The 121,177-nt window shown below is 42.3% G+C and overlaps 6 protein-coding genes and 1 long non-coding RNA gene across 12 annotated transcripts; 4 read left to right on the top strand and 3 right to left on the bottom strand.

Annotated features, from left to right (window-relative positions):
- Nucleotides 1-940: 940 nt before the first annotated feature.
- Nucleotides 941-16,982, bottom strand: LOC123772979 (E3 ubiquitin-protein ligase RNF25). Its single transcript, XM_045766417.2, has 8 exons — nt 16,812-16,982; nt 14,422-14,490; nt 12,514-12,648; nt 10,769-10,874; nt 9,915-10,048; nt 8,942-9,062; nt 7,036-7,227; nt 941-5,874 (listed from the first exon to the last, which is right to left on the bottom strand). The coding sequence occupies exons 1-8, from the start codon at nt 16,829-16,831 to the stop codon at nt 5,269-5,271; spliced, it is 1,383 nt and encodes a 460-aa protein (XP_045622373.1). The 5' UTR covers nt 16,832-16,982; the 3' UTR covers nt 941-5,268.
- Nucleotides 16,983-17,588: 606 nt separating this feature from the next.
- LOC123772982 (AP-4 complex subunit epsilon-1) lies at nt 17,589-33,951 on the top strand. Of its 5 annotated transcripts, none has more exons than XM_045766422.2 (11): nt 17,589-17,606; nt 21,157-21,371; nt 22,211-22,406; nt 22,976-23,172; nt 24,002-24,172; nt 25,858-26,003; nt 26,873-27,067; nt 28,707-28,902; nt 29,773-29,977; nt 31,194-31,857; nt 32,153-33,951. In XM_045766422.2, the coding sequence occupies exons 2-11, from the start codon at nt 21,195-21,197 to the stop codon at nt 32,448-32,450; spliced, it is 2,445 nt and encodes an 814-aa protein (XP_045622378.1). In that variant the 5' UTR covers nt 17,589-17,606; nt 21,157-21,194; the 3' UTR covers nt 32,451-33,951. The 5 variants fall into 5 exon arrangements, with proteins under 5 accessions (XP_045622378.1, XP_045622374.1, XP_045622377.1 ...); XM_045766418.2 differs by lacking the exon at nt 17,589-17,606 and adding an exon at nt 18,037-18,183; XM_045766421.2 differs by lacking the exon at nt 17,589-17,606 and adding an exon at nt 18,054-18,117.
- A 458-nt stretch (nt 33,952-34,409) lies between these two features.
- Nucleotides 34,410-38,072, bottom strand: LOC123772984 (uncharacterized). Its single transcript, XR_006774731.2, has 3 exons — nt 37,913-38,072; nt 36,040-36,212; nt 34,410-34,555 (listed from the first exon to the last, which is right to left on the bottom strand). It is a non-coding gene; the product is annotated as an uncharacterized lncRNA (long non-coding RNA).
- Nucleotides 38,073-38,087: 15 nt separating this feature from the next.
- On the top strand, nt 38,088-61,734 carry LOC123772983 (uncharacterized). 2 transcript variants are annotated; one of them, XM_069315320.1, is made up of 7 exons: nt 38,088-38,323; nt 39,301-39,395; nt 55,300-55,444; nt 56,528-56,672; nt 57,917-58,196; nt 59,092-59,230; nt 60,182-61,734. In XM_069315320.1, the coding sequence occupies exons 3-7, from the start codon at nt 55,300-55,302 to the stop codon at nt 60,439-60,441; spliced, it is 969 nt and encodes a 322-aa protein (XP_069171421.1). In that variant the 5' UTR covers nt 38,088-38,323; nt 39,301-39,395; the 3' UTR covers nt 60,442-61,734. The 2 variants fall into 2 exon arrangements, with proteins under 2 accessions (XP_069171421.1, XP_045622380.2); XM_045766424.2 differs by lacking the exons at nt 38,088-38,323; nt 39,301-39,395 and adding an exon at nt 40,384-40,785.
- LOC138358085 (sodium/potassium ATPase inhibitor SPAI-2-like) lies at nt 50,280-52,789 on the top strand. The gene is made up of 2 exons (XM_069315562.1): nt 50,280-50,330; nt 52,202-52,789. Exons 1-2 carry the CDS (start codon nt 50,280-50,282, stop codon nt 52,787-52,789), a joined length of 639 nt encoding a protein of 212 aa, XP_069171663.1.
- Nucleotides 61,168-96,675, bottom strand: LOC123772981 (uncharacterized). The gene is made up of 4 exons (XM_069315319.1): nt 95,894-96,675; nt 94,402-95,750; nt 65,847-67,955; nt 61,168-63,686 (listed from the first exon to the last, which is right to left on the bottom strand). The coding sequence occupies exons 1-4, from the start codon at nt 96,475-96,477 to the stop codon at nt 62,995-62,997; spliced, it is 4,734 nt and encodes a 1,577-aa protein (XP_069171420.1). The 5' UTR covers nt 96,478-96,675; the 3' UTR covers nt 61,168-62,994.
- Nucleotides 96,676-106,310: 9,635 nt separating this feature from the next.
- On the top strand, nt 106,311-117,702 carry Fnta (farnesyl transferase alpha). Its single transcript, XM_045766427.2, is given in 9 exon segments — nt 106,311-106,422; nt 108,437-108,588; nt 109,909-110,032; nt 110,733-110,828; nt 110,965-111,099; nt 112,093-112,254; nt 112,256-112,291; nt 115,256-115,436; nt 116,913-117,702. Coding segments are annotated over 8 exon segments (969 nt in total). The 5' UTR covers nt 106,311-106,422; nt 108,437-108,446; the 3' UTR covers nt 117,006-117,702.
- The last annotated feature ends 3,475 nt before the right edge of the window (nt 117,703-121,177 follow it).

The raw sequence follows: 121,177 nt of genomic DNA on the forward strand, positions 1-121,177 counted from the left end.
TTAACTAAAATGTGTGTAATTCTCGGACCTTCACAAAACACATTGGGGATCATTTTAAGTGCTGCATATCGAATAAATATTCCTGCATGACATGGAGGAGAGGAGTGAGAGAGGATCTTGCGGGAGAAAGTTGCGCGGTAGATGGGATGAAACAAAGTTGAGAGAGAAAAGGGGGAGATTGGGAGAGGCCTGGACGCAGCCGGGGATAGTCTTTCTCTCTTCTTCCCCCCCCCCCCCCCCATTCAACCCGTCTTGTCCCTTCTCCCCTGCCCCATTTTCCTCTTTGTCAAAAGTTGGAAGCCAGACTCACCCAAATATGCAAGGGGAATGGTCTGGGGTGGACATAACCTGGTCAAGGTTGGCCAAAGTTAAATGCTTTACATATTATTAGTAGCAGTTTAGCTTAGTAAAAGTATTATAAACACCCCTAGGTCTCTTCTCTTTGTATCTGTCTCTCATTCCTCTGTTCTCTCTGCCTCCAGTCAATATCTGAATTCACTATTATTAAAACTACTGAGAAAATCAGTAAGAGCCATGAGGAGGAGTTTGGGCCTATGGTTCCTACTGATTTTCTCATTGATATATCATGTTAATGTGAGTTCTGTGTCAAACTTCACGAAGGAAGAGCACTGGGACGACCCTGACCCCCATCACACACACATATATACAGTATACACAGGTCATTAAACACAGAATGGCGAGTATTTATTTGTTTTTGGATGCAAATTGTGCAAGTTGTAAAGATCAATTGGTTTATTTCTCTTTACTAATAAGATGTTATAATTCTCTTTACTGTAATAATAAGATGAGAGTAATGTTCGTGATGTCTTATCTCTAGTTTCTGTCAAATTCAGTTTTGAAGTTTGATGTTAACATTACCCAGAGCACACCACAAGGAGGTAACAGATATAGGATAGTAAATATAAAATCACTCTACATGTATGACTGATAGACTTTTAATAATTTGACAAATTTTACACCCCATTTTGTCCTTATATTCAGAAATGGTCATGATGAATGGTCAGGGATCTTGCACAAATTGGGTGTTCTTATCCACGATCAAATTTGTTTGAACGTTTACAACAAAGGCCAGAATGTTGAAATTGTTCGCAGAAAATAACAGATTACTGAAAAACACTAATTTTTATCTTTTTTTTTTTTTTTTTTTTTTTTTTTAAGATGGCCCTTTCCTCCTATGACAGCCATCCAGTTTAGAACTGCAAATATGAAATTAAATTCAAGTTATAAAAATAAATAAAATGGAAGATTGACATAGCCGTAATTCTAAAATCCTATTACAGTAGTTTCAAATGGCTGCCTAGATTAAGAAATAAAAGGTTCTAAATATTTTATTTCCAATAATTTAAATTTTCTTTTTAAAGTTTTCACACAATATTCAGCAGTTCATAAAAAATCTTCAAATATCTTCATGAAGTATTAAACAAAAATAAGTTAAAAAAAAATTCAGATACTGTTCTCACAATTTTCTGACCCATCCTCCTGAAATGATAGTACAGTACTTTTGTAACTATGTGGTCAATCGTACCAGTATGTAATAATTAGGCTTAGGATAGGCTAGGTTTTATTAGCAACAAATATATAAACGTTTCTGATTTGTCCAAATTCAATAATACAAACGTCTACTTCCTGGTGGTCTATCACGACATATTTGTACTATCGTCCACATTGCTACTATAATTACTGTACCTCACTTTTACTTTGGTAGGATAGGCTGCAATTTTCTCATTGTATATAAAAGATATTGCTCTTCGTGGTATATGAAGTTCCTGTAGCTACCGAGACAGGCAACTTTCACCCTTATTGCTTGTTTTTCTACACTGCAACACTTTCATACTCTGTTAAAGAGTATGCCGTCTCATGCTTACACTTGACTCGTAAATTTCCGTATGTTGTTATTACACAATCTGTGTTCATACTATTAAGAAAATGAGGAAACTTTATAAAACAAACACAAAGATCAGGGCAGTCATTAAGTATCATATATTTTTCATACTAAAGGTACGTTTAACTATTTCTTCATGGCAATGGCAATTAATACATTGACATCAATATAAATTTCACACAGTAGGATGTACCATAAGAGAAGAGTTTCTAGAATATCTTGGGAGTAATGCAACTGCATTGACGACAAATGCTAAAACTTTTATGCGACATTTTCTGATCTTGGAAAAAATAAATAGTTTACATGTATTTTTATCTGAATAAATGGATACCAACATATTGATTCAGGATAGATAACATACAATCATTTTGTAGAAATACCAAGAACATTGTGCGCATGCATGTGTGTGTGTGTGCACGCGCACACATTTATGTATTCATGCTTGCTTCTATGTGTATGCGTACAAATGCACGTTGTATTCGTTAAGGTGTAGTTCACAAAGAAATTCACATGTAAACATTCATTTGAATGTGCACATATGATGTACACACACAAAAAATAATTAAGTAGTAATCACTTATGTACATTGCCATATGATGTTAGCAACGTTTCCAATGCAACTTTCTTCCATTACGTCTTGAATAATTTATAATACAATTATCACATTATGAATGACAATGGTCATGGATATTACATATGAGCTCACAAACTGAAGTCAGACGACAAATAACCATTAAATAAATGAATTATTTCTCGTAGAATGAATGCAATCAATAAAAAAGAAACAGCATTAAGGAAATTAAACAGTTTTATAATATATGAATTTAATAATAAAAACCTGAGAACACAAGAGTACAGTGCCACTAAACATTTAGGAGCAAGAGCTTCAATCACACTTATGTTGCCTTGTAAGCCTCCTAGTAATTATTATAATAACAATCACAAACTATAATTGTATCCTAACTTATTAATTATGTAATTATGACCAAAATCAAAGTGCTGTAGCTTGGCAATGACTGGACTCTCACTTCTGAGAGATGTTTATTTGAACATTTGGAATACCACACACCAACAAAACAAACAGCAGTTTATAGCAGACAAAGGGTACAATAAACACTACTGCTGAATGACAACTGAACAGCACAGTTAGTCTCTTAGACTGACTAGTGAAGTTAAAGCAAAACTGAAAGGCTGATGTTACCACAAGTTTGCTCACTTGGAGGAAGACTTGGATATACTGATAACATAATTAATGACACTCCAAAATCTGGGTAAACTGTACCATTTCTTGAATAATCATTACTTGTGCAATACAAGCACTCATCTTCACCTGGCAGTTTGGGGAATGGACTGTGGGTGCCCATCTTCCCAATGACAGTTGCAAAGAGAAATATAAAGAAAACGGCAAGATAGCTATTGGCCCATGTGAGGCAGCTCCTACCTACTTATCCACACCAACTCTACCTAACCTAACCTACCTTGAAACAATTCACCGACCCCAAAGCCTATGTTATTCACCGTGTTCCATAATTCAACAACCCTATTTCTAAGCCAGTGCTATCTAAACTTATGAAAATTGTATTTGCTGCTTTATATTTTGATATATTTACCACCCCAATTAATATCCATTGTTATAATCATTCATCCAGCTGCACGTAACCTGTGCCATAGACGGTGCTAGTCTTCCCGGCATAGTGCCTTCTATAAATAATTACTTGTACATGCATAGTGAAGCAGTCATGAAACTTTCCACATAATTTCGTTTCTGTTGTCAACAAAGCAGAGATCGATTTTCCTATGACAAGCAAGCCAGCACGTAAAAGTCTAAAGTCAGAGCTTTGGGTGCTCCTTCACTATCTTTACTACACAAGAATAGCTAAAATACAAGGCATAAATGGAGAATTGTAGGAACCAACTTTAGGAAATAATTTTGTTGCTCTGCAAAAATACTGCGGGAACACAATAATAGTGTTTTTGTACTCGGTTGCTATAAAAATTTAATAGATATGCAAGGTCAATACTTATGATTTTACATGAAAAAACATCGTGCTCCAATGATTATAGAATACAATAACCTTCAACCAAGTGAGCTCAACTTCAGGTACATCTAGGCCATAAAAACTTGCTGTAACTTCCGTAGGACTTGTCGAAAATCCTACAGAAGACAAAATAAATGGTAAATAACAATGGATGACCAGTACCAATTATTGCACTCGGCACATGTCAAATCTTTCATTACAAAGATTTAATGCAGTACAAAACTCTGATCACGTTGTACAATAATTTAAACAGAAGATTGAAACTGCTAGTGTATTGTTGTTTCATTAACCCCAAACTTTCCTAATACTACATAGCTGACTATAAGAGGATTAACCTGATGATTTCTGCATCTGCCAACCTCTTTTTCAATGCAATGACTTACTGTACATTAATACTAACAAAAATATAAATACAAAGACATTGCTTACTCCTTACTTATTTTAGTATAAATTTCTATGAATACGCCTTAATTCAGATGACAGTTCTATATTATTTAACAAACATGTACGCGACTCAACAATCGGTAGTCAGCTCTCTTATCACATCAAACCCTTGAAAAACTGCATTCATCAGGCACTCACTCCAAAATTAAGGGCATGTACTTTATTGTTAGGTATTACTAGTAATTGTTGCCAATTACAAATGCAATACAGAAAGTTCATAAATAAACTGACAATTATACAGCCAACACTTGATCATCTGATAAATAACCTATTATAAAAAGTAAATATTTTGTGCTTATAAAAAATAAAGTTTTTCGGTAAATCAAATAGAAACCAATATCTAAAATATAACGTAATATATAAATGTCTATTCATTATGCTACGGTCTACAATTTCTTGACAGGAAGTCCGTATCACCGATATTGTTTTATGAGTGACTTTGATTAAACGAGTTTCTTCAACTTTCAAGGTACTCGGATCTTTACCATAAAGGGAAGTATGCTGAATGACATTCTCCTGTCAAAGTTGCAGATATAGCACAAGTATGGAAAACTTACCTTGTATTCTAAAGTCAGATGAGTATCTTATGTATTGTGATGAGATATTGCTATTTATGTATCTTAAACACAGATTTTTGAGAAGTAAGGAGAACGTAAGGATGTATGACACATATGCACATTTAACACATTCTTCTACTGATCTAGAATGAACAAGCATAAAGGTGTCATTAAAACTATTTCTATAACATTTAATTTTTTGGAAAGTTAAATAAGCTGAATACTTTAGGGTTAAAGAAGTCACAATTATAATACTTAGTAGATAGATGAGAAGACAGAAAGTAAAGAAGAGACAGGGTGGACGTAACCCTGCAAGCCACAATCGTCAACTCCAGTCTTGAGCAGAGTGACGGAATGATGATGGGGCAAAGCCTGGGGGTGCCCCACGTCCCCTACCTCTTCCAGGACCATATCTCTGTCGATTTCCAGAACTTTTGGGGCCTTTTCTGCATACTCCCCCTGCACCATTGCCAATTTCATTACTTCCAGATCGATTGTCCCCATTATAAAGACTGCCATTTTCATAAGAGCTGCCCTCACGTTTTCCATGAGCTTTGGTTCCATACCCATTATCAATTACGCATGAGGTTTTATAGTCCGTAGAGTTGTATCCCTGTGGCTCAGAGATAATCCTGGATGAAGTATGATATACAAAACGACCATTTCCTCCTCTACCACGGCTACCACTCGTACCCCGTCCACCACGATTTCCGGACCAATGCCTACCATCACCTGCCAGATCTGTTCTCCAAGACTGACGGCCATAGCCGCCTTGTGACTTTTGTCCTTGTGATCTCTGATGCATTGAACGGCTGTCTCTCCTACTAGGAGGAATGGTGGGTTCTACTGGACGTGGCTCTACAGGAGAATCTGGACTGCTCATTTTAGCAACATCTTCAACCCCGTCTTCCAGCACTTCACAAGAATCAGCCTGTAACAAATAAATTGGTATGAAACTTTGAAACAAAATTAATCAAAATTAATCACACATTATAAAGTAAAAGGCTACTTGTCACAGGTTAGAGAGTTCCTCTACTCCTCAGATTTATCTCAAGTGCTCATAAATTGAGCAATCTATCAATTTTACATTACTCAGTAACCACTTGTCAAATACAGTAGAATGAGCCTATCAATTTTAAATTTGGGCATTACAGGCATTCCCCGAGGTACAAATGTAACACGTTATCAAAAGGCATTCTTAAGTCGGCTATTCCTTACTCGGAACCAGATTTTCAATAGGTTCAATGCTATAAATGGGAAATGCATTCCTGGGCAACCAATAATCAACAACTAAAACCCAATTTTTGTGACAATAATAATATAAGAAACACTGCTTTTTAAATGATGGAATTACCTTAGCTTGCCTGATTTGATGCCTTTTAAAGCACAAGAGGTATAATTACTCAAGTATGAGCCAGTAAATGAGGTGATGTCTAGGCACTGGTGTATCACCAGTACACTTCCTCTATCAGCCATTATCCAGGAAACTTTCTTCGATAAAAGACTAATATAGTGCATTAATAGCACTATTGTATTTGCATGTTAACATTTTCGTACACCCGGCGCGTGCGCTCCGACCCACCCCAAGGTGGGCCTGGTATTTCCTGGGAGCTCGCACCCACAATAACATATGTACTCTTTCCAGTGTTCCGACCTCAATTTTCGAGCTATGTCGTTCATTTTGGTATCAAATTGTTCGCAATCTAAAGGCGCGCATTGTAAAACTAGTACCGTGATAATCGAACAGTAAATGTAATTTTAACAAGTATTTTAATTTTGTATGCTCATCACCACAAGTACTGTATTTATAATCTTTCCAGTGTTTTGACCTCAACTGTCGTGCTATGTTGTTCATTATGGTATAAGATTGTTTGCAATCTAAAGACATGCATTTTAAAACTAGTCCCATAATGATAGGATAAAAAATATAATTTTAACAAATATTTTAATTCTTGACACAACATGCGTCACCAGCGGACATCCGTCAATTTATTTATTGACACAGATGCATCGCTGCTGGACGAAATTGTTAAGTTGGCGAGTTTTAAAATGAAGTACAACAGCCAATTTGCAAAACAAAATTAATACTTGCCCTATTTGAGGAAAGTAAAAATTTATTCTTCTCTTCCTCTAAATCAATTATTCCTCCCTTTTCTTTCTGCTGTATGTAAAGTTGAGCCATCCGCTGCTGAAGGGCTATCAACTCGGGACTGTCTGCTCGAAATTCAGCAGTGCTCTCTTCTTCCTCAGGGGGAGGTGCGAGCAACAGCTCACTACAATTGAGCTGTAAAGACACAAAGTATGAACAATAACGTTTGCCAGTACATCTCGATTCTCTATCATCAATGAATCAGCCTGACCATGGCCAAAACACTTGCACAAGCAAATTCAAACCCTAAATGGCCAAAATGCACTATGAAAAAAAAAGATACCAATTAGACAATTTATTTGTAATACATGCAAAGTATAACAGAAGCAATGATAATTTTGTCTTTAACTGGCATTGCATGAAGCTTTCCAGTACAGTATATCAAACCCTAACCATAAAGTCAGCAAATCCTTTATTAGCTGGTCTATTACTGTATATGCCAAAATTCAGGTCCTATTGTCCTGGACCTAACAAAGTGATCTGAAAATTTGCTATTTTTTTGCTGTGTGTATAAACCAAAATTTACAGATTTTTATTATAAGTGCTGTAATATATGTTCATGAATATTTACACAATACATAAATAAGGATTTTTTTGTGCCTATAATTAAGCACCAAAAAATATGACCAATTAATTTTAACCAAAGTTCTATGGCAACTACATGGAGTTTGGAAGAGCAGAGATGAGAGTTAACCAGTGTCAATATTTTCTCATACACTATTGAGATTTTATTGTGCAGTGAAGCTGGCAGAAGGTGGGAGGGGCAACATCATTACTTACATTAAGTAATAGACAGGTATCATATAAAAAATATGGAATGTGGGGTTCCACCTGTCCATCCAGTTCGCGCGTGAGAGCCCCAAGCCTCACCAAGAAAAGAGGGCAGTTACAGGGAGCTACTGAGAAAAAAAAAAACAGAAAAAGCCAGCTCATAATTGATGGACTGGCCCTTGGTAGCATCCCATTGGTAAAAATTGGAAGACCAGGAAAACTGGTTTTTGGCTAAAAAAAAAAAAAAAAGGAATCTAAAGATGTAGGGTTGATCAGTGAGGTGAGATGACTAGAAAATCAGAGCTCAGATAAAAACAAATCACTCAACAACTGAAAAGGTGCCCAAATATCCTGAAGATAACATGCAGCCAACACTACTAGACCACTGAAACCCCAAACCCAACAGATAATCATAGAAAGCCTGGCAAATACTGTAATGCTATAATTCACCTACAGGACAGAGGACTGTAGTACCTCCATTCAGACAAATGAAGCGTCCAAGTACCAAAGGACCCAGAAAAAAAGAAAAAAATCTTGGCATAAAAGGACAATTATGGTGATAGATGGAGAAAGTGGTCCCCAGGATGAAAAGAGCAAAGCCCCTTTTTGTGACAAACAGCATTAAGTTAGCTAACAAAACTACTAGAGGCCAGAACCAACAAGAAGCAAATTTGAAAATTAAATCTTCCACTGAGGGGAGGGGGGGGAGGACAAGGACAAAAAGGAAAGTGCCTAATCCAATGTGTAAACAGGCCCAAAAGGAACTGGGGTCAGGAAAAGTTGGAAGCCCTGGATAACTTGAGCAATAGGGGAGAATAAGCATCCATCCCAAAAGCAAGTGAGAGGAGCTCTATCAACAAAAAGCTGGAAAGACTGCTAAACCCCCTCATACTGGCACCAGGAAAGACAAATATGATATTAAGAGATCCACAACCAGGTCCCCATAAAGGTGACAGTACAACCAGCTCAAAATCTCTAGATGTGAAGATCAGTGGATAGCCTTGATCCTCCAGGAAAGATTTGCCACAGCTCAAGATTATGACAGTTGCTGAACATGTAATGTATCCATGTACAGTACCTCAATTTGAATTGGATCCCGACACACTGGACACATCATCTGTTTCTTCTCTCTGGCCATCCAGGCTGGTTGAGGTTCTTCCTCCTCTGCTGCAGCTTCTTCCTCGCAGTTCGCTACATATCTATCAAGAAAAAGTGTAGTATTAAAATGGGTATTAAGTTTTATTGCCTAGGTTTGCAGGAATGTATCAGTAAAATTTCAGTCAATACTTTAGATAACTTCTGAAACCTGTCAGCAGGCTTAGACCTCCCTCTCTCTTTCCACACCTTATGAAAGTGCTGAAAAGTGGCTAAAACAACAACACACAAAGGGAATAATGGTCAATGTATAACATGCATATTATGCATGAAGTTTAAGGCATAATAGAACAGGAATATGTAGTCAATATGCTAATAAAAATTAAAACATCAAATGTCTAATATTCAATACTTCTTGCTTTATATTTATGCATTTGATTTATAAGTTGCATATATTTGTTTTCCAACTATCTAGTTTTCCTTCTTAAGCTTCTTTCTTACACTAAATCATTTGAGCCAAGATGCACACTCCTCCTGAATTACTAATTATATTTTAAGTGAACCACCATTGTAGTTATCAATGCACTGTTTTTACTTCTCAGTTCTCCAAGTTGAGTCAATATATAACTGATATCTAGGTAACCCACAATTGCTTTCAATGTGACAATACTATACACAATATTTTAGCCTCCACTATGTAATGCTGAGGTTGGTAAGTTTTCTATGCTCATTATGTCTGTGAAGACTCCTTATGAGACAAATCTGCTTCAACAACACACATATTTCAGATGCCACGCCATGTCCATGCATCACGCCAACAAATTTTACCTATATTTGTGGAAAATCCTGAAAATGTTATCCCCTACACCTCTTCAGTCCACTCTGACACTTTTGCTGCTCTGTTGACCACTACACAATTCTTCACGTCATCAAGAGTGAACACAAAAATCACATACCTGCCCAGACAATATGAATGGAAATAGTGGAAGCACGGAGTCTTTGTGAAAATATCAGTATCGGTGAAATGATGGAGGCAGATGGCACATGGGCAGCTGGGCGTGTTGTTAGCAGTCAAATTCTCACGAACAACCTTGGGGGATACATAATTAATATATATATTATTATGTAAAATAAACTGGCAATTAATGGTTCATTTACCTATAGTTAGGTTATATCCCACCAAATCAAGTGATTAAATTCATTAAAAACACCAACAGCAGTACAGTATACAAGTATTAATTTCTCTATGTTAAGTATAATACTGGACAGCTTATACAGTGCATAGTACAAAACATACTTCCCAAAATTATGCACTTCCATAGGCAATTCCGTTAAAACTTATTCTGCAAATCCAATAAATAAGTTAAAATATTCCTGTTCATTTAGACCTTTCATACTCAACACACAAACAACTTGACCATTATCTTACCAACATGATCAAAATGTTCTCAAGAAATTCTGAACTGCCAAACTAAGAGGGGACACCAGGGAAAGAACAACAGGAGATTATTAACACCAGGGGAAGAACAACAGGGAGTTATTAACACCAGGGGAAGAACAACAGGGGGTTATTAACACCAGGGGAAGAACAACAGGGGATTATTAACACCAGGTGGAAGAACAACAAGGGATTATGAACACCAGGGGAAGAACAACAGGGGATTATTAACACCAGGGGAAGAAACAGATCTAACCCCCAACTGGCACTTCTAAATACAAATGACAGAAATCTTCACGTCATACCACCCAATGAAGATCATTTAATTCACTAAATTAATCAATTTAGCACCTTAATTTACATTCAACTTACCTCAATCAGTTCATAAATTACGGGACAACCTAAATACTCTTCACACTTCTGCTGACTTTCTTGCTTGATCTTCTCCAAAACATAATCATCCACACCACGTGGATTCCTGAAATTGTACAATATATAGTGCACTATACCTGTGCTAACATAACTTCAAATAAAGTAAATACAATACTAATATATTACTGTCTATGTGATTGAGCCTGATGAATCCCATAAATTCAACTTTGTATGGATTTTGGGCCCCCTACTAGATAAATTAGCTGGTTACTATAATTTATTATACAGTACAGTAGAACAGTACTGTACTACTTTGGAAAACAAATAAAAGTACTGTATTCAGGTTGCAGTACAGTAGCTGGCATCTCTATTCAAAATGAAATTTGTAAAAGTATTTAGCATTTAATACATTAATAAAATGAGAACAGTATGTCGTTCGATCTGCTGGATTGGTTGACAGACAAATATACCCACACAAAGATACAGTTACTGGCACTTATGACAGCTCTAGCTATTCAGCTACCAATGGACAGAAAACAGAACAGGGTATCAACGTAAAAAATGAAATAATATCAGTATAATTATGCTATGAATGAGTGTTATGTTACTTAATGGAAGGGAGTGGGAAAGGCATTGCTATTGCTTACATCTGTTGCGATTTAAAAACAAATGTAAATAACAGCGGCAGACAAAGACAATGCTGGTGTGGTGGCACTTATTAATCTGCATTGCTATGTAATGTGAATAAAGTAACCAATGGACTTCTACTTTTGTAATATTGATAACTTTTTCATTATAATCATTTAGCTTCTTCCTATGGATTGATGTTGTGCCACATGATAAAAGTAGGGACTATGGGTTAAAGATAATCTTGAGGTTATCTTGAGATGAATTCGGGGCTTTTTAGTGTCCCCGCAGCCCGGTCCTCGACCAGGCCTCAACCCCCAGGAAGCAGCCCGTGACAGCTGACTAACACCCAGGTACCTATTTTACTGCTAGGTAACAGGGGCATAGGGTGAAAGAAACTTTGCCCATTGTTTCTCGCCGGTGCCCGGGATCGAACCCAGGACCACAGGATCACAAGTCCAGCGTGCTGTTCGCTCGGCCGACCAGCTCCTGAGTGATGAGTGAATGAATGACAATACTCTCCCCTCTCCTTCCCTACACAAAGCACCATACAAACATGGTGTGAATATACCAATATTATTCATTATTTTATCATTAGTAAGTTCTTTTTTCTTCTATTTATCTTTATTTCAATTAAATAGTTTAGGTAAATTTAAGCTAAGGAAATATCTACAAACCTAATAGCAGTTAAGTTAATGTCAAAGAGTAGCTGGCTGCCTGGTACACAATTCTTAACTTGTATAACTGCATATTTTTTCTGATCTACAGGAAACATGCTTATCATATTTTGACAGTACATTTAAGCCTCCTAAGTCAACACAAACACTATTGTTACTGACATAATGAAGAGATTTCATATTTTCAATATTGCAATAGGCATGAAGGGGTTTGATAGACATGTCATGTAGTGAATAAAATATCTTTTTAGACAGGTTCCAGTTTTTATCAGTTTATCCTGTTCTATAGTGTGGCCAACATGGTTAATGTAATGGATAACTCTCATAATATATTAATGTAAAATAATCCAGTAATGTCCACAATACCTTCTCATTAACAATATTAATAAATATCACATATATAATTAGTGATAAGAAATACTCTACCAGAATTATTCTTACCTGAGTATAATGAAGGGTGTGGTGTCGGGATACTCTGGGGGCAGCGACAACACCAAGGTCACTCTCACATGCTGCTCTTCAATGTTCTGGGCCGTAGCCGGTACTACCACAACCTCCACACCATTTGGCACACCTCTAAAGTTAGACAACTATCAAAATACTGCACTGCTTCTAATAATAACTTTGTGATATCTTAAAAAAAATATCTACAAATTTATATATATGGTACTCCTAGAGTAAACTCTTCTTATTCCAAAATTCTAATTTCTCTTTTTTTTTAAGCACAACTAAGCCTACCCATCTAGATGAGTAACACAGAACAATAACACTGCCACATCACTTAATGGACTAACTGGAAGTGAACCTACTCTGTTCTACCTAGGTTTCAAGTCGACCTACAGTTTCACAAGTTTTGCTATTAATAAAAGATATGTAAACAAATGACCTAAAATTATAACAATGTATCATTGCACATATAAACAAAATAACAATAATAATAATAAATAGTAATAATCAATAATAATAATAAACATCTTCATAAGAATTTGAACGTGCACACTGGGTACTCCCAAGCACACACCTTAGACCACAACATGTTCAAAAGCAATGAAATCTGGGATTCAGTTGAATCCTCTAGGCAGGGGTTCTGAGGCTTTCAATGAATCCATGTGAGGGTTTCAATCATTGCCTGCATGGCACTCTGGCTGTCATATAGGAGTTCTACCCCCAACACTTCTCAAATGCACAAAGAAATCACATTAATGTGATGCATCTGAGAAAATCATTGATACATCACATTAGTGCGATTTCTTTGTTGTACAGCACACAAGATTATGATGATGATGATGATATATAAATAAGTAATTTTAAATGCAATAATATATACTTGAAGGCAAAATAGGGGGAAAAAAAGAGGAAAATGTAAATTTAATGTAATGAAATACCCTTTTCTGGCTAGTTTCAAACTCCCCATTGCATTGGCTCTGATACCATACACATCCACAAAACTATATAGTCTCTGGACCTGTTCAGGCAGGCTACTGAACAACCAAAGCCAAAATAAAACCAATAAAACCAAAATATGAGCAGAGCCTCACTGTGCTCAAAGAAGCAAGGGGAAGCACAGAGATCAGAGATAAACCTTAAAATATAGTAAACCCATCCAGAAGGTAATCCACAGGCAAAGCAAAACAAACTGTATATCTTGATGACAAGAGAAAAGATGGAAATAAGATAAGCAAATGTATTCCTAATGTCAACAAACTATGTTTTAGTATCCACGAGCACCAACAAATGACAGCTCAGTTGATCAGACCACACACTAGAAGGTGAAGGGACGACGACGTTTTGACTTGAGTATGGTCCAGGACAGACCGAAACATCGTCGTCCCTTCACCTTCTAGTGTGTGGTCTGGTCAACTTACCTTAGCCACGTTATTGTGACTCATCGCCTGCAAATGACAGCTCAGGTCACCAAAGGGTTCAACCTGTTTGCTTGCCTTACTTATGTGCCTGATACCAAACACTCAAGTACTCCACTGCAAGACCACCATTGTTTTTTGAGAAAAGTGAGGCTAGTTTTCCTTTCGACTTGATTGTTCCACAGGGGGCCATGCTTAGTACTGTACTTTGTTATTTCATTACCCTTCACGATTGTGTTTATGCTCCCCAACGTGCATGTCCTTAGTCTTATGTTAAAAGCAACTACAGGTAGAGTGTATATGTACAATTCTGTATATATATATGGCTAAGCTATGCATGGGACCACCCATTAAATAAAATACTGGTATACAAAATAGATTTGACTGAAATGTACTGTAATTGAAAAAGGCAAATTTGACATTTTGTATGGCAACAAGAAAACAATTACCATAAATGCCTTAAATTACATATGTATCTTCCACTTACCCATCTCCATACAATACTCTTACTTCATCCAACATGATTGCCTGCAGTGCTTCAATTTCTTCCAAAATTCTGAAAGGTAAAACAAAATACTTAGGTCTCTTGATGACAAAAGTTTGTTTCAAACGAACATTTACAGTTAGAAATATGGTTAGCCTTTCAAATGTTTGCAAGCAAGACTGTATTTATTAATACTGAACGATGGACAGTGATAAATATAACCTGTTATCACAAAGAACCTAGCTAGACTATTTTTGATATTAGAAATAAAGACAATTGGAAGAAATATAAGGATTATTCACAACAAAGAAATACTTTTCATAATCTTGGGAACTGTGTGTGGGCATATACCCAAAAAGATGATCAATGACTAGTTACACATTAAAGAGGAAAAGTAATTTTTAGGAGAGAAATCACTTAGGTAGTATGAGTATACATATAACACTTGGAGAGATTAAATGCCAGGACATAAGGGTGGAGTTAGGGAACGGTGCAGAATTGCTTGTTCCATTGGAGACCGAACCTGCGATGTTCATTGCATAGAATCGTCCAATTATTTATATTTGGCACTCTCCGCTGCCTTCCTAGAACATATCTTACCAGAGGCAAAACACCATTCTCTTCACTAGCTTCACAAGCACTTCCTTGCTATTTTATATTACTAACTTCATTTCTAATGTTATATTATCTACTATTATCACAGGAAAAAGACAAATTTGTAGTGTAATAATGAGTTCAAAAGGTAATGCATTCCCAAAAGTATAATCTTACTTTTTTTATAAAAGCCTATTTCTGGTTGCCACTATTTTAAATGTTTTAATAAACAAATATATAATCATCCTTCGAGAAATCTGATGGTTCCTGCAAATATTTCCATAAAATTCACACTGTCATGGTAGTAGGCCTAAAAACTTGCAATTTAGGTAAAAAAAAAATAAAAAATATCTGTGCTCACTAGATACCACCTTAAACACACTTGATGTTTCTGGTCATTTATTTATTACAGTAGTACTTTATATATACAATATTTTGCTGTGTAAAATATAATTACTGTACTGTATATTCATATTAGTACAGTGCTGGCAGTCTTTTTGGACTTTCTGGTCAACAAGACCAGATTTATTTGATTTAAACCTCTCAATCTGTTTAGTTACATAATTTTTGGTAACCTGAATGTTTCACAGTATTTTCATCAGTATCTTGGTATATTGTCACTACACTTGGTAAATTTTCAGTCTTCCTTATGGGAGCCGGTCGGCCAAGCGGACAGCACACTGGACTTGTGATCCTGTGGTCCCGGGTTCGATCCCGGGCGCCGGCGAGAAACAATGGGCAGAGTTTCTTTCACCTTATGCCCCTGTTACCTAGCAGTAAAATAGGTACCTGGGTGTTAGTCAGCTGTCATGGGCTGCTTCCTGGGGGTGGAGGCCTGGTCGAGGACCGGGCCGCGGGGACACTAAAGCCCCGAAATCATCTCAAGATAACCAAGATATTCCTTTGTCAAGATTGATATGATTAAGTTTCTTCATTTACAGTTTTGTAATTGTTGGGGGACAGGAAGCCTAACAGACTTATCAAGGTCCCTCTAGGCACCCCGCTGACCTTGCCAAAGATGCAACCCAAAACAGTTGCCTAACTTCAGGGTACCTATTCACTGCAAGGTGAACAATGTCTTCAAATGAAAGGAAAAAAAGTGTCCAAACATCTATGTCCTACTGTGAGAATCTACCCCCCCCCCCCAACCCACCCCACCCCCAGGACCTTTTGCTTTATATCATTTGAAGAATCCTTTAGCTTTAAGCTGCTTTAGAACTGAAGTTTACATCTCTGGCAATCTTTGCTTTGTAAGCTGTTTGGGCTTTTCTTTTTAGCTTGATCTGTTGTTTTATAATCTGTTGTACTGGTGTACAACTGCTTCTAATATTCTAATACAATAGATCATATACAGCCAAATATAGGTGTAAGGATGCTCCCAGAGCCTGACAGCCACTTTACTGACTGATACCTGAAGTCAATACACGGGATATTCCTATCCTATTTTCCTACAAAAATAAAAAAAAACCAGTGCCTGTGGGCCAGGCCATCACGTTGCACAAAGAAATTTAGGCTCTATTCATCTCCAGCGATGATGCTTGATGCATTTGTTACCAGATGAGTTTTAGTTCATTTATTATGCACTCCATACCAATTTTGTGGGCGGTAGTGGAAAGGGTTACAGAGGCACATAATGGGCTCAGGGACTGAAGCCCACAATTCATTTAGCTAAGCAAGTACCAAATGAGAAAATTTGTTTACGAATCTGTTCCTGCGCCAACTTCCTCCTCCTGTGTAACACTGCAGCCCCAGTCTTCACCAGGGCCGCCAGCCCCACACCCCGGCCACCAGGTACTCACGCCTCATTGTTCGTAGCCATTGGGACGCGGCGGGGTTGTTTAAAGAGGTTCTGGTGAGAAGCGGCGGCGATAATGGCAGTCTTTCACTGGTCCTCCTTGTCTGTCTCTCTCTGTGCAGACGGTGCAGCTTTGGGCGCCCCCGCCGCCTCGCACGCTAGCTCAACCTCCCTCACAATGAACCAATGAAAGCCTGCCTTATTCCAAACTGTATTGCCATTGGCCGCCTCAGTAAGCCCAGCTGTCATGTGGGTAATTTCGAAGGTAGTATACACAAAATAAATAAATCTAGAAAATTAAAACTTAGGCTCTCATATGGTACCGTTTATTTGGATAATTTCTAGCATGAGATAATATTTCCAAATTTTCTATGTAAAATATTAAGTTATTATGGCATGAAAAGCTTGCTACTGATGTCGATATTATGCCTCTAGCAGCCCTACAGTGTTCGCCTTCAACTGCTTTAATAACAAAAAATATACACTTATACGTGCACCAATTCCCTTGTACCCTATATCTCATTCTAATGTGTGTATATATCTATTTAAATAGCTGAATGCCATTAAGACGGGTTTTCTAAGCATTTTAGTGTAAATGTAATTAATTATACGACCTTGCGAAACATCTATATCAAATCCAACACGAACATGGTACGTACGCGTCTCCAACCTGTGTCTCTCGCTTGCCTGCGTACACAGTCGCCTGCGTAGTCTTTAAATTGGGAGTGTAGGCATAGCCTAGAGACTTGATCCTTTTAAGATTTTATTTTTTATATTATTTTAAGAACCTTATTTGAACGTAAATGAGCTCTCATAATTCAGCTTTAAATAAAAAAAATGAGCTAAGCCACTATATATATATATATATATATATATATATATATATATATATATATATATATATATATATATATATATATATATATATATATATAATATATATAATATATATATATATATATATATATATATATATAATATATTTATTTGACAGTGTCAGACCACGGAGGAAAATTGAAACAGGAATTTCCTTAAGTACTTTCGTATATTATCATCTTCAGAAGGCACTCCTTCTGAAGATGTATTAATATACGAAAGTACTTAAGGAAATTCCTGTTTCAATTTTCCTCCGTGGTCTGACACTGTCACATTTTTAATCACGTGTTTATTTTCGTGATTTACGCACATATATATTTATTTATTTATTTAGCGTTGGTCTTGTCGCTACATTTAGCGGTAGAGAGCAGCGTCTGCTAACACAAGTCAGCTGTACAAACATCTGCGAGGATTGTTTACCTTGTGGTCCAAGAGTGAGGAGTTCATCCCTGTCCTTAACACTCATTTGTCGACCGTTTAATCCAACTTAAACATGCACAGTAGGATTACTATTTGCTATGTGAAGTAACTGGTACACTATGTAGTTCAAGTTAATTGTCATATTACAGTGTGTAATGTAATAATATTGTACATGCAGTATTACAATTTTCCAAATGGCTGTGTATGGGGGATGGGTTCTGGCTCTCGTTAGTGTAATTACCCAAGTGTAGTTAAAGGAATAGAGCTACGCTCGTGGTGTCCCGTCTTCCCAGCACTCTTTGTCATATAATGCTTTGAAGTTACTGACGGTTTTGGCCTCCACCACCTTTTCACTTAACTTGTTCCAACCGTCTACCACTCTATATTTGTTCATCAGTGTGGTTCATTGTGTGTCTTCAATGCCTGTGTGTCCCCAAGCACCTCTCGTGCAGTGCATTTATTTGCCGTCAGAAAAAAAAAGTCGGGCAGAGCTAATAATTTTTGTTGTTGTTGACTTGCAATGTCTATCCTCCAAGCTAAGTTTTCCCCAGCTCACAAGACTGACGTCATACATCCCTGTGCTGTCATTGTACTTGCATGTTGTTTTATTTAATTCATTTTTTATTTATATATACAAGAATTCTTACATTCCTGACTTGTTTACTTTAAGTAGTTTGAGACATGCTTAATACTGCACTAAATATGGTCCTGCTCGACCTGGTGTATAATGTGATATGACAGTTTTTTCCTAATTACAATTTTAACGTTTGACCCATACACGACTACATGGCCACGTTATGGAATTTATTTCATTTATATTAAACCCGAAATGCTTTGCGTAATAGTGGCATCATTAGTGTGTGTGACACCTGTCCCTACAATTTGATATTACTCTTATGTTCTTTGTACATATTCTTTTGAATAAAAAATTTAGTTTTAAATTATGTGAATGTGTTTGAATACAGTATATATTTGTGTATGCCTAATTTTATGTACATAGAAGATACAAGCCCAAGTCAAATAAGCAAGCATATAAGTTACTCGTTCCATTTTAAGCATCTGTACAAATATTTTTATACAGATGTGCTGCCGCCATGCAGCCCAGTGCTGTCGAATAGTATTGGATGGGGCAATGGTTGTGATCATCCTCCTAACTACTGGTGTGTATGTATTTGCCAACCTGCACATACAGCACTCGTAGAAGCTATCAATACCCCAGGCAATGTATCGAAGGAACATCTAAAAGTTTTGGGGCTTTCCATCTTCATATAAATATAACTTGTCAAAAGTACTAGAAAAATTATGAGACATTCAGTGCCTGTGTGACTGACTGGTCATTCAGCTGCTGGAAGGCCCTATGACTTGAGTAATTGGCTGCAGTATATGAGCAAATTGGTACTATTGATCTGGAGGTTTCAGATGATAAAATATTGTCAGTTTTGTGTCTACTTGTACTCCATAGTGGTGTCTTGCCCTCCCACTTTAAACACCGAGATGGGACTGATCCAGTCTAGCACCATCACACTGCCTTTGGCATGTAGGAGTATGGGCTCCAAACATTTAGTGCTACATTTGCTTCCATTTTACTAAGAGTATCCTGATGTGTAAACACAAGGTTTGTTCACTAACTTGTGTGGATACCCCATGGTGCATGTGAAAAAGGTGGTTGGTGTTGCTTAAATTCCCCCTATCTTTGTGGTTTCTTCTGGTATGGGACTCATAATATTGAAAATATTATCATTAAACTGGAAAACTCTGCTTGTTACAACCCAGGTGAGGAAATGGGGGTGCAGTGTACCAGGAATTCTGAGGAACTCCACTCTCCCTACCTGTGCAAAATAACACCTTTGACTCCAGTGTTATGGCCAAGACTTTGGAGCCTCAATGGTCATAGTGACTGATGTAAGACATCATGTCTGGTTACCTCAGGGGCTTGCTACACCTTTATCAACTTATTTACTGTGCTTGCTGATATCCCTTCAGAGTTCAAAGTTGCATTCCTGGTACACATCAGGATGATCACCAAACCCACTTCCAGTGCTTGAGTTTGGTGAACCTGGAGCCCAGTTTGCTTGAACTAAGCCAGTACTGTACTGTTCTTCTCATCACGAGCATTCCTCTCGCCAACTTAAGCTACTCCTCTCCTCATTTAAGCTTTCTGCTGAGGCCCGGATTTCCCAAGAATACAGGTTCAGTGACTTCACCTCACCTTAATGCTTTGGTAGATATCCCAGATTTGGTTATCGACCATTGTGACTCCAGAACCCCCATCCCTTTGATGTTCCTGGACCTTCTGATATCCCCACCACTAGAAGTCTCTTGTGCCCTGCGTTTGTCGCAAAGAAGAAAAAATAAGACCTAGCAGTAAATAGGTACCCGAGTTAGTCAAGTGTTGTGGGTTGCATCCTGGGAAAGGTTAAGCTTTGGCTTAGGGAAGGGGTGGGGAACCTTTTCGAGAGCATGTGATAATTCTCTAAAACGTTCTCATGAGTGTCGGTGAAGAAAAATATGCTTGAAAGGAGTCTTAAAGACCTTTGTTCAGGTGACCAATAACTGTGTATGCATAACAACAAAATAGTTGCGCATATTACTTTTGGCACATGTGCCATTGGTTCCCTCTGGCCTGGGGGAACCTCAATAAACCTAACAGACTTTCTGTCCCCAACAATGGAAACCATGTTTGGTCAGAACAAAGGTTTGGTCAGTAATTTTGTGTATCTCCATTGAGACCATTAGAAATGATGGCCCAAGAGTTATTTCAGGTATATCTTCTAATTCCCAGTTCCCCTATAAAACAAACCAATTATGCCGTATTTAATTCTTGTAATAGGAATGTTCTCATAACCCATTCAGAAAATATAGATTCAGTACTATAATGTAGTACTTAACTTGTACTATACTACCATTTTGGGAAACATGATGAAAAACTTACAAGGGATTTGTGACTTTTGTAAGATCCACTGAAACACACCTGAAGTGGAAGTTGATATCTTGTTCAGAAAGGAGTGTTTCATAATACTCAAGATTCTCTTTTTCTATTTTTATTTTTTCAGAAAAGTGAAAACAGGAGATAGAGCAACACCTAGTAGAAATGTCAAATGTACTGGAGAAGACATTTAGTGGTCTTGTGCACAGCTTCTTGGGAACAAGTGGTGGCAGCAACACACTCGCCCAAAGTGTGTCTGGAGTGTCAGGTCTGAAGAATGTCTCACTTGGCCTTGTACACTTCGTCGAAAAGCTTGAGGCTGCCCGTAGAATATCCAAACAGGTGCTGTGATTCTTGAATAATTAATATAAATGCTTTGCTCTATGTATTTCTTCCCGTTTCCAAGAGGTTTGTATGTTGCCTGCCTTTCCCACATTCAGGAGGATAGTCAGTGGAGAGCTGATCACCTCCGGCACCCCATCTCACCGCTTTCTATACTGAAACTTCTTTTGCTTCTGCTACAGTAGCTCTCACTCTGTCCTTGTTCTATTCCTCCAGTTCTCTTCCTCAAGCTTTCTCTGCTTATGTCAAATACTTGTTTGATTTTTTAATTTACCTATTTTTTATAAAGTTCTTATACAATAGAGCATTAATGCTTTTTGTATAGCACTGCATATGATCCCACTATTCTTATTTCAACAAATGACTCACAAAATTATTAAGTAGTCTCTTGATGCCTATTCAACTGTACAAAGCATAATGGAGACTCAGATTTTTAATGTTACGCTTCTCCAGTATATCGTGCATTGCTATATTTAGCATCTTATACTGTATATATACATTATGTGTGTATATAGCATACAGTATTCAATTTTTGTATCACTTTTTAGAGCTTTCATAGATTGTGCACCTTTCCAAACTGTTCCCATGATTAGAATTACTATATTCCACAATTTGCATGTTACTCTTCTTTTTTCAGAGACTCGAGAGAAAGAATTTAAGAATTTTTGTAAGAATTTAATCAGACTACACTCATGTTATTCCTGAAGTCATGATATGAAGATTGATGGAGCCTGTTTTGTAATATTAAATAGAAACTGTATAAATTCTAGTTATTAAATATAAGCTTATCTTTATTTTTGTATCATGTTGATTTATTAAAAATGTAAATATATTTGCAGGAAGAAGAGCACTGTGTGGGATACGAGAGCAGAGAGTGGGTGAAGCTGTTGTCGAGTCCAGGTGTTGGTAGCTCAGTAGTAGCTGATCTGCTTTGTCGTGCACTCCTTGTTCATGTGCGGGGCTACTCTCTCCCAAGCCTTCATATACACGCCATCAAATTAACTCAGAGCCCTAATGTCCTGCACAAGAAGATTGGTTAGTTTACCAAGTAAAATAATTTATATAATATGCTTTTCTAATCTGTGAAATGTGCTTAGTTTCATTTTGGTCAGCCTCTACATCATTATGAATGATAAGTTATACAGTATAACAGTTTTTTTTAAGCAATCATTGCCACAAAAAATATCAGTGTGGAATTGTTATGAAAGAAATAACAGGATGATATTGGAAAAATATATCACGTTTATACAGTATACTGCATAGTATATATTTTGACAACTTTCTCCCTCTTGGAAGTGGGTAATCAAATAAGAGCATAAGAATTGAGGAAACTGCAGAGATCCTACTGGCCCATACATGACAACTCTTGCCAATATCCATCTTTAAATCTGCTGATTTATCTGTTTCACTACCATAGGTCAAAATCAGAAGACCACGCTCCATCAGCTTTTCTTTCACAGCTTTGGCTAAAGTTTTTAAATCATAATTTTCCTTAAGACCCAAGAAACCTCTTTTATTTTTTCAAATATGTTTTAAATGTTGAAACAAAATTATCTATTGAAAATAATATTTACATGATGATTATCATTGTATTGATCCTACAGGATATCTGTTTGTGAGCCAGACTGTTGATCCCGGGTCCGAGCTCACCTTACTACTCGTCAACACCATCCACCGAGACCTAGCTGCTGCCAATGCTCTTCAGGTTGCTGCATCACTGGCTTCGCTTCCCACTGTTGTCACTCCTGATCTTACTCCTGCCATCATCACAGCTCTCACACACTGCCTTGCTCACCAACAGGTAATCTTCCCAAAATGCAACATGTAATTGTTGCTTTGTGAGAATATAGTATACCTGAACCTATCACTTTATCCTTCTTAATTCAGTTCTAGTTCTTCTGTGTATTAATATTTATTGTACTGCATGTGCAGTAGTTGTGCACTCCTAAATTATTGCAAAATTTAATGTATTTTCTAGTGAATTAATCATGTGTATCCATTAAAAAGTATGTCTGGCTAAAGTTGGAAGACAGATGCTTGCAAGTAGCATTATTAAAGTTTGCAGGGTGAATAGTGGGCATAGGGGGAACTTTCATAGGGGGATCAGGGTTGGCCCCCATGCCCTGATTATGGGTATGGGGGCTGTTAAGAACATAAGAATGAAAGTAACTGCAGAAGGCCTATTGACCCATATGAGGCAGCTCCTAATTTATAACCGCCCAATCTCATTCATATATATATATATGCTTAACCTATGCTTGAAACAATCAAGGGATCCTACTTCTATTATGTTACGGGGTAATTGGATGCACAAATCCACAAACCTGTTACCAAACCAGTATTTACCCAGGTCTTTCCTAAATCTAAATTTATCCAATTTATACCCATTGTTTCATATTCTGTCTTGTGTTGATACTTTTAATACTCTGTTTATATCCCCTTTGTTATGTCCATTCATCCACTTGTACACCTCTATCATGTCACCCATAATTCTTTGCCATAACCTATCATTTACCGTAAATACCGATTGACTTTGGTCAAATTAACTTTTGCTGCTGACAGCTTATTTATATTACTTTTTAAGCTGTGCTTTTTGGTCAAATTTTCTCTAAATGTCTTTATTTGTTTAGGTTTATCTCAGACGAAGGGCTGCAGTAATGGTTGGTGTGGTGGCAGAAAGATGTGGAAAAGATCTTCAGGAGACTGCAAGTGATCAGGTCCCTCACTTACTTCATCTTTTGACTGATCAAGATCCAGGGGTGGCTTTAGCTGCTATCAGCTCCCTTTGCAAGATTTATAAGGTTAATCAGATGATGCATATTTATTAGAATGTTATATAATTTCTCAGTACATTTAGCAGGAAGCCTGCCTGAATGTAATATTATAATCTCAGCATAAATGTGTAGGTGTTAGCTTGTTTATATATTTTTTTATAAATTGAACTCAAATTGCATGCATGTAAAATATATAGGTTCTGTATATAGATATAGAGTAGATATATATACTGTATATACATATGTACAGTACATAGCACAATCGTCTACAGTCAACCTGATAATGGTCCAGGACGGACCAAAACATCATCGTCTATTTAATTTCTACTGTGTGATTTGGTCAACGTTCTTCAGCCACATTATTGTGACTCATCATCTGCAGTATATAGCACTTTTCAGAGCATTAGGCTAGTTGCTTCATAAGGAAAGATCCTACTGACTCCTGATAAGGATTTTGCACACTCAGGACAGACACTCAGGCAGAATGACCTCGTGCATCAAAAACCTTTTCAGCCCATCCCTGCCAGAGGAGCTCACAAGAGAAGTGCATGCAGGAGGAGCCCAGGTGATGCACCACACAGGCAAAAAACTAGTTTGCTGATCAAGAAGACACATGAAATCCTGATGACGGAAAGCAGGTAGTGGTTTGAGCAAATCTAAGCCCACATGCATTAAACCATCCACTCCTAAATGTGGAAACCATGCTCTTGAAACCAATGGGATAATGTTGAGACTCAAATGCTTTTAACTGATTGTTGATTATAAAAAAAAGTATAGTTTTCATGAAGAATCAAAATCAAAGTAGACTAGAGAACTGTTGGGGCTAAAAGGCCCCGAGTAGAAAACCACCAAGCTGCATCAGGCTCCACAAAGCTCCACCAGGCTGCACCAAGCTGCACCAAGCTGCATCAGGCTGCATCAAGCTCCACAAAGCTCCACCAGGCTGCACCAAGCTGCACCAAGCTGCATCAGGCTGCATCAAGCTCCACAAAGCTCCACCAGGCTGCACCAAGCTGCATCAGGCTGCATCAAGCTCCACAAAGCTCCACCAGGCTGCACCAAGCTGCATCAGGCTCCATAAAGCTCCACCAAGCTGCATCAGGCTCCACAAAGCTCCACCAGGCTGCATCAAGCTGCATCAGGCTCCACAAAGCTGCACCAAGCATAAATAAGCCAAACCCTAATTGTTGTACTGAAACAAACAGGCACTTATACCAGCCATAATCAATAACAGGTCACCTGGTCTTTACCTGTAATGAAACAGATGAAACATCATAAAGAATAGTGAGTAAAAGGAGCTCGGCTGTTAAAACTGGACAGAATATAGAGTTAAGAACTAACTTTTGAAATTATTGATTTATCTCTTAGGGCATTTATTCTGTATATGGCTGCCCTATGCTATATCTGTACATAGATATTCCGCATATGGCAGCACAATATACACTTTTGATCTATTGTGTACATTCATTAATTGTATTCTTGTTCAGTTAAATGATTATTGTTAAATATTTTATCTAGTAGTATTTGAACTTTATTCCCATATTGAATAATCATGTCTGTGTAGTTTCCTGTACTAATAGTCGATCTCTCCTTTCTTCACTTAGTTTTTCTCATCTACGCAAATGTTCATTACTATTGCCTGTATAAATGTCTTTAACTTTACTGTCTTACTCTGTATCTTGAAGAAATTAGAACAAATTTGTTTCTCTCAGTCTTGTGGCTATGAAAAGACAGAGCTTCGTGATCAAGTTGCAAAGAGTGCCTCACACCTCTTAACACAAGCACTGAATGGCGCCCTTCCAAGAGATTATCAAGTCAATTCATTACCTGCTCCTTTCGTTCAGATTCAAATGCTTAGGTGAGAATCCTTCTGTTTTTAAATATTTGTACAGTAAGGCTTCCTCGACTACTTCTGAGCCAAGACACTGCACTATGCCAGACTTTAGTATGAGTTGCTCCTATTTCCACTCATTTGGTCTTGGCTTGTCTGAGCATGCATCCATCCATGTTCTTGGCTATAAGTAATGGCTGCCAGCTTATCTGACCCTCTAGTGGTGATTTGACTGCCACCAAGTGGCAGTCATATCAAGTGGTGTCAGAATTTGTTTGCTTTTTGGTGTTGCGTGTGATGCGTTTTGGTGGTGGACCGAGGGACTTTCCACTGTTCCCCTCCCCTAACACTTAGAAAGATATGAAAACTGTCTCACGGAGGCCCTAAAATCCACTAGAGACAGACATGTGAGCAGTGTCCTAGGTGGAGTCTGGCTTAAGCAAACGTAGGAGATGCCCAAAAATGGTGTTTAATCCTTTCATGCATTACTTATAAACATAGACCCTGATGATTGTGGTCTTAGCATTTCTTGTACTGTACTTTACTTGTATATAGTTTAATGTCAGGATGAAATGGTGCACTTAATTTTGAGAGTGCAGTGGTGAAAGATATCAAGGAATTGGTGAGGCAATAATGAAATATAAATAAGCTCTATAAGTACTGTAATTGGATTATTGAACAAAAAACAGTAAAAGATAAAGGCACAAATGCAAAAAATACTGAACAAGTAAATAGTTTGCATAAATACTATGTCCATAACTCAAATAAGAAAATTGTTAAATTAAGATTCAAACAAATATTTTCTTACTAAATTAAAGGATTATGAAAAAAATTTCTGCATATTATAAATTGGTTCATGAGTGGTGTAATTATAGCACTATGGTATTACTTTTCAGAGTTCTCCGGTGCTTGTCAAGTAAAGACTGGCAAGTCCCAAGTGATGTCACACAAGCAATAGAACTGGTACTAAGTCAACCATGGGGAGGCAGAGAGATTTCTCTCTATGCCGTATTGCTGGAGTGCGTATTCACAGTCACGGCTCTCCCGCACAACGATACCTTGATATCTAGAATTCTTAAGGTTGTTTTAGGGTAAGTTGTTTTGCCAACATTTTGAATTTTCATAGTTTTTAAGTTGATTGGACATTTATGCTTGATGGATTTATTAAGTTCATGTTTAGTTTACATAGTGGCCGTGATGCAGCAGTACTGTATCTCAGGAGTCCACAGTATTCCGGTCTGGTTGAGATTTATTTGCATACTTTGTATTTGTTTTATTTGTTCCAAGTTTCCCTACTCTATGGGCAATTTGTCCCAGATTGTACATCGGGTAATGAAGTTGTCGGACAGCTTCTTGCCTGTGACTCCATGATCTGTGGAAGTATGCTTGCAGGACTCTCCATTGAACACTTTGCCGGGCTGACAGTCATCTGGCCTGCCACTTAGTAGTGATGCAGGAAAATACTTTGATCACTTGATTATAGTAGTTGACAAAGAAATATTTTGGTTCATTTGGAGCATTTCCAAAATATTTTTGAAGAGTGTTTGTGCTTTGTGACCTTCTGATCACATTGGACAATATTCCTCAGTTTGAGTTGATTTCTTGATTACTAAAAGCTGTCTGCTTTGAAGACGGAATCAAGGATGTGCACATAGGCCTTTGTTTTCGATAGGCAGTGAGAGTTTATGAAATTATTAACCAGACTTGATAGCCAGAGCATAAGATAAGGAAGCTACTGATGTGAGCTCAGAAAAGGGTGTGTCATTTCATTTATCATTATTTTTGGAGGGCATTAAGGAGCAATATTTTATGATTCAAATTAAAGTAACAAGTGTAATTTGCAACACAGATATAATATAACAGTTATGATGATTTTGCCATACTGAGTAGCATTTATTTGATGCAACTAAAATTACAATGAATTTGTAATTTCACATTATGCACACTCAAAAATGTCTGATGTCTTTATTACTTTTTAGCGTTCTGGTGACACTAAAACTTGTCATCCATACTCTGACAGTAAACGTTCTGATGGTACCACAATGCATCGTTTATTTCAAAATTCCCGCAATTTTTTTTTTTTTTTTTTTTTTTTTTTTTAAACACAGTGAGGGCATATCTTACCAGCGGACCAACCAAAGCATCAGGGAACCATATAGCTATCACTTCGGCCAACTGCCTATCACTCAAGATAATAATTGTTGACTTATGAAAATATTCACTATGCAAATTATGTCCCAGAAAAGTATAGCTATGTTTGTTTTCTTTTTACAGCAATGTAAACCAATCATGTGGATACCTTCCCAAATTTATATATTTTTATTTGTTGAAATATAAATGAGGAATGTTGAAACTTTTACAAAACTTGTATATTCTGTATAGCCATATGTAATTTATTATCAAAACACATTTTGTTTTGTATACTGTATATACTCTAGCAAATTCATTTGTAAACATTTTGACACAAAATTTATAATTATAGCCCAAAAATTATATGAAGAAAGGTAAAAAGAGTATGAGTATTTTAGATAGTGGGACCTTGAGATGCCAGAATGTTAACAGTTGAGTATGTACTGAAAGGTTGGAATGTTATTGTTATTCAACTGTGACACTTGCAAAATTACTTAGAATGATGGTTTGGCATACGAGACAGCAATAGACTTTCTCATGTAATATTATTTCTGATTGTATATTGTAGATTATGTTTATGATAGTAACATTTCTTTTTAGATTCCTCAGCAGTTCAAATGTTGACCTCAAATATGTGGGTTTAAAGGCTCTTGCTAGTGTCTTCTCAGTACTAGAGGAAGCACTAACACCTAGTCACCTGGAGGCCGTCTTAGACTGTCTGTACCACTCAAATGCAAACCTTCAAGCCAAAACACTGAAGCTACTGTGTACAATGGCTAATTCACATAATTACCAGGTAATTTAGCTGGATATTTTGCCAATGTCTTCATGCTGAAATATATAATGTATGTGTGGATATTAGAAGTAGAAATACAAAAAAAAATTGGATTTGTCTATGAAGTGAGAAAAACAATGAAGGGATACAGGTGAGAAAGTAGAAATAACCTAAGCTACTCTATTCTTTTGACATGCATTCTATCTCGGTAAACTTACTAGAACTTGCGTGCAATGAAATAAAAGAAAATTATAGGAAAAAATAAAGGTTGTAGCACTTGGATTGTCTGAGTACATGGCGAGAGTGACTAATGACATGTTGATAAATAAAGTGCAAAACACCAATCAATTGAGAGAGAGAGCTGGATGGATGATGATTGCTCATATCCTCCTCCTCCCTCCTACCTCTTTCCTTCCCTCCCTCCCTCCTTTCTTAGCGTAATGCTTCAGGGTTACATTCCCTGGTAGTCGGCTACCATTTCCCTCTCCGCACCAGAGTTATCATCTTTGAAGAGATTTGGTTCTTCCTCTGAGTCAACTTTTGAGTTTTTTGCTTCTGTGTAGTGGCCCCTGGATGTGGGGTGGTGTGCAGGATAAACATATCAGTTATGAAACTAGCTCATCACATACATAAGTTGCTGAGCTTGGAGACTACTTGTGGTTGGTCTCGAACCCATTGTTGGTATAACAATATACATTCAATTTTGTAACTAGATAATCAAGACTAATTTCCTAGCAAAATAACTTTTTGTTAATCATCATTTATTAACAGTAATATATCCTAAATGTTATCAACCCTAATAGGCTACATTTACTTTATTATTAATATTATTATTGTTTTCAACTAGGTTCCTTTCTTAAGTCTGATTTTAATTATTATATTTTTCAATAGGCTGTGTGTACCACATTACTGGAGTTTTCAGGACGGACACAGGACGTGACAACACACAATACAATTGTAGGTGAATTGGCAGCCATCGTCACTAAACATTGCCAGGATACACTGTGGTGTGTGGAGCTCATCTCGCCTATCATTTTATCCTCGCCAACACCTGACAAAAGGCTTACAGATGCTCTTGTGCTCGTACTGGAACAAGGTAATAATTTCAGTTTACTCATTAAGATTTTCTTCTACAAAATACACTTAATGAATGACATTGTCAATTCTAATAGGTATCCAAATTGTTAAAGCCTTTTACCTCAGGAAGTCTTATAGCCTCTTATCAGAGGAAGTCTTGTAGCCTCTTATCAGAGGAAGTCTGGTATGTCAAGAGAATGCGTACTGTGAGAGGCCTGCAAGTTATGCCCATTATTCAGTGAGTGTTGAAAAGTCTATCAACATCAAAGGCCCAAGAGTTCTCTCTTATGTACCTACTGCACCTTTATTTTTCAACAGGGCTATTTTGCACATCCTGCCAATCCTCCTGGTCTCATGTGATGTTATTTTCTTGTGCAGATTTGATACCTGTCTCTCAATATTTTCCAGGTGTAACATGTATCTCTCTCTCGCTTATTCTCTATAGAGAAAACCGATTTAAACACTTAATCAGTCCCAATAATTTAGAGGTTTTATAGAGTGGATTATAGCAGTAAAGGATCTTAGCTTGCTCTTCAGGTCAGCAATTTCTCCAGCTTTGGATAGGGCTGTTAGTGTGAAAAAATATTCCACAATAGAGAGCACACGTCTTGAAAAGTATCATCATTGGTATGGCATCTCTCTTATAAAAGATTCTGCAAGGTCTGTTTATTTTTTCCTAATTAATGTTGTTAAAATTTAAATTGCTGATCATCTCCTCATGGATTTGAAACTGGGTGTACAGGTCTAATATTACCCATGCATGTCTGAACTTCATTAGGTTGTGATCTGAGTAACATGTATTTGTAATCATTATGTCCCTAATCAGTTCATCATTGTAAAAATAAGATCTAGGGAGTTAGTTATACCATTTGCTAGTTTAAGATAAATCTGTCAAACATCTACAGGATGTAAATGAATATAATGTGCTAGCCTCCTCCTGGCTAGGAGACAATCAGTTGTTTTCACTTTAGAAGTGGCATTTTTGTCACACTGGTTTTAGTGGGCGATGGTCTTATCCGTTTTCTGTTGTGTTTTTTTCGGGGATTAACTTTAACGCAGTTAATATTATGTTGCCTACGTTTGTGTCAGCTTCACCTCTAGGTTGCCTAGTTGCATTTAGAATGTCCCTAACATCCTGGTGACATAAGCTTTCAGTCATCACATTTCATTATGTTATGGAAGGTGTCTTTTGTTATATTAGTGTTATGTTTTATTAACATATTTTTTTTTTTCAGGATTTAGAGAAGAGAAAAATATTAAAGCATCTACCGAGGCGTCGCAGGAATTACTTCTGAAAATCTTCAGTCATACATCACTTTCTGAAGCTTACATCAGCCTCATAGCTTCCATTCTCAATTTACACTACGTTAGAGATCCTAAACAAGTATCAAAGTATTTTACAGATTCATTCTTAGAAAAACTTAAGTTAATGAGAAACTTGAAGGAAGATGATTCAGCTATTTTCCAGTGCCTTAAAAACATAGGACTTAATGATAAAACTGTTTGTGCAGATATTGTGTCATTTTTGCAGCCTTATACAGTGACAGGAAATATAGATCTGGCTTTGAAAGAAAAATCAAATGAAATCTGCAAGTGGCTTACCAATCCTCAGCTTAGTATAAGAGTTATTAAAAGACAGGAGGATATTTTGAACCACAAGGTTAATGTAGATTTGACACTAAGTTTTCTTGACAGTTATGTAGTTGCTTCTCTTGAAAGTGGTGCTATTCCATTTAAGCCATTTAGTGTAGTCCTGGAAGAGAAAATACCAAGTGATGTCCACGAGCCACACTGGAATGCAAATGTTAGTTTGGGATCTGATGATGGGCGCTCCTCAACGCACTCCATTGGCACTGGCCTTACGAGTGGCACTAGTCAGAGTGGCAACTACTTAAACAGGTACTTAACATAAGGTTTATTTCTGAAATCGATGTTTTTACAATAAATTTGCAGAGCAATCTGTCATTTTATTAATCATACAAATTAGCCTGAACAATACCTACCATCTTGGGACATATAATGCCCAATTTGAATTTTAGTTTGTTCAGATATTTGCTTTAAAACTACATTCAATTTTATTACAAGTATTGTACAGTATGATTTAACGTCTTTTATAGAAATGTCATGCTCTCAAGCAGATTGAAAGAACTATTTTCTAGTGTACATTAATTGTTTTTAATCATTTTACATGCAGGAGTATGACTGCACCTAGCAAGCGAGTGTGGAGCACTGAAGGTCGGATACGGCAAAAGTCTGAAGGTGAAGAATCTATTAGGTCTCGTGTTGACTCATCGTCACAACCAGTAGGCCTGCAAGGTACTCTGCTTGGGAATGAAGACGAGGAGGAGGATGAAGTAACGGAGGGAAGTGTTGAACTGGCAGATGAAGCTCAAGAAGATGAAGAGGAGAAAGTATTAGAAACTTCTCACAATCAAAGATCACAGTTAACTCACGCACTCTTAGCAGGGCTTGGGATGACAAGAACAAAGTAACCTGCAGTACTACAACTATGATGTGTGAAAAGTTTTTATAAGACAGTGCATAAGAGAACCCTTATGTTGTGTTGCCTCCCTCTATGAGGATGGAAAAACTTTTCTTGAGCGTATTGCTAGACCTATTTCCAGAACACCTAGATCGTTCCCAAAGAGTGACTGCCCCCTAAGAATTGGAAGCAAGGACTTTACTTCCACCTAAATCCAGGGAATAATAATAATAGGACCTTTTCCATCTACATCATAGTTCGGAAAGTAACAAATAGGGCTTCCCTATGCACTTGGTTTGATCTTACAAAAAATACTTAAGCAATGGCTCCTAGCATGAAAAGCAAGAGTTTGTTTAAAGTAATATGTTCATTTACCTAATTAATTGCAATAAATTATGCATGTATTTCTAACAAGCAGGCTGCTACAGTAATAAAATACCAACAGCAACAAAAGATTTTTTCAATGCACACAAAATTAAGATTTCACAGTACCAGCATCATTTCACCCATCACAAACTGGAGCCTATTCATCTTCATCCATCCAAACATTTTCACACAAACTGGAGCCACAGTTTGCATCTGTGTATCATCTCTACATCATTTCTACCAGAAATGATGAGAAAATGTTTGGATGGATGAAGATGAATAGCCACATGGAAGGTGAATAATGATAGTTGGTCATTGGGCATAAAGATGAATTAATTTTCATCTCTGTAAGACACTGTTAATGATTTGTTATTGGAAAAGTGCTGCCAGGCCCTACAGGGTGCATAATAGATGAACAAAAACATCTGACCATTACCAAAACAAAAGGAGGCACCAAGCTGGGGAGCCTTGAATATCCAGTGACACTGGTGGTGTTATAAGACACCAAATATCATTGAAGATGCCAATAGAAGAACAAAAGCATATAAAGCAAGTGATATCAAAGATATCCGATTCACTGAAGGATTCTATCGTGAGACATTTGGAAAACATCCTGAAAATTGTGGCATTCTTCAAGGGGTGCACAACTGTGAGAGGGAGAATGCAGTTCAAAGAATAAGAAGCAGGGTGGTGTTTCATCAAGTGCCTGTGAGTTATGCATGTATGACCAATGTGTAACCTAGCCAGAACTGTTTCCCATCGCCAATTATAATGGTACGAGGAAGGCCAAGAGTAATCCCAGTGCCCATCGAAAGTCAACCACAATTAACACCTGTTATTGTGCACAATAACAGGTGCATAAAAATCATTTAGCTTAAAGTGTACAAAGTACAAATAAGATATCTACTGTATTTTATCATTGTGATCATTCTTGTAAAAAAAAATTAATACTAGCATTGATATAGTTTTTAATATGTTACTGGTGTAAACAAAAAAAATTAATACGAGCTATTAAAAAAAGCTACAATTGCAAATAAAGTACACCCATGATAATCTAAAGCCTCAAAATTAAACACTTGTGTATACTGTATAAATAACTTGAATGTCTATGTACGTAGTAAGAGTGGCAATGAAATTATTAATTATTTGCAAGTTTACATCACCTTCCCTTTGACGAATGAAACTAAACCACCAGTTTCCTAAAAGTAAGTAAGTAATTATCAAAAGAAGGCACCAAACCGGGAAGGCTATGTAGCACCATCAAATGTGCGGAATAATCAGAGGGCGCTAAATATCAGTTTCCTAAAAGGTTTTTTATATTAATCAACATTTAAAAATGTTCTAAAGATGCATATCCTTATACACTACTGCATCCAACACTAAGAATGGGGTGCAACAATCTAAATCTGTTAAGGATTTACTGTACTGTAGTTTGCACTATAAATTGTTGGGGGGGACAACTATACTTGTCAGAAGAGTGACAAATGTATAATCAATGATAAAAGTTGAGTAAAAGTAAGCTTAAGTTAGTATACTTCACCCATACCTTAATTTGTTTGTTTTTGAAATTTCCAGCAACAAGGACAAATCATTAGTCAAGAAATTATAAGTTGGTCATGTTTAATGTTTTATTAACTTACTGATGATTTTGTACATATGAACATATAATACAATATGATATATAAATTGAAAAAGTCATTTTCCTTCCTTCTTTAAACTGCATCATGAAGATTAAGGAGAGCTGTATCTCTGTAATGGAAAGGAAAAAACAATTAGAATTATTTAACATTTTTAAATCAATAAATTCCACGGAATTGGTTCGTGGCCAACATGCACAGATGACCCCGTGAAGATTAATTTTTAATTAATGTTTACTAAGATACAGTACAGTATCTAATAATACCTTCACTGTCTTGTTCCTACTGGAGACAGTTCCTACAGGCAAGGAAGCTGAAGTAATTTCCAAACTAATTTATAAAAGGAATGTCCAAGTACAGCAGTGTAAACTTAACCGACTGCAAAGTTGGTAACTAGAGCTTGTAACAGATACCGGGCCATAAAAAGATTGAAAACGCCTAACAGAGAGCAAAGGAGAACCACTGACCTCCCACAATGATAAACCTGCCTACTCAAACCTTTAACCACTGCACTGCGCAAAGCGCCCGCAGGCACTTGACTGGGGTGCGTAACGCGCCTCTGGGATCTTATAGGTATAGCGTATGATTCGAAACTTGCAGCTACATGGGGGTTCACATCAGCTTCCTCAGGGCTCTTATAAACAGACGCCATTTTTTTTTTAAATCGTGGGCAACATTCCCGGGTGTGCCTCGGTAATGAGTGAGCAACCAAGGCTGGGGCACGCAGCATGAGCTCACAGCACGGCTGTTCAGCTTGTGACCACAGCATCGCCTAATAATGTCAAAATATATATGTAACTGATATTAATTAGCCATGATAGTATTACTGTACAGAAGAGCCTGAGTGTGATAATGACTGCACAATGTTCAAATATCAGTGAATCAATGCTGTTCACAATGTTCACAGCGTTAGCCTCAGCATCACAGCATTATTTCGTCCATCTAGGATTCTTCAAACGACTTCTTATGTTCCTTTTCAAATAAACTTGTGGTCAATTATTCATTTACAGGATTTAGTGACCAAGATTGTGATAATAGCAGAAGTGTGGTGATAATTAGCGCTGTGTGTAGTATTGTGGGAAGAGGAATTTTGGCGAGGGAGGGAGGGAATCGAGGTAGCGTCACTGTGTGTGGTAGCCACTCTTGTTTTGTTCACCATACTAGCTTAGTGGTTCGCTATGGCGAACACACATGTACATGGGTACATACAATGTGCGTATATAGTCCATCTACTCCATTTCCTCCACCTTCACACAGACCTCTCATTACACACTGCTCATTCTAAAACTTTTTTCATATTTTATTTGTATGTTTCTTCCCCATCTACTTTCTCACAGGTCTGTGCCTGCTTAGGGGCAATCTTAACATACATCATGTTTTCCAGCATGTAACATGATGACAATTATTGTACTATGTACAGTACATGACTGTACTATGACAATTATTTCCAGCGCAAGATATTTTTAGTACTAGAAAGTATCTGGGGAAAATAATGCCTGGAAGTGTGTACACATACGGCCTCCCCCTTAAAAAAGTGTCATGAAAATATTTGTTAATGCTAAGGTGATTCAGATTCTTTACTTCATACAGGCTTACCTGAAATAAACCAGAAGAATCATTGTGGCTTCCATTATTAAAGTACAGTAGTTTATTCATCTTCTTTGAACTTGCCACCATAAAAAGGAATAAATCTGGCAACTGCTTTCCAGTCAGTAAAATAAAGGCCAAGGGTTGCAGCTCCAGCCCCAAAAAATGTTGCAGAGGGGATCCTGAAAAAATCAAAATATACCAATCAGCCATTTATATGAGCTTTCTTCTACTATTAGCAAAATTACCATGATCAATAATATTTTAGATTGATATTATTGAATGAATATAGTACATGTAAAAATCCCATTTTCATGTTCATAAACATTAAAAAGTTCTTATTAAAAGTGCCATTCACTTCACCTGGATAATGACACTAATGTGGGAAATCTTGGCTTATTGAAACTAGTTGCCACCTTTGACCCTGAAACTAGTTGCCACCTTTGACCCTGAAACTAGTTGCCACCTTTGACCCTGTCATGAAAAAACACCTTACTCCACATCATGACATCCACTGATCACCAGTGTTTTCTGAGAAGCATTCATAAAGCCAAGTACTGTACTATGGCCTTATATTCAACTTTACTTCTGATCATGCAAACCATGAAGAGATTTCATAAATACTGTAGTGAGGTACATGGAAGTTGATTTTTGAGCGGAAAACAGTTTGTTAGGATTTTGGAACAAAGTTCATACTCATTTGCATTGGCTGCATTCAAACAATTTTGCAAGATCTTAGCATGAACTTCTATGCTGCTGCCCTGGATTTGAAAGAAATGTTGGTCAGTGAGTCACTCGAAGAATGACTCAAGAATGGAATATTGATGTTAAAAGATGTCAAGAGACAAAAGCAACGAATGGATGATGAGAACTGGAGAGACTTTGTTAACAGCCAAGGAGGAAATGGAAACACGAAGGGAAGACTCGACCATCTTCAGAGATATCGACAAAAGGTTTGCTTCTTTGCATGACACTTGACACCAAGTTTGGGTTCCTTCTCAATGTCGAGGGACTGTGTTATGGCGCCACCACTGACAATAACAATGTAATATAGTGCACAAAATTGGCCAAATTGTACAGCTTTTATGTTGATGGACAGCAGCTATACGAAGAAATTTTGTAGCACAATATTACTATCAAGTCAGGCCAACATGAAAATATAACTTGAAGAGCTTCTTGAATTTATTGTTCAGTATGAAAATAAGAGCATCTTCCCTAATCTTTGAAATGCTATTCAGATAATGCTAACCATCACAGTTTTCATTCCCAGCTGTGAGAGATCATTCGGCAAATTACAATTAACACTTTCGTATTTGAGAGCCTCCATGGGTCAAGCCAGATTGTGATCATAATTTGTCGATTAACAGATTTATGAACTTGGTTTTCGAGCCGATTTTATGGTAAAGTTACCCGAGAGATGAGTGTCAGATGTCTGAACTGGGGCCCAATTTCAGTGCTTGCCATGGATGGTATTTTCCCCCAGATACGCGCCTGTAAATCCCTCCTCAGCTGGGATTTTCCCCAGATATGCGCCTGTAAATCCCTCCTCAGCTGGGATTTTCCCCAGATACGCGCCTGTAAATCCCTCATCAGCTGGGATTTTCCCCAGATACGCGCTTGTAAATCCCTCCTCAGCTGGGATTTTCCCCAGATGCGCGCCTGTAAATCCCTCCTCAGCTGGGATTTTCCCCAGATACGCGCTTGTAAATCCCTCCTCAGCTGGGATTATCCCCAGATGCGTGCCTGTAAATCCCTCCTCAGCTGGGATTATCCCCAGATACGCGTCTGTAAATCCCTCCTCAGCTGGCGAAATGGTCGGCGCATTAAACCCACCTCACAATACCACCAGCTCATTAATAAACATTAATGAGGGGCCACCTACCATGCCTGTAACTGCTGCACTTGTCGCCTTCCAATGGGCAACAAACCAAGAGCTTTCTCAATCATGATCAAGAGGGTTGTTGTTGTTGAAGAAGGTGAGAGAGTCGGCCGGCTACAGTACACACAGCTGAGCGGAGCGGCGAGACAATGGCCACAATATTTGTTGGCCTTCTCGGCCCGGTAAATATGTACTCCTGTGTATCTCTTAAACATCTCTTATATCGTATTGTAAGTAGGCCTTAAATTATTTGAAACATATTATTATAAATGTATTTTCTTTTTAAATGTAACGATAATAAAGAATTGCGATGGGACCAAGTTGTTCTTGCGGGGATTGAGCTTCGGTTCTTTAGTTCCGCCTCTCGACTGTCAGTCAACTGGAACTCGACTGGCAATCAGCTGGTAGAAGACGGTGAGAGTATAATTCTGCTACAATAGATTATATTGTATTCTGTATGTAATTTATAGATTAAACTCTCCAAAGATGGTTACACACTTGCAACAGACTTAGATACTGCGACTGAATTTAATAGCTTCTTTTCATCAATTGGTGCAAACCGTGCCAGAAAAATCCTAGAGCCCCAGTCACACGTTACTACGTATCTCACAGGCAGCTATCCTAACTCTACTCCTTTTATCAGTCAGCCCGACAGTCATTATAGCTATAATTCAATCACGTAAAACCAAAGCTGGGAACATTAATGAAATACCATCTATGATATATAAGAGTGCTGCCCCCTGCTCTTGCACTACCCATAGCTCTGCTATTCAACAAATCTCTAGAGTGTCATACTTTTCCTGATATCCTTAAAAAAGCAAGAGTGACGCCAGTTCATAAAGGAGGCGAGACAGCTGACATAAACAATTACAGACCAATATTAAATCTACCTATATTTTAAAAAATATCTGAAAAAAATATTTACAAACAGCTCTACTCCTACTCTATAAAACTTAACATACTAAGACCCTGCCAGTTTGGCTTCCGTTCCCAAAAGAGTACCAATGATGTCATTATTAGTCTGCTTGATATAATCTACTCAGCCCTTGACAGAAAGGAGTTCCCAATTGGACTTCTCATTGACATAAGAAAGGCCTTTGATACTGTAAACCATAACTACATCTTAATTAAACTTCACCACTATGATATCCGAGGCCCAGCTGGACTATATTCGTTCCTATCTCAGTAACAGACACCAATATGTAGCCGTCAATAGCATAACCTCCACCACTTTACCAGTGACAGTAGGGGTGCCAGAGGGCAGCATCCAGGGACCTCTCCTATTTCTTATATACATCAATGATTTGCCAAATGTTTCTAACATTCTTGAACATATACTATATGCAGACGATACCTTTGTCTATTCTCACCCCCAACTCTCATGTCATCAGTGAATTAAAAAAATCACTCGTGGATGTCAACTATGGATGTGGGACGTGGATGTGGGACCAAAGTGCCAAAGCTGAACCCCCGCAAGCACAATTAGGTGAGTACTAACAAACTTGCATTAAACATAGAAAAAACTTTTAAATTTTATTTGGTAGTAAATCATCAAATCAGCTTCAACTTAAGACAGACAATGTTAACCTAACCTAACCTAGAAACATAAATAAATACACTCAGGTTGTGTTTGTTCATGTGGCGGTCTTCCTTAATTCAACACGCTCTCATAAGTTTTAATGGACCGTGTATACAAAACAAATATTTTCCTAAATATAAATGATTATTATTATCCATTAGAATTTTGTTTACACATGCGTAAGTTAGGTTAGGCTAGGTTTACGTTCTGTTAGCAGTTATTTGTATTTGTCAACCTGTCCTCAGGCTAGGCTCGTTAAAGCGACGGCCTACTTCCCCAATTCCCCCCCCCCCCCAACAAAGATACATTCATCAATTTTAACATAATGCTTCAGGACCGGCCGAAACGTTGTCGTTTCTTCATCTTCTGATGTGTTTAGGTCATCACATCAATTTTAACGAATTGAATAGTAAACAAAATTATCATGTATAAACTAATATTATTATATATATTACTGTTACATGTTTAGTTAGGCATATGTTAGGTTAGGTTTGGTGTTTTGGTTCTGATGGTTATTATCCTCAAGCTAGGCTTGTTAAAGCAGCTGACGTTCCCCGAGACCATTAAGCAATTTTTACTTCTTGTGTATTATAAATAAGTTTGTTCTCATATATAAATTAATATTCTATATTTAAATTCTATATATAGTTAGGCGTAGGTTAGATTTGGTGTTTAGGTGATTATTTGTATTTGTCGTACGTGGGAGAAGCATTTACAGGACTGTGATGTGAACAGAGGTTGTCAGCGAAGTACTGTTTGAGAAATGTTCGAACGTCATCAGTTGTAAGTTTCGGCCAGTTGTAAACGGTTCGAACGTCACCGTTTTGTAATCACAAACATGGGGTTTGGCGGATGGATTAACGAGCATTTGACCATTATTTATGCAACCCATCAGATCCAAACAGCTTGGGTCGGTCACAGCTTAGAGGAGCATAAGGTGAAGATGCGTTGGTGTCCGTCGCAATCCGTACGAGCATAGCCTAAGGATGGGAATGTCTTGGCCTCCAGCATCGAGCCAGAGAGCCACCATCATCAAGTATAATGACTACTGAGAAGGCTGCAAGGAATAACACTGCATGAACATATAGCCGACCTCAAGACACTAGGTATAAGACCATCTCGTCCATCAACTTCGCCACAAGAATCGCCCTTACCACAGACCGTCACTAGGATGGTTGAAGACATGATCGTTGAGGCTAGAATCATCTTGCAAGAGTCTAGGGGCGATGTCTTGAGCCCCTCCTGGTAGAGAGCACCGTTGCCCCTGCTCTTCAGTCTTCAGGAAGCCACGGTCAAGGTAAGACCTCCTTAGCAGATGGCGGCCAAGAGGCTGGCCTTCAGGACGTAGCTGTAGGGGAGTAGTGGGGCCGATAAACTACACATTGACGTAGAGAGTGTGAGCATCAGGTCGTAGCAGGAGTTAATGATCATGTTAGCCAGACAGGAACCACCAGGAACATGCCCGCCACGGAGCCGCTATACAAGGCTCCGTGACCTGTATGTCGTATATCGTCCAGTGAAGACGTCTCATACATTTAAATTCAAAACTGTTTACGTAAATGGTTATACAGTTATATCTGACGCTGCATTCGGCCCTTGACGCAAATTTATGTGCAATAATAATTTCAATATACGGACGATGGGACGTGTTAGTGGTGACGACGAGTGACGTGTTAGGGTGACGACGAGTGACGTGTTAGGGTGACGATGAGTGACGTGTTAGGGTGACGATGAGTGACGTGTTAGGGTGACGACGAGTAACGTGTTAGGGTGACGACGAGTAACGTGTTAGTGGTGACGACGAGTGACGTGTTAGGGTGACGACGAGTGACGTGTTAGGGTGATGATGAGTGACGTGTTAGGGTGACGACGAGTAACGTGTTAGGGTGACGACGAGTAACGTGTTAGTGGTGACGACGAGTGACGTTTTAGGGTAACGAAGAGTGACGTGTTAGGGTAACGACGATTGACGTGTTAGGGTGACGACGAATGACGTGTCAGGGTGACGAAGAGTGACGTGTTAGGGTGACGACGAGAGGACATGTTAGGGTGACGTGTTAGGGTGACGACGAATGACGTGTTAGGGTGACGACGAATGACGTGTCAGGGTGACGACGAGATGAGTGTCAGGGTGACGACGAGAGGACATGTCAGGGTGACGACGAGAGGAGTGTCAGGGTGACGACGAGAGGACATGTTAGGGTGACGTGTTAGGGTGACGACGAATGACGTGTTAGGGTGACGACGAGAGGACATGTTAGGGTGACGTGTTAGGGTGACGACGAATGACGTGTTAGGGTGACGACGAGAGGACATGTCAGGGTGACGACGAGAGGAGTGTCAGGGTGACGACGAGAGGAGTGTCAGGGTGACGACGAGAGGACATGTCAGGGTGACGACGAGTGACGTGTTAGAATGAAGAGTATAAACAAAATCTCTAGACCTGAGTGGTTATCAAGAGATCTAAACAGCCCCAAACAAAGACAGGGACACAAACAATAAACAACTACAGTGTGAGGTAAAATCAAACATGAATGTTGACACATTTCCTCCGCGGGTTGAGAGTATGGTCATGAGGCCAGACCCGAGGTGAATGATCATGTGTCATGCAGTTGCTGACACAATATGAATATTGCGTCCTTATCAAGGCTCTTAAGTTGCTTCACCAACTACGTTTTGGTGTTCCGTTGCAGAGTTCATTGTGCGCTTCTGCAACTGTATCCACTACCGCTCACGGGATGGGTATGGGGTCCACTACCGCTCACGGGATGGGTATGGGGTCCACTACCGCTCACGGGATGGGTATGGGGTCCACTACCGCTCACGGGATGGGTATGGGGTCCACTACCGCTCACGGGATGGGTATGGGGTCCACTACTGCTCACGGGATGGGTATGGGGTCCACTACCGCTCATGGGATTGGTATGGGATCCACTACTGCTCACGGGATGGGTATGGGGTCCACTACCGCTCACAGGATGGGTATGGGGTCCACTACCGCTCACGGGATGGGTATGGGGTCCACTACCGCCCACAGGATGGGTATGGAGTCCACTACCGCCCACAGGATGGGTATAGGGTCCACTACCGCCCACAGGATGGGTATGGGGTCCACTACCGCCCACAGGATGGGTATGGGGTCCACTACCGCTCCCAGGATGGGTATGGGGTCCACTACCGCTCACAGGATGGATATGGGGTCCGCTACCGCTCACATGATGGGTACGGGGTGCATAATAAATTAACAGAACTAACCGACACTTTACCACTGACCTGCGCGGCAATTTGAATATATTGGAAGAACTGGTTCTAGCTCTAATTTAAATAATTGCATTCGAGACCAGGAGGCGCATCTCAGTATACAAAATGGACACTCTGAGGACTGTAATTAAGCTTAAAGAGGCAAGTGTACACACAGACATTTGTAACTAACGCATAGTGTCTTAATAGAATGGAAATCAACACTTATAATTGTGTGGAAGAGGAAGCCTAGTAAACGCCTACGCGAAATATCTGACGAATAAAATTATGATGCCTTCATTCTCTTCTTTTCTTTCTTTATTATGCACCCCATACCCATCCCGTGGGCGGTGGTGTAAAGGATTACAGAGGCACATAATCGGTTCAGGAACTGAACCTTCTAGTTCGTTTAGCTAAGCAAATAACAATCTTTTGACGCAAGTTACAACACACATAAAAGCTTTTGTGATGCCGGCGTCGAGTTTTACATGCCGGAGGCCCTAACAACCTGGCTGAACTAGGGTATGGGGTTGACTGTAGCACCCTACCGTCGACCAGGAAGTGAGAGCAGGCCACCAGGTCAGTGACCGCCAGCAGGAGTGCAGGGAAGGGGCGGGTGTTGCTTGAGTCATGTCACACCCTCCCGAGGCGTCAACCAGCCTACACTACCAGTTAAGGCACTCTTGCTCATATGTACCTCACAACCTGCCAGCCCTTAGTCAACCACACCTGGCCGTCCAGGTATGGACCAGTCCGGGTACATTAGCATGTATCTGGCCGCTTGCGAAACCTCTGCATCATTCCTCAATCATGGCGGCTTTGTTTACATTTATTATACACTTTCTGAGCTCCGAAGCTCTACGAGGATCTTATAACTATAATAATCTCTAGTTGTGAAGTTTCCAAGCTCGTAAACTGTTTAATATATCTGAACAAAGCTGTCATGATTGTTGACAGTAAGTAATTACCAAAAGCAGGCATCAAGCCAAGAACACTATTATGCTTGCTGAATGATGAACCGGTTTCGTCAGTTGATACTTATATGTTAGATGAACCATCGCCCAGGTGAGAGATCAAGGGAGGTCTGGTAGTACTAATACTCTGCTTCTTCTTGTGTCATTCTCAAGTGGAGGTTGATGGTCATAGTTGAGGTGTGAGAGGAGGGCCACTTGTATCTCCAGGAGTCGTGAGGGGGCTGTCTCACTCTACCAGCCTGGTCACACTCACTCTACCAACCTGGCCACACTCACTCTACCAGCCTGGCCACACTCACTCTACCAGCCTGGCCTCACTCACCCTACCAACCTGGCCACACTCTACCAGCCTGGCCACACTCACTCTACCAGCTTGGCCACACTCACTCTACCAGCCTGGCCACACTCACTTTACCAGCCTGGCCACACTCACTCTACCAGCCTGGCCACACTCACTCTACCAGCCTGGCCACACTCACTCTACCAGCCTGGCCACACTCACTCTACCAGCCTGGCCACACTCACTCTACCAGCCTGGCCACACTCACTCTACCAGCCTGGCCACACTCACTCTACCAGCCTGGCCACACTCACTCTACCAGCCTGGCCACACTCACTCTACAGCACAGCAAAACACAACACAACACAGCACAGGGCAGCAGCAGCAGCTAATGATAGCACAGTGCAACACCAAACCTAGCACATGTCATCATAATGCTCCACAACACACCACAATTCAACACGAACCAACACAAGACAAAACACTGTATCACTCCAAAAATGACAACCACTCCCTCCTTGGCGCTTATCCAATATCCGTCGGTTTAGTTCCATGTGATAAAAGCCACCAGGAAACCCCCACACATCCAGACTGTGAAGGGAAGGGAAGAAGGGAAGGGAGAAAGGGAAGGGAAGAAGGGAAAGGAGAAAGGGAAGGAGGAAGGAAGAAGAGATGAGAGAGGGAAGTTTTCACGACTAAACGTACAGGAAACAAAAGAGAAGCGACACACCAGCAAAAACATAAACATGGCGAGCGTTGCGGCAATAAATCAGCGTATAAATCAAATCCCCAAATACGGTGTTTGGTTATTTAACTATCTTTTTTTTAATCAGAGTTGGGGGGAGGGTGTCTGAGGGGGAAGGGGGGGTGGGGGAAAAAGGGGGGGGGGGGTAGGGTGAGGAAGACCACCCACCCACTGACGAAAATAACAGGTAGAGAGTAGAAACTGAGTGATTACCTCAGGGCTCACTACACCAGCCAGGGCTCACTACACCAGCCAGGGCTCACTACACCAGCCAGGGCTCACCACACCAGCCAGGGCTCACTACACCAGCCAGGGCTCACTACACCAGCCAGGGCTCACTACACCAGCCAGGGCTCACCACACCAGCCAGGGCTCACTACACCAGCCAGGGCTCACTACACCAGCCAGGGCTCACTACACCAGCCAGGGCTCACTACACCAGCCAGGGCTCACCACACCAGCCAGGGCTCACTACACCAGCCAGGGCTCACCACACCAGCCAGGGCTCACTACACCAGCCAGGGCTCACTACACCAGCCAGGGCTCACCACACCAGCCAGGGCTCACCACACCAGCCAGGGCTCACCACACCAGCCAGGGCTCACCACACCAGCCAGGGCTCACTACACCAGCCAGGGCTCACTATACCAGCCAGGGCTCACTACACCAGCCAGGGCTCACTACACCAGCCAGGGCTCACTACACCAGCCAGGGCTCACCACACCAGCCAGGGCTCACTACACCAGCCAGGGCTCACTACACCAGCCAGGACTCACCACACCAGCCAGGGCTCACTACACCAGCCAGGGCTCACTACACCAGCCAGGACTCACCACACCAGCCAGGGCTCACTACACCAGCCAGGGCTCACTACACCAGCCAGGGCTCACTACACCAGCCAGGACTCACCACACCAGCCAGGGCTCACTACACCAGCCAGGGCTCACTTGTATAATATACTGCCTCTCTAAATCAACAACATCCAGTACTTGAGCTTCTCATCTTCAGAGCTACAATAATAATAATCAACACGACCAATTTTCTACACAAAGATAAGAGCTGGAAGAACTCCATGAATATTTATCTATCTATCTATAAATCCAACATTATGTTTGTAACTCATCTTCTATATATGTACTTTTACCTGAATACAAATTTGAATTTGAATTTTGAATTTTGAATGTCCAGTGCTACCAATATCCTCGTCACCCGCTGCCTTTGTGTCTGCCACGCATGAAGATTAAACAAAAATATATTCTTATGTCTGCCAGCTTCTTATGTCTTCTGCAGACATTGTTGTGTTCTTGGTGTGATGCCCACCACTACCGCCTTTTATTTTGGCTAGGCTGCTAGCGGTTGTCCCTGCGCTTTGTCCAGTTCTTCTGGTCGCTTTCCACTTCTAACTTGTATTTGTTTGTGGCTACTTAAAACCAATTATTTTGCTCATCTTTAATGCTAACTAATTTATGTGCTCGCTTGGTACGGAACACAACTCAAAAGGTTTAATTTAATATTTGTTTATGTGTGTTGTTGGTGGCGGCCGTGAGCAGGTGGGTGAGATTAAGGTGTTGTTGCAGCCAAATTATCTGCCACTTGAGGCAGACAGACAGCCGGAGTTGTCACACCAACAGGTTTGACAGGTCTTGACCGCCATACCCAAGTGGCGGGAAATACTGCTGTCTGGTTCTTGTCGGCTTGCTAGGCTGTAAGTGTGTCTGGGGGCGTCAGTGTTCTCTCGTTGAAATTTAAATTGAAATAAGTTTATTGAGGTAAAATACACACAAACGGATGAGGTAGCTCAAGCTATTCTCACCCCGTTCAGTACATCGTGTTAATACATACAGACACACACATCACAAGCAATAAACGTATTACCGAATATTCTGAGAGATAAACATATACATTTCCTTTCTCTGGTTCGTACTCATACACACGCAAGTACTCCATATATGTATTTAAAAGTTGTTACAACAGAGAACCACATTCCCCAGTTTATTGTAGGTTGAGGAGCAGGACTGAGGAGCAACAAGCACAGCTCGGCAACGAGAATACCTGAAGGCCTGGAGCCAGATTCACGAAAGCACTTACGAACGTGTACATCTTTCCTCAATCTTTGACGGCTTTGGTTACATTTATTAAACAGTTTACAAGTGTGAAAACTTGCCATTCAACTGTTGTTATTGATATAAACAGCCTCCTGGTGCTTCCGAGCTCATTAACTGTTTAATAATTGTAAACAAAGCCGCCAAAGATTGAGAAAAGATTTGACAGGTTCGTAAGTGCTTTCGTGAATCTGGCCCCAGGAAGCAGAGAGTCACTGTGAGAGAGCAAAGGTAAGACTGGACAGGACTAACAAGTGTAGGTTCCGTAAGGTTCAATCTTCGGTCCCTTACTGTTCCAGATACACGTAAATGATCCAACTAAAGGAAGGACTTACTACATGTCCTTGTTCACAAACGGTGCAGAGCCTGTGAGGGAGGTAAGGGCAGCAAACTACTACAAAACATTACAGGAACAGCTAAACAAACTACAAGAATTATCAGACAAACGGCTGCTGGCCCCATCACAAGTGCAGCAGAGTAGTGTAGAGTGGAAGACGCAGAAGACAGCAGACTTGTACAGCCCGAGGGACACCCTCCAGCAGACACTAATATATAAGATGATACAGGTGGACATATAAATTGTCATCCACACCTCCCTGGAAATAAACATCCCAATCACCTGGGGGCTCTACGAGACTCGAACCCCGGACCCCACGCGTGTGAGGCCGAAGCTCTATCGTCATAGTGGCCATCACACCAAGTCTAGCGCCCGAGGAACACATCCTCACCATAATGTCAGCGGCATATGAGAAAATGACAGACATAAGAAAGAAGTGTTTGATGAATCTTAGATAATTAATAATTCCCAGCACAATATACACGCTGTACGCAGCTCCTGCATGGAACACGTACCAAGTAATATATATTCATTTGTTTTTAAAGTCCAAACATGTTCCTTGAGACTGGTTCCAGAGGTAAAAGAACTAAGCTACGAGAACACGTTAAGACATATTAATATATTACTGGAAGAAAAGAAAACTAGAGAGAGACATGATCACAACATACAAAATGTTAAGACATACACACCGTAGACGAAAAAAAACTTCGACCAAGAGGAAGAAAACCAGATGAAACCAGCCACGCGGCTCAGCAAGAGCGGTGTTAGGGAACATTCCTGCCTCGTACCAGCAGTAAACAGGTAGAATTAACAACAGGAGGAAGGGGTAGTGGAGACATACTTCACCCGATGATTAACTAGCAGGTATAACAGACCATTAGAAGATTGGGAGTTGCACTAGATTAGTGATGGCTCTTAGTGAGGGAGCCGGTCGGCCGAGCGGACAGCACGCTGGACTTGTGATCCTGTGGTCCTGGGTTCGATCCCAGGCGCCGGCGAGAAACAATGGGCAGAGTTTCTTTCACCCTATGCCCCTGTTACCTAGCAGTAAAATAGGTACCTGGGTGTTAGTCAGCTGTCACGGGCTGCTTCCTGGGGGTGGAGGCCTGGTCGAGGACCGGGCCGCGGGGACACTAAAAAGCCCCGAAATCATCTCAAGATAACCTCAAGATTGTGTATACACACACACACACACACAGGTGGAAACTGAGTGCCCAAATGAGCCACAGAGATATTAGAAAGAACATTTTTAGTGTCAGAGTGGTTGACAAATTGAATGCATTAGGAAGTGATGTGGTGGAGGCTGACTCCATACACAGTTTCAAGTGTAGATATGATAGAGCCCAATAGGCTCAGGAATCTGTACACCTGTTGATTGACGGTTGAGAGGCGGGACCAAAGAGCCAGAGCTCAACCCGCGCAAGCACAACTAGGTGAGTACACACACACACACACACACACACACACACACACACACACACACACACACACACACACACACACACACACACACGATGACAAGTATGTAAACAAGCACAACTAGGTGAGTACACACACACACACACACACACACACACACACACACACACACACACACACACACACACACACACACACACGATGACAAGTATGTAAACAAGCACAACTAGGTGAGTACACACACACACACACACACACACACACACACACACACACACACACACACACACACACACACACACACACACACACACACACACGATGACAAGTATGTAAACAAAAGAGAAGTGGAATCGTATCAAGTGAAGGAGACACAAGTCCAGCTGGAGATTAACATGACACTAAACCTATCTCATCAAGGGAATGTGATCGCGTGTAACACACCAGAAGCCGTCAAGATCACTGAGGACGATGTACTCGGTGTAACACTCGGCCTGGGGGAATACTAGTATGTTCACCTCTCCAAGCCTAAGATAGTAAAGAGATTTTCCCAGCCGCCTGGAACTGGAGCTGCAGGGCTCGGACTATGAGGAATGTGTTACACATGATCCTCGTGTCTGAGTAGGTATCGGTATGGACCACTACCACCACTGTCGCTGCCACCATCATCACCACAGCTTCCATCACACAATTACCACCATAACAGCCTCCACTACCATAACTACCACCACTGACATCACCACTATTACCACCAGTATTACTTACATCACCACCACAACTACCACCACCACCACCACCACGACCCCCTACATTTACGTACACCTGCTCGAGGCTCTTAAAAAAACCACTTGATATACGTTAGAATTATGGAGTTTTTAAGGGTGTTAAGAAGTAAATATGTGAGCACTAGACCATCATATTATCTGGCGGTGTGCAGGCTGGCTACGCCTCACCAAACTCATCTTCACGTGTGTTTGTTTACTCCTAGCTGGCCTGGCAGGGGTTCAACATCAGCTCCTGGGTCCTGAAATTCCCAACACATCCACAACTACCAAAGCCAACAGCACACTCACAGTTACACTTCACAACCAACAAGGCTTGGGCTCGAGCACTGTAGGCTCCAGGCGCTAGACTGGAGATATACAAAAATAAATGAAACTGCCACCTGCGCCACACAAAGGGGAGAGAGAGAGAGAGAGAGAGAGAGAGAGAGAGAGAGAGAGAGAGAGAGAGAGAGAGAGAGAGAGAGAGAGAGAGAGAGAGAGAGAGAGATGGAGGGAGATAGAGATATAGGAGATATAGAGGAAGGGAGGTTAGGTCGTACGGAAGGGAAAAATTATATTAGAAGGAAAAGGGAGGGATAGAAAAGCGAAATGGAAAGACAAAGAACAGAGACAAAACTCCAGAAGGAAGATATAGACCCCCACAACATTCTATAGAGTGGACTCACAGCAGGAATTCTTGCCAGCCAGCACCCTGCCCCTTGCCACAGCCCCAGCAGCACAGCGCAGGGGGCGACGCCCTCAGTAAAGAGACTACGGAACTACGTCTCTGAGGCCAAGCGCCCTGAGAGACGGGGACCAAGGGCGCTCTCCTCAACGTAGTCCGTCCGGCTGCCAAACACACCAAGAATTACTCACAAAAATAAATGATATTGTGGATTAATACAATTAAAGACGCGAGACAAAGCTCCAATGGTAGATGTTATTGACAAATCTTCACGGAAGCGCGAGTTGTTTAAGGAGGTAATTCAGCTTTGGGTGTTATGATAGATGCTTCTACAGCAGACTACGACAACTCGGTGTAATTATCCTGAGCCTTGGCGGGTGTTGAGGAACGAGACCCCCGGGCGTGGGAGGGAGATGCCATCACAGTTTTGAAGACAAATATGCATCTCAGAGCACCAAGAATTATCTCCACTTACTTTTGTATTGTTTCTTGCTTCTTCAGCATAGTGAGTGAGAAGTTTGTTATGTGCCTTACACACCCATCGCCAAAAGGAATTATCAATGCCAAACTCTACTTAAAGCAGCGTTACTTGACATTCCTTTAGTAAAATTTTTAAGGATACAGGAGCACTGTGCTTACACTGGTGGCTCTGTCAGTGTCAGCCTGCAAGGTATACAAACACAACAGATATACACACACACTACCAGTGTAGTCTGTGTATATCTGACAAATCTTGGCCAGAGCCCTGAGGGAGGCCAGAGACCTGCTGCATGGGTAACAGCTTCTTCCCCCATATCAACCTACCCTGGCTTTGCGCCCTGGAGAGGCCACTCCAGACCGACAACTAGAGTGTAACTCCATAGTCTCCTGAGACTGATGGATGCCTCCCGCCAAATACACACCGAAACTACGACGTTGGTACAACGTTCGAACAAGTTTTAACACCTCCTAACCAGTTATAACAACTAATATAGCAAGTTGAAACAACGTTCTAATACGTCATAAACACGTTAAGCCAAGATGTAACAACTTTATTACAAGTTGTAACAAGCGGAAAATAGAGACAGTTTCGGTTTGTGTTTCCAGGGCTACTACTACCAGTATAGGCCCAAATGACTCGCTTGGCTCCATACAATCACAATTAAAACACACTTAAAAATACAGGCGGACGGGTACGTTTCTGCGACAAAAAGAGATCTTCACCCACTTCAGACAATTAAAATTAAAACATTGTCAATAACAATTTCACGAGAGCTGAGGTCTTGTAGCACAGTGGGCTTTGTTCTCCACTCACAATCGGTGATCACGGGTAGATTTCCTGACGGGACATAAATGACTGGGCACGTTCCTTTTATCTAATGCCTCTGTTCACTTAGCAGAAAGTGGTACCCGTAAGCTAGGCAACTATTGCAAGGTTGCATCCTGGAGAGGGTCAGTACCTTCGGAACGTCCTCGAAGCAAGCCTCAAGTATGTATATATAGTATGTATACATACATGTATACATGGTATGTATACATGTATACATGGTATGTATACATAGTATATACATACATGTATACATAGTATGCATACATGGTATGTATACATAGTATGTATACATTCATGTATACATAGTATGTATAAGTATGCATACATACTTGAGGCCAACCATCCTGTGAGATGGGAGATGTTAAGTGAACCTAGGTATAGCCCTCTGTAATCCCCTTCACACCAGTTGATTGACAGTCGAGAGGCGGGAACAAAGAGCCGAAGCCCAACCCCAGCATGTACAACTAGGTGAGTTCAGACTCGGGTCGGGTACACAGCACACTGTTGTGTACCTCAGCTGGATAATAATATACAAATGCTGTGGAGAGTACCTAACTGTGGGCTCTACTCTTCCTTGCGCGTAAATCATAAAAATTTTACATTTATTTAAAGTTGTTGTTGTTGCATTAATTTGCGGTTACGGCTTGTTTTGCCTGTTGATTACGGAACTCTTTCCTATCTACTTTTTACTCTTAAATTATCAGTTAATGAGTGAGTACGTGAATTAGTAAGTAAGCGAGCTGCTGAATGAGTGAGTGAGTAAGCGAGCAAAGGAGTGAGTGAATACAGTCAGATGAGGTGCAGGGAGGCGAGCCTGGTATACCTAGGCTCCTTCCCTACAACACACAATGCCGTCAGCGCCTCACCACGCCAAAAAAAAAAAATATTCATACAAGCAAAAGAGAAAACCAAGGCGAGCCTTCCAGAGTCCCGGATGGAGGCCAGGACCCTGAGGAAGGCCAGGACCCTGAGGGAGGCCAGGACCCTGAGGGAGGCCAGGACCCTGAGGGAGGCCAGGACCCTGAGGGAGGCCAGGACCCTGAGGGAGGCCAGGACCCTGAGGAAGGCCAGGACCCTGAGGGAGGCCAGGACCCTGAGGAAGGCCAGGACCCTGAGGGAGGCCAGGACCCTGAGGAAGGCCAGGACCCTGAGGGAGGCCAGGACCCTGAGGAAGGCCAGGACTCTGAGGGAGGCCAGGACCCTGAGGGAGGCCAGGACCCTGAGGACGGCCAGGACCCTGAGGGCGGCCAGGACCCTGAGGGAGGCCAGGACCCTGAGGGAGGCCAGGACCCTGAGGGAGGCCAGGACCCTGAGGGCGGCCAGGACCCTGAGATAGACAAAGACCGTGGACAAGCACACATAAAACAACGTGATAAATGTCCCGCCAAATCCCTGGTAGAAGCTGCGGACAGTAACGAAGAGAGTGCGAACTTACCGAGACTTTAGACGGAAAGTTATTTCAGGTCGGCCGCTGGGTTAAAATGATCGTCATGAGAGCCCACAGATGGCGTTGTCATGCAATCTTGCCGCTATTTAAGGCTTTTCAAATCCAGGTTTACGTGTGCTGGCCTCGGTGGAGCTACACGAATGGCGGTTCACTGCCCGTTTCATCTGACAGTGTCTTTATTTGGGTAAATGAATTGAGTTGCTAAAACTGTATATGTACTCCCCTTAATTTTTCATAAATAAATGTATATATGTATGTTTATATGTACATATGTTTGTATATGCATATTACATTGCCTATCACTCCTCACGCATATCTGTATCTAACTCGTTCAGATATTAATTTAAGAGTAGCTCCCAACCACCAGAAAGGAATCCAGTTCTGACACCTGCAGTCCAAGAAGGACTGGCGGAGGTCAGTACAGGGGTGCCGCTGCTCCTGAGGCAACACAATACTATATTTGCCGAACATTTCAACCAAGATGATGACTGGGAGCACCGCTCCTGTGCCAGGTAAGTTCACTACGGGCTCACCATAGCCCGTGCTACTTGGAACTTGTTCCGAGTAGCTGAATCTATAACAACAACAAAATGATTGATCCGCTACTAGATCAAATCAGTCCCCGTCTACTGCAAGCACTAAAACTGCTTCCTTTCCAAGGTTTCACAGCAACACACAGGGAAGGGGGTAAGGTCATTATCAGGAGTAAGCGTTAAGTCATTACGACTATATAGCACTTGGAAGGGATGAGGATAAGGATTTAGAATTGGATGTAGTGAAGGAATAGTAAACGAGACCGTCGCTCTATACCGTCCAGTCCAAGTGGTTGGACTTGACGGTTGGGCAACAGACAGCAGGAGTCACAGTGAGATTAAAATAGCCAGAATGGCAGACATGACAGCGGGGTCCTGCAGGGCTCAGTGCTAGAGTCCATCTTATTCCTCAGTTATGTGATTGAGTACAAAAAAATGAGACAGAAATAAGGTGAAATATTGCAAGAAGCAATAAGGAGATCTGGTGGATTACAGGAATCTACATATCACGTAAGACTGCAAGAAGACACAGGAAGACCTGAATAAACTGGAAGAATGTTGTAACAGGTGGTTGCAAGAGTTTAACTCGGGGGAGTGTAATGAAACTGGACGCTGAGAGAGAGAGAGAAAAAGGAGACGAAAGTTGATATAACACCCAAGTTGTCTTCAGGGGCACAGGTCAACCCCACACCATCAGCGGCATATGCAAGCGTGACCCACGTGACAACTGCCCTCAGAAATCTAAACAAGGACTTGTTTAAGACTTAGAAGTCCCCCCCACATTTTAGACCCATTTTGAAATATACGACGCCTAGAAGGAATCCATATCTTCTCAAGATCCTGAGACATGATCACCACACACAAAACACTCAGGGGACTTAACAGGGTAGACAAGACATAGTTTGACGAGGATGGAGGGAACCAAAGTACACAAATGAACCACGAGATAGTATAAATATTTTGGTTCAGTATCATGAAAGTAAAATCAAACAAAACTAGGAATTAACTAAAGCGTGCTAGGCGGGACCCAACAACTAAAGCGAAACAATTGCACGCACAGCTGTGTAATTACACAAATCCACACACACACACACACACACACACACACGCACACACACACACACACACACACACACACACACACACACACACACACACACACACACACACACACACACACACACACACACACACACACTATCAGAAGGTAACCAGCCGTAAAAACCAGAATTACGTGACCAGAATATTATCGTGTTGATGACGGAGAGGCAGAAAGTCAGGCTACAGGCAATCAGGCAGACAGACAGGTTGACAGGCAATTAGACAGGCAGGCAGACTGGTAAACAGACAGGTTCACAGAATGACAGACAGAATTATTATTATTATTATTACTTGATTGAAAGTCTCTTAGTTTCACCAATTATATGTCAGTCATCTCTGTTTGTCTGTCTGGAAACATAGATGACAGACATATAATTGGCGAAACTAAGAGACCTTCAATACAATAGTAATAATAATAATTAATTCATTGTGTCGGGGGACAGGCAGCCAGTTTATAATACAGTACATTTTAGGCCTATATCGAGACCCCCCCCCCAGAAGGGTCGAATTACTGACACTCTCCCCACAACAATCCAACTAACTCCTGGTTACCTAATTGCTGTTAGGTGGCCAGGGGCATTAGGTGATAGCAAACACACCATTTCTGTCTCGCCCGGGATTCGAATCTGGAATTCTCGATTGTGGGTCGAGAACGAATTCGACTGCACTACCAGGACCCTTAATAATAGTAATAATAATAAAATGTCTGTCATCTATGTTTGTCTGCCTGTGCACTATGTTTGTCTATGTGCTCTATCCTGACCTTTAAAAGGTCACGAAACCGCCCGCCACTGACCTCACTTCATTTTTTTGGTTTATATTGACATTTTATTGCTATTTACTTATTAATCTATCCCTAGATCCATTTTTTCCAGATGTTGGTAGTGGTGTTAATGGTGGCAGCGGTGGGATGGGCCGGCGTGGAGTCAGCACCTCGCAAACCCCCAAAATTCTTCTACACACAGCCTCTCTACCACCACACCCCGGCAGCCATCTTCAACAACAACCCCAGCTTCTTTCGTGAGCATCCACCTTTTGTAGAGAGAGAGAGAGAGAGAGAGAGAGAGAGAGAGAGAGAGAGAGAGAGAGAGAGAGAGAGAGAGAGAGAGAGAGAGAGAGAGAGAGAGAGAGAGAGAGATGTAATGTCTCGGTGTTCAGGGATTTATTGAACAATCAACCACAGAAGGTGATTGTAGTGCTTTTAAAATGCTAAGCTAAGCTACATACGTAAATACATAGATACACAGATTTACGTCTGCCCTACATAAAGTGTTCGATGTGTCTATTTACAGTTCGATGTGTCATTAATGTGCATTTACAAAGGTGAAATGCAATTCTGATCAGCTTCCACATATACTTTATATACATACATACATATATATACACATATACACACACATACATTTGTCTCTTTTACTCTGACAGGGTGAGATAGCTGATAGAGAAACTAGTGTGCAATTAAGCACGAAGTTGGGGGGGGGGGGGGGCTGTAGCACACGGCTGGAGGCGGATGGGTTCCGCGAACCTAACTGGAGCTCGTAACTGTATAGCGTTCGCAGAACCTCTCCTGAATCCAGCCTATCCCACGCTCCTCCTATCCCGTTCGCTAAGGATAATCAAGTTCAAGTATGTTTAATAAGCCAAGAAAAAAATACATCTCAAAGGGATAGAGCAGCTTTGGCTATTTCTACCCCCCCCCCTAAGGGTAATTATGTTTCATAATTAAATTATCTTTTGACCTTTTCGGTTTAATTGTTGAGTAATGCTGATTTGTTTCAAAAACTTCAAAAAACTCATCAAGCATACTTGATGAGTTTTTCTTCACTCTTCCTCTGATCGTGATTATGTTACGCCCTGTGTTAATGGTAGCATATTTGCGCTGTGGTAATGTACCATATTTGCCATGTTTTAATGGTACCGTTCTAGCTCAGTATCAATGGTACAAATATTCTAAGTATATACATCGCTAATTTAGCGGAAGAAGCCTAAATATTACTCATTCAACAACGCGATTTTATTTCGCGAGAAGCGGATAATAACATTACCCTTCTGCCAGGCAATAACTCTCGTGTAGACATCATCCCTGAATAATATGTGTTGCAGTGCGCCAGTGGCCGGATGTGCGCCAGTGGCCGGATGTGCGCCGGTGGCCGGAGGTGCGCGTGGTGACGGACCCCGAGGATGACAAGCTGCCATGCCCCGCCCAAGGATTCTTCAACCACCCTATCAACTGCTCCAGATTCTACAGGTAGCTAGGCCACCTATGTCTCACTGCCTTGTCTCGTCACATATACACACCCACACGGGGGTCCAAGAGCTAAATCTCGATTCTGCAGGTACAGATAAGCGAGAACACATACTCACATGTATTCACATACTCACAAACCTTACACTTCCCAGACCCATTCTCTTCACATTCTTAATTCCTATCTCCAAACTCCCCTGTTTCCTTTAGATTTTCCATATATATTATAGATTGGGGCCATAACATTGTTCGTTGAATTAGTGGTCACATAAAAAAGCCTATCTCAGCACCTCACACAGCATTGTCACGTAAATTAAATTAATAAATAAAATTAACAATCCAATTTGAATTCTGAATTCTCCTAACTTTCCTGGCAGACATTTTATTTATCCGAACATTATTTTAATCCAAAGCCGTTACCCCGAATTGCCAATATGGATTTTTGTTTGTGTTGGTATAGATATGGCCCGGAGCGATCTCTTCCTCCCCCCCTCCTGCTGTACACACACACACACACACACACACACACACACACACACACACACACACACACACACACACACACACACACACACACACACACACACACACACACACATACACACACACACACACACACACACACACACATATCCGGCCAGGGGGCCTAGCAGCCTGGTGGATAGCGCACAGGACTCGTAATTCTGTGGCGCGGGTTCGATTCCCGCACTAGGCAGAAATAAATGGGTAAAGTTTCTTTCACTCTGAGTGCCCCTGTTACCTAGCAGTAAATAGGCACCTGGGAGTTAGTCAGCTGTCACGGGCTGCTTCCTGGTATGTGTGTGGTGTAGAGAGAGATAAAAAAAAGTAGTTAGTAAACAGTTGATTGACAGTTGAGAGGCGGGCCGAAAGAGCAAAGCTCAACCCCCGCAAACACAACTAGGTGAATACACACACGCACACATTATTGTATATGCTTATTATACATGTTTTATATATGCTTTCTGCGTATATTTTCAAGGATATGTTGTTGTTGTTGTTGTTGTTGTTGTGTGCCTTTAGTAAGATAGTTGTGTGTTAGCCTAGCATTACCAAGACGTAATTTGGCCAGGATAATCTACCAACACTTAGCTCTGTCCTCGGGCTCTCCACATCCTAATCCTCTTCCAAGAATTTCACCACCCAATCCTTCTTCCTCTCCCATCCTCTCCAAATCCTTTGGACATCAAAACCAAAAAACTGTGTCACTAACCTTCGGAGTGTTGCAGGTGTGTCGACTTCTCGGGGGTAGGAAAGTTCTTCAGTCGCTATGTGTTCGAGTGTCCCCCTCACCATGTCTTCAGCGTCGAGGCGGTCACCTGTGTTCCCAGCTATTGTCCCGCCCAAACACCTACGGTATCTCCGTCTCCAGCTGACGGGCCAAGCCCCACTGAGCCTCCTACGGTAGCCCCCGAGCCAGCTGAACCCGTGACTCAGCTACCAGACCAGGAGACTACACCAACAGAAGCCCCCGTTGAAGTCAGTACGACTGAGGTCTCTCCCGCTGAGGTATACATCTTAAATCCGGGGTTTGTTGTTGAAAACTTCCTAGTCAAGTGAATTGCTAAGCCACCGGCTTCCTGTATCCGTCAAGGCCACTAAACAGATAGTGGCAGTTAGGTAAATTCAGGTAAAAGGTTCTAATAGATACTGTACTTTAGAAGAACATAAGTCTAAGTGAGTCTTCAGGTATTGGCTCAAGCGAGGATTTTTTTTAAGACTAGTGTTTGTATCCACCTTGTTAAATAATTTCATGAATGTTGAATTTACTTAGTGTATCTTCATTCAGTAGGTTGTAATACTGGGATGAATATAGCCACTATTCTTTGTATACTCTAAAGAGAAGTTATATTCATTCTGGACACGGTGCCCAGAACGGTATTTTATAAACCTTGAGGGGTTGCAAGAACGTCTATTTATCATGCCATGTTGTGGACCTTTTTAAGTTCAACTGTACTTTTTAGTCTGGTTATCAATGTCATTTGCTTGTATCGTGTTAATAATTGCCCCGCAATTGACATTAAAGTAAATGGACGATATTTAGAAGCCAACGATCTATCCCACTTTTAAAAAAATCAGGCCTACTTTTGCAACCCTTAAATAATATGTGATTTAATGATTTTGCTTGACAAGAGAAGAATAGGCTCTATCCTATATTTTCTTAAGGCACTGGGGAATTTGGCTTTAGTTTATCTTGTTTAATAACTTCTTCCCAAGTAAGTTTTACTTTACTTATTGTCTTCACTCTATACATTTTTTTTAATTTCCTACAAATGATTAAGTTCTTCTGTAGTAAAAGCCTCTTGGAGTGATGTGTACAACGTCGGTCTCCCTATTGGCGTGGGACCATATAACGGGTTCAAGTTCAAGTTTTCGGAGATAATAAAATACATCTCCATGACAGGTGTGCATGAGCCAGTACGTGCAGCACCAGACACACTGTAACGTGTACCATCGGTGCAACGCCACGAAGGTGAGGTACGTCTGCCCGGCCGGTACCGTCTTCGACCAGACGCGCCAGATGTGTAGGATCAGCGCCTTTGGTGAGTCTTTACCTGTCACATCTTACCAGTCAATGAGGTTTAGCTCTTTATGCCCTTCCTAGCCTACTAGGCTACCCTACATGCGCTCGCGCTCTCTCTCTCTCTCTCTCTCTCTCTCTCTCTCTCTCTCTCTCTCTCTCTCTCTCTCTCTCTCTCTCTCTCTCTCTCTCTCTCTCTCTCTCTTTCTCTCTCTCTCTCTCTCTCTCTCTCTCTCTCTCTCTCTCTCTCTCTCTCTCTCTCTCTCTCTCTCTCTCTCTCTCTCTCTCTCTCTCTCTCTCTCTCTCTCTCTCTTTCTTGTTTTGCCTGTCTGTCTGTCTGTCTCGTTCAAAATAAATTTTGTTATATCCGCAAGCTTTATTCATAAATGATTTTTTACAAATCTCTCATTTGCTTTAAATGAATATTTGGTAAAAGTTTGTTTAGTATTGGCATACAAGGGCCATACCAAAAACTGTAGAAATCTAACCTAACCTTTTTCAGGCCTAAATAAGCAATTATAAGTAAGATATCCCAATTTGGAGACCTTATTTAGTACTTATATGTCATATACAAGGCCAAGGAAAGGTTAGGCTGTTGCCTTTGTACATTCCTAACACAGTCGCTATAGGTTCTTTTATTTTTGAAAGATAGGTTGGTATTTGATACAGTGTACATAAATGAGGAGAAAAAAAGTGCAATTTGACTCTTATATATCTAAAAATATATCTAGCGTGTTATGCGCCGGGTATGTTTGCCTCTGGTTGTAATGTTTAATGTTCGCTGAACATGTTTAGTGAGTAAAGCAACAGTGCGGAAAAAATATTGTGGATGCATGTTGTGTTGACTGGAATAGTCTTGTTTACAAGAGTGACCGTGATGTAGTAGGCGCGAATATTAACAAAAAAAAACTAAATTCTAGCGTCCACGCCGTTAACATTTCCACCCCCATCTCTCTCTCTCTCTCTCTGGCAGACGAAGGCTATTGTATTGGAAAGGCCATCCTGCCGATGAACTTCCTGCGGACAGATCTGGTAGACGGTCACTTACTGCTGCCGGAGTCCTTCCAGCTGCCGCCCCTCACTCCCGATACCGTGATCCAGGCCGTCGGCCCCAGCGCCAGCAGCGTCTTCAGGAACACAGTGCTGCTACCTCAACTCGACTTGCCTCCGCCCTACCAGCCCTTCTCTCCGCCATTCTATTCTCCGTACCCCTATTTCGTCCCCTACAACTGAGTACTTCGATCCTGGAAAGCCATCGCCTACACTGAAGGATAATATGCCGTGTAAACAGCTTCAACACAAGTGGGAATTTTATGTTCTAACTTGGTTTTTGTATTGCGTCCATTTTCTGTGTGGCGTGTTTACATATTCAGGTGTTTTGTATCGTTTTCTGTGTGGCGCATGTCTAAATTCAGGTGTTTCACATCTTTTCTGTGTTGTGTATTTATATTCAGGTGTTTTATGTCGTTTTCTGTGTGAAGTGTATTTATATTCAGTTCAGGTGTGTTTTTGTATTTAAGTATTTTACATCCGTTTTCTGTGGAGTGAGCAGACAGAATTTAGATTATTTGCTGCTCCAAATCACAGACATGTTAATTACGATGTTATTGTTACAGCTTTTCCTTGACTTACGGTTCAGTGTGATCCCAGTTTATACTCGGACGAGTTCTCAATGTTTAGTGTTGTGTTAGTTTTTGCTTCAAATATCATCCGAATCCTAAACTTTTGTTTTCCTATTGTTCACGTGTCAAGTGTGATAGTTGCTTTTAATGGTTTAAAAGAAGCATAACTTATGGGTATACTGGGAGTTTGATCCCACTCTATAACCTTAATATTTTATTATGACTATAGTTATTGTTTAACTATGTCAACTGAAAGTTATCTTTGTTTTTGCGTTCTATTTACATCATAAATATAATTCACCACAAATAATAAAAAAAAGGTTGAATGAAACGCACATTTCAACATTGTTCTTTAATGATATGTTAAGGCTTTCGGGTATATAAAGGGGAGGGAGGAGCAAGATATGAGCAGAGTTGACCAGACCACACACTAGAAATTGAAGGGACGACGACGTTTCGGTCCGTCCTGGACCATTCTCAAGTCGATTGTGAATGTGACAATCGACTTGAGAATGGTCCAGGACGGACCGAAACGTCGTCGTCCCTTCAATTTCTAGTGTGTGGTCTGGTCAACATACTTCAGCCACGTTATTGTGACTCATCGCCTGCATATGAGCAGAGTGTATTGATGGGAGTCTGGTTACATATTTACTAACACAAAGGGGGGGAGGGGGAAGGGGGGGGTCATGTAGGAGTGTTGTGTGTGTGTGAGCTGGTTATACACACTAACATAATGCATCCTCTTCTAGTACGAGGCTACCTTAACCTGTCTAAGACTTCGGCTTTTATAAATATTTTTCAAACGATTAAAGAAGAAGAAGGAAGAGAAGTACAAAAATTATGCCGTTCTAGCTAACAAGCTTTATTATATATATATGAAAATAAAGGCTATTATCTCCCCCACCGCGGTAGTGTAACTCCACCACCAAAACCCTGTACCATGCTGTACTCCCCACGATCATAGCTGTACCACGCTGTACCCCCACACTCCTTGCGGTACCATGCTGTACCCCCTGATTGATTGATAAAGATTAATCCACCCAAAAGGTGGCACGGGCATGAATAGCCCCGTAATGTACCCCCACACACTCTTAGCTGTATTACACTGTACCCTGAGACTCACCTAACCTGTTCAACCCTCTAGGGACAGGAAGTTTGTCAAGCTTATAGAGGTTCCACTGGGCTAACTGCTCATCTTCCTCACAATGCAACCCACAATAGGTGACTAACTCTCATAACGTCTCGCTCTGCCCGGGAATCGAACCCAGGACCATGCAGTTGTAAACAGACTGCTGCACTAACCATCACGCTACAGGTCTACCCTATCTGTTATCTCCATGGTGATATCTGTCAAAGACGGTATCTGCTATCTCCTTGGGTGATATTTAGTAGGAACAGAATCTGTTACCTGTCTTACCAGCAAAATCTCAGTATTAAACATCTGTCGTGCCCGGCAGCTGATCATCTGTAATATGGCTGAACATGTGTCCTTCCAGCACTCTCCATAATGTCATACATCTGTCATATTGAAAATGGACACATGTTGACACCTGCAAGGTGTAGTTACACGGCGAATCTCGTTAAATATCTGGGACATGACACATGTCACGGGACATAACACCTGTAAAACATGATTCTAAACACCTTTCGTACCCAACACCTGCAAGACGCTGCTACACACACATATGGCTCACCAAAAACAGACTAACAAATATTAAACATCTGAGGCATTCAATGTCTAAACGATACTAGGCCTACACATTGTTGTATCCAACACCTGAAGAATATTAGGCCTACACACATGTAACAACTAACACCTGCAAAACGACGATATACGACTCTCGCATCCATAACTTCCAAAACAATGCCACACCTGGCATCCTTAGGGCAACATAACACATCTGCCACACACCTACAGTGGAGTTACACACACACCTGCCGTACCCACCATGCATCTATTCCACCCCATATATAAGAATGGAACAGAGAAATGAATACATGGATAGATAAGAGAGATCGACATTCCCTACGTGGTGTCTTGTGGTTCTGATAGATAAATGGATTGGTAAATAGACAGACACAACTTGACAGCCACGACACACGTTTCCAGCACATTTGGTTGGGAATACAGCGAGTGACAGGCATACGGACGATGATTGCCGTCTCATACAGGCGTGGATCCACGGTTCTTGGAGCCTCCGAAGTGCTTCATCAGCCAGTTGGGACCTTTGCTGCGGGCGGGAGCCGGGATCACCGTCTTGACGCTATCTTTACTCGAGGCCGACGAAGAGGACGACGAAGACGATGAGGATTTTGAGGATATAGTCGTGAGTCGTCGGTTCTGGATAGAGTGATGTGGGGTGGGTTTATCCGGTGGGTGTGTGGGGCCAGGGGTGACCCGGGCTGGTCCACCAGCCGGCCCTGACATTCTTCTCGTGTCTTCTTCCCCGCCAGTTTTCATTTTCGTATTTTGTTTCCGCAACGGCGACCTCATCACTGCTGAAAAGTTGGGAAGAAATGACTTTTTGGAGGGTGTGTGAGGGGCAGCGGGGGCCTGAGGAGGGGAGGGTTCCCACTTGAGGTTGTGCCGAGGGGCGGACTCCCACTTGAGGTCGCGCCGGGGCGAAGGCTCCCACTTGACGGTGTGCTGAGGCGTAGGATCCCGCTTGAGGTCGAGCCGAGGAGCAGGCTCCCACCTGAGGTCGTGCCGGGGACTAGACTCCCAATTGGGGTCGTGCCGGGGCTCGTACGCCGACGTCCTGGAGCTGAGGGAACACCTGGACAGGGTGGGCGACGCTGGCCGCGACCCGCTCGGTGAGCCAATCCTGGAAGAGCTTCCCGAGGTGTAGTAAGCGCCTGGAACAGCATAATGTTCACTTTAGGGTGATGATAACATAAAAAGTTCTTTGGAATTAAGCCATGAATGTGATAACCTATCCTCATGATAGCACATGTAGGTGTTGTAACGTGAGGCTTGAGGAAGAGGGGCGTTGGTGTGTTGTATAAATGGGCTGTTTGTGAGAGTAGTTTGGAAAAGACTTCATTCAGCTGCGTCTGTGTGCGACACGGAATGTGGTCAGAAGTGACTATGGCAGTTGAAGAACAATGTGAAAGAGTGTCATGAGGGCTTGCTGGAGTGCCACGCGTGTTATCATATGAAAGGTGAGGGGAGAATGATGAGAAAGAGTTGACAGTTCTTTATCGGACATCGACAACAATGCCTGTACTCGCCATGGAAGCATCTTTGCAGCTGACAAACACACTACCGAAATATGTGTTTTTGTCATAACAAATCCAGCTTTCATCACCTTAATTTTCTAACAGTCGCCAATTACAGCCATTCTGCATTTGCAAGAAATATCAATATAATTATTAAAAAATTACTGTTACTATGAAATGGCTTGGTGATATGCAATATTAATCTAATTTAAGTCGGGTGCATGTTACATAGGCAGAGTGTTAATAGTGAGTTTAATCCAGGCTGCTCCTAAATGGATGATAATATAGAGTCGATGACATTATATACTGTACAATGTTTCTCAAATGTACATTATTTATTAGTGAATCTTTTATATGTGACCGTATAACATGATGTATGCTTGCAATATATATATATATATATATATATATATATATATATATATATATATATATATATATATATATGTCGTACCTAATAGCCAGAACGCACTTCTCAGCCTACTATTCAAGGCCCGATTTGCCTAATAAGCCAAGTTTTCATGAATTAATGTTTTTTCGTCTACCTAACCTACCTAACCTAACCTAACCTAGCTTTTTTTGGCTACCTAACCTAACCTTACCTATAAATATAGGTTAGGTTAGGTTAGGTAGGGTTGGTTAGGTTCGGTCATATATCTACGTTAATTTTAACTCCAATAAAAAAAAATTGACCTCATACATAGAGAAAAGGGTTGCTTTATCATTTCATAAGAAAAAAATTATAGTAAATATATTAATTCAGGAAAACTTGGCTTATTAGGCAAATCGGGCCTTGAATAGTAGGCTGAGAAGTGAGTTCTGGCTACTAGGTACGACATATATATATATATATATATATATATATATATATGTCGTACCTAGTAGCCAGAACGCACTTCTCAGCCTACTATGCAAGGCCCGATTTGCCTAATAAGCCAAGTTTTCCTGAATTAATATATTTTCTCTAATTGTTTTCTTATGAAATGATAAAGCTACCCATTTCATTATGTATGAGGTCAATTTTTTTATTGGAGTTAAAATTAACGTAGATATATGACCGAACCTAACCAACCCTACCTAACCTAACTTATCTTTATAGGTTAGGTTATGTTAGGTGGCCGAAAAAGTTAGGTTAGGTTAGGTTAGGTAGGTTAGGTAGTCGAAAAACAATTAATTCAAGAAAATTTGGCTTACTAGGCAAATCAGGCCTTGCATAGTAGGCTGAGAAGTGCGTTCTGGCTACTAGGTACGACATATATATATATATATATATATATATATATATATATATGTCGTACCTAGTAGCCAGAACGCACTTCTCAGCCTACTATGCAAGGCCCGATTTGCCTAATAAGCCAAGTTTTCCTGAATTAATATATTTTCTCTATTTTTTTTCTTATGAAATGATAAAGCTACCAATTTCATTATGTATGAGGTCAATTTTATTTTATTGTAGTTAAAATTAACGTAGATATATGACCGAACCTAACCAACCCTACCTAACCTAACCTAACCTATCTTTATAGGTTAGGTTGGGTTAGGTAACCGAAAAAGGTAGGTTAGGTTAGGTTAGGTAGGTTAGGTCGTCGAAAAAACATTAATTCATGAAAACTTGGCTTATTAGGCAAATTGGGCCTTGCATAGTAGGCTGAGAAGTGCGTTCTGGCTACTAGGTACGACATATATATATATATATATATATATATATATATATATATATATATATATATATATATATATTGCAAGCATATATAAACACTTGTTAAAGGAAGTGTTGAGAGTGGTGCGTGGACTCACTGTGTCTGGGTGTCCTGGGAGGGGTGACGTCGGGCAGGAGGTGGTGCCAGGGGCTGAACACTCCCGGCCCAATGTGGCTGAGGGAGGAGGTGGAGCGTGGCAGGGGCACCGGGTAGCAGGTGAGGGGAGAAGGAGCCACAGTCGACTCCTCAGAGCTTGGCAGGTAGGTCCAGGTGCCGGAGTCAAACGACGCGTCTCTACGGTTAAGAGTTGCGGGTGGGTGTTGAGGGAGACTTTGAGCGGTTGCTGTCCGAGGTTGGCGCTTCTCTCCGGTTTTCGAGAGTTCGGGTTCACTCGAGTAATCCAGGGGAAACTTGCCATGATCACGGCGGTTTCTTGGCAAGTCTGGAAGCTCAGGTTGACTGGAAGTCCAGTCTGGTCTGCCATAAGATAATCCGTATTCCTTTAAGCTCTCGTGGACGTTCCCAATGTGATCATATATTTGAGACTTGACGTATGCAGAGTATTGCTTAAATGTTGCGTCTTCGAGGGACTTTGGACATCTCACCTGCGCCAAGAGCACCTCTGGGTCGTAGCAAAATTTTGAAGATGGGCAGTTGGGAAAGCTAGAATGTCGATTGTTTACAGGATCTCCAATCTGCCTGCTTTTGTTGATTTGGTTTTCTATAGCATTTTGCTTCGCTTGCCAGTGGTCCCAGTATGTCTCCCGGAGGTCCAGACAGCCCTCGCTGGAGTGGGTGTCATCGCCACCGACGCCTCTCTTCAGAAGTGATTCGAGCAAGTCCATCTCCAGGTAATCTGAGACATCTGAAGCTTGTGAGAGTCTCTTCTCGAGGAAGGACCCGCGGTGCGACCTGACGGGGCCGCTGCCGTAGCCGTACACCAGTGGCCGCTTCAGCGTCTCCATGGGCTGCACGTCACAGTCTATCTCTATAAAATCGTCCTCGTCTGCGGTGGGGTTTGCGTCATCCGTCTTCTTGTTAGAAGTGTCATCAGACGGACAACCAAATCCCAAGGAATGGTCAGCGTCAACGGACATGTCATCAGCAGCGCCGCCCTCCGGAGAGTCGTAGTCATCCTTCTTGTAATATTTGTCTTCAAAGCTCACGCTGCTGTTGCTGCTGCTGGAAGACAAGGGGCGAGGTTCCACTCCAGCGTCTCCTCTTGTTTCTTCAGTTTTTATATGCAATTCGTTGCTCTGAAAAACGTCTGCTTCATCTTGCATTAATATTTCTTCGTCGTCTGCGTTACTCTCAGAAAAACCGAGATCGGGTAATTCATTTTCTATAATATTTACAACTGTCAACCCATCCCTGTTGATTTCCTCATAGTCCACAGTCAAGTCAAGAGACAATATGCAAACTGAAGTTAATTTCGCGCTCTCTTTGGGGAAAGTGACTTCAAGGGTGCCTACGTCAGGAGGTGAGTTTGCCTTTGAGTCGTGGAGGAGTTCAGGAGGCAGCGGGGGAAGGACTGGGGAGGTAGGGGAGATGATGGAGACACCGGAGCACCGCTTCTCTCCAACATAGTCATCGCCAACCAAATCTCCCGTCGCCTCCTCTCCTCTAGAGTAGCTGAACGAGATCTGGGAACATGTCCCCCGTTCAGGATCCACCGTTAGAAGCTGGGCTCGTGACTCTTGCGTTTCCTGTTGGGGCTCTGAGGTCGCAACCCGTGGGTGTGCCTCCTGTTTGTGGCTCACAGAATCCACCTGAGTAAGTCTCTCTTCTTTGGGAGCAAGGGATAGTAACTTGGAGTCTCCTACTTGTTTCAAGCCAACAGTTGCCGCTTGTGGCCGTGTCTTGTGCTTAGTATCAACGGTGGGTGTGCTCGTTATTACCTCCTGTTTGAGACCAACAGTAAGTGACTGCGACCGTATCTCCTTTTTGTGTCCAAAGGTGGGTATCTGTGATCGTTTCTCCTCTTTGGGTCCAGAGCCTGACTCTTGTATGACGTCTCCAGGAGCAGGCATGCAGTGGAGGGATATGGTGGGGCTTGAAGGTCGAGGTTGGGTGGAGGTGCCTGGAGGACGAGGTTGGGTGGAGGTGCCTGAAGGTCGAGGTGGGGCTCTGGGAGAGGCGTGGGTGAAGGCGTGCAGCCGTGGCTGGCTCGGGTGCTGGTAGGACACCTGGTGGCAGCTCACGTCACCTGTTGGATGGACAAAAATTAGTGTTCAGTATAACATGTCATCAGCAATATATAATGAATAGTTTAATGTACGGAGAGTATTATGAGAGGCGTAGATATGGATGGTTGATGGGTAGAATGAATGATTATTGATACTGATGTGGTGGGTGAGTGCCAGCAGGCTGGTAGGCTTAGCTGGGGAGAGGAAGTGAATGAGGAGCACGTAGCCATAATATATCTGCCCCCCCTCCCCCCGAGGGCTGGTTACCTCTACCTTTCTGATCACTTTTGTCGCGTGCTGCTGGTCTCTCGCCTCCCTATTGTGTAGCTTCTTTGTGGCGCTGCTGTTGTCGAGGTCTGAGTTCTTCCTCCCTTACTGCCCACCTTCCTCTCCGTCCCCCCTTCTCCCACGAGCTCTCCCTCCTCCAGTGTCTCCTTCGCAGACCCCCCTGTGTGTGTTGGAGGGAAGGGGGGACCCAGACCACCCACCGTGCATGACTCACCGTGCTGGGGGGGGGGGGGGTCCAGAGCTCCCAGAAGACGTCACCGCTGGAGGAGGTGGGGCGGGGGGCGGCGGGGAGATGGCACGAGGCCTGGCTGCTCCTCCAGCCCTGCCTCACTGGGGACCTTCCCTCCTGCAGCGGACTCACCCTCGTGTCAACAAACACTCATTACTCATCTTCAAGTGTAAACTCCCTTCGTCTAGCTCCCAGACCCATCGAGACTCATCAGTACGAGTGAACTTCCCACGAAAATCGACACGACAATATATAACATCAATAAAATGATCAACATACGAAAGTAACAACCCATAGGCAAGTTGTTCAGTAAGATTGACTCCCGCAGAGGGAGGAAAACATGTTGCAACCACCTTCCAGACCTGACCTTTAACGGCCAGGCGCCATAGGTCACACTCAGGTGTTATAGGTCATATTCAGAGGTCAAAGATCAGAGAATTGAACTTTTTTGATATGTGATAGAATTTTGTACACAATTGTGTTTTCCAGTGGAAATGATTAGTTAACATTTTATAAGTGTATCTTCCCACACACACTGACCCCAGGAGGCAGGTATGTTCTCACACTGACCCCAGGAGGCAGGTATGTTCCCACACTGACCCCAGGAGGCAGGTATGTTCCCACACTGACCCCAGGAGGCAGGTATGTTCTCACACTGACCCCAGGAGGCAGATATGTTCTCACACTGACCCCAGGAGGCAGGTATGTTCTCACACTGACCCCAGGAGGCAGATATGTTCTCACACTGACCCCAGGAGGCAGATATGTTCTCACACTGACCCCAGGAGGCAGATATGTTCCCACACTGACCCTAGGAGGCAGATATGTTCTCACACTGACCCCAGGAGGCAGATATGTTCTCACACTGACCCCAGGAGGCAGATATGTTCCCACACTGACCCCATAAGGCAGGTATGTTCTCACACTAACCCCAGGAGGCAGATATGTTCCCACACTGACCCCAGGAGGCAGATATGTTCTCACACTGACCCCAGGAGGCAGATATGTTCCCAAACTGACCCCAGGAGGCAGATATGTTCTCACACTGACCCCAGGAGGCAGATATGTTCTCACACTGACCCCAGGAGGCAGGTATGTTCCAACACTGACCCCAGGAGGCAGGTATGTTCCAACACTGACCCCAGGAGGCAGGTATGTTCCAACACTGGCTCTACATTCAACGTTAACTTTATAACATAAAACCTTCAACAAAAGATTCAGAAGCATCAAAGAGTTCAACCATTCTTATCTATTGACAATTAGGAGGGGAACCCAGGAGCCGGAACTCAACCCTGGCACACACACACACACCTGGGTAAGCATAAACACTTGGAATGGCTTATGCCTTCTCTTCTCTCATGCTGAGAGAAGATGCTGCAGATGTCACCAGCTTGGGTAAGCATAAACACTTGGAATGGCTTATGCCTTCTCTTCTCTCATGCTGAGAGAAGATGCTGCAGATGTCACCAGCTTGACCTACTTGACGAGACGTCCGGGTCAGGACCTTTGACACAGTAAACTTGGCACTGCTGGTGGGTGTGGCGTGCCTGCACGCACACGTACACCCACACATGCAGATCTGACCTGGTGAGTGCAACATCCGGGTCATGACCTTCGGCACAGCAAACTATGCATTCACAGTGAGAGGCGTCGGCCTGAAGGCTGCACTCTTGCTGGCACTCGCTTTTCTACACGCACCAATCAATATATTATTTAGACACGCAGGGAAGTGAGGGAGAGAGAGAGAGAGAGAGAGAGAGAGAGAGAGAGAGAGAGAGAGAGAGAGAGAGAGAGAGAGAGAGAGAGAGAGAGAGAGAGAGAGAGAGAGGGGGAGAGAGGGAGAGAGAGAGAGAGAGAGAGAGAGAGAGAGAGAGAGAGAGAGAGAGAGAGAGAGAGAGAGAGAGAGAGAGAGAGAGAGAGAGAGAGAGGGAGAGAGGGAGAGAGAGAGAGAGAGAGAGAGAGAGAGAGAGAGAGAGAGAGAGAGAGAGAGAGAGAGAGAGAGAGAGAGAGAGAACAAACAGCCAGATTCGCTTAAGATCAATGCCAGCGAACACAGTTGCATGAACATTGATCAGTACAAGAGCAGACCAACTAGCGATCACAGTAAATAACTAATCAAACAATGCAAGTACTTAGTCCAATGTAACGCACAATAAACCAAACATTCACATCAATGAAGCACAATAACTGCTAAACTACAGGAGAAGTAGACACATGGAAATTACCTCAAACAACAGAGAAGTTTTACCGAGCATCTGGAAGCGTGGAGCCTCTCTCGAGAGACTAAAGAGAGACTCTTTATTGCATCCTAATCGACTAGTTACCAGCTCCTAGCTTCCTTGACCAGCCATTCTCTCTACAGTCTGCGGGAGAAACAACTCTCACATGGAAACATGTGGACCAGGAGCTGTAGTCCTCTTCTCGGCCTATGTACACTGAACATTGTCTTGAACTTTCACCAGGATTAAAGTATACTTGTTGGTTAGTCAATGAACTATCGTGGAGGCCTTAATAACCCTCCTGTGGTTGATCAGCCATTAGCCTAACACTTTAGTCCTACTCCCACGTGTAGGGCTTAAGATTGAGAAAAGTTACGATGACGTAACTTTCTACGTCATCGCTAATCTTTAAACAAACCTATCCTTAACTAACCACACCAACCCTAACTTAAACTAATCAAACTTAACCTAACCTAACGTAAGCTAATTTAACCCAGTCTAGCCTAACCCTAAGTAACGAGACCGATCCTAACTTAACCTAACCTAACTTAATGTAGCCTAACGAAATTAAGAAATAAAATGTATTATTTATAATGAGTGTGGGAGGGGGGGGGGGAGGAGGTATGTGACGTCACTATGATGTTATCATATTGACGCTGCTGCAGGTTTTAGACCCCTATTGCCTCCCAAACCATTATGGTTACTTCAGCCCAAGTAAACGACACAACTTAAGACCTTCTGCACCTTACACAGTAAGGCGCACACAGCTCCCCACCGCGCCAGGCCTATAACAGCCTTTGAGAATCGCCTCAATACCGCTTCAAATTTCAGTATTAACTACCCGGATGGCGACTCGGGTTCACCGGGTAACTGGTAAATGCTTAATCACACAAGGGGAGCACTGAATCGCTATTTCAGGTCGCTGTGAGGGGGCGCAATTGCCATGCACGAAGCCGTGGCCATGAACAACTAGATTTAAAAGGTGATTGAGCCATGCGATGGCTAGTGAAGCACGTCATGTACTGTACATGCAGTCTGCGCAAAAGTTTGTTTTCTTCAGATGTCTGCACGAGTTGTGTTGTGGGGCGTCAGTGTTGTGGGGAGACGCCTGACAGTGTTGTAGGGTGTACACTGCAGTTGGTCTTGTGTTTGCTGGACGCCACAGCACTGCAGTTGGTCGTGTGTTTACTGGACGCCACAACACTGCAGCTGGCCTTGTGTTTGCTGGACGCGACAACACTGCAGCTGGCCTTGTGTTTGCTGGACGCGACAACACTGCAGCTGGCCTTGTGACAGTTATATTGTTTACATTTGGTTGAGAAAACTGAAACGTATTCAGACAGTTTACCAGAGTTTGATTAACAATTATGTAGCCAGTCAGTGTAAACGTGACAAAAATTATTCAAAGAAAGACAGAGAACTCCGTAAATTTGTATTAAGAAATTTAAAACAAAGCTGCGATATTACGAAACAGTCTCATATAATGATACGAAGAAAGTTAGCTGGAAGCCTTTGAGCGAGCTTCCCTGGGAAATATTACTTTCTTTGTGTGGCGTGCTTTGGGGGAGTAGGGGTGGGTGGGGGGTTGGGTACACCAGTATCAGAATAAAAGGAAATCCTCTCCAACGATTAACTTCATTTCTACGACAAAAAATATCGAAATTACATAATAAATTTCTTAAATAAAACCATGAATTGGTAATGAAAGCCTACTGAAATTTTGTGAGAGGGTGGGCCATTGTTTCTTCTTCATTGGTTAATTCGGATTCGCATTGTTATTTTATTTTGGGCTAGATTATTATACACTTAATATAGCTTGAGGCACTATGTATATCTTGCTTCAATTGTCCTTGTTAAGTAAACATGGAAGACAAACCAAAATGGTCAGCACTGCCATATTTCTTACGTGTCCTCGCTCCAGGTTTTAATAACTAACAAATAATTTCTTGTGATCAACTCTACTAAAAACCTGAATTCCCTTAAACATATAAATATATGTTTGTTATTTGGATTTCTTTGATTGCTTTTAATATATGAATTTCAAGTTATATGACACGCAACTTTTGCAGTTGAACCAAAACTAGCCTAGCAACCTCGCCTATATGATAATTATGCCTCAGTACTTCCAAACACAAGTCAAATTAAAAAAATATTTAATAGTTGCTTGTGTAATGATTACAAAATGTTTTTTATCCTAATATTCGTACCATTTATTGAAAGTTACATAAATGGAAAATAAAAAGGCTTATTTTTCACATCGAGCCTTGCTTACTATTCCAAGCGGGGCGGACTGCATATAACCGATATATATATATATATATATATATATATATATATGTATATATATATATATATATATATATATATATATGTGTGTGTGTAATGAAAAAATAGGGGTGGTAGGAGAGGAAAATATCAAAGTGTCCAGTGAGAATCCACAAGGTCTTCTCTGAATACTCTTTATTTTCTTCCTCGAGGCTATGGGTCCCTACAATTGCACCAGAAATGGTACCACTATTATAATAATGTGTGAGTGTGTGTATGTGCGCATATTCAATTAGTATTATAGTATTGATATGATTGCAAATTAATAAGACCAAAGGTGTGCATACTTCCTTTGTTTCACAGATGGCGATGTTGCCGGGGTAATCAGTCGATCTATAACCATGGAATATTAGTAAATGATCCATGAATAGGCTACAAAACCCACGAGGAAAAAACACATTATTCATAAACAATGGCCAAAATAATTACCGAACAAGCAACACGAGACTACTCACAAGGGACGTATTAATCCATAATTTCACCATCGGAATATTGGCCAAGTCCACACAAGAATGGTAGAATCTGATGAGGACTCATCAACATGGCTTCCTGAAGAGTTTTCATGGTGTGTTATAATTCCTGGTGCGACATTCACGGCAGTCCCAAGCATGCATGACTTTTTGTTTAATAAATACAAAATGTATTGAATGAAACGGGATTGCGAAATTTTTCATCAGCATTAATATATTCCAGGCAGCATTTTTATTTTTGGGAGCTGGAACGGCTCCATTACAAACGAACTAAATGTGATTGGAATATTAGGCGTTATGGGCCCTGAGGCACTTTATATACAAATTATTGCTCACCATTAGCACAGGTGTTGGTAATGAGTTTTGTTTTTGTTATTATTATTATTATTATTATTATTATTATAGTGAAGATAACGAGGGGGATGCCTTTGGTTGAAAGGTAAAGAGAGAATGTTGGATAAGAGGACGCAGGTGGAAGCTGAAAGCGCAAATGAGGCGACGAAATGTAAGGAAAAAACTTGTACCTTTTATATGTGGTCAAAAAGTGGAATATGCAGTGAAAAAAGTTGTGGAAGCCACCTCCATCCGCATCTTTAAGACTAGACAAAGAATTCAAACGTCAGAATAGTTAAATTATAACGTAACAAGTATAGCAAGGCTTGTAGGGGGGAGGGGTGTACAAAGAACTAAAACTCACGTTCCCGAAGTCAACGATAATTAAGTGCTGACAGGTAAGTACTATAAACATACCTGACAGCCCTCTGTCGAGACTATCCGGAAGTTAAACACTAAGGATGAATGACAAATGGCGTTTGAGTTTCAAGTTAAGCTCAGGAATGAATGACAAATGGCATTAAGTCAATGCAGTTCTGGAATGTTTGTAAACACTGCGGTTGGCTAGATACACCACGTGGAGGGCAGGAGAGGCTTCTTGACATGTAATGTGATTCAAGTTGGCTCCTAAGTTTGTTGATGTGGCAATGTGATCCAGTGATCTAAGTTAGGTTTTAACTTTGTTTGCGTAATATTGTGTTCCAGTAAATAACATCGAATAGCTTATTCTATCCATCAAAATCAGATCCTTCATTCTATACTGAACATTTATCGATGGTAATATAAATAGTCTATTTCAAGATAGCTAGGCCTAATTAAACTTTTAAGTGATCAATATATAACATCAATATTATCACACCCTGAACGTCTGATCATTTGAAACCGTATCTTCTGTTCTGGGCTAAGAACATTCAGTAATACTAGCGGGAACATTGTGCAACTCCCCAGTTGGGTAGATGTTATCACCCATCCTCCAGTGCCCATCCCTTCACCCTTCTATATACCGTGTGTGGGAGGGGTGGCAAGCACAGGTCCTCTCTCTTTCCCTCACGTTTGCCTTCCCAAGTTCTTCTTTCCCCTCTGACGTCACGCCCCCCCCTCCCCCCTCCTCGCTCGCGTCCTTGGCGACCTTATCAATAACATCAGTTCGCTCGCCCACGTGCATCCACCCATCTATCCCGGCGATGGACTGACGGGTTGACAGAAGGCTTCGTCTCACTCAATCTCCCATCACTCATTGACGGGTGATGGGAGATCCCATTTCTCTCTCTCTCTCTCTCTCTCTCTCTCTCTCTCTCTCTCTCTCTCTCTCTCTCTCTCTCTCTCTCTCTCTCTCTCTCTCTCTCTCTCTCTCTCTCTCTCTCTCTCTCTAAGCTATCCCATTCTTCCCTTGTCTTCCTCCGTCACCGCCCACCTCCACCAACTGCTCTTCAACCACCACGACCCTGACACCAACGCCCCCTTCCCCGGCTCCATCCTCTAACTTGTGACTTTTCAAGGGTGCCACCATTCATGACCAGCGGAGCATCACCTACAGCAGCCCGAGGCAACGAGTACAGAGTGACGAACTGTATCTTGTAGCAGACGTGAAATGGAAAAAAGGGCTTTAAAAAGAGTAAGACAAAACTAGAATATAACAAGAAATATATACAAAGGAGGGAGACAATCAGTGGCAGTGTGAGAGTGTCAACGTATTTCAAATGTGAATTATTACCCCTGAGTCTGAATAACAGAGTCAACTAAGAGCCGTAGAGATATACAAATAGCTGGAGGAACTTGCTGAAACAAAGGCAATAGAGCCCAGCGGACTCTCTCTCTCTCCATAGCTACTGGAAGGAGGCTGCAGAAGTACTTTGCAAACCACTAGCAATAATCTTGAACAATTCACTTGAAAGAAGAAAGAACAGGTGTCACTCCCACGTATATAATAATATATTATGCAGAGAACAGTACTGGAATACTTATAAATGATCAACCTTGTAAGCAAAAAGACAGCATTATGACAGCAAAGAGAAAGCCTGCCTGACAAACTCGCATGAGTACATTGATAATTTAATATCAGTCAACCTGCAAAGAGACGCACGGGTTAACTTCGCCTTCTTGTACTTCCCGAGAGACGTCGACTGCACTCCACACGAGGAGGACCCAACACAAACATGCTGGAGTAAAGGGACAACAACACAACTGACGGTGTTGGCTCCTGGCCAAACAAAAGCAGTGTCGCCGAGAGAGAGGGGGGGGGGGCAAGTAGGGCGCCGCAAGGGTCAGTACCAGGACCTATTCTGATTTAAATATATGATAATGACCTGGCCTCACACTATGCACCACCAAGGGCAGCACCGCCAGGTCATGCATCACCAGAGGCAGCACCAACAAGGGATGCAGCCTCTATATTTTTTCATGTGTTTCCTCTATTCAGGAACAGTACTTAGGTCAGGTTTACTGAGATGAGAAGGGCATGGTGATGTGAGGGAGGCGTGCCTTTGGTGGAGTGCGGCAGGCTGGATGGGGTGAGGCAGGCTGGGTGGGGTGAGGCAGGCAGGGTGGAGTGAGGCAGGCTGGGTGGAGTGAGGCAGGCTGGGTGGAGTGAGGCAGGCGTGCTAACCATACTCACTTAACAATGACTACCGGAAAGTGTAGTTCAGCTCTTCATGCACTGCCTACGAGCCTTGTTGTACCTGTTGCGCTTATAATTAACTTTCCTGATGTTTGAGTACTTTCCCGAACCTGGACTTAGAGTGGTGGACGGGGGTGACTTGCATTACTCCTTCTATACACTCCACTTGTTGACTACTCGAGCAGGGAACATGTATTTCCTTGCATTTCTTCGAACCATTTACATCTCCAGATTCCACTTATGTCCTCTCGTCCTACTTCCTCCCACTTTAAAGATGCTGACATTGTCCACTTTGTATCTTGTATGTTGCGATCAGTTCCCTCCGTTCCTCCACTGTATGGTTATAACATTTACTTCCCGTAACCTAGCCTCGTCTCTTTGACAATAATCTTGCTAACCTTTGTACTGTTTAATTTTTGGCTTTTTATCTTTAAAAAGAGTTCCGATTTAGTTTTGGAATGAAGGGGGCGTGGTGGTGCAGAGTGAGGGGGGGGGGGGAGGAGGTGGAGGCAAGTTAGAGGGGGGCGGCGTGGTGGTGCAGTGAGGGAGGGGGAGGAGGTGGAGGGAAGTGAGAGGGGGGGGGGAAAGGGGCAGGCGTGGTGGAGAAGAATGAGGGAGCCGCGGTGGTGAGGAGGGAGCCGCGCACGCCCAACCTGCCACACGCCCTTAAAGCCGACCTAGCACGCCCCGCGACCCACCCCCCCCCCCAACCCCACACCTCTCCTTCCAAACCCAGAAATCGAAAACGATAAAGTAAAACAAACAAGAGAATAATGCAGACACTGTAAGCGAGGGGAGGGGGTGTGGGGGCTGTGGGAGGGGTGGTCATGGCGTCTTGGGACGATGGGGGGCAGGGGGGAGAGGGCAGGATGTGGAGGGGGAACAGGGGGGGGAGAGAACCAGAGGGGAAGGTGTCCAGGGTGTCGAGGGGAAAGGGGGGAGGGTTATGCAGTAGGGGTTAGGGAGGGGGAAGAGAGGGAAAGGGTAGTTTTTTATGATTATTTTCTACCACAGACGTGGCCACACATTTACAATGCTAACCAGCATATATACATTTTCTTCTGTCCTCCATGGACAGTGTTAGAGATGTGTTAAACATATAATTCAGTGATTTATTGAACAATCAACCATAGAAGGTGATTCGGTGCTTTTAAAACGCTAAGCTAACCTACATACGTAAATACATAGATACACAGATTTACGTATGCCCTACATAGTGTTCGATGTGTCTTTTACATAGTGTCATTAATATGCATTTACAAAGGTGAAATGTAGTGAGGGTCGGGAAGAACCACTGTCAGTCGACCGGTGTACAGGTTCGAGAACCTTTTTGGGCTCTGTCGGGGACAAGAAGCCTGTTAGGCTTATCGAAGTAACTCTAGGGCCAGCGATCGACTTTCAGCAGGATGCAACCCACAACAGTTTCCTAACTCCCTGGTACCTATATACACTTCTAAGTGAACAAAGGCATCATGTATAAGGAAATGAACCCTAATGTCTCGTCCTGCTTGGGGTATGAACCCGGGACCATTCACTTGTGAGCCGACTGCACTTCATTGAAGTTGTTGAACTGTGGAGTTGAACAGCGTAGTGAACACTCCGCCTCACCGATGGGGGGTTGGGGGGAATGGCCTGGGTGTCCCATGAATAAAGGAAACTCTCGAGTCACCTTTAATGACTCGATATCCTCTTTAGGCGCCAACCACACTCACGCCCACCTACTCACTCTCACGCCCACCTACCCAGCCCTCACGCCCACAAACCCACCCCTTCACCCCCAGTTGAGAGGCGGGACCAAAGAGCCGAAGCTCAATCCCCGCAAGCACAATTAGGCGATACCTATTCACCCTCATGCCCACCTACCCACTCTAATATTGAAACCAAGATTCACTTAATGCCTCTTTGAGTTGCTAAAAAAGTTATATTTACTTGGAGTCAAATTTAGGTGATTATGAGTTGTGGTGCCACTATGACGTGCATCTTTATAATGTGCAGTTTTGTAAGTTTTACGCCCAAACTGCAACACAATATTCATCTTGATGACGAAACTGCAACACAATATGGATCTCATTGATGAAACTGCAACCGAAAATACATCTTCATGACGAAACAAAGCAACACAAAATGCACCAGGAGTTCATACGTAAAGCGAAGAGGAGCTCACAATGAACACTATACTGAGACACAGTTCCATACAACATACAGTTCCATACAGATCTGGTGACCAGATCTGTATGGCTCATACTGGGGCTCCTTGCCCGAGTCCTGCAGCCTAATGCGCAAATTCCCTCGGCTGAGCCTTCCAGCAGCACAAATGTCAGAGTGGTTAACTCCCTGCAAGCCTAGTCAGGTCGAGCCGCGTCTCGGGCTCATAGCCTCACTTTTAATAATCTTTATTTATGAAAATACAATATAAATCATATATACATAAGTTTTACAAAGCAATACTACATTATAATTCTCATTGAACAAGTGTTTCATTATAACAGAACATGATCTTTAAAACCCCTGAATGTTAGACTTATATTTTGATTCGTGCCTATAGTCACTTTAATATATTTATCGTCGTATATCCTACGCTGTATTTCACTTGGATTAATTCATTTGGCATTCATTCATAATGATATAGGAGTTATTAAATCAATCTTGGTGCAACTGTAAACAGAGACGTTTTGAGTCTTGTTGGGCTTTTATTTTTGCTAGCTAAAACTTTATATTTTTGCTAGCGTTCCATATGCTGTCGAATGTTATCTTGTTTATGTGTACCTCTGGTGTTAGTGATGGAATTATTTTCCCACCCAAATATATTTATCTTTCTGATGCCTGTAGTCTTCCCTTTAGAGTGTTGATTTTTCCTGGTCTACCTCCTGGAGGGAGGGGTGAAGGGAGGTGTCAACAAGGCAAGTGGATGGAGGAGTGAGGGGGAGGTAGGGATGAAGGGAGGTGTCAACAAGACAGGTGGATGGAGGAGTGAGGGGGAGGTAGGGATGAAGGGAGGTGTCAACAAGACAGGTGGATGGAGGAGTGAGGGGAAGGTAGGAATAAAGGGAGGTGTCAACAAGACAGGTGATGGGAAGGGGTGAAGGGAGGTGTCAACAAGACAGGTGATGGGAAGGGGTGAGGGCAGGTGTCTACAAGACAGGTGATGGGAAGAGGTGAGGGCAGGTGTCTACAAGACAGCTGGAGGCAGGACTGGTGACCACCTGGCGGGAGGTGGCGCCACACTGTCGCTCGCCGAACACCAAAATAACAACTCCAAATTGATTGGTGGTGCCCAGCCCTCTCACACGTCCTCTGATCACGCAGGCTTCTAGCCAGGCGCTCGCCCCAGCCCGCCCTAACTCACTCAAACATGTCTAATTACCAAGACATACAACAACTGGATTTATTGCGACATCTCAGGTATCTCCACACTGTAGTGTTAGAAGCACCATGGACACTGACGGACGCGGTATACAGCATTAATATAATTTTTGGTTCATTGTTCTTAAACAAATCTTGCTTAGGTAATGTATAATCAAACTGGACAAATAATTAAGAACTGGTATGTAGATCTATTATATACTTCTTTTGCATAACCTAACCTAACCTAACCTAACCTAACCTAACCTAACCTAACCTAACCTAACCTAAATTTACATCCCACAGAAACTCTTCTATATTCTAAAGCGAACTTATCTGCTTGGGGATGGGGACCTGACGCTTACGGTTAACCTCATGCAACTTTCCATGGTGATTTGTGACTGAAGAATGTCATAGGCTAGTTGGGGTCAACCACCGTGCCTCTCGTTATGTAGCCTCCTATTGCGAAAATCAACGGCTCCAATGAAGTGAAATGGGGGTTTGGTTTTCCATAGACTCTTGCACAAGATTTTCAGCGTGTGGTCACATACATTCAGACGTACCACAGCGGTGTACCGTCACATCCAAGTACCCATACTGAAAATAAGTGTGTGATAAAGTCCACTGCGGGCTCACCATAGCCCGTGCTGCTTGGAACTTTTTGTTCCAAGTAGCGAATCTTAAACAATAAGTGTGTGATTATGTTGTGTGTTTGTTGGGCGTGTATATTGTGCGTTCTGAGAGAGGATGGGAAGGAAGGAGAACACGAGAGAGAATGGCAGGCAGGTAGGGAGGTAGAGATAGAATGGCAGAAAGAGAGAACAGATGGGAGAGGGAACGGGAGGGAGAATAAACGAGAGGAAGGGTGAGAGAGAGAACGGTAGGGAGGGAGGGAGAGAAAGACAGAGCAAGACAGACACACATCTAGAGACCCGGGCCCCACCGGGTAATCCCATCTAGTTCATAATTCAGAGCGCTAACTACATCATTATTAACAGGTTTTACAGTCACACCGTTAACAACATGCGGAAGAAGGTGACTACCCCACAAAACACTCGTAGGGACAAAAGGAGTAAACAAATATACAACAAAAATAGAGAATTGCATAAAATCAAATAGGGAAGTTCACCGATGGAAAACAAGAAAAAAATCAGTGTAACATTAAACGTCGGCTACAGGCAAGACAGTTGACAGTAGCGCTGCGTCTTGTCCCAAGTTATTGTCGACTCTGGAAGGGCAGACCCGTTGTCCCCGACACTTAGCACTCTAATGCTTACTGACTGTCTAAACATCCGGGCATTACCTTCCTACACCACCTGCACGAGCCGGCTGTTGCCCTCGGTGTCTCTATCCGGCTCGCAGGTGCTGCTGGGAAGCACGCCGGTGCTAAGGACTGAGGGGGAAGGCCCTCGGATGGTATATTTGTCGCCGGGAAGGTTAGGTTTGGTCGTGTTGTGTGTTATGCTCTGTGTCTGTGTGTTGAGTCTTATGGATATAAGTCGAATACTGTAGTCATGTTTCAGGCGATATCTGCAGCTTGTGCAGGTCCCGGAGCAGGCCTTTTCTCCTCTGACTCATATCATCAGTTTTGTATCATCTACAAATATCCTTCAGATGTACTGCCAGTTTGGCAAGTCTTCATTATATCTGTTACATCATTTACTTTCCAGCAAGCTCTGCGCATTCCTAGACGGTGTGTCGTAGGCGACAGGAAGTTTTCATGGGAGAATTATTGATTGTCTCATTCCAGCAGTCACCTGGCTCCTTGCATCAGACATGGTGGCGCCCCTCGTACACCTGCCTCTCGTACACCTGCCTCTGGTACACCTGCTCCCGGTACACCTGCTCTTGGTACACCTGCCCCTGCCAACCCATCATTAAGCATCAATTCACCATGAACCAGTCATCCCAAGAGGCGCATTTGTTAATAGTGAACCCCGTTCTTAGGCTTCTTCAAATTGCGGCCGACTCCAAAGACGCATTGATAAATTTTAACGTATTCTGTATTCATATTCAGTATTTTATAAAATATAAATGAATATTATATTTTAGAATTTTGTGTATAGTTAGGTCTAGTTTAGGTGTTTAGGTTCTGTTGGCAATTTTTTGGGACTTGAATTACGCGGGTGGACCATTTATAGAGGTTAGATTCCATCACAGAAAGACAATGAACTGTTTGAGAAAAATATGAACGTTAGTTGCTTGTAAAGTATTCTTCATTCAACAGCAGATGACTTGGCGTTGGGATTAACAAGCATTAGGCTTCTGTTTGTGAAGACATAATTCTCATTATGTTTGTGAAGACCTACAGAATTCTCAGAGGAATTGGCAGGGTAGATAAAGATTAACTGTTTAACACGGGTGGTACGCGAACAAGGGGACACAGATGGAGGCTGAGTACCCAAATGAGCCACAGGGACGTTAGAAAGAACTTTTTCAGTGTCAGAGTAGTTAACAGATGGAATGCATTAGGTAGTGATGTGGTGGAAGTTGACTCCATACACAGTTTCAAATGTAGATATGATAGAGCCCAGTAGGCTCAGGAATCACAAAAACCAGTTGATTGACGGTTGAGAGACGGGACCAAAGAGCCAGAACTCAACCCCCGCAAGCATACCTAGGTGAGTACAACTTTTTTTACTTACTGAAATTTTTATTTAATTCTTAAAGATATTATGAAAGACTAATTTACTTATATTAACTGATTTTATACGAATTTACATTTCTTTGTCTGCTGCTAATTAATAAGCACATACTAAAATTTTTTAGCCCTTTTATTCCTCAGAAGTTTATAATAAATAATAAAAAATGTAACACTGTAATTTTCTAACAATCTCTTCAATAAAGGCGCAAGCCACAACATCGGTCGTGCAGTAAAGCCAGAGTTCAAATGTTGATATTTTGACCTCTTATGCTGATTGTTGACGTTGTGGCTGTGTTCTCACCAGTCTGAGGCTTCACGGGCACAGCTTCAACTCCTGGGGCCCCCTCTCTCTCGATCGTCCGGCGTTAATAACCACCACATATCGTCCAGCGCCAGCATCATCAATAACGTCAACAAAGAACAACAATACCACCACCACCAAACACATCAACAGCAGGTATAAGAAGAGTAACATAAACGCAATAACAGATCTTAGCTAAGCCCCGGCGGCATCTAGCTTACCACTGTCCTGGCTCTCCACCACTAGGTCAAAGAGATTAAGTCCGACCTAAGCCGCGTTATCAAGGGACTGGTTCGCCTGCTCTGCTATTGTGAGATTGGAACTCGCATCCCCCGCACGTGCTCTGTATTTGAGCATCGTATTGTACTGAAACTAAGAATTCCGCTCTGAAAAGTCTTACTTTCATTTTTAAAGGGAAGCACTCTGCCTGAGTAGTCTATTGTGTAGAGACTGTGTTTCTCTCTCTCTCTCTCTCTCTCTCTCTCTCTCTCTCTCTCTCTCTCTCTCTCTCTCTCTCTCTCTCTCTCTCTCTCTCTCTCTCTCTCTCTCTCTCTCTCTCTCTCTCTCTCTCTCTCTCTCTCTCTCTCTCTCTCTCTCTCTCTCTCTCTTTCTCTCTCTCTCTCTCTTTATCGAGCTTCCAGGACCAAGAAGGGGAATATGGTGTACAGCAGTAGTTCTTAGCGTAGGGGTAATTATCCTCAAAGGCAGTAATTTTAGTTTTGTTGAGGTAAAACACCCTTTAATGTTCCATAGCCTAATACAATGCCCATAGTTAACGAACGGCCATGACCGTTTTCTTTCATTCGCACACGGTGGTGTCCGGGAACATAAGCGAGCCAAACAGTCGGCTGGGCTCTTCCGCCCGTCTGCATATATTTCTAACATTAACGTATTTCAAAACCTTGTTTATTGTCTAGAATGACGCGCCTCCCATTACTACTCGCGGAGTCATCGGGAGGATAAACCCTTCATGCATACTGCGCCTACCATCAAGAAGAACCTTCAGGTAAACTGCACGTTCCATCAAGTAGAAGAATAAAGCTAGTGTTGTGGTATGGGCAGCTGTGTATGCGACCTTTTGTGAGAGGTGGTGATTTTGGTTGATAGGGTTGTGGTAGTTTTAGTTACAGTAAGTATGGTGGTGTGTAGGTAATGGTGGTTGTGGTAATCGTGTTGGCTGTTGTAGGTGTGGTAGTTGTGGTCAGCGTGGTGGTGGTTGTGGTAAGCGTGGTGGTTGTGGGACATGAGAAAATTATAATCTTATAGAAGTTACTGCGTTCGGTAAATTTGTCTAACCCAAGTGTTATTTGATTTACAGGAAAGAGGGGACAGGTTGGGGATGAATTCTGGCGAGAGCAGTCATATATCAAGGGTCTTTCTATAGTGAAGATTTACAAGTTTAGTTGTTAAATTAGTTTACATTAATGTGTAAACTAATGTATTCTATACTTCAAGGCTCTTACTGCTAAAAACATGAAACCAATCACTGAGACTACATCTCAGCTCCACATGTCTTCACTTGGAAGTATTTAACACAGGTGGGAAAAAGAGCTAATGATTTGACTCCTGTTAACAGGTTTGAAGCTCTCTCCCACAGTTCAGCTTAAGCCTTGACTTTCTAGTTTCCCCCTGAAACACAACCTGCCAATCAGATTATAACCAAGTCCCTAATTACTGCTGGGTGAACAGAAATCGTTCAGTGCACAATCATGCCTCCCTGCCCAGGGCTCAAACCCGGGCTGGTATTGTTCGTGAGGTGAGCGGAGTGAGCGTTCTGTCCTGGAATAGTGAACTATCGTGCAAACTCCAACAATGAGTCAAATAAGGAGAGAGTAGGAGGGGAGGAGACAACGTATATATACAAGGCTGAATGAGAGAGAAGAGCTGTTTCCAACACAGATTACAGCTTTAAGTTGTATCGTCCGGGCGCGCGCGCGCGCGCGTGTGTGTGTGTACTCACCTAGTTGTACTCACCTAGTTGTGTTTGCGGGGGTTGAGCTCTGGCTCTTTGGTCCCGCCTCTCAACCGTCAATCAACAGGTGTACAGATTCCTGAGCCTATCGGGCTCTGTCATATCTACATTTGAAACTGTGTATGGAGTCAGCCTCCACCACATCACTTCCTAATGCATTCCATTTGTCAACCACTCTGACACTAAAAAAGTTCTTTCTAATATCTCTGTGGCTCATTTGGGCACTCAGTTTCCACCTGTGTCCCCTTGTGCGTGTTCCCCTTGTGTTAAATAGACTCTCTTTATCTACCCTATCAATTCCCTTCAGAATCTTGAATGTGGTGATCAGGTCCCCCCTAACTCTTCTGTCTTCCAGCGAAGTGAGGTTTAATTCCCGTAGTCTCTCCTCGTAGCTCATACCTCTCAGCTCGGGTACTAGTCTGGTGGCAAACCTTTGAACCTTTTCCAGTTTAGTCTTATCCTTGACTAGATATGGACTCCATGCTGGGGCTGCATACTCCAGGATTGGCCTGACATATGTGGTATACAAAGTTCTGAATGATTCTTTACACAAGTTTCTAAATGCCGTTCGTATGTTGGCCAGCCTGGCATATGCCGCTGATGTTATCCGCTTGATATGTGCTGCAGGAGACAGGTCTGGCGTGATATCAACCCCCAAGTCTTTTTCCTTCTCTGACTCCTGAAGAATTTCCTCTCCCAGATGATACCTTGTATCTGGCCTTCTGCTCCCTACACCTATCTTCATTACATTACATTTGGTTGGGTTAAACTCTAACAACCATTTGTTCGACCATTCCTTCAGCTTGTTTAGGTCTTCTTGAAGCCTCAAACAGTCCTCTTCTGTTTTAATCCTTCTCATAATTTTAGCATCGTCCCCAAACATTGAGAGAAATGAATCGATACCCTCCGGGAGATCATTTACATATATCAGAAACAAGATAGGACCGAGTACAGAGCCCTGTGGGACTCCACTGGTGACTTCACGAAAATCGGAGGTCTCACCCCTCACCGTAACTCTCTGCTTCCTATTGCTTAGATACTCCCTTATCCACTGGAGCACCTTACCAGCTACACCTGCCTGTCTCTCCAGCTTATGTACCAGCCTCTTATACGGTACTGTGTCAAAGGCTTTCCGACAATCCAAGAAAATGCAGTCCGCCCAGCGCTCTATTTCTTGCTTAATCTTTGTCACCTGATCGTAGAATTCTATCAAGCCTGTAAGGCAAGATTTACCCTCCCTGAACCCATGTTGGCGATTTGTCACGAAGTCCCTTCTCTCCAGATGTGTTACCAGGTTTTTTCTCACGATCTTCTCCATCACCTTGCATGGTATACAAGTCAAGGACACTGGCCTGTAGTTCAGTGCCTCTTGTCTGTCGCCCTTTTTGTATATTGGGACCACATTTGCCGTCTTCCATATTTCTGGTAGGTCTCCTGTCTCCAGTGACTTACTATACACTATGGAGAGTGGCAAGCAAAGTGCCTCTGCACACTCTTTCAGTACCCATGGTGAGATCCCATCTGGACCCACAGCCTTTCTAACATCCAGATCCAGCAGGTGTCTCTTGACCTCCTCTCTCGTAATTTCGAACTCTTCCAAGGCCGCCTGGTTTACCTCCCTTTCTCCTAGCACAGTGACCTCACCTTGTTCTATTGTGAAGACCTCCTGGAACCTCTTGTTGAGTTCCTCACACACCTCTCTGTCATTCTCTGTATACCTGTCCTCGCCTGTTCGAAGTTTCAATACCTGTTCTTTCACTGTTGTTTTCCTTCTGATGTGACTGTGGAGTAGCTTTGGTTCGGTCTTGGCTTTGTTTGCTATATCATTTTCAAAATTTTTCTCTGCTTCTCTTCTCACCCTTACGTACTCATTCCTGGTTCTCTGGTATCTCTCTCTGCTTTCTGGTGTTCTGTTATTCCGGAAGTTCCTCCACGCCTTTTTGTTCAGTTTCTTCGCTTCCATACATGCCCTATTATACCATGGATTCTTCTGTTGCTTCTCGGATTTTTCCCTTTCCCTGTGTGTGTGTGTGTGTGTGTGTGTGTGTACTCACCTAGTTGTGCTTGCGGGGGTTGAGCTCCGGCTCTTTGGTACCGCCTCTCAACTGTTAATCAACTGGTGTACAGATTCCTGAGCCTACTGAGCTCTATCATATCTACACTTGAAACTGTGTATGGAGTCAGCCTCCACCACATTACTGCCTAATACATTCCATCTGTTAACTACTCTGACACTGAAAAAAGTTCTTTCTAGTGTCTCTGTGGCTCATTTGGGTACTCAGCTTCCACCTATGTCCCCTTGTGCGTGTACCACCCGTGTTATATAATCCATCCTTGTCTTCCGTGTCAATTCCCCTGAGATTTTTGTATGTGGTGATCATGTCTCCTCGAGCTGTTCTGTCTTCCAGCGACGTGAGGTGCAGTTCACGCAGCCTGTCCTCATAACTCATGCCTCTTAGTTCTGGTACTAGCCTAGTGGCATACCTCTGAACCTTTTCCAGCTTCGTCTTGTGCTTGACAAGATACGGGCTCCATGCTGGGGCCGCATACTCCAGGATTGGCCTTATATATGTGGTATACAAGGTTCTGAAGGATTCCTTACAGAGGTTTCTGGAAGCAGTTCTGATGTTAGCCAGCCTCGCATAGGCCGCTGATGTTATCCTTTTGATGTGGGGGGGGGGGGTTCAAAAGACAGGTTTGGCGTGATATCAACCCCTAGATCTTTTTCTCTTTCCGTTTCGTGAAGAACTTCATCTCCCATTCGGTATCCAGTGTCTGGCATCCTAGTTCCTCCTTCTAGTTTCATTACCTTACATTTACTTGGTTTGAACTTTAGTAGCCATTTGTTGGACCATTCCTTCAGTCAGTTTGTCTAGGTCATCTTGTAGCCTCCTACTATCTTCCTCTGTCTTGATCTGGTGCGCGCGCGCGCGCGCGTGTGTGTGTGTGTGTGTGTGTGTGTGTGTTATTTCTCATCCATGCTTATGGTAAGCTAAATCTAGCTCATGGGCTCCACTTCCTTGGTAATTATTCTTCACGTTGTGAATGATGGAGGTGGCTTCTACCACCTATTCTTCCCGTTCCATTATCTTACCCTCTACAAAACATCTCCGCCACCACAGTACATGTGAGTACGTTCTTACGTCTTCCGCGCACCTTTGGGGTATCCAGCTACCACCGTCAACCACACCCACACGTCAGGTACCCCTCCTACCACCTGCAGGATATGTCTCGTCCAGAGACTTGTGGATATCGATTTCCTCTCTTCCTATCCCTTCGTTTCTCTCCCTCTCTCTCACTGTCTCTCCCTCTCTCTCACTGTCTCTCCCTCTCTCTCACTGTCTCTCCCTCTCTCTCACTGTCTCTCCCTCTCTCTCACTGTCTCTCCCGTCCCACCAGAATGCTTTCTGGTCCCATCTCTTTCCAGGTCATAAAAGTATTTGTGTGTACGTCTGATAACATACTACTTGTGAAGGAGGAAATGTATATGTTTACCTCTCAGAATGTTTGGTAATGTGTTTATTTGTGATGTGTGTCTATGTATATATTAACACGTTGTACTGAACGGGGGTGAGAATAGCTTGAGCTACCTCATCCCTTTGTGTGTATTTTACCTCAATAAACTTACTTCAATTTCAATTTCAATTTCAATTTCCACCTTGCTTCTCGTAATGTTCTAGATATAACATCTCTGTGGGTTTTGGACGGTTCTCAAGTGTTCTTGTGTGGGTGTTCTTCTAAATGTTCCACCTCATCTTGGGTGAACCTTCTCTCTTGCTGGCATAGTGCAGGTTGATTTTGATGCAGCTCTTGTTTACATGTTGAGTGAATGTGTTGTGTAACGCTGTCATTATTACTCATTGTGTCATTATTACTCAATGTGTCATTATAATTATTACTCATTGTATGGGGTTATCATGTGCCATAGTATCATTTGTGTTATTATTATTAATATTGTTATTTATTATTATTATTATTATTATTCTCTGGATTTATAAATCATAAAAATATGCAGATGTTTGATAAGCCCAGTAGGCTTCGTAACGAGTGTAGGCCTCATTCAGTGCCATGGAACAAGAAAGAATGCCACGGAGATGATCAGTTCTTGCGAGGAAATTACAGTTACGTTCAAAGGAAAAGGTTGAAGGTATATGGAGCATCTGGAGGCTGACCTGAAACACTGGCTGGGTGGCTGGCTGGCTGGTTGGCTGGCTGGCTGGCTGGCTGGCTGGCTGGCTGGCTGGCTGGCTGGCTGGCTGGCTGGCTGGCTGGCTGGCTGTCTGGCTGGCTGGCTGGCTGCCTGGCTGCCTGGCTGGCTGCCTGGCTGGCTGGCTGCCTGGCTGGCTGGCTGCCTGGCTGGCTGGCTGCCTGGCTGACGAACGGACGGAAGAACGGACTGACTGACTGACTGACGGACTGACGGACTGACGGACTGACGGACGGTCGGACGGACGGACGGACTTACTGGGGTGTGTATTGTCCCAAATCGTTCACAGTGGAGAAACTACAAGTATTTCCTCATCACAACTTTCCCTACACCCTCACACAGCGTAATACACACACAACATTTTACTTTCTCGTTGTTACGTTATAATAACACTATACAGCGTTGTATTAACGCTATACAACGTTGTATTAACACCATACAACTTTGTGGGTAGGGTGGGAATTTACCGAGCTACGAGCCATCGACGGAAGGGGCAGAAGCAGGTAAACATGGATCCAAAATATAGTCTTCTCCGGAGGTGGAGGAGGTCCCCAAGATGTCTCTGATACGAGAGTAAACAAAGGAGATGGAGTAATTGGGGAAGATCCGACCCAACTGATAAGTGCAGTAAAAGACCCGATACAGATCTTGAGACGAGTGGAATTAATGATTCCGTGACGCAGTTTTGGTGGGGCGAGTGACGAGGGTAATACTAGTGAGTGACAGTGACTGGCACTAGTGTGTGGCAGTGACTGGCACTAGTGTGTGACAGTGACTGGCACTAGTGTGTGGCAGTGACTGGCACTAGTGTGTGGCAGTGACTGGTACTAGTGTGTGACAGTGACTGGCACTAGTGTGTGGCAGTGACTGGTACTAGTGTGTGACAGTGACTGGCACTAGTGTGTGGTAGTGACTGGCACTAGTGTGTGGCAGTGACTGGTACTAGTGTGTGACAGTGACTGGCACTAGTGTGTGGCAGTGACTGGCACTAGTGTGTGGCAGTGACTGGTACTAGTGTGTGACAGTGACTGGCACTAGTGTGTGGCAGTGACTGGCACTAGTGTGTGACAGTGACTGGCACTAGTGTGTGGTAGTGACTGGCACTAGTGTGTGGCAGTGACTGGCACTAGTGTGTGACAGTGACTGGCACTAGTGTGTGACAGTGACTGGCACTAGTGTGTGGTAGTGACTGGCACTAGTGTGTGGCAGTGACTGGCACTAGTGTGTGACAGTGACTGGCACTAGTGAGTGACAGTGACTGGCACTAGTGTGTGACAGTGACTGGCACTAGTGTGTGGCAGTGACTGGCACTAGTGTGTGACAGTGACTGGCACTAGTGTGTGGCAGTGACTGGCACTAGTGTGTGGCAGTGACTGGCACTAGTGTGTGGCAGTGACTGGCACTAGTGTGTGGCACTGACTGGCACTAGTGTGTGACAGTGACTGGCACTAGTGTGTGGCAGTGACTGGCACTAGTGAGTGACAGTGACTGGCACTAGTGTGTGACAGTGACTGGCACTAGTGTGTGGCAGTGACTGGCACTAGTGTGTGACAGTGACTGGCACTAGTGAGTGACAGTGACTGGCACTAGTGAGTGACAGTGACTGGCACTAGTGTGTGGCACTGACTGGCACTAGTGTGTGACAGTGACTGGCACTAGTGTGTGGCAGTGACTGGCACTAGTGTGTGGCAGTGACTGGCACTAGTGTGTGGCAGTGACTGGCACTAGTGAGTGACAGTGACTGGCACTAGTGAGTGACAGTGACTGGCACTAGTGAGTGACAGTGACTGGCACTAGTGTGTGGCAGTGACTGGCACTAGTGTGTGGTAGTGACTGGCACTAGTGTGTGGCAGTGACTGGCACTAGTGTGTGACAGTGACTGGCACTAGTGAGTGGCAGTGACTGGCACTAGTGAGTGAGGACGGTAGTGGTATTAATGTGTGACTGAACTTAGCTATCTGTGCCAACGCGAGGCTGAAGTCTAGCTCCTGGTACCCGGCCTACACGGGGGCATTAGTGCAAGAAATAAGAGGAAACATCGTAGCAGCAGACGCTAACTTCAACCATATATGGATATAAATATTATATGAACGGAGAGAGAGGTAATAAGAGATATAGAGAGCCAGAGGAAACAATACTGGGATGTATACCTGATCAACCAGGCTGTGACTCATACGTCAGGCTGCGAGCAGGCGCGTCTAACAGCCTGGTTGATCAGTCCAGCAACCAGGAGGCCTGGTCGACGACCGGGCCGCGGGGACACTAAGCCCCGGAAGCACCTCAAGGTAGCCTCAAGGTAGGTAGGGGGTGACAAGCCTAAATTAAATGATTGTCATATTTTATACACAAGTTCATCACAAATCCACGGACATTGCAAACCTCATTTTGAAAACAAAAAGGTGAAGCGTCAACTATGTAATGGAGCTGGAAGCTTGAAGAGGAGCTTGAAGACAGCGACCACCGCCAGCGATGCCAGTTCACATGCAGGGGAGACCTGTTAACGCCATACAAGATACCTGAAGCAATGTACCAACTCCGACTGTCTTGCTGCATCATCATCCATCTTTGTCTTGCTGCATCATCATCCATCTTTGTCTTGCTGCATCATCATCCATCTTTGTCTTGCTGCATCATCATCCATCTTTGACTGAATTATGGTCTCTCCCTCCCTCCTCTGTGATGACTTTTTTGTTGACTGGTCTCAAGTTCTGACCTCCCGCTAAGTTTAAATATTTACATATAATTGTGGAGAGACTTTGGCCGGTTCTCACCTTGATGTGTTATCATGGCGACTTAACGACTCTTACGACCCTTCCTGCTATCATAACGAGGGCAGGTCACATGCCCCATCACCATGGCCACGACGGACCTCATTAAAATAATTCCCTAATGTTGAGAAAGATGGTGGGTATCGAAGGAGGAAGAGAGAGAGAGAGAGAGATCTCCCTCCCTCTCTTTCCTCCTACAATAGAGGGGAAGAGGAGAGAGAATTTTTTTCAAAATAGTTATGAAATAGAGAGCGAGAATGGTAGAGAAGAGGGAGAAAATAGAGAAATATTGGTAGAGAGGAGAAAGAGAGGAAAAGGATGAGATGCCGACTGCTACGAACTTCATGAGCCACAAATACCAGTAACTTCCTTGGTCAAGACGATGGCCGGTTACATTTTCGACAGAGAAAACACAGGCAATGATCAAATCTAAACGGCATGATATCGAACCTGGGACAGGCGTATGGATTGGGGGGAGAATATGCATTACTCACTGATGAAGTTGACATCTTAGAGATGAAGTTTGACTCTTCAGGGACCATAAAAACCTATGTGTTGAGCCAAGAATCTTGTACCCCTGCGGCGCACCACCTCTCACCTCGACAGCAAAGTCTTGCATGAAGCACATGTTAACACACCCTTTATGCAGCTTTAGTATGCACTGCTCTCCTGGATGGCCAGTTTTGGAGGAGGAAGAGAAGTGTGCAAAAAAGCTCATCTCTAGACTTTACCCGTTCTGGTTGAACTGGTAATTACATCAGAGCCTTTAACGCCGGAGAGATGGCGGTCTTAGTGTTATATATTAGACCAATGATCCCGTGGTTCCCCACTTGGCTCAACGTGGTGGATGAGAAGAAGTTATCAACCACAACACAAGACGCTCTAACCTGTCCTCTTAAAAATAACGTCGCTTTTGGCCGTTTGCCCGTATGGCTGAAAGTGGACGTAATTTGAAAATTAAAAAAAATGAAACTAAATTTGGGACTTCTTTTTCAACAACAGTAAGTTAAGGGCCCTCTGATAGGTTAGGTGGGCAGGAAATTCTCATAAAGTTTCAAGTTTGTATGAAAAATGTTAATTGAAAGTTTCCTCTCCTAACCTTTCCGAGTCAGCCGGACGACTCAAACAGAAAACGAGACAGTACGTCACTTTTGTGAGTCGATTTCATTTCAAATTACGTCCACTTTTGGCCATAGCGCGCATACGAGCCAAAAGTGACGTTATTCTTAAGAGGACGAGTTGCAACGAGCCTCACTCTGGCTGTGCCATTCTCAAGAATATCTCCCCATCAGCGATCATTTAACCCAAGACTGACTCACGTTTCATACATGTTCCCTCAACACGTAGCTACACGTTCAATCACGTTAACGGCCCATGTGAAGGCTCTGGCACACAGTTGGCTCCAGTTTCATCCTCTTTCTAATATGATTGTAACTTGGCATTAAATGTAGTTTATTCCTAATTAAAAAAAAACAATAATTTATTTAAATAAATCGGTTTCTAGAGTCGGTTTCAGATGAGATGATGTAGGATAACGCATGAATCATAATGGCCACTAGTCTAAATTTAGAGAGAGAGAGAGAGAGAGAGAGAGAGAGAGAGAGAGAGAGAGAGAGAGAGAGAGAGAGAGAGAGAGTTGAGACCCCAGGTGCCATGAACGGTAATATCTGCTTATCGCGAGGGAGGCAGGAGAAGAGACAGTGATTGATGGCAGGAGGGAAATTTGAGATTATTGTGAAGATGGAGGGGGAAAAGCAAGATAAATAATGATATTGATAACAAAACAAAATTGCAAGGATAAAGAATGACGAGAATGCGGCCACAAGAGGGAGAATTCAAGGGGAGATTATAGATAAGAACACGTAGGTAAGGGAGAACAGAAGGAGGAGGGAATAGTTAAGAATGTGGTTAAAAGAAAACTGGAATTGAGAAAGTTAAAGAAATAATATGAAAAACAAAATTAAGAAAATTTAATAGCTTGTCATTTAAATTGGTGTGTTATATTAAGTGTTGGTGTGTTATATTAAGTGTTGGTGTGTTATATTGTGTGTTGGTGTGTTATATTAAGTGTTGGTGTGTTATATTGTGTGTTGGTATGTTATATTAAGTGTTGGTGTGCTATATTGTGTGTTGGGGTGTGTGTTATATTACGAAATAACACAATATATTGTTATATTATGTGTTGTATGCTTCAGTGTGTTATATTGTGCTACAGTGTTACAATGTTCTCTATATTGTGTGCTACAGTGTTACAATGTGCTCTATATTGTGTGCTACAGTGTTACAATGTGCTCTATATTGTGTGCTACAGTGTTACAATGTGCTCTATATTGTGTGCTACAGTGTTACAATGTGCTCTATATTGTGTGCTACAGTGTTACAATGTGCTCTATATTGTGTGCTACAGTGTTACAATGTGCTCTATATTGTGTGCTACAGTGTTACAATGTGCTCTATATTGTGTGCTACAGTGTTACAATGTGCTCTATATTGTGTGCTACAGTGTTACAATGTGCTCTATATTGTGTGCTACAGTGTTACAATGTGCTCTATATTGTGTGCTACAGTGTTACAATGTGCTCTATATTGTGTGCTACAGTGTTACAATGTGCTCTATATTGTGTTCTACAGTGTTTGTGTCAATGTATGTTATGTTGTGTGTTAGTGTTACATTGTGTTATGTTGTGACCTACAGTGTGTCGTGTATTGTGTTACATTGTGTGTGGTATAGTCAGTCAAGGCTGCACTAACCTGTGAAGGTCTCCCGGCTGTGACCGTCATGCTGGGTGCTGGAGGCCGGGGCACTTGTCTCCCGCTGGGGGGGTTGTTGAGTGCTGGGGTCCTGGGCACTGGTCAGCTGCTGAGGGGTATGCTGGGGGCTGGGGGCCTGGCGGCCTTGACGGGAAGTGTGCTGAGGAAGGGATGAGTGCTTGTCCTGTGCCTGTGAGGTCTTGCCCCGCCCCCGGCGTGTAGGGGCAGGGTGCTGAGCTGGCTTACTGCAGGGCTGTTGCTCTGCTGATGCTCTGCCACGGAGGCTGTGGGTGTGGCGCGTGAGGTGGCCATCCTCCTCTCCCACGCCGCAGGACACTTTATCTAAGGAGCCCGTGCCACGCTGATCCCGCCTCGGGGCGCCTGCTGACCGCATGGGGGCCCATTCCTCGTCGTCGTGTAGGTAAGAGTGTCTCTTAGAGTGAGTAAGTGAGGGTGAAGGCGACACTCCGTCAGGGTGTTGGAGGTGGTGGTAGCGTGGAGATGGACAGGGTGAGATTAAAGTTGACACACTCGATGTGTCAGATGAGTCACTGCTCCACCAAGACGTGGGGTCCAGCTCCTCGCGGGCTTTGGGCAGCGACACGCCTGTCCGCCATTTACTAGAACTTTTCGATACTTTATTTTCATTATCGGACGAATGGGGACTAGATTCTTTGCTGCGCGCACCTCCCGTACTGACGATAGTGTCATTGGCCAGAGGCCTCGATATCTTCGCCTTGTGTGTACTGGCGGGACTCTCCGGACCGTCTGCATGCTTGTGTGTTCGTTTCTTATAATATTTCAGCCCTTGGCCGTCCATCTCGAAGGCGGTGTCTACCTTACCTTTGTTTTCCTTATCCCTCTTCCGTCCAAACATCGGCAGTCTGCTGCGAAAACGCCTTTTCTCTTTAACTTGAATTGTTTGCTGTTCGTTTATGTTATCTACTTCATTGTCATCGTTTGGGTCAAGTTCCGAAAATTCGATAAGGTTTAAATCTGGTGCTCGTTTTATTGTGTTATATTTCCACGAGTCCGAGAGCCAGACCGTAGAGGCATCAGCATCAAAGGGAGAGAGAGAGGCCGCCGCCGGGTGTGTGGCGGACTCCATCTCTCTCTCCATGACGTCAACACCTCCCGGCACCTTACAATCGGGATCCCTCTCCTCACAGCCGGGCCTCAAATTTTCGTAAATCATCTCATTTTCAGTTTGCCATGTTTGGCCCAGGTTTTCGTAAATAGGAATGTGTGAAGTGATTGGGTTAGAGAGGCAGGTTTTGAAGGTTTTGGTGGCGGAGAGAGTTGTGGTGCGCAGTTGAGTGTCTCCAGGCGACAGAGTCTGCTTCAGTAGCCTAGGTGGGTGGAAGAGGAACTTTTATTCTTCTTTGCCAGGTGAAAATATCAAACATAAAGCTTTTTATCAAGGCATTCCTATAGCTCTAGGGCTCAGCAAAAAATTACTCTTATTCTTTATAGATGGGGGTATGGTATTTACCTTCTCTGATTAGAGGCGTTCATATCATTAATCCTGTGATTCACTGGGTTGTTTGGGTTGTTTCTTGGAAGCGGCATCGGCCCCCTGACTCTATTGGAGTCCCGTGTTGGCCCATGTACTCCTTGTTGTTTTTCTAGGGGCGAGGTGGGCGAGGTGCGCACGGCCGGCAAGTGCTTTGTGGGCCGCCCGTTGCTGGTCGTATTTTTCTGGTCTCTGGAGGTCCTGAGGGGGATGGTGTGGAGTGTGGGGGTGGGGGAGCGATTGGACCTGAGGGGTCTGGTGCCCACGTACCTGCCGGACTCCGTGGTGGCCAGCGCCAAGGTGGTCCTCGAGGTGTGCTCACTCTTCTCCTCGCAAGATTTAGATGTTCCTTTGTTCTTGCTCGTCCTTGAGAGCGGTCGGGGTATTCCCGACGGGTCGTTGGTGGCTGCCGTTAGCTTGTCGACCGAGGCTGGTTCCTGTGTGTCCTTGGGCTGCGTGGTGACGGTGGAGGAGGTGTCGAAGCAGCTGGGCGTCCTGGTAGCGCGCCTGAAGCGGCCCACCCCTGCTACAGGCACCATCACCCCGCACGGACACACCACCATGCTCAACACCTTCCTACACTCACTACTCTTCTCTCTTCCACCAAGGCTCTGCGACTATTCGTTTTCACAATATTTCAGTGACTTGTGCTTCTAGCCACCAACAATGCATTGATCAAATCACATGAGAATCTGCCTACAGGAGTTGCGGAACAGGTGTTTCGAGCGAGCAGCGGCCGAGAGCTAGACTGATCAGGCAGCTGGCAGGGAGTACGTTTATATGCGGGTGAGCTCCCTGGAATCACGTGGACCGGACGCCATGACGCAGACTCCTGCCGGGGCGCTCGCCGCCTCCTGCAGACAACTCTGCTTCACTCGCACTTGCACTCTCCTACTATATTAAGGCCTCAAGCTTTAGTAACTTCAGATCCACAACAACAACGAAACTAAAATTAAATGTGAATAAGGAAAGAAAGTACATGGCAGGACAAGACTGGAGGCGAAGACCAGCCTAGTGAAGGTGTCTGGAAGTGAAGGGAACGCGGCCGACGGGTCGATAGTGCCACTGGGAATAGAATGATGTCATCACTGGGAATCCCCCGACCTTCCAGATGAGGTGTTCACTAGGCTCCCTGCAGCATCTCCCCAATATTACACTTTTACCTCAGCATCCTCCATATACACAGTATAGCATCATATGGTTGCCATGGTAAGGAAGCTGGAGTCTCCTGGGAGCGAGAGACAGCCTCCAGGAGGGACTGGAGAGGGAGGGAGGGGGGAGGAGGATGCTGGTATGACGGGATGAAATGTATGGGTGACGTCCCCTGACATACCCGGGAAGGCCGTACGCTGGCCTGACGTCACAAGGGCTTCCCCCGACCTGCCCTTCATGTACCCCCTCCCCCCCTCCCCCTCCCCCCCTCCCCCCCATAACATGACTCATGCCACACTTGATATCAGGTCCTGCTATGCCAACCACATCTCTCGGTAGCTCTTTGGAACTCTAGGAACTCTTAACTGGTAACTCTAGCTCCTTAAAATTCTCAGGAACTCTTGGCAACTTCTCGTATTACTTGGTAACTACTGATAGCTCTTGGTAACTCCTGGTATCTCTTTGTAATTGTGGTAACTTTTGATATATCTTAGTAACTGCTGGAAACGTATGCTAACTTGTTAACTTCTAGTAATTCTTAGTAACTCATGGTTACCCCCCATGGCTTCTCTTGATAACTCGGTAACTCCTGGTATCTTCCTGTGACTCAGTATCTTCTGGTAACTCTCAGTATCTTCCTGGTAACTCTCAGTATCTCCTGGTAACTCTCAGTATCTTCCTGGTAACTCTCAGTATCTTCCTGGTAACTCTCAGTATCTCCTGGTAACTCTCAGTATCTCCTGGTAACTCTCAGTATCTCCTGGTAACTCTCAGTATCTTCCTAGTAACTCTCAGTATCTTCCTAGTAACTCTCAGTATCTTCCTGGTAACTCTCAGTATCTTCCTGGTAACTCTCAGTATCTTCCTGGTAACTCTCAGTATCACCTGGTAACTCTCAGTATCTTCCTGGTAACTCTCAGTATCTCCTGGTAACTCTCAGTATCTTCCTGGTAACTCTCAGTATCTTCCTAGTAACTCTCAGTATCTTCCTAGTAACTCTCAGTATCTTCCTAGTAACTCTCAGTATCTTCCTAGTAACTCAGTATCTTCCTAGTAACTCTCAGTATCTTCCTAGTAACTCTCAGTATCTTCCTGGTAACTCTCAGTATCTTCCTGGTAACTCTCAGTATCTTCCTGGTAACTCTCAGTATCTTCCTGGTAACTCTCAGTATCTTCCTAGTAACTCTCAGTATCTTCCTGGTAACTCTCAGTATCTTCCTGGTAACTCTCAGTATCTTCCTGGTAACTCTCAGTATCTTCCTGGTAACTCTCAGTATCTTCCTAGTAACTCTCAGTATCTTCCTGGTAACTCTCAGTATCTTCCTAGTAACTCTCAGTATCTTCCTGGTAACTCTCAGTATCTTCCTGGTAACTCTCAGTATCTTCCTGGTAACTCTCAGTATCTTCCTAGTAACTCTCAGTATCTTCCTGGTAACTCTCAGTATCTTCCTGGTAACTCTCAGTATCTTCCTAGTAACTCTCAGTATCTTCCTGGTAACTCTCAGTATCTTCCTGGTAACTCTCAGTATCTCCTGATAACTCTCAGTATCTTCCTGGTAACTCAGTAACTCCCTATCTTCCTGTGCATTACGTTTTGGCTCATGTTTACATGTTAAAACATCAATTATAATGCCCCATGTGTTTTTGCTTTTCACATAAATTGTATAAATTCACACTCTTAGCACCAGCAGGCAGCAGCACCAGGGTAACCGAATTAACAGAATGTTGTTGTTATAGATTCAGGTCCTCGGAACAAGAGTTGCAAGTAGCACGGGCTATGGTGAGCCCGTAGTGGACTTTGAGGTAACAGAAGAGTGACCGTATACGCTGGTACTTAGTGTTGACATCCTCAGTCATCATGGAGGAAGGGCTGGGGCGAGGGAGAGGGTCCACAATAGGTACAACTCGTCTCCGAGAAACTGAGCCCATCTCTGTGACAATTAATATATGCGGAATATCACGCGCCACAATGTTGGAATTAGGGGAAAATAGTATTTGTCCAGTTTAAATACCGCTTTTAAAAGATTATCCCACTTTGCAGTCGTAAGATAACGGAAGTTAGAAGGGTTGTAAATGTTAATCCCTTTGACAGTCTGTTCACTTGAGCCGGCAAAGTTTCTACTGCGCCTGGGCACAGGTTTAGTCTCCGTGGTGTAGAGGTAAGACACTCGCCTGGCGTTCCGCGAGCGCTATGTCATGGGTTCGTATCCTGGCCGGGGAGGATTTACTGGGCGCAATTCCTTAACTGTAGCCTCTGTTTAACGCAACAGTAAAATGGGTACTTGGTTGTAACAACGATTCTTCGCGGCGGGGATCGTATTCCAGGGACCTGCCCGAAACGCTACGCGTACTAGTGGCTGTACAAGAATGTAACAACTCTTGTATATATCTCAAAAAAAAGGTGACAGGATGAACAGCCCAGCGGGTTTTCTTCTTATTGGAGGGTGTTGAACATGTTGCAGAGGTGTTATATTCACTCCCGCCACGAGTGACACTGCCTTATAAACTCGCCCTTCGGAGCAAAACTTAAAACAACATATCCTGGATGAAAGAGGCGTTGAAGTCTAAAAATATATACTCAAGAATATTCATGGTGTTACACAGCCTCCCTGACTTGGTGCCTTCTTGTGATAATTACTTACTTCCTCTAACATTGCTCCCAAGTAAATATTATATCATGTGAGAAACGTCTCACTCGTGAAGAATGGTGAGGGGTTGAGTGCTCGGCCTCGGCATTGAAACCGCCGAGGCCAAGGTGGTGGTTCTGTGAGGCTGGCTGTGAGGCTGGCTGTAAGGCTGGCTGTGAGGCTGGCTGTAAGGCTGGCTGTAAGGCTGGCTGTAAGGCTGGCTGTAAGGCTGGCTGTGAGGCTGGCTGTAAGGCTGGCTGTAAGGCTGGCTGTGAGGCTGGCTGTAAAGCTGGCTGTAAGGCTGGCTGTGAGGCTGGCTGTGAGGCTGGCTGTAAGGCTGGCTGTAAGGCTGGCTGTGAGGCTGGCTGTGAGGCTGGCTGTAAGGCTGGCTGTAAGGCTGGCTGTAAGGCTGGCTGTGAGGCTGGCTGTAAGGCTGGCTGTAAGGCTGCACTTGGAGCCGTCATAACAACGTCTGGAAGGGCGCCTGAGAACAATTAGATTTACTATTAATAGGACACACACACACACACACACACACACACACACACACACACACACACACACACACACACACACACACACACACACACTGAAGCCACAGTGACAATGAGAAAAGAGATTACAAAAACCCTTCAGATATTACCAGCTGGGCCCCACACGGGTCAACACTAGGGCCTACAGTTCTCCTATTTCTGATTAACGTCTCGCAGAAGGACTACAATCCTTCCGCCCAGTGCTTGCTGATGATGTATAAATGTATAAATATTACGAAGATAATCAATTTGGTAGAGATCTGCTACATGACTTGGACAAACTGAAAGAATGATCCGACAATTGGCTTCCCGAATTTAACTCAATAAAATGCAAAATTATGAAAATATGTGCTGAGAACAGAAGGCTGAACAGAAGACTCCAAATGGGAGAGGAGACGCTCCAGGAGTCTGACAGAGAAAGAGATCAGAGAAAGGCTTCCTGACAGAGAAACGGTTACTGTCACTCACGCACAACCTGTCACGCACGCACAACCTGTCACGCACGCACAACCTGTCACGCACGCACAATCTGTCACGCATGCACAACCTGTCACGCACGCACAACCTGTCACGCACGCACAACCTGTCACGCACGCACAACCTGTCACGCATGCACAACCTGTCACGCACGCACAATCTGCCTCCCGTAGCTTGCATCAAACTAATGTAATCAGCTGTAGAAGTAGCTTTGCAGGAAGATATATATCACGGGAATGGAAGCTAGGAAGATACGAGTCACAGAGAAGGACGCCAGGAATATGTGAATCATGAGGATACACGGCAGGAAGATGTGAATTTACCTGAGTTTACCTCTCTGTTGACTACCCTCGACGGGAACAGGAAGCCGTCAGATTGTCAAAAATCCTCCCATTGTGCCTGAGGTTTTTCCCAACTGAATTTTCAATTGAAGTGATGTTTTGACATTTACGTCATCAGCGGGTAGGGGGTTCCATGGGTGAAAAGACTGTTCTCTGGCCTACATTGTGGCTTGCTGAGCTTGAAGCTCTTGCTCTTGGTGCTATATTCAACCTTTTAAAGAACTGGTCTGGATTAAGATCCTCCAGTTAAGGTTTGGATTAAGGTCTCGATGAGATCAGCCCTCTCCTGTCTGGTTAATAATAATAATAATAAAAATAATAATAATAATAATAATAATAATAATAATAATAATAATAATAATAATAATTTCGTTCTTTTATTCGCTCAAATTAATATTTGTTTTATTTGTACATTTTATTATCTATGAATACCCTGTTTACCCTTCTCTCTCTCTCTCTCTCTCTCTCTCTCTCTCTCTCTCTCTCTCTCTCTCTCTCTCTCTCTCTCTCTCTCTCTCTCTCTCTCTCTCTCTCTCTCTCTCTCTCTCTCTCTCTCTCTCTCTCTCTCTCTCTCTCTCTCTCTCTCTCTCTCTCTCTCTCTCTCTCTCTCTCTCTCTCTCTCTCTCTCTCTCTCTCTCTCTCTCTCTCTCTCTCTCTCTCTCTCTCTCTCTCTCTCTCTCTCTCTCTCTCTCTCTCCTCTCTCTCTCTCTCTCTCTCTCTCTCTCTCTCTCTCTCTCTCTCTCTCTCTCTCTCTCTCTCTCTCTCTCTCTCTCTCTCTCTCTCTCTCTCTCCTCTCTCTCTCTCTCTCTCTCTCTCTCTCTCTCTCTCTCTCTCTCTCTCTCTCTCTCTCTCTCTCCTCTCTCTCTCTCTCTCTCTCTCTCTCTCTCTCTCTCTCTCTCTCTCTCTCTCTCTCTCTCTCTCTCTCTCTCTCTCTCTCTCTCTCTCTCTCAGGAAAATCACAATTAAAATAAAGTATTCCAAGAACCTGTGAGCGTCAGCGGTGAGTGAGAACTAACAGGACCTTGAGGTCTCCAAGAAACACCGGGACGCGAGCGCCCTTGGCGCCCAAAAACCCCGCCGACGACCTCCAGGATCTGGACCAAGAGACACGGAGGACCTTCATGGCCAACAGAGACCTCGGAGGAGACTTGCCAAGGTCGTGACGCGCTCCCCTGCTGGCTAGGTCATTACCCTAGATCCTCTTGCTTTTGTGCTTGCTATCCCTGTCCATGTGGATGTTCGGGCGTCTTACTCCTCCCTCCACCTATCCACCTCTCCACCGGATTTAGATATGGCGAGGGTCCTAAGCTGAGGAAAGCCTTACAGGCCTTAGCCATTCTTAACGAAGAATAAGGCTGTGTAAGATCTGAAGTTAGCAAGTTGTTGTTGTTGTTTTAGATTCAGCTACTCAGAACGAAGTGTCCATGTAGCACGGGCTATGGTGAGCCCGTAAACTTGGCAAGAAGGTGGCCAAGATATATATGATGCATCGCGTACAGGGTGAGGAGGAGGAGGCGTGATATTTAATAACTTTTACAAATGTCTTTAATTTAGTTTCAAGACATTTGTTAATAAGAAAATAATACTAGAAATTTGTTGCCAGCAAGTTGAATAACTGAATGTCTTTAATTCCCACGAGTAAAATACTCTTGTAAACTTGCAATTGCCTCGTAAAATAGTTTGTAAATGACATTTACAAACTATAGCATGCTAAATTTTAAAAGACCCTTTCAGACTTAAGTTGTAGGTTGTTTAGCTTATGCCTATATCCGGCCCAGCTTGACAGGTACGTCAAAGTCCGTCCGCTCGCCTGCCTTAAGACTTGACGATTGCAGCAAAGTCCGTCCTTCCACGTCTTAAAATTAAAATTAAAAAATTTAAAAATTCAAATTCAAATGATTATTCAGGTAAAGCATATACATACAAGGCGTGATACAAACAAAGATGGCTTTATAGATAGAGCTAGTACATACAATGCCTAAAGCCACTATTACGCAAAGCGTTTCGGGCAGGAAACCCGAGTTATTAAGACTTGACCAGTATACCAAAGCTCATCTACCCACCTGCATTAAGACTTAACTAGTACAACAAAGCTTGGACATCAGCATAGCTATCGAACACGCACCAATATATTTACCTTCCAGAGAAATATCAATTGAACTGTAATGAAGCAACATAAAACTGCCGGAAAGGCCCTTGACATGATTGACAGCCTGCCTGTCAGGCAAGCGCAGGCACCAAGGCTCTGATCTAGGAGTTGATAGATTGAATTGACAGAACTCTCGTCGCTCTGCCGTCAGCTGTAGGTCAACTATCCAGGTAAATCTGCCAGATGCAAAACAACTCTCAATATTAGCTGTCAAGCGCTTATCAAGTTTCCAGATGAAGAAAAGGAGATTGAGACAGAACAAAATGGAGGAGGCGGAGATGTGTCCGTAAGAAAGATTCGACAAATAAGCGGAATTGAATAGCTCAAACCGGATAAGTTCGGTTAAAAGCGAGGGCTAGAGGAGTGCGGATAAGCAAGAGTCAGCGCCCGGCCGGATACCGAACAAATGAGAGGACCTGCCTGGCGTGACGTCACTCTTACCAGCTGCCATGATCAATAGTCTGTTGCTGAGTGGTCGGTGTGTACACTAGTGTACACTGGTGGTCGGTGTGTACACTGTTGTACACTGGTGGTCGGTGTGTACACTAGTGTACACTGGTGGTCGGTGTGTACACTAGTGTACACTGGTGGTCGGTGTGTACACTAGTGTACACTGGTGGTCGGTGTGTACACTAGTGTACACTGGTGGTCGGTGTGTACACTAGTGTACACTGGTGGTCGGTGTGTACACTAGTGTACACTGGTGGTCGGTGTGTACACTAGTGTACACTGGTGGTCGGTGTGTACACTAGTGTACACTGGTGTACGGTGTGTACACTGGTGGACGGTGTGTACACTGGTGTACGGTGTGTACACTGGTGTACGGTGTGTACACTGGTGGACGGTGTGTACACTGGTGGACGGTGTGTACAATGCTGTACATTAGTGGACGCTGTGTACACCCAGAGGACGCTATGTACACCCAATGAACGCTATGTTCACTCAGAGAACGGCTCTGGCTGTTCCGAGAGTCGTAATTTGATTACTGTTTCCTGGTGTGTCAAACCTCTTAATCGTCCAGTCACTTGAGCTGGACGATAGAGCAACGGTCTCCCTACATGCAGGTCGGCGTTCAATCCCCGACCGTCCAAGTGGTTGGGCACCATTCCTTTCCACCGTTCCATCCCAAATCCTTATCCTAATCCCTTCCCAGTGCCATATAGTCGTAATGGCTCTGTGCCATTCAAACAAAAAAACTCAATTCTGGAACCAGCCTAGTGCTCGGGGTTGCCAAGTTTCTCACGACACGGAGACTCATACAGTAAATGTTTTTGTTTCAAGATTATACACATGACGTCAGGCTGCGAGCAGCCGCGTCCAACAGCCTGGTTGATCAGTCCAGCAACCAGGAGGCCTGGTCGACGACCGGGCCGCGGGGACGCTAAGCCCCGGAAGCACCTCAAGGTAACCTCAAGGTAAGGTATGACAGCGTCCTGCTGCCCTATTCTATATGATGGTTATCTTGAGGTTATCTTGAGGTTATCTTGAGGTTATCTTGAGATGATTTCGGGGCTTTTTAGTGTCCCCGCGGCCCGGTCCTCAACCAGGCCTCCACCTCCAGGAAGCAGCCCGTGACAGCTGGCTAACAACCAGGTACCTATTTTACTGCTAGGTAACAGGGGCATAGGGTGAAAGAAACTCTGACCATTATTTCTTGCCGGCGCCTGGGATCGAACCCGGGACCACAGGATCACAAGTCCAGTGTGCTGTCCGCTTGGCCGATCGGCTCCCTCACACATGGATCACAGAATATAGTTCATGGGGCCATACGTTCACCTAATATCCCCAGCTTATAAGGTGCAAGGTTAGGCATACGTAGTCCAATTACCTTGTGCCATTTGGTCTAATATTCATAATTGTGTCCTAGCTCGCGATCACGGAGTTAACAGATTGGGGGCTCTCTGTTAGGGGGACATTATTGCAGTTACCCATCATGAGGAGCGACATCCCTGCCTTCTCCACACACACACACACACACACACACACACACACACACACACACACACACACACACACACACACACACACACACACACACACACACACACACACACACACACACACACACACACACACACACACACACACACACACACACACACACACACACACACACACACACACACACACCACACACACACACACACACACACACACACACACACACACACACACACACACACACACACACACACACACACACACACACACACACACTAGGGGAGGGGTGTTTGGTGATGTCTCAGAACATGCTTTTTCACCCACAGGGGTTATAAACCCTTGGAACCGCCTACCCGCCGAAGCCGTAAATGTCAAAACTCTGTTACAATTTAAAATCCAACTGGAAAAGATCATCAGGGCAAATGTGGGGGACCTTTGACAAGCTGCCGACTTCCTGTCCTCTTCGTGGCCAATAGTGTTAGTGGCCCTCAGGTATACTCTGGTAAAATAACATAGTTCCTCCCTCCGTTTTCCCATATAAAAGTGAACATAAACTAAAAAAAATGACAACAAAAGTTAGTTTTGTATATATAATGCACAGATAACATTTCACATACAAATAGTAATACTGACAATGCATACTAGATAAAAAAAACATAAAATAGCCGATTATATAGCTTAAAAGGTTTGAAAATATTTCAGAGCATATTAACAGAAAACGCGACTTCACAGGGTGAGTCAGAAGTCCTCTGTAAATTGAGAATACCTTCTTGTTCTTTATAAATGTTTAAATTGTATGTTACCCTGTCCATATGATGGTGGAAGCTTTCCCACACATAGTAGTTGAGTGTACCGGGTCAGAGTATTGCACGTTCATTATTCATTGTATTTAAAATTGGCCAGCCAACTATAAACTGGGATTTTGACTTGCACTGTATCACCAGTGATGTTTAATATAAAATCCCTTAACATTTGTTTATATTCTAGTTAATTATAAAATTGAATCACTATTAAAAATATTACTATTCTTAAATACACTAAATTACTTATTGAATTTAATTTTGTATTAATAATTTGACAGTAGAGATTCGAATTACCTTATTTACAATACCATGTTGCTAGCTGGAAACTGCATACATATTACAAATAAAACATAAATAGGACCACTGTAAGACTTAAAAACTAAAATTAAGTCAAAATTTTGTAATTATCAAACTAACGGTGGAAGTAACCCAAAGTGTGTTGTTGTTTGTTGTGGTGCAGCCAGGCCATTACTGCTCGGTGGGCTGTTAGTGTCTTGTTGTTTATTGTGTGGAGAGGTGAGGCATGTGTGTGATGTAGAGTCATATATGAGGCTAGTGTGTGTGTGAGTGGCCACTAGCTCAGGCTAGTTATCCTGTCGACCTATCAGCGGCCGGCTATGGTTGATCTGTCGACCCATCAGTGGCCGGCTATAGTTAATCTGTCGACCCATCAGTGGCCGGCTATAGTTGATCTGTCGACCCATCAGCGGCCGGCTATAGTTGATCTGTTGACCCATCAGCGGCCGGCTGTAGTTAATCTGTTGACCCATCAGCGGTCGGCTATGGTTGATCTGTCGACCCATCAGCGGTCGGCTATAGTTGATCTGTCGACCCATCAGCGGTCGGCTATAGTTGATCTGTCGACCCATCAGCGTCCGGCTATAGTTAATCTGTCGACCCATCAGCGGCCGGCTATAGTTGATCTGTCGACCCATCAGCGGTCGGCTATAGTTGATCTGTCGACCCATCAGCGGTCGGCTATAGTTGATTTGTCGACCCATCAGCGGCCGGCTATAGTTAATCTGTCGACCCATCAGCGGCCGGCTATAGTTGATCTGTCGACCCATCAGCGGTCGGCTATAGTTGATCTGTCGACCCATCAGCGTCCGGCTATAGTTAATCTGTCGACCCATCAGCGGCCGGCTATAGTTGATCTGTCGACCCATCAGCGGTCGGCTGTAGTTGATCTGTCGACCCATCAGCGACCGGCTATAGTTAATCTGTCGACCCATCAGCGGCCGGCTATAATTGATCTGTCGACCCATCAGCGGTCGGCTGTAGTTGATCTGTCGACCCATCAGCGACCGGCTATAGTTAATCTGTCGACCCATCAGCGGCCGGCTATAATTGATCTGTCGACCCATCAGCGGCCGGCTATAGTTGATCTGTCAACCCATCAGCGGCCGGCTGTAGTTAATCTGTCGACCCATCAGCGGTCGGCTATAGTTGATCTGTCGACCCATCAGCGGCCGGCTATAATTGATCTGTCGACCCATCAGCGGCCGGCTATAGTTGATCTGTCGACCCATCAGCGGCCGGCTATAGTTGATCTGTCGACCCATCAGCGGTCGGCTGTAGTTGATCTGTCGACCCATCAGCGGCCGGCTATAGTTAATCTGTCGACCCATCAGCGGCCGGCTATAATTGATCTGTCGACCCATCAGCGGCCGGCTATAGTTGATCTGTCGACCCATCAGCGGTCGGCTATAGTTGATCTGTCGACCCATCAGCGTCCGGCTATAGTTAATCTGTCGACCCATCAGCGGCCGGCTATAGTTGATCTGTCGACCCATCAGCGGCCGGCTTTAGTTGATCTGTCGACCCATCAGCGGTCGGCTATAGTTAATCTGTCGACCCATCAGCGGCTGGCTGTAGTTAATCTGTCGACCCATCAGTGGCCGGCTATAGTTGATCTGGCGACCCATCAGTGGCCGGCTATAGTTGATCTGTCGACCCATCAGCGGCCGGCTGTAGTTATCCTGTTAACTCATCAGTGGCAGGCATTTTTTTTTACCTACAGTAGGTGTATAGTAGCTTAGGTTTTTGTACACTAAAACATACACTACCAACAGCTAGATCATTTTTGTTTTCAGTACTAATTAGTGAACTGATAACTTATCCAGAGAGTTGAGGTCAGAACATAATTTTTCCATTGCACTTAGACTTTGGTTGAATCAAATGAACCGAACCATATAACAGAAAGTCAGTTAGGCTTATGAGGGAGGGTTCCCCTGATAACAAAAAAATACAAATTGGTACAGTCCATTTTTAGTTTTGGCTATTAACATAATGTCACCAATGATGCTCTTTGCAATGTTTTAGTGTGCTATTGACTTCGCAGCCACTTCACAGGCATCAAAAATAGACCAATTTACCTCGGTTGTTCAAATGGTGGCTGTGGTCTTTCAAGGTATTCATTAAAACTGTTTTGATGTCTTTAAATTTAGTATTTCAAATGTAGCCCCTAATGTAGAACCTAACTTGTACTCCATATTCCAGAGAGGAGATAATGGGCTCAAATGACAATGACTACACTACAGAAGAGGAGGCCTGGGTATTCTATCGAGACAGAGAAGAATGGGCAGACGTTACACCAATACCTCAAGATGATGGCCCAAATGCAGTGGTAAAAATTGCATATACAGACGCTTGTAAGTATATTTAATTATGCTGTGATAAAACTATTAAAGTGTTAATCAAATTCTTATTTTTAAAACTAAGTGTTTGCACCATTTGTCACTGTTCACCATAACATAAATAACTATTAAAAAAAGTAACTTAAAAAATTAAAGAATAAATTTACTGGGCATTATTGAACAATGTGATACCTGCTTGATGGGGTTCTGAGTGTTCTTCTACTCTCCGAGCCCAGTCTGTGGCCAGGCTTGACTTGTGAGAGCTTTTTCCAATGGACTGTTGCTTGGAGCAGCTCCGCAGGCTCACATATCCTCCACAGCATGGTTGATCTGGAACTTCTTGACGAAAACTAGATAGTTTCCTCTTGAAGATGTCCACGGTTGTTCCAGTAATATTTCTTATATTCGATGGGAGGATGTTGAACAACCGTGTACCTCTGATGTTTATTCATTGTTCCCTTATTGTGCCTATGGCACCCCTGCTCTTCACTGGTTTGATTTTGCATTTTCTTCTATACCATTCATTTCAGTATGTTGTTATTTTACTGTGTAGATTTGGGACCTGGCCCTCCAGTATTTTCCACGTGTATATTATCCGGCTACATTCGGACTGCTCTTCGGTGGTTCGTTGTCTGAACCACGGGGGATTCTTTTCAGTCATTGGGCCTTTGGGGCTGGTCGCTTCGAGTGACTTGTCTGCTGGATTCTCGGGGTTTGGCTCTCCATGCGGTTCATATCCGGGGAGTGTCCAACATCCCAGTGGATGAACTTTATTGGTTCATTCCCTTGTCCACGGAATGGACGGTTGACGCTGACTCCTTCAGTTGGCTCTGCATAATGTACGGGCTCCCGGAGGTGGACCTCTTCGATCAGCCTCCGAACTGGAGGTGTGAGTAGCTGGCGGGAGTGGAAGGAGGAAGTCTGGGGTCCCTCCCCTCCCCTCCTGAGAAGGGAAAGGCTGGCAGACATGGAATGCTCCCAAACACATGGGGATTTCCATAGGCCATTGCTCCCTTTGCCTCTCTGAGGGGGCCAGGTTCTGGCTCGTGGTCCTCGGTAGGCTGAACTCTAATTGACATGCCCCAGACTAATATTACGTACATTAGTCCAATAGCTCCAGGGAACTGGAGAGACTCGCCCAGAAAATGGCATTTCATTACATTCAATGCTGGGTTTTTATGAAAAAGTGGTTGATGAAATTCAATGATCAGCATGGCTTCGGTTTACAATACAGTATTATATCTATATTATAATGAACCAATACTGCTCTATATACTTGTGTTAGATATGTTTTTCTGGCTGATCAGTCTTCATTGTGCTAAATCATTTCAACAGTTACAGATGTGTATGACTATTTTCGAGCTGTGATGGCTAACGGGGAGCTGTCTCAGAGAGCCCTAGAGCTAACTGAAGATGCATTAAATATGAATGCTGCCAACTATACTGTGTGGCAATATAGGTGAGGTGCAATACTACATGTATGATAATGCTGATGTGTGTTTTTGCATGGAGCAAGCTCTGGAGACTTACCTCTTGACCATTAATCAATTGCCATGAGGTCTCCTTAAATAATTGAGTTTTGCATACAGAATTTTTATTTAAATCCATGTACAGTATGTAGTTAATGTTCTGTTTCTATCCACATGTCACCCACTTGGTATCTGCCTCACTCTCAAGAACCTTCTTAAATTTTTCTGGTTCATTTGGTCATTCATTTATAATTAATGTTCCCTAGTCTTGGTTCTGCACTCATTCACAGAGCTGCTACTTACTCACCTTGCCAGTGCCAAAGTACAGATATTATGTATGTTACAACACTGTCCTCTATGGATAGTTTACATTCAGTAATGACACAGTCCTCTCTTGTAGCCTATTCTCATTTCGGCTTCTCTGTGGCCGAGACTAGCCTTTTGGAACCCCTTTGATTTTTATAAAAACAAATGAATTTAAGAAGGTAGGGATGCCATTGCTATTGCTGCATTCTTGGATATTGAACATCATTATATGTTCAATAAATGAAGGCAATTAAAAAAGGTTATACATTTTATTACAAAAACTTCATTACAGTACGTACTTAAATAATATTTTAAATTAATCTGTTAACAAATTTCTAAGCTTAATTAAAATGTTCTCATTAGCATTCCTAATATATTTTACAGGAGAAAGATTCTCAGACATTTAGGAAGTAACCTGGAGGCTGAATTGACATTTTGTCGGGAAATGATTGAAATGAATCCCAAAAACTATCAAGTGTGGTAAGATATTATGATAAATTCTAGTTATATACTATACATAAATGAATATATTTTTGCATATATAAAGTACAATATTTGAAACTGTCAGTACTAGTGATATTGTTGATTATGTTTGTAACTGTGTAACTCCCACCAGGCATCATCGCCGTGTTATTGTCGAGTGGCTCGGTGATGCCAGCAAAGAACTGAGACTGACCGAGATGATCTTTAATCAAGATGCCAAGAATTACCATGCTTGGGAACATCGACAGTGGGTCCTCAGAACGTTTAAGTATGTAGAAATCCTTAAGCTACCTTCTGCTCTTGAAATATTTGCCATAATACCAAGATAACTTATGAAGGGGGAATGACATGTGCTTCATGGTTTATGGCTTTTTTGGAAAATGCCTGTAGTTTACTACTGGATTGTCCAAGCTTGCTAATTAAAATTGTAAGGGCATGACCCCATTCTGAATCACTTTGAGATCCAAATTAGCCAAATTTCTTTCAATGCTCATAAAAAAATGGTAGCTTTTTTTTTACTACACCCAACCTAATTCATATTTCCACATATAATAAGCATAAACATATATTCTTATGGCAGTATCTTCATAAAAATAAATAAAATAGAATGACTAACATAAATTTCAGCTTATTGGAGTTAATGTTATCTTGATCATGGAAGGATTTTAATTTTGTATAGTAGCCTAACCTATCCCTAAAATTACTGTAAAAGTGCTTATATTACATTTTTCTCTCTTCTCTTCCTTATTTCAAATGCAGTACTTTTCCCACTTTCTCTTGTAACACATCGTTCTCGGCAAAAGTTTATCTACTGTAAGTTTTGTATTAAAGGACAAAACGTTAGGAGATACGATCTACCATGTTGTATCAAGTGAAGGGAGAAACCTGTGGGTGATAAGCTCATGGGCCGGAGCATGTTCACTCTGGCCACAATATTTGGGCAGCTAGATGACATGAAACTTCCTTATTTTAGCAGGGAAATACACTATACAGCCTGTACACCGTTTTAAACAATCAACAATTGTTTGTTATAATATTTTATATTTATACATTTTGTTATTAATGCTTATTTTTTCTAATGTAAGCCCCAAACCAGGCTGACAAGGTAGCTCTAGAAACCATCAACCAATAAGGAGCAAATACATATATGGCAGAGGCTCATGACGGTGTTTTTTCTTGATGTTGTCAGTATATTCTCAGTGCCTGATTTGTGAACTCTGTTAAATGTAAGATTCCAATTATTTTGTTTTAATTTTCACAGACTTTATGATGGAGAACTTGATTATGTTGATAGACTTCTTAAAGAAGACGTGAGAAATAACTCTGCTTGGAACCAGCGGCACTTTGCTATCACTCAGACCACAGGCTTCACACCGGAGGTGATAGAGCGAGAAGTGGAGTACACCAAAAGGCCATCACTAAAGTGTGGGTAATGAGAGCCCGTGGAGTTACCTCAGAGGGTTGGTATTTAATATTAAACTTATCACTGTAGACACCCAACCCACACATCTGAAAAGAAAGTGACACTTTCTTTTCAGAGGTGTGGATCTGGTGTCTATTTTTTCAGCCACATTATTGTAGTTTACTCTCTCTGTATTACTGTAGTCATATTCACCGAGTTTAAAACATTATTTGAATTCTTTTGCGCTAAAACTGTTTTATGCATGAATTAGTTATAATAAATATGTATAATTATCACTCCAATGTCCTTAATGTCTTATTTCGTCTGAAAACATATACTGTATATTCCTATGTAGAATCCTCGGTAGGCATTGCATAAGCTGCCTTGAGGGTTCTTCTTCTTGTCTGTGTTCATGTGGATATCAAAGTGTGGAGGGTGATGACAGCATTGGAGCCGAAGGCATCCTTCCTTCTCAACCCTGCAACCATATCCCTACTAAATTTTATTTTTTGTTGTGAATTTTTGGAATTAGGATTTTCTTTCTAAAGCATACTTGAACTTGTAACCATTAGTTTAAAAACCAGGATGATATTTTTAGTAAAGTTAAATACTGTATAGCAAAAATATAATTAGACGAAATTAAGTAAGATAAATGTGAATGTATTTTGTGATGTTAAAGAAATGGTTACAGTACTGTATATGGTGAGGAAGTCTCAAGGAGACAAGAACACTTTCCCACCAAGTGCAGCAATAACACCAGAGCTTCTAGAAACTCAAGACACCAGGTTACTGTGGTAATCAAAACTATGCTACCAGTAGAAATCAATTGGCATGAAGCAGGACAGTGACATCCTGCAAGAAAAGTGCTGAGATTGGTGGCGGGAGGTCACTTTATGCCCAAGTTTCAGAGGTCACACTGCCAACTGCCGCTCTGTTACTGTTGAATGGATATCTTCAACCTGACGCTTATCCGAAGGACTGAACCAAAGGAAGATAAGGGCAGTATCTAGCCGCGAGTGAGAGCCCAGGAAATGATCTTGTTGTAAGCGGTTTTGTTGGAGCTGTGCAGAAAGAGGCTTCGAGGTCTGGCAAGCTGCGGTGACCATGAGATAGACCTGATGTGAGAGGTCTTCATTGTCAGAAAGGATGACTTTGTTACATGAGTGTAGGCATGCCAAAGAAGGGCACCGAGCTGCTAGTGCACCAGGAGGGTGGCACTATTACCTGTGGAGTAAGTGGATGCAGCCACACTTCCACACTGATTAAGACTCAAGATGATGTGAAATCAAGTAGGAAGTTCAAAGAGTGTGAGGCTAATTTGCCAGGTGCTGCGTATGTGCGTACTGTCGGCTAACGGGCAGATCCAGGAGCTACACACACAGGTGGTTTGATCCATAGGTACCCTAAAGGTAAGGAAGGGACCTGTAGCATCTTTAAGTAAACATTGAAAAAGTTAAGGGAGCAGTGCGGTGGTCCTTGTCAACAAGAGGTGGTCAACAAGAGGTTAGGGGCCTGGGCAGTTACGTGAGAATTGAACCTTTGGAGTAACAGTGATATTTGTGGCAATGAGACAGTTGTAGGAACCAGACTGTACATTGATGAAGTTAAGGGAGCAGTGCAGCAGTCCCGGGCAACAAGAGGTTGGCCCTATATTGAGAGACAGTGTTATATATCAGTCCATCCTCCTATTAAGGTAGTTCTTATAGTAATGATGAAGACCATCGTACATATATTAACATAAAAGGCAGTTAGAAAGAAGAAAGTGGTACTATTGAATTTGAACAAACTGGAAAAGTTTTTGTACAGTATTGATGTTGCCAAAAAAATATAACTTAACTTTACTAGGCCTAATATAGTACATATGTGCAATACTAGGCCTAGGAATATTTAAAAAAAATTTAGCTTTATTTTTTCCAGCCTATACAGTGAATAGCACCAAATTCTACTACAGTATATTTTCTATGTATGTATGATAATCCACACATAAGGTAATTACAAAAAATACTATCTAAACAGGAGGGTGGGTTGTATATATGCAGCAGAGGTTAAGTCCCCGGGTAGTTACACGAGAACAGCCCCTTTAGAGTAGCAGTGATATTTATGTAATAGCACGGCAGTAGTGGGGAACCTGTCTATGTTTAGTGTAGCAGAAATTGGGGGCCAAGAGTTTAGAGCCCAGTGAGATCGTGTGAAGATTGGCCCACTGAAGCAGCAGCAGTTGGGGCACAGGTACTTGATGCCCTGGTCAGTCAGGTGAGGGCTGGTCTATATTGAATAACAGACAGTGACAGTGATCTGAGGATGGCTGTGTATTTTGTGGGAGTGTGTGTGGAGTGGGGTCCATGAGTTGAAGTATAGGGCACAAGGTAACTGTACCTATATTCCAAGACTAGGTTTGTAATTTGCCAGCAGATGGTGGCAAATTCCAGTGACGGAATTGCAGGAAACAGGAACGGCAAATGAAGTAACCCAGGAAGGGGCCAATTCTGGCTCCTTCTGGCATTAGTGAAAAACTGAAGTCTGGAGAGGATTATCAGGAGCAGGTGCCAGAGGTTGTCGGATAGACATTAGAGATAAGAAACTTTAATTTAAGTGTGATTGTTATTTTGTTTGTGTGACAGTGTCACGTAGGTTTTCAAGCAACAGTCAGGACGTAACAAGGGTCGGGTTGTTGAGCCCAATTTAATGATACCCCACAAGCCCAGTGTTAGAGAATATCTGCCGTATTAGCATGAGTGGCTATTTATTTGTTGCTAGCTAGTAACGGAAACCTTAGATGTTGGAGGGTGATTTTCTTTTGGGCAATTATTTTCTTTAATATTTGGTATTTGCCCTAGTTGTTACATTCACAGACCCGAAAGTTGGCCCCCATTCAATAAATCTGTCGGTGAATATGCACGTATGTATGGAGTTTAATTGAAAGACAGCCTTGCTCACTTCACTACAACCCTATGTGGAGGCAAGTTGAAGATAATTTGGAAGAGTACACCTTACAATATATTATTATATTTTCATTGGTTAGGGTTGTCCAACACTGTGATGGTGGCATGAATAGTACTGGCAATCTGGAGCAGTGGTGCCAACAAATGTATGATGCTGGCCAACGCTCACCTCATCTTCTTGCCTTCATGATAGACCTTATGGAAGACAAGATGGAGCGAGAGGCCTCGGAAAGACCGCATGTACTGAAGAAAACTCAGGAGGTGTGCTTTATTCTTTTTGTTTATTACCTTAACTTATATGAGCTTTGAATACTAAAAGGTAAACACTGTGTGTATTTTTATGATGTAAGTAAAACACAAAACTTACACAAGATGGGTTACGAGTATTTACTTAAGGCAAAATAGTGCTTTGTTATGTGTATCTTTTAGGAGTAGAGAGAATATCTTCTCGTAATATCTAATAATAGATTGTGTGTACTAATGTAGCTTAAGCATCAGAGAGCATTTGCCACATCTTGGGCCATGGAATACAGCACTAGTAATGGTAAGAACTACAAACCTTATGAGGAAAAAACAAAGAGAGACATTCCAGGACAAATTTTTGTTGTAGGTTGCATTAAGCCAAACACATTCTGTCCCTGACAATGGGAAAGCATCTGTTAGGGGCAATGTGATGCTATACACCAGTGCCAAGGTACGTCTTGTACCAGTTTCTGAATCAATCATTCCACTAAGTTGCTTCATTAGGTAGTTAAAGTCTGATGTAAAAAACTGAAAGTTTGTTTCGTGTTACATAATATACAACATTTATTTGGTTTTAGTTGTTTACCTTTGTTTATGTGCCAGTGGAGAGCGACATCTACACACATTTTGAGTAACATTATATGTTGGGGATTTAGGCCTTAGACCAGGTACTAAAGGAAGTAAGATCATGTGTGTTATTTTGTTATTAATACAGTAGGTTTATGCACTTAGTTTAATCTTTGTCATATATCTTCATGCACCGGCGAGAAACATTGGGCAGAGTTTCTTTCACCCTATGCCCCTGTTACCTAGCAGTAAAATAGGTACCTGGGTGTTAATCAGCTGTCACGGGCTGCTTCCTGGGGGTGGAGGCCTGGTCGAGGGGACACTAAAAAGCCCTGAAATCATCTCAAGATAACCTAACCTTTGGTTTACCAGAGATTTTCAAATTTTCCTTCAGTAACACTGAAATATGCATATTGATGACTAAAGAAACAGGTACACTAATTGCTTTTACTTCATATTTAAAAAATCATATAATTATTATTATTGTTACTTCTTATACATTACCAAAACATTAGAGTTCCCAAATATTTGCACAAACTCTTCCAGTCAGAAGTTTTAAATGTTAATGAAAGCAAACTTAAACATGTCCAGTTAACACCAAAGTCATTTAACTTTGCTTCCATTAGTATTTAAATATTCTTGACTGAAAAGTATATATTTTTTGAACTGCACTGTATTTTGGTCATATGTGAAATGTGCACCTTTACTGTAATACAGTAATAATAATACTTGATGAAACATTGCTGTAATTTTGTTAGTGAATGAATATAATATATATTTATAATACAGTGTACAGGTAGTACAGTATTTATAGTTTTACCATGTACCTGTATAAATGTAATTATTACTTTGGTCTATAAATTATGTCCATACAGTATATATAGGTAAGCTTTAATTACACCTATATTAAATTCTCTTAATTTACAGCTATGTGAATCTTTGGCCATGGAACATGACAAGATTCACCATGAGTACTGGATGTATATAGAACGAAGCCTTAGTCACAGATTTGGCGCTTAGGCAGTTGAATTCAGATCTCGGTGTTCCAGTGCCCTTATTTAATACTGGATCTCAGTGTGCAGGTACGAAACACAGCAGCTTCATAGTATTCTTAGGATGCTTTCACTTAGTCATGTTTCCCATAGGCTAAACGTAATGACCAGAGATGAAGTTTTGAATTCCATTTTGACCAATTGATAACTGTATCTTACAAGTTTATCCTTTTTTTATATGGCAAGTTAAATATGAATCCAGTTATATTTAATTACTAGCATATGAGCATCCACTTGAACTGTGTATGTCATTGATTATAGCAAAATAATAATTTTTTAAAGTGATGCTTTGATGAAAATTAAATAATGATCAGGATTTTACAAGTATGTACATTGAAGGGCTAACATAATCCAGAATTCTAATTATATATTACTCAAATTAAGCTCTAGGACTTATGTTGGTTTAACATAGCACAAAGTGCTGAGAGTTGTGTACTGTAAAGTTATTCTATATTAAGTACTGTATAGACTATCTCCAATAAAATTTTACCTGTAATTACTTGCAGGTAAAAAAAAAACATCGTCTTCAGTTAAGTCTGTTCTCAACTCGGCACACATTGTAGGCTATTAAAGCACTGTTATCAGATTGGTATTTGTCACTGTATAGTATTGTCAGTTTAGAGTTTTATATTTGTTACCAGTTAATACTAAAAAATTTATTTCATTGTGCTTGTTTTTTGACCACCTGTTGTTAACATCCTTATATACCCTGGAGTAAAGAAGGAGGAGAGCGAGCTCTAGGGCTCCAGCTTCTCTTGTTCCCCCACTAAGGCCAAGTGTCTCCACCCTCCCAAAATAGGAAATAATATAATAATTGTGATTTTTAATGTAAACTTGATTTGCTTCTATGAGTTCCCTCACTTTTCCTCTTCATGTTGGTTTTGTTAAATCTTTAGCACCTAACCTAATGCTTGTTAAAGACTTCTGAACAGAAAATACTGTGAAAGTGGGTTATACATTAATAATCTGGATTTGCATCAGATAATTAAAAACAATAGTTGCCCACTGAGGTTTCATGATGTAATGACAAACACTAGTAATATGAAAGGCCATTTTTTCTCTTCTCTAGATAGTAATAAAACACGGCAATTCCTTCACAAATCAAGCACTGACTACACCCTCCCCAGAGTGGACAGTAGTACAAAAGTTAATTAACTTCAAGATTAAGAAGAGCAAACAGAGTTGTGTACTAACAGTATTTCTCAAAGAAATATCCGACTTTTATGGTAAGATTTGTGTGTATCAGTCCTAGAATATGGAAAATATTTATATATTATAGTATTGGTAACTATATTAGGTCATTCAGGAGTCACTTATATAATATATTGTACTTGCTACAAAACAGTGGCACTGATCAATACATGTTTCTTCCAAAAAAAATTAAGTACAAACTTGCTCTAATAACAAAGACTAATGATGCCTGCTTTAGTTTCTTCACTTCTCCACAACTCCTGACATGATACATTACTTTGTAGGCTACTCAAGACTTGGTCAAAAAGCCTACGTAACGTCACCTTCAATCACCATAATTCAGACACTGAAAAACTAGACTTTTTAGGGCAATAATTCCATTCATATAATGCATATTATATAAATATATATATGATTTTGGCCTAACTGATTGCACTGCATACACTATTTAAAAAAAAAAAAAAAAAAAAAAAAAGTATTGCATAAGATTTCAATGATTGTAGGTACGATTCAATGATTTAAGATTGTAGGTACACAGAGCTCACATTGGCTTTCTCAGAGCTCCAGTAAATAGACACTAATTTGAAGGAAAAAAAATGGTAGGCAAGATTCCTAGATGTGAAGGCTGTATCGAGATCAATCAAGGCTGGTGCATGGCTGCACGAGCCAAGTGCTGCTCTTCAGCTTGTGATCTTAAAAACATGAAATACTTGTTTAACTGCTATTAATTTGCCATGATGGTATAGACAAGCCTGACTGTGATAAAGACTGCTTACAATATTCAAATATCAGTGGAAAAACAATGTTGTTCAAGATGTTCACAGCACTAGGCAGGCAGTGTCAGCACTCTTGCCATTGTTTGGTCCACCTAAGCATCCTGAAACAGCTCATGTTCCTTTACAAAATTATCTTGAAAATTAATAATTTTCCACAAGTTTTAGTGACTAGGATTCTGATAACAGCATTGTGCCTAGAACTAGTGGTGTGTAGTATGTTGGGAGGAGGAATTTCGCTAAGTGAGGTAGTGTTGTTGGCTGATTAGCACGTAGTGGCACAGTGCTGTTTGGACTCGCCAGACCACCTTGGTGGTTCGTTATGAACAAAAATGTAAATATACTATACACACGCTATATGTAACAGTAAAAATTATGTTTTATTTTTCAAAGAATATTTTAACTGAATTTAACATTTTTTCAGTTAAATTTGTTTTAAATTTTTTCCCTTTGCATAGATATTCCTGCACAGGCCCCAAGACTTTGGCTGACCCACTAAGGTGTTACTTTTTTCTGCTTTACTTAGGAGTATGAGTATTCATTACTCGTATGTTGGCTTCAGCAAGATTATACACAATGTGTTTAACAACTTCTGCACTGTTGAATCCAAGTTGAAATCTTAATGGGTTAAATTTTGATATTAGTAACAAATATATATCTGTAAACCAATATTCTTTACATTCTATGATACAATAATATTGACAGCCCAATACAGTATTGCACTTTAAAAATCCATGGTAAAAAACATTCAAACTGCAAAGAATATTATAAAAAATAAAAAAAATAAAAATTGTGACCGACTTTGGTCATGGTGAAGTACCTAAATCTCGTGATGCAGCCCGTCCTCCAAACAGACCCAAAAGTGATTCCATGCACCCCGCCAAACCCCGTTTATGAATGAAAAACGGTTTACACACGACTCGACTGATGACGTCCGAATACTTCCGGAACAAGTGCTTCACTGACAAATTTTGTTCGAACCACAACGCTGTAAATGCTTCACCCATGTACTACAAATAATCGCCAACAGAACCTAAACACCTAACCTAACCTATACCTATATATGGACAATATGCAAATATTTTATAATGACTTATATTTGAGAAAACTCCCATTTTGAATGAACAGTGTGTAAAAAATTACGAGTGTCTGTGGGGTTGACCGCTGGACGTAATGGACTTGAGTCGAGGATGGGTTGCGTGATGACATCACGATTCACAAGCATTCATAAAGCAATTGCCCAGGGTGGTTGCCCTGTACCCACCATGGGGTGATAGTTGGTGCAGAGATATTTTTAGATATTTCAATGTATTGATTTTTCTCTGGTTTTTGCATGCAGTAATATTATTCAAGTCTCATTTGAGGAATTCATATAATAAAGTGTGGAACATTTGAATGATTGGATACATTAGTTACTTATGTGTACACAATGTTACATACTTAAAACAATAAAAACACACCATTTTGCTGTTATATTTAACATGTATATATAGTGTAATAATTAAATATTCATGTATCAATGAAAATTTAATCCGTTCTGGTCAGTAATAATCTCGTAACCAGTTATCACAGTTCAGCCTTGCTTTCACGTTTTACACGAAATTGCAGCTGCATGTGTTTAGAAATAAACAAAAAATATATTAATGTTTTTACCAATGTTTTATTCAAATGTAATGATGCATGGCAATGTCAGTGTTTGTATCAAAAAGTACGTAGAACGTAAGTACAAACATTTGTCACTAATGTGGCTCGGTATATTATTTGAACAATAAAACATTTTTGCTGTCATAACATTGTATATACATATTATACATATAACTACATTTTCATGCACCATAATGAACCAATAAGAAGTTCTGGTAGGTGTAGTAAAAACATCTAAGCACATCGTAGCTCCATACTACCAGCAGATGACACCACCATGACACTGCTAAATGCCTCCCAATACTCTACACACACAGTGTTAACTAGCTGTAATGGCTAGAGTGGGTATAATCAGAATCCTGGTCACTAAAGCACATGAATCATTTTTCACAAGTTCATTTTCTAATGGAACATGTCCCATTTCATGATGCATGTGATCATCATAACCAACATTGTTTGCCGATATTCAGCTGAACTTTGTACATAGACAATCCTGACACTTAAGGACTGTCACCATCACAATGTTATTTTT

This window comes from Procambarus clarkii, chromosome 81, assembly GCF_040958095.1.
Source record: "Procambarus clarkii isolate CNS0578487 chromosome 81, FALCON_Pclarkii_2.0, whole genome shotgun sequence".
In the NCBI taxonomy this organism is placed as follows: Eukaryota; Metazoa; Arthropoda; class Malacostraca; order Decapoda; family Cambaridae; genus Procambarus; species Procambarus clarkii.

Coding starts and splice junctions, on each gene's coding strand:
- LOC123772979 (XM_045766417.2), bottom strand. CDS start 16,831: ATGGCTACGAACAATGAGGC. Junction 10,875..12,513: donor ACACCCTTCATTATACTCAG/GTAAGAATAATT, acceptor GTACAATTTCAG/GAATCCACGTGGTGTGGATG. Junction 9,063..9,914: donor CATTCATATTGTCTGGGCAG/GTATGTGATTTT, acceptor TTTTCTTGATAG/ATATGTAGCGAACTGCGAGG.
- LOC123772982 (XM_045766422.2), top strand. CDS start 21,195: ATGTCAAATGTACTGGAGAAGACATTTAGTGGTCTTGTGCACAGCTTC. Junction 24,173..25,857: donor CCCTTTGCAAGATTTATAAG/GTTAATCAGATG, acceptor TGTTTCTCTCAG/TCTTGTGGCTATGAAAAGAC. Junction 26,004..26,872: donor GTTCAGATTCAAATGCTTAG/GTGAGAATCCTT, acceptor ATTACTTTTCAG/AGTTCTCCGGTGCTTGTCAA.
- LOC123772983 (XM_069315320.1), top strand. CDS start 55,300: ATGTTGGTAGTGGTGTTAATGGTGGCAGCGGTGGGATGGGCCGGCGTG. Junction 55,445..56,527: donor CAACAACCCCAGCTTCTTTC/GTGAGCATCCAC, acceptor TATGTGTTGCAG/TGCGCCAGTGGCCGGATGTG. Junction 58,197..59,091: donor CTGAGGTCTCTCCCGCTGAG/GTATACATCTTA, acceptor TCTCCATGACAG/GTGTGCATGAGCCAGTACGT.
- LOC123772981 (XM_069315319.1), bottom strand. CDS start 96,477: ATGGTGGTGTGTCCGTGCGGGGTGATGGTGCCTGTAGCAGGGGTGGGC. Junction 67,956..94,401: donor CAGCCGGGAGACCTTCACAG/GTTAGTGCAGCC, acceptor TCCATCCAACAG/GTGACGTGAGCTGCCACCAG. Junction 63,687..65,846: donor TCCCAGGACACCCAGACACA/GTGAGTCCACGC, acceptor ATGCTGTTCCAG/GCGCTTACTACACCTCGGGA.
- LOC138358085 (XM_069315562.1), top strand. CDS start 50,280: ATGGTAGATGTTATTGACAAATCTTCACGGAAGCGCGAGTTGTTTAAG. Junction 50,331..52,201: donor AGCGCGAGTTGTTTAAGGAG/GTAATTCAGCTT, acceptor CAATGCCGTCAG/CGCCTCACCACGCCAAAAAA.